The sequence below is a fragment of the Myotis daubentonii genome, chromosome 7 (genome assembly GCF_963259705.1).
Source record: "Myotis daubentonii chromosome 7, mMyoDau2.1, whole genome shotgun sequence".
Taxonomy (NCBI): domain Eukaryota; kingdom Metazoa; phylum Chordata; class Mammalia; order Chiroptera; family Vespertilionidae; genus Myotis; species Myotis daubentonii.
The window spans coordinates 35,495,068-35,613,344 of NC_081846.1; the positions used below are offsets into that span (position 1 = coordinate 35,495,068).

The 118,277-nt window shown below is 53.7% G+C and overlaps 5 protein-coding genes across 14 annotated transcripts; 4 read left to right on the plus strand and 1 right to left on the minus strand.

Annotated features, from left to right (window-relative positions):
- Positions 1-4,328: 4,328 nt before the first annotated feature.
- On the plus strand, positions 4,329-37,931 carry UBE2F (ubiquitin conjugating enzyme E2 F (putative)). Of its 6 annotated transcripts, XM_059703721.1 has the most exons (11): positions 4,344-4,486; positions 7,157-7,245; positions 9,314-9,447; positions 16,692-16,721; positions 19,806-19,871; positions 25,290-25,390; positions 27,656-27,726; positions 29,090-29,147; positions 31,764-31,796; positions 34,173-34,235; positions 36,687-37,931. In XM_059703721.1, the coding sequence occupies exons 3-11, from the start codon at positions 9,330-9,332 to the stop codon at positions 36,735-36,737; spliced, it is 591 nt and encodes a 196-aa protein (XP_059559704.1). In that variant the 5' UTR covers positions 4,344-4,486; positions 7,157-7,245; positions 9,314-9,329; the 3' UTR covers positions 36,738-37,931. The 6 variants fall into 6 exon arrangements, with proteins under 6 accessions (XP_059559703.1, XP_059559704.1, XP_059559701.1 ...); XM_059703720.1 differs by lacking the exon at positions 7,157-7,245 and having other exon boundaries at positions 4,329-4,486; XM_059703715.1 differs by lacking the exons at positions 4,344-4,486; positions 7,157-7,245 and adding an exon at positions 4,564-5,011.
- A 1,856-nt stretch (positions 37,932-39,787) lies between these two features.
- Positions 39,788-63,808, plus strand: SCLY (selenocysteine lyase). 4 transcript variants are annotated; one of them, XM_059703711.1, is made up of 12 exons: positions 39,795-40,090; positions 44,619-44,731; positions 47,725-47,825; positions 48,979-49,159; positions 53,072-53,199; positions 53,405-53,569; positions 54,486-54,592; positions 58,021-58,057; positions 59,470-59,553; positions 59,978-60,080; positions 61,163-61,238; positions 62,549-63,808. In XM_059703711.1, exons 1-12 carry the CDS (start codon positions 40,002-40,004, stop codon positions 62,700-62,702), a joined length of 1,338 nt encoding a protein of 445 aa, XP_059559694.1. In that variant the 5' UTR covers positions 39,795-40,001; the 3' UTR covers positions 62,703-63,808. The 4 variants fall into 4 exon arrangements, with proteins under 4 accessions (XP_059559695.1, XP_059559696.1, XP_059559694.1 ...); XM_059703712.1 differs by lacking the exon at positions 44,619-44,731 and having other exon boundaries at positions 39,788-40,090; positions 47,729-47,825; XM_059703713.1 differs by lacking the exon at positions 44,619-44,731 and having other exon boundaries at positions 39,789-40,090.
- Positions 63,809-64,091: 283 nt separating this feature from the next.
- On the plus strand, positions 64,092-85,998 carry ESPNL (espin like). Its single transcript, XM_059703723.1, has 9 exons — positions 64,092-65,297; positions 66,414-66,604; positions 67,645-67,831; positions 69,974-70,156; positions 73,755-73,886; positions 80,643-80,754; positions 81,680-81,792; positions 82,782-82,976; positions 84,391-85,998. Exons 1-9 carry the CDS (start codon positions 65,004-65,006, stop codon positions 85,996-85,998), a joined length of 3,015 nt encoding a protein of 1,004 aa, XP_059559706.1. The 5' UTR covers positions 64,092-65,003.
- A 181-nt stretch (positions 85,999-86,179) lies between these two features.
- Positions 86,180-91,787, minus strand: LOC132238405 (uncharacterized). The gene is made up of 3 exons (XM_059703722.1): positions 91,659-91,787; positions 89,967-90,100; positions 86,180-89,627 (listed from the first exon to the last, which is right to left on the minus strand). The coding sequence occupies exon 3, from the start codon at positions 87,281-87,283 to the stop codon at positions 86,180-86,182; it is 1,104 nt and encodes a 367-aa protein (XP_059559705.1). The 5' UTR covers positions 87,284-89,627; positions 89,967-90,100; positions 91,659-91,787.
- Positions 91,788-91,855: 68 nt separating this feature from the next.
- KLHL30 (kelch like family member 30) lies at positions 91,856-104,494 on the plus strand. Of its 2 annotated transcripts, XM_059703724.1 has the most exons (8): positions 91,856-91,963; positions 93,537-94,349; positions 95,529-95,664; positions 97,411-97,497; positions 97,955-98,110; positions 99,333-99,521; positions 100,220-100,365; positions 101,846-104,493. In XM_059703724.1, exons 2-8 carry the CDS (start codon positions 93,576-93,578, stop codon positions 102,095-102,097), a joined length of 1,740 nt encoding a protein of 579 aa, XP_059559707.1. In that variant the 5' UTR covers positions 91,856-91,963; positions 93,537-93,575; the 3' UTR covers positions 102,098-104,493. The 2 variants fall into 2 exon arrangements, with proteins under 2 accessions (XP_059559707.1, XP_059559708.1); XM_059703725.1 differs by lacking the exon at positions 97,411-97,497 and having other exon boundaries at positions 101,846-104,494.
- Positions 104,495-118,277: the final 13,783 nt, after the last annotated feature.

Here is a 118,277-nt window from a genome sequence, read left to right on the forward strand (position 1 = left end):
GTGAAAATTAATAAAAAGAAACCACACCAAAATGGAGTCAGGAGGCCAGAAGGGGGAGCTCTCACACAACCTGTCATGTCAGTTACAGAAAGAATTGTCAAAGACCAATAGAATTGTTCACAGGAAAGAAGCATTAGTTATAGACCCCACAGGAAAAGATGGATGTCGTGTCTCCTACAAGATATCAGATGCCCCAGCAACTCAGCCAGTGAAAAACTGTCATCTCCCCGAACTATCCGTTGTCTCCAATGGACTTTGATTCAACCTCTCCCACTTTCTCCTTTTTTCCCATAAAATAACATTCCTCTCTTTTGTTTATTGGACTTTGCTTATAGCTTTTACTATAGCTTGCTTTTTCTGAATTGCAATCCTGGCTGTTCTCAAGTAAACCCATTATGCTGGTAAAACTGACCTTTAGTTTTAAGGTCAACAGCACTGCTTCATGCCTGGAGATCTGACAAACCTCTGTGAGCCCCATCCTTTATTCCCCCAGCGCCCTGTGGTGAAGACATAAGTGGCTTCCAAGCTGTCACTGCTGGAAATGCAGCAGTGATAGAGTGACATTTTCACCTGTTCCCCACCTGACATCCCCTGCGGCCTCTGAGCATTCCTCCAGAGACTAGCTGGGGCCTTCCCAGGCCTCAGATCCTACTCTCTCCTCTCAGCTGGGTCTTAGCTGGTTCCTTCACAGGATGTGAGCTCTAATGTATATCTGCCATGGACATTTTGAGAGACATAAAGTTTGTAAAATTTTTTATCCTGTTTAAAAAAAAATCAACTGAATAAATTGAAGATCTAATTGGTTTTACTAAATTATTTATAAACCAGGCAGCATCTCATCTAGCAAGCAGAGAGATACTCTGAGGAGTTATACAAAATGGATGGCTTTGATGAAAGGAAAGGAGCATGGGGCAAGGACCTCATGAGCAAAGAAAATTGAAAGTTCATTGAAGGAAAGAGTTCAGGGTGATGATGGTTTCTCATTGGCTGAGCTGTGGTGTTTTCCATTGGCTGGGCTTGTCGCTGGGCAAGAAGAAAACCTTCCTTCCTCCTGCAGAGGAGGTAAAGTAGATAAAGCACACCTTCCTGTTGGAGATGCAAGGCCCACTTTTTTCATGTTCGGAGTGATAAGGAGTGGTAGGGTGACAACCCACTCTACAAGCCCTCCAGAGTCCAATTTTAGTTGAGGTTTCCTTTAATTTTCACAATCTAGATCATGCCTATTTTTCATGAAGTTTAAATATTTTACTTGTCTTTCCTTCCGCCATTGTGAAATGGGTTTTTTGATAAACTTCTAATTGGCTATTGTTGGTATGGGAAATATACCTTTTTCTTTTTCTTTTTAGTCGGTCACTCTGTTTATCTCTTATTCACCTTTACATATTTCAGGCGCCTCTTAGATAGTCTAGGGAGTTGTTTACATTGTCTCATTATGCTATGGTCATGTCTCATCCTTTCTAATAATCATCTTCCGTTTCTGGTGAATGCCTTATTGAGTTAGCCAGAACTTCCAGAATAATATTAGGTAATAACAGTGAGGATGGATATCTTTGAATCTTCCTTCAGCCTACCGTACATGCCCTCTCCATCCTTTCTTCATCATAACCTGTGTCCTCATTCCCAAGGGCCGTTCTCCTGCCTCTCAGATGTGGGTAATGTGTGCTTTCCCCTGCAGTATGTGTTGGGGACTGACACAGCAGACCATGTTTTCCTGTAAAAATGTATGTTCAGAATTTCATTGAATGGACCTGAATATGCTGTACGGTTAGCACATAGAGGGGCAACTCTATTGCCACGTGGAAGTGACCTAAAATTAATATAATATCTCTAATAGTCACTATTTATTCCAAAGTGACTTTTTCTTCTTGGACTTTAGGAAGGCTTTCTAAGCATGATTTGCATTGCCCGTTTTTAAATGACTTGTCCAGGGAAGCCTTAAGCTTCTCCATATTTATTTTGCTAGTGAGTAGCAGCATTAAAATCATTTATTTTGCACAAGACCGGTCTTCCAAATTAAGGATCAACTGTGTTTAAAAGGGACCTTTGTATTGTGTTGCTATGAAAATAACATATAAACAAAATAAGTGACAGATTTTAAAAAGAGAGGAAAAGTTACTCATAATCCTACCACCTGGACACAAAAATTATTCATTTTTATTTACTTCTAGTTTCTGCCCATATATTTGTCTTTTCCAGAGTTGTAGTCATGGTATTTAAACAATTTGAATGTTACTTTTTTCACTTGTTAAGTATGTTTGTGGTTTTACAGAATCTGTGTAATGATCAAGCTTAATGGCTGTGTAATGTTTCTGTAAGTAAATGAGCAGTAATTTAGTTAACCATTCCCCTAATGCTGAGCCTGAGGTTGCTTCCAAGTTCTATAACACAATGGAAATTTTTGTGCCAGAGCTTTTTCTGTTCTTGGCTTACTTCCTCAGGCCAATCCCTAGAGTGAAATTACTGGGTCAAAAGATTCGAAGGCTTTTAGGACTTTTACCGCCCAGCTAAGGGATTGTGCCAAGTCCCCCGATGCCAGCAGAGCAAGCAGCGGTCCAGGTGCACTCTGAATGATGACTCCTCTTCACAGATGTCATAGCATCACTGTCACCGAAGTGCGGGTGTGGGATTTTAGTCATGAGTTGGGAAAGGAGTCACCAGAATGTTGATTTTTTCCCCCCAGTGTATAGGGAGAGAGAGCTGTGGCTGCAAGGGGGGGCTCTATCTGGAGGTGGCACTGCCTTGACATGCCAGGTGACTGCTTTGGGTGACGCCAGTGTGGTCTCAAGGGTTGCAGCCCAAGATGCAGATCACAGACACCACCCTGGACGTTACAAATGCTCAGAACATGGTACGGCTGCTCCAGCTCGTTCCTGCCTTGTTCACTCCGGTGTTCACATAACTAATGGATATACATTTCAACTGTGTGGGGTTGTTTTTTTTTTTGGTTTGTTTGTTTTTTAGGGAAAACAGTGTTTTGTGGCATTTTGCCCACAGCACTCACTGAAGTGGACATCCGATACCTAGTGTAACAGAAAGTATAGGTACTACACAAAATAAGAAACATGGGCAGCGGTGCATTGCTGCCACAGTGGGTTCAGCATCCAGAGTGTGCCACGAGGAGCCCTAGGTAGAAGGCACCTGTCTGGACCCTCAGCAAGACCTCCTGAATGCCCAGACCCTAGGCCGCCCCTGTGCTGCCAGCAACCTCCTGGGAATGCTTCCTGGAGATGACAGGTGCATTAGCTTGCTAGGGCTGCTTCTGTCCTGTGCGATGTTCTCCCAGGGCTTTGCTGGCTCTGGGGCCCCAGCCTGGAAGGGGAAAGAATCACAGACGTGCAGCTGCAGGAAAAGGCAGTGGGATCTGAGGAACGGATTGTACGACCTCTGCAAACTTAGAGAAACTGAGGAGTTAGCTGGGTGAGGAAGGGGGAAACTGTTCCAAACAGAAGGAATACCATGAGCCGTGCTCTTCGCTGGTCTTCCTGGCTCTGGTCTCCTCTCTGCCTGGCACCCCGCCCACCAGCTCACTCAGAGCCAGAAGACTTTTTTTGAAAGAAAACCACACGGTCACTCCACTGTTTAAAACCTTTCAACGGGGCTTCTGGAAACACAATTCCAGCTCCTTGGCTCTTTCCTCCCGGTCTGTGTGGTGAACCTCATCTTTCAGACGGCGCATTCCTCCAGGAGCCTTGCCGGAGCGCTGCTCCCCCACCCCCGCCCCTTATCACCAATCACACAAGTGGACGTGAGAAGAGTTTGCACAATTTGAAAGACTTTTGAAGCACTTTACAAAAGTGTAAAAGGTGAAAGAAGGAATATAACCCAGTAAGACAAGAACAGGAAAGGGCCCAGCCACTCCTCTGCAGCCTCCGCCACCTCACACCGAGGGTGGGTGGCTGTTTGCAGTCTGACCGCCCCGCCCTCTCACCCCCTCCACTGCAGGCGGTGGGGAAGGCCCGGTCTTCTGCATCCTGGGCACTGCGCTGGGCACACAGCGGGGACGCGAACCGAAGCGGTCAGTTCCGGCGCAGCGCGGGTCTCTGAAACGCAGCGCAGGCCCCGCACGGGGCGAAATGAATGGACGCAGTAACAGGGCGCAGCGTCCCGGGCGCTCAGAAGCGCAGGCTCCACAGAGGACTGGAAGAACCCGCCCCCAGCCACCACCCGCCAATCAGCGAGGACCGAGGGATCCGCCCCGCCCCCGGCCGCACCCTCTGCCAATGAGCGAGGCCCCACCGCCTTCAGCTCACGCAGTTGTTCGCCTTTCGTGAGCCAAATAAAGTTCTTCAGGGCTTTGAATTTTTTTTTTAAAGCGCCCGCCGCAGTCCCAGCAGCCACGGACGAGAGGGGCCGAGTCTCCGCCCCGCCACTTCCGGTCGCGCCGCCCGGAGCCGGTGCGGCTGTGAGGGGCCGCGTCTCGCCGCCGCCGGCCGGCCGGGCATGGTGTTGGGCGCCGGGCCCGCCTCGCCTGTCTCGAGGTGCCCAGGTGAGGAGCGCGCGGCCCCGCGGCGGGCGAGGGGTGGTCGCGGGCCTGCGGTCGGCTCGGCTCCGCGGCGCTGCTGCACCAGGCGGACCGAGGGCGGGCGGCGCCGGGGCCGCCTCAGGCCGCGCGGCTGCTCCCGGGCGGGCGGCATGAATGGGGCCGGCCCGGGCCGGGGCGCTGGCCGGGCTGGAGGGGCCGCCCGCAGGAGCACCAGCCGTGCCGGGCACACACACGGCCGCCCTCGCTCGGCCCGCCGTCGCGGGGGTGCTGCTGGCCGCATTGTCCCGAGGAAACGGAGCGCCGGGCGCCGGTCCAAGGTCACTGGCCCGACGTGGCGGCGGGAGCGGGACTCGGACGCGGCAGTCCGACGGCGACCGCCATGGAGTCGGCCCGGGACCTGACGCAGTTGGGGGCGGCCGCGGCGAGCTGGGAAGCTGTTCCCGGGGGCGGAGGAGAGGACGAGGGAGGACGGAGGACATCTTGGAACGATCGGTGCAGCCGGTCCCGGGTCCAGACCCGGTGCCGCTGGTGTGTACGCTTGGGCGTGGCCCTGCCCTCGGCGCGTCTCGGTTTCCTCCACTGGTCCCCGCGGGGTTGGGCCCGCCCCTGGCCGCATTCCTCCGGCGCGGGAGCGGGTCTGGGTGGATGGCCGCGGCCGGGGAAGGCTTCGCGGAGAAGCTGGAATCCGGGCGGGAATGTGTTCTTCCTGTGCAAGGAGTGGGATTGGGTGGTGAAGGGAAGGAGGGCATTCCGGACCTGGGCATCCCCGTGAGCAGAAGCTTCCAGAAATGACATGCTGGGTGGTGTTGGGGAGCAGGGAGGAGGCAGGCCTGCCTTGTGCAGAGGACTTGTGGTTGGGACGAGGCAGGGGCAGGGTGCAGGCGGGAGAGGTGCTCAGAGACAAGTCAGCACCCGGCCAGCTGCTGGGGGACTTGAGGGCCTCCGCCTGGACCTACCTGCCTTTCAGGTGGTCGGGTGCAGGAAGGGGCAGGCTTCCTGCTGAAGATAAATGGATTGCACTCCAAAGGCTGACCAGCCAACCCGAGGGACTCCGGGGCCTGCTGGGAGGTGCCTGGGCCCTGGCTTTCTGCAGGAGGAGAGGGGGGTGTGGACTTGTTTGGGTGCAGGTCCGGGCCTCTCTGGCCGGAGAAGCTGGTGTGGTTGCTCCCTAGTGGCCTGCATTCAGTCCCAGCTTTTACACTTAGACGGGTGTTTCATGGCAGGAAGAATTGTAAACCAGGAGTTCCCCACCGTGAGCTGACTGGCCCCAGTGTCCCTGCACGGGTGACTCGGTCTGATTTTGCCAGTACTCGCAGGCGGGCTGAGTCCATCTTGCTTGATGATGGAACGAGTAAATGGCAGTCTGAAATCGAGTCCCACCCAGAGGAGGAACTGAAATGTGTGGAATTTAGAGACTGAGCGTGCTCCTTGCTGATCTGTTTCCGAAAGTGCTGGCTTAGTCAGAGTGTAATTTGCAGGAAAGGGAAGTTTAGTTTTTCAACCAGATCTTCAGGGTATGAAGCATACTGAAGAAGGAAAAGAGCATTCTGAATCAATTGGAGCTGTTCAGCAAACCTCTTGGCAAGTTTGAATAATTATTTTTTCTTCAAAGCTCTTCGTTTAGTGTTAATTTAGCATCTATGGACACATTTCCAAATTAGACCTTTTATCCCTAAAGTGACACGTGATAATGATATAGGTGGTGGAGAAATAGATGGTCGTTATATCCTTAATTTTCTTAGAATGCTAGGGAAGTAAGTCTGTATTATCTTATGTGGAAGAAGAAACACCAGTGTTACTTTCTTTCATATGTTGCACAGCCAGTGCCCCGTATGTTTTATCAAGGACCACAAACTTGAAGATCTCAAGCCAGGAACCTAAGTGGAATTGAGTATGGGCTTATCCCAGAGAGGAACTGAGTGTGGGGCAATAGGGTTATGAAAGAACTAAGCAGAGTCCTTAGACTGCAGGGGCACAGAAGAGTGCTGGTGTGAGCCTTTCTTGGTGCGGTGAGCCTTGCCAGAGCCCTCTGAGTGGCTCCCTCAGTGTAGGCCCACCCAGGAAGCTGGGTGTGGACCAGGCATGTGCTCATGCCCTGGCTTTTCCACGGGGCTCTTTCTCGTGACTTTCCTCATGTGCTGCCTGCTGAGCTCTATACGTGCTGTGCTTTTATTTTATTTCTTTCCATATTTCATTGCCAGGGTCAGGTAGAGGATAAAAACCAAGTGCTTCCAGCCAGACCCCAAGTGACAGATGCCTGTTTTGGCCATTGTCCTCGGGTGGCCCTGACGATGTGGTAGGACTGATGTGCTCATTCTCGGTGCGTGGCAGTGGGCTTGACTGGGAAGTAAGCCCTGCCTTGTGGTCCAGATCTGCTTAAGGGTGCCTGATGGATCATTCTAGGTGGGGTTCGCTAAGCAAGAGCTGTCTCTGGTAGCTTGTGGGCTGCAGCACCGAAAGGTATTCTCATTCTGTTCCCATTCCCAGTGCCCCCCCTTTTGTGAAGTTACTTTATAAACTGAACTGGGAGCCCCTGTTCTGGGTAAAGCTGAAAAGGCGTGCTCCTTGACTGTGGTCCATGCCTCTACATAGATCCACCTGAAAAGATGATGATAGATGGGAATGAAAAAGCTAGTGTTGGTGTGTTTTCACCTTTTTTTCAACTTTCTTGAGGTGTAATTGAAGTACACTAACTGCACATGTTTTAAAGTATACAAATTGCTGGATGGATTTATACCTTTGGAACCATCACCACACTCAAGGTAAAAATGTTCCCATCATCTCCAGAAGGGAAACTAGTGTTTCTGTGGTGACTGCTTCTGGCAGCTGAGTGACCTAGGACAAGCTAGTCCCCAGGCCCCCATGGTCTGGGCGTCCACATCTGTAAAAAGTGCCAGTGGGAGTAGAAGGCCTTCTCAGATTCGAAATTCTCATAGCTTGTGAAACCTAATGTGTAGTTGAACTATCTTCTGAAGCATTTAGACCAGTGATTTTTTTAAGGGTTAGAGGTGTGTATGTGTGTGCATGCACATGTGTGTGTTTGCACATGTGTGTGTCTGCAGAGGTCATAATTCAGAAGATACTTAATATGTTGTTTTCATGGTACAAATAATCTATACGAATAAAAGGGTAATATGCTAATTAGACCGGATAGACCAGATGTCCTTCCAGACATCCTTCTGGACAAAGCCACAGTGGTGAGGGGCTGAGTCAGAGGCAGTTAGGGGCGATCAGGCAGGCAGGGGAGAGCAGTTAGGGGCTATCAGGCAGGCAGGTAGGTGAGCAGTTAGGAGCCAGCATCCATATTGTGAGAGGATGCAGGCCGGGCTGAGGGACCCGCGCCCCGCCCTCCCCCTTTGTATGAATTTCATGCACCAGGCCTCTAGTAGAAAATAAAACCTTACAGTCTCTGGGGGGATAGTGTGAGAAGCTATGTAATGGACTTGGGTTAAAATGGTAAAAAAAAATACTCAGGGAGGAGGGGTACCCTTATACATATTTTGCTTTTAAAGATCTTAGCCTCAAACTAAAAGTTCTGTGCTTAGATCAAGTTTTCCTCTGGAAGTTTTTAAAATTTTTATTTATGTATTATATACTTTTACTGATTTCAGAGAGGAAAGGAGCAGGAGAGAGAGAGATAGAAACATCAATGATGAAAGAGAATCATTGATCGGCTGCCTCCTGCCTGTCCTCTGCTGGGGATCAAGCCCACAACCCAGGCATGTGTCCTTGACCGGAATCGAACCCAGGACCCTTCAGTCCACAGGCCGACGCTCTTTCCACTGAGCAAAACCAGATAGGGCCCTCTGAAGTTTTAGATCATTTTCTCTTGAAAATGATCAGAGTGGTATTGAAAGGAATTGCTGTTAAGGTAATGCAGGAAATTATGGAAATATTGGGCTGGTGACCAATTTGTGTCTATAGTCAGAAGAAGCTCGAGTCCCTTTCCAGCTGTACCAAAGCAAGTAAGAACTAGGAGGCATAGCAGGTGAATGGCATCTTATGTAGAAATGGAGGGCAGATTCTAGAGCAGCTGTCGCCAGCCGGTGGTCCATGAGGTCTGAAAGGTTGGCGACTGCTGTTCTAAAGGACAGTGATATCTGTACAGATTTAGTGACATTTCTTAAACCCTTTCTTCCAAGCAGTCAGGTGCGCATCACCTGTGTTGGTCTTTATTATTCTTACCTGTGAGCTCTCAGTGGGAATCTGAAACACAGATGGGTTGGAAGCAGCCAGCAAAGAGAATCTATTTTTGGGGCATTCGTTATAACTTAATCTTGATGTTGATATTGCCTAAAAATGTAAATAAACAACAACAAATAAATGTGAACATGCTTATTAAGGTTCTAGCCCCGCCTTTCTTAAAGGAAGAAGGAAAGCAAAGCATCACAGTGTCCTCTCCTCACCAGAGGCTGACACCCCCTGCCCCAGTCTGCCATGGACCCAGCATGCAGGGCACACACAGGTGCATGTCCCTGCAGTGGGGAAGGGCAGACTTACATGGACAGTGGTGAGCCCAAGGGGAACCCGTCAGTGGAGGCTCCCCTAGACTGTGAGCTTGGGAGCTCTCTCCCCACCATACCCCAGGGCCTGGCACCCAGTGAGTGTTAAATCCCTTTTAAAAAATTTAACTCATACTTTAAAAAATTAGACTTGTAGAGGATGGTGTAGAGATTACCCAACTCTATTATGTAGGAATCCAGTCTTCATGTAGCTAATATGCTAAATTTTTCTACAACTAAAGAAAAGAAAACCACTTACATGGTTGTGGTCAGTCTCCAGCTGCTGTCTAGGGACTTGTTCTTAACCGAGCTTCCATCTGTCTTTCAGGGTAAAGGCAGCAGTAATGCTGACGCTGGCGAGCAAACTGAAGCGGGATGATGGTCTCAAAGGGTCCCGGACGTCAGCCACAGCCTCTGACTCCACTCGGAGGGTGTCTGTGAGAGACAGACTGCTTGTTAAAGGTGATGACATCCATGTGAGCTCTTTAAATCCCACAACAACGTGAAGGATGGCTGGGGGCTCTGTTGGGGTGTGAAGCAGCCTGTTTGAAAATATGTTAAAGTGTAACCCCTTATTACTTACAGCCTGTGCGTTGTGGGAGTGCTGCTGGTGAGGAAGTGGATTAGAAACTGGTGTGTCTTACGTACTTGGAGTATTCTCTGTGGGGCTCTCAGGGTGCTGGTGGGAGGAGTAAAGTCCTGAGAGTCAGCAGGTCCACCACTCTGGTCTCGGCTGTCATTGTAGACTCCTGGGAGAGGGGTCTTTGTTTCTTCTGGACTCCTCAGCACCAAGGGAGGGAGTGGTATTGGGTAATCTCTTAGGATCCTTCTCCATTTAGTTAAGTCAAAGCCTGAGGAGAGCCTGTGCAAACAGTTCCCCTTGCAGAATTAACAGCACATTGTCCCAGAGCTGTGGCTCACATGCGTTTGTGCGCCGTTTCTGCATCACTCATTGCACAGACTTACAGCTCTCAGGTGCTTAGGCAGTTTCCTAGGGTCAAGGACTGCAGAGTGGAGCGAGAAACAGTCCCTGCTTAAAAGAGCTTATGACATGTGTTTTCATTTCTTAAGTGTGAGGAGTTAGGAAGCACTTGGTTTGTGAGTAGTTTGTTAGAACTGCCTGTGTTCGTATTCTTTTAGGCAGACACTGTGGGGGTGACTGGTATTTGATATCCTGACACTGAGTGTGGCAGGGGAGCCATGCGTGTGCACGCGCTGTGTACACACGTGCTGTGTTGGGCCTTCTCAGAAACAAAGCAGTGCTCAGCTTGGGAAGGAACGGGAACAGGAAGGCCTCAGGTTCAGGGGCGCATATTTCCTTGTTCTGCTACCCTCTAATGTTGACTCAGCTCTGGCTTATGCCTCCTGGTAGAGTAAGAATCATTTTATACGTTTTGGCATTGCCTGTTCTGTCGGGGAGAGCGCTGGACTGCAGTGGGTTTGCTAAGCAGCTTTATCCTGTGGGGTCGTGGCAGCACCTCACTTGGGTGGGCCCTTTAGGACCTGAGTCTCTTTTCCGGGTGCTAGCCCAAGGGTTCCATCTGCAGAGGAGCAGGAGCCGGGCAGCACCTGGAAAAGGGTTTGATGTGTGTTGTGGTCCTTGGAGTGGAAGGTGGGCACAACAGAGTGGCCCTCTGTTGGGCACTTTCTAGTGCAAATCTAGTTTGACCTTTGCTAATCCTTGCTGGGTGGTGGTTCATTTTGAAGCTGGACTCAGGAGGTTGAGAAACTTGCTAGGGCAGCTTTAGTGCAGGAGGACAGCTGGACCTACCTATTGGGGCAGGGCAGGCTCTTGGGCAGGCCTAGCAAGCAGGAACGAAGGAGCAGGACAGAAGTGCAAATGCAGAGAAGAGAGGCTCCCACACACATCCGGCCCTGACATAGCTGGGTAGCCCGCTGGGGCTCCCCATGCTGGACTTCGCCCCTACTCCAAGGGCAGGAGGTATCTTCCAGGACCTGCGAGGTCCAGTTCTGAAGGACCACAGAAGGCTGCAGTCAGTTCTCCTTGGATACACCAGAACCTGTCTCAGAGCAGCTAGCACCTGGGAAAGAAACTCAGGTCCTAAAGGGCCCAGCCAAGTGAGGTGCTGCCGCCACGCCCACCCTCTACCATACTGACACCTTCCCCACACCAGCACGTCATTTGAACCCTCAGGATGGTTCTCAAGGATGTCCTCCAGACCAGAAATGGGGAGTGTAGAACAATCCAGTGGTCTGGGCTAGGATCGAGGGCCACTGTCTGCTCTGAACCCTGTGAGCTGGGGACACTGGGGAGAGGGTGTCAGATCTGTGCATTTCCTGTTGGCCCCAACTCACGACAGCCTGACTGGGGAGCTAGTGCTTTCGGCCAAAGGGCAGTTGGTGCTGCGCTCCTACTGAACCTTTGTGGGGCTGTTGAGTCTGATGGCGTTCCCATCTCCCCAAAAAGCCCTCGGGCAGAATTGCTGACTTCTTGTCTTTCAGAAGGTGGCCCTTTTCATGCAGTGGGCGTGTGTCTGTCCCTGTTCCTTCACTTGTCCACTCAGCAAACTTAGTGCCTGCTTGTTATCAGTCTACTGATTCTGACCCTCAAGGGGCACCAGGCAGGCTGGCAGACACTTTTTGCCTATGTTAGTCTTTGTTAAGTGTGGAGATTTGGAACTGAGCTGAATGAGTTCAAGCTCAGATCTGGAATCAGGGGCTCTAAAAGGAATGAATCTGTGTGCAGCCTTTGTCCCCAGCTATCTCAGGAGAAAGGCTCCTCATGCCTCAGGACATTCACTGCCATCTTGCCAACCAGTGTGCTTGTTTGTCAAGCACTACCTGAGCACCCTGTGTGTGCCAGGCTCAGGGCCAGGTACTGTCGCAGGGCTGGGCAAGTCTGCTCATTCTCCGCCATGGAGAGAGTGCAGGTTCATCTGGTCTTTCTGTGCAGTCATGCTTCAAGTGGGCTCTGTGGTTTGATCTTTAGTTAGAAAGGAAAAGAGTCTCATTTCTCAGAAGGAAGTTGTGCAGCCACGGAATTGTGCAAGTTGCCAGGTGCCTCCCAGAAAGGCAGGGCCAGTGTGCGGTGAAGGTGTTAGCATCTTGGGACAGGTGAAACCTTAAGCCAGGGGTCCTCAAACTACAGCCTGCGGGCCACATGCAAATACAAATATTGTATTGGTTCCCGTTTTGTTTTTTTACTTCAAAATAAGATATGTGCAGTGTGCATAGGAATTTGTTCAGTTTTTTTTTAAACTATAGTCCGGCCCTCCAACGGTCTGAGGGACAGTGAACTGGCCCCCTGTTTAAAAAGTTTGAGGACCCCTGCCTTAAGCAGTGTAAAAATATCTGAATTTCTTGTTACGGAACAGGTGGGGTCATGTCCTTTGGCACTAAGGTTGTGCAGGGAAAGGTGGCTGCTTTTCCAAGAGGCCTCAACATGTAAAGCAGTCCACTTGTTTCTTTGGTCAGAGTCTTAGTGTACATGGATTCTAAGGTGGTAACTGCTGATGTTAATGACTGGTATTTGCCATCATCGGAGATGTAGAGAAACTATTGTCATTTGTGACAGCTCCCTGAGAGCAACACCATGTGAGCCTCTGTGGCTCGTTTTGTCTTGTATACTGGGCTGAATTAGAGTACCTTATTGAAGTCCTTGTGCCCCCAGAATGGTATTTCTTTTTCTTTTTTTAAATATTTTTATTGATTTCAGAGAGAAACATCAACAGTGAGAGAATCATTCATTGACTGGCTGCCCCCTGCACGCCCCCTACTCGGGGGGATTGAGCCTGCAACCCAGGCATGTGCCCCTGTCCAGAACCGAACCTGGGACCCTTCAGTCCACAGGCCAACGCTCTATCCACTGAGCCAAACTGGCCAGGGCTAGAATGGTATTCCTTGCTGTACTGGCTGTTGGACCAGAAGCCTGCAGATGTCCTGCCTGTGGTGGGGGTCATTGCTGGACTGGGTCTGAGGGCTCTCCCTGGCCCTGTCCACCTTCTTTGAGTGAGTCACACTGAACGTGGAAATGCAAGCATAGTGCTCATTTTAGGAATTTAAGTCCAGACTACAGTATGAAGTTGTTAAGTCTGTCTGTGTAACCAGCTGTGTATAAATATAGCTTGGTACTACAGCTGACAGCAGTTTCCTGTACCCTGGGAGAGTAGCAACTCAGAGGCCTGGACCCACCTAGGACTTCTGGTGTATTGGCCTGGCAGGACCGCTGAGGGGGCAGGGTTTGCTGTGCAGGTTCTAGATCACGGGTGGGAACCTTTTTTCTGCCAAGGGCCATTTGGATATTTATAACATACAAAATTATCAGCTTAAAAATTGGCCTGTTATATTTGGTCAAACATTTAATTAACTCACCCCTAATGCCTTGGCAGGGCCAGACCAAATGATTTCTCGGGCCTTATATGGCCCTCTGGCCAGACATTCCCCATCCTGTTCTAGATTGTGGCAATGGTAGCACAACTCCAGATTTCACTAAAAATCATTGAATCATACACTTAAGTAGGTCTGTTTTTTAGTGTGTAAATTGTACTCACCAAAGCTATTGAAAAAGTCAGGAAAAATCTCCCCAGGTGATTGGCATTGCAGCCAGGGTGGAGAATCCTGTCCTAGAGTGAGGTGTCCTCCGCCTGTGCCAGCTGTGTGGGGGCTGCTTCTGTGGCTCTGTCATCATCATGCCCTGGTCAGCACCTCCCCGCCCCCCTGGGTCCAGACCTCCTCTCTTCCTTTAGCACTACAATGTCTTCTCAAACATTTCACTTCCATTAGGTGCCCTCTCCCTCAAATCCTCCGGGCACATTTCACTGGGCTTTTGTAAAGCTGGGCGAGCAGAGCTCTCCTGACTGCAGATGGCATAGGCCCCCAGAGAAAGCCGGGTTCCTGTGGCCAGCATCTATCTCACAAGAAGGGCCTCAAGAACCGTTTCTTGCAAATTCTTATCAATAAAAAGTTAAATAATAGTGTAATAAAATATATAAATAGAATTTCCCTTAAAAACATAGTTTAATTATATGGATAACATTTAAAGTTGTTAATATTAATAACTCATTTATAAAATGTCTACTTTTCTGATACAATGAAATCCTGTGTGAACTGTTGGAGCAGAGCAAGGCCCTTGCCCCTCCCCATCAGAGGACCTGGTGTGGATGCCTTGGAGTGCAGAGTGCTGTGGTCCTCCACACCCTGCTTTCTTTCGTGAGCACCCTGCTCTAGGGTAGGGCAATAGTGGGCCAGTCAGGAGGCCAAAACTGAAGATTACCGTGGTCGGTATGAGAGTTATGTTATTGAACTTCTCACGGGCTCTCCATGATGTTGTTTTGTTAAGTGCATATGTTTGAATGTACAACATAACACTGCCAAGAAGGGAGACTCCCAGGCTTGTATTTCACTACAAAATCTGGTCCTTTTCCAGTCATGGCCAGAGGATGATTAGGGTTACTGCTCTCCCCACGCCCAGCTCCACTGATTGGCTATAACACCCTGGACTGTGTTCCTGGCTCCTCTGCCCCATTCCACTTTGTGGATGCAATTCCAAACCCCTGGACTCCCAAGCTGATACATTTCGTGGGCCACATGTCCCTACCCAGATTCTTAATCAGCTGAAGTCAAAGGCCTGTGGGTTTCCTAAATTTTTAGTCTGAGAACAGAACCACCCGCCAATCTTCCCACTAATGCACTCAGCACTCAGCTTTGCAAGCACGGTGGCCTCTGCCCTCCCCTCCACTCCTCTTCCCATCCCTCCCCACATCACTTGAAGAAATCTTTATACCTATAGCATTTATATTTTGACCACTCATTTGCTTTTTAGTTTTTTAAATCTGGTTTCCACCATTCCACTTGCCTTCCTGCTGTTTTGAATGCCCTCAGCTGGGCCCATCACACCCACTGGCCATGCCTTGGGCCTCATTCCGCTTGGACCAGTCTGTCCTCTCTTTAATGAATCACCACATTTCCCCATAGTTTTCCACCTATTTCTTACTATTAACTTTCCCGGCTTCTTGTACTCTGCTTTCTGCTGAGGTTTTTCTCACCAGTCTCCCTGCTTTGTTGGTCTCATGACCTCAGGTGGCATCACTCTGCAGGGGCTCCTCGACCCTGACCTTGGTCATGCACCCAGACTTCAGCTTATTTCTCCCAGGGCTTCCCCAGCCCTATGCTCCATCTTGGACTCCTCTTGCCCCACACAGCTGGCAGCTCCTTCCATGCTCTGCCCTCAAGCACCCTGCCTCTCCCTGCCTCTGCCAGGCCCTTGCTGCCTATCCGAGTGCCCAGCTCACAGGTCACCTGGCCTTCGCTGTGCCCTTCCTAAAGGCAAAGCTTAAGAACTTTGGTTCAGCCCTAACCGGTTTGGCTCAGTGGATAGAGCGTCGGTCTGTGGACTGAAGGGCCCCAGGTTCGATTCTGGTCAAGGGCATGTACCTTGGTTGCGGGCACATCCCCAGTAGGGGGTGTGCAAGAGGCAGCTGATTGATGTTTCTCTCTCATCAATGTTTCTAACTCTCTATCCCTCTCCCTTCCTCTCTCTAAAAAATCAATAAAATATATTTTTTTAAAAAAAGAACTTTGGTTCAGAGATCTTCCTTGGCTGCTGTTGCTGCAGAATACAGTTTAGAATTCTAAGCCGTGTTCTTGGGACCTCCACGATCCTGGCCTCCTTTCCCGTTGCCCTGGCTGCACCACACTGCTATGGCTTCTGTGCCTGTCAGTGTTCTCTGCTTTTGCACATCACTAACTTACCTCCACCTCTACAGGACTAAATTCTTCTTGTTCTTTGGAGCCCACTCAAAACCCTCCTCCTTCTTTTAGTCTCCACAGCTGGAGCGGATCCAGTGCATTTTATTATGCCCGAGGCAGAGACCACTTGCCTGCCCAGTTACTTCTGGGTGCCTCCCCAGGACCAGCTGTGTAGTAGCAGGGTGGCTGGGGGTTTGTACCTCTGTGCTGGCAGAGGGGTGCTGGGCTTCATTGCTATAGTGACTGATAGACCCTGGAGGAGGAGAGCAGTGGGGCTAAGGAATGCAGCTCCAAGGGCATGGGCATGAGCACAGGCGAGGCCCCAGCAGAGGAGTTCTCTCATTGAAAAGTGCAGCACACAGTAGGTGAGCCATCATGGGAAGGCAGGTCTGAGAAGTTGGAAGAGACACAGGTATATAAATAAATCAATTTTGAGGGAAGGAGCTTCTATATTTGGGGGGAACAAGGTTTTAGAAAACAGTCTGTGACTGTTTACCTAGAGGTAATTTCTGTGTTAATGTTATGGTTTTCATTTTGAAAGTAAACTCTCAAGGGCCCTTGGCTGTATTTGGTGGCATCCTACATGTCACTTTGTATATTTGAAAGCAACTTCATGACTTAAAGCAGCGGTTCTCAACCTGTGGGTCGCAACCCCTTTGGGGGTAGAATGATACTTTCACAGGGGTCACCTAAATACATACTGCATATCAGTTATTTACATTACGATTCAAAACAGCAAAATTACAGTTATGAAGTAGCAACGAAAGTAATTTTATGGTTGCGGGTCACCACAACATGAGGAACTGTATTAAAGGGTCACGGCATTAGGAAGGTGGAGAACCACTGGCTTAAAGTCTAAACTTAAGGCCAAGTGTAGGGTTTGGTTTGTTTAGTTTACTTATTTTTTCCTCAGTTCTGGCAGAAATTGTGAATTTAGAGCTGGTAATTTCATGTGGAATAATTGACTGATATCAACAATAATCTCTTTGTTTCTACAGAGGTTGCAGAACTTGAAGCTAACTTACCTTGTAAGTATAGCTCCCCGTCCAACATTAATTCTGAAAAGTAATTGCATGGAGAAACTTGTGCATTTTAATAACCTGTATTTCATGTATGGTAGGAATATGCTTTAATTTTGTCCAGGCAGGGAACAGACCATTTTCAAGGCTCTGATAGGAGGAGATGAGTCTTTCTGACCGTAGCAGGCGGTGTCTCTCTCCTCACTGTAGCAGAGGTGCGTTTGGCTAGGTTTCCTATCTGCCCACGTCATCTTTGAGTGAAAAGGCCTATAAATCAATAATGCACAGCCCTAGTTTTGCTAGTGATAATGATGCACCATTTTGGTCCAGAAAGTGCTCATTTATCTTTGTGCATGAGGTAGGATGGCTGTACTGGCTGATGTCACCAGGTCCCAGTCCCATGCTTGGTTCTCCCACTCAGACCATGTGCAGCCCTCACTCCTGAGCAGGCCTGCTGTCCAGGCAGTGAACCTGTGATATGTGGCAACGTTCCTTTCTTAAGCCCTTCAAAGTCTGAAAGCTTTGGCCATTTAAATATTTTTTTGAATTAAAACTTTTTCTCGTCATACTTGGTTAAAAAATTGTTCTGATACCGAGGATGTGTGTGATGTGGGTGAAATATTTTACAAGTGGGTCTCCCAGTCTGGGCGAAGGTTACAGAATGCCCATCTGACTGGGGAGAGAGGGGGCCCATTTCCTAAAGCTGAAAGATAATCGTGGGGTACATCCTTCAGTAGTCATGAAATCAGTGTCTAAGGGTAAGTTCATATTGGTTTTTTTAAGTATTTTTAATATATAGTATTTATGGTTATAGTGGGCTGTGATATAAACTGTTTCTTATTGTGGGTCTTAAAAGTCATTGGATTGCTTGACCTCAAAGTTTTCTTTTAGTCAGAACTAGAAGGAAGTATCTTGGGATTCTATGAAAAGGTTATCTTTCTGCCTACTAAAGTATTTATAAATGATTTGCTTTCAACTGTTCCAGGAAAACAAACAAACAATCATGTATTTAGATAGGTTAGACAGAGCAAGATTGGCAAAATGTTGAAACTGGGTGAACTATTATACTAATAGTATAATAGTTCATTATACTATTCTCTTTTTTCCCTATTTTTTAATTTAAATCCTTACCTGGGAATCTTTTTGTTTTGTTTTTGTTTTATTTTTTGGTCAACTAATTTTTTAGAGAGAGCGAGAAACATCAATCAGTTGCCTCTTATACACACCCCTATCAAGGATTGAACCCACAACCTTTTTGGTGTATGGAGGCGACACTCCAACTGAGCCACAGGCTGGGGCTTTTTTCCTTTTTAAAAAAAAATATGTTTTGATATTTTTAGAGAGATAGGGGAAGGGAGAGAAACATTGATGTGAAAGAGAAGCATCTATTGGCTGCCTCTTTCATTCCCGCTACTGGGGGTTGAGCCCACAACTCGGGCATATGCCCTGACTGGGAATTGAACTGGTGACCTTGGTGCATGGGATGATGTTTAACCAACTGAGCCACACTGGCTGGGCCTTTTTTCCTATTCTTTTAAAATGTTCTATCTAAGGACATTTTTCTAATGAAAAAATGAAGTGGCCTTGGTGGTATTGGTCAGTTGTTAGGGCATTAGCCCTTCCACCAAAGGGTCTCAGGTTTGATTCACAGTCAAGGGCATGTACCTGGGTTACAGGTTTGGTCCCAGGCCCCAATCAGGGTGTGTGCCAGGGTGCATGCAGGAGGCAGTTGGTCATTGTGTCTCTTTCTTTCTTTCTTTTTTTTAATATATTTCATTGATTTTTTAAAGAGAGGAAGGGAGAGGGATAGAGAGTTAGAAACATCGATGAGAGAGAAACATCAATCAGCTGCCTCCTGCACACTCCCTACTGGGTATGTGCCCGCAACCAAGGTACATGCCCTTAACTGGAGTCGAACCTGGGACCCTTGAGTCCTCAGGCCGACGCTCTATCCACTGAGCCAAACCGGTTAGGGCCAGTGTGTCTCTTTCACATCAATGTTTCTCTCTCTCCCCTTCCCACCCTCCCTTCCACTCTCTCTAAAAATCAGTGGGAAAAATATCTTCAGGTGAGGATTAACTAAACAAAAAGAAGTGATTTTCTTGTTTTCTCCTCCGATCATGTCTTCTCCCCCGCCCCCAACTTAAACATTTACACACATTTAGACATTTAATCAAGGACCACAACAACTTTCCACTTAATCACAGTTCATTTTGTCTTTGAATATGAATCTTACAGATTGCGGTTTTTAACCCATAGAGTGTAGCTTTAGCTTTACCTAAAAATTTGGATTAAAAATAATAAAAATTTATAACTGGCTTTCAAACCAATATTTTAACTAAATAGCTTAGATTTAACTAAATATCTTAGCTCTTACAGCTAAAATGTCAGATTAAAAAGGCTACAAGCTAGTTCTGGCTGGTGTGGCTCATTTGGTGGAGCATCATCCCATATACCAAAAGGGTGGCGGGTTCGATTCCTGGTCAGGGCACGTGCAGGGGGCAGCTAATATCTCCCTATCTCCCTCCCTCCCTCCCTCCTCCTCCTCTTTAAAATCAAGTTAAAAAAATGTTTAAAAGGCTATGTGCTATATCCCTCTTTTTTCTTTTTCTCCCTACCCTCACCCCCAGTTACAGTGGGGAGATCTAAATTAGTTTATACAAATAGGCCACTTAACTGTGGTAGGTGCAAATGACTGGTGCTAGTTGAACAGACCAGATATTTGACCTGGGTTCTTTTTCTGGTTTTCCTATGTTTAGTGAGCCTTTATCCATCCATGTGTTTTAATCTCCCTGAGGTATGGTTTCTTCTTTTCTAAGTAAAGTAGCCTGATTCTTGAAATCAGTGGAAAGATTTACATTGATAGTGACCATTTAAAGGAAAGAAAACATCTCAATTTACAATTAAGTAGTAAACGACAGTAGCAGGAAATCACATGGGAAAAATCACTGGTTTGCCAGTTTAGCACATTGGCACAATTATCAAACAAGCAAGGGGATCCAACACCGTTAACCTGGGTGTGTGTTTCGAGGTTGGCCTCATGGGAGCTGCCGCCAGCTCTCAGATCTTCCTGACATGCTATTTCTCTTGCAGGTACATGTAAAGTGCATTTTCCTGATCCAAACAAGCTTCATTGCTTTCAGCTAACTGTAAGCCCAGGTAATATTCTTATATACTTCTTTAACAGCAAGTTTTAAAGGCTGCCCAAACCTGTAATCTTTGGCTTGATTTGTCCTCTTAACTTTTTGAGTTTATGACACTAACGACCTTTCCATTTGACAACAAGATGTATACTTTGTGGTCAGATAGAGCCTAGTGCTGTGAATCTGAGGCATTCATTCCAGTAACGAGGGACAGACCAGGCCACAGTGAACAAGGACAGGTTGCTGATGTGTGGTGAGGAGTGTGCGCTCTGGAGTCTTACCTGGGTTCAGATCCTGCTCTGTATGTAGCAGCTGTGGGACCATGAAATTACTTCCTGTCCTCTCAGCCACAGCCCACCAGCACGCAGTGGGATGGAAAGGCCCTATCTCCCAGGACGGTTGTGAGGATTACGCAGATAGCTGAGCACAGTACAGGTGGACAGAGCGAATTGCCAGCTGTCCTCCTTGGGACTGATTAGTGTCTCAGCTCCAGGTGCCTGACTCCTCCCTGGTCACACTGGGCAACGTGAGGGAGGACTGTGCTTTTCGGTTCACAGTGCAGCTCCAAGGGTTCCAGGTTCCAGCACAGACACCAGCATTACCTCAGGCAGTGGGCGTGGTGCCTATGGGAGGGAGGCAGGCAGGGAAGGGGGGGGGACCAAGGGAATTAACTAGAGGGAGGGAATGTTGTGAAGAAAATGAGGGTGCTGTGTGTGGAGGATGGAGAGGGGATGAGAAACAGACTCAGGAGTTACTAGCTAATTTAAAAGTGAAAGAATGCAGAATTTCAGTAGGTAATTCAGATAATGACCCATAAATAAGCCCTGGAATTGTTTCCCTATAGATAGGTAGATAGGTAGGTGTTGGGGGGGGGTGGAGGGGGGGGAACGGGCGGAGAGAGAGAGGAGAGAGTTGTCCTGTAAGATGTTTTTTATAATAACAGGAGAAATCCCATTTTCAAAATCTGCTTGAAAAGTTTTAAAAGTTTATTGAATCTATGTGGTGGTTCTATAAACTGCTCTGGGACATGAATGTAAATTCAGTCTGGTACCATTTCCACTAAGATGAGTGACACTAGGATAGATTAAACCTGAATGGGCTGTTCCATATGCCTGACGCCCAGAGATAGTCAGACTCAGGACTTCAAGCTGAAATGGCGAAAATGGTGACCACTCTTGGCCACCTTCATAAAACCCACTGCGTGTTCTGGTTTTAGTGAAGGGCACCGAGCACTTTGTGTTTCATGGTGACTCAGATCACCAGTGCAGGGTATTTTCAGAAGTTGTTGTGGGGATGAAGACTGGCTCTCTGTTGAGTAAGCAGTCTCAGAGCTGTGTATTTGTAGTAAAAACATTGGCTGTTCTCTGCCTTTCTAGCCATTGTCTGTGGCTCTCAAGGATTCTGTGGCTGTGTCCTGCCCCAGAGTCCGCTTTGTGTCCTCAGCCACCTGTTGGACTTTGCCATGTTTATCACTGTCTTACTGGAGTGGGTTTGTGTCAAGTCCAACCTCTGATTGTTTCTTTTTCTTTTTTGATTGCATTTCCTCCCCCCTAATTACATGGATGTTGTGATTATGTATATGACACTGTCTTTCATGTTCTTTCTGTTGTTCTTGAAAACAGAGCTCAATTGTTTGTTATAGTTTTGGTATTCTCTGTTGGATCAGATAAAAAAGGAACTTGTGTTTCTGTGCCTGTAACTGTGAGAATTTAGCATTTCTGTTTGTGACATGTGCATGTCAGGGACACAATTGTCGCCTGGAGCTGTGTGCCCAGCGTGCCCCTCACACACGAGTCAAAGAGCCTGTGGCTCCTGCCCTTGGTTGAGAAGCAGGGCTGCTGTCTGCCAGCCCTGAAGACTGGCCCGATAGCCTGGTTTTTTAAAGACTTTCTGGAGTCGCACTCTTTCTAGCATTGAAAAAACTGACAGAGATGTGCCTAAGAAGTAGAGTTTTCAGGATGGATGAAGCAGATGGTGTTGACACTGGATCATTTGTAGCCAGTAATCCTGGGGCCGAGTCTGAAAGCCCAGGAATGACTGTGATATCTCAGCTCTGGGTGCTCAGGGTGGAGGAGCTGCTTCTGCATTTGAAGCTCAAAGCTCTTTGACTGGCTTCTGGCAACTTGATGACATTTCAGTTTTGGTGGTTTTTGGAGTGTCCCTCATGCTTGGAAATAAATGTGCTCCTCAGAGAAAACATGGAACTGAAATTTGGTGACAGAGGAAAAGAAATGAATTTAGGAGAAAACAAAGTCTTCACATGGACTTATAAAACAAAACAAAAAATACTAGCAAGTGAAACAAAACAAAACAAAGCAAAATCCCAAACACTGGCTCATCTCTCCCCCACAGCCTCCTGTGAGGTTTGACACACTGGGCCTGCCAGGTCATAGTTGCCCAGCTGGTCTGTGGAGGTCCCTCAGCCTGCCCCACTGTGGTGTGGAGGCTTTTAGGCAGAAGGGGCTGTGGACATAATTATTATTTTAATTTTAGTTTTTCCTTTGTAAGTACATTTACTGGGGTATGAAATTACAAACAAAATGTACTAATTTTTTAAAAATATTTTTTATTGATTTCAGAGAGGGAGAGAGAGATAGAAACATCAATGATGATGAGAGAGAATCATTGATTGGCTGCCTCCTGCATGCCCCCTACTGGGGATCGAGCCCGCAACCCAGGTATGTGCCCTTGACCAGAATTGAACCTGGGACCCTTCTGTCCGCAGGCTGATGCTCTATCGACTGAGCCAAACAGGCTAGGGCTAAAATGTACTAATTTGAATTACACAGTTTAATGCATTTCAAAAAATGTATACCCCTTCTTAACCACAACATAGTAAAGATGTTTCTTTCTTCCACTCCCAAAGTTCCCTTCTGCTTCTTTGCAGTCATTTCCTCAGCCCCTACTGCCCACCCAAAAGTCCTTTCTGATTCCTAGTATCATGGATCAGTTTTGTCAGTTCTTACATTTCGTATACATGGAATCTTACCTACTCATATATTAAGAGAATCTTATATATCCTATTACTTGGTCTCTGGCTTTTTGCAGGTAACATGTTTTTAAATTCATACATGTTTGGCGTGTCGGTAGTTTGTTCCTCTTTATTTATTATATGAATGTGCCATAATTGTGCCTTTTCCTGTTGGTGAACATTGGAATTCTTCCCAGCTTTGGATATTACAAATAAGACTGCTATTAACATTCTTTTACCATCCTTTGTATACTCATACGTTTCATTTCTCTTTATTTCCACTTAAGAATGAAATCTCTGGGCCTAGCCAGCATGGCTCAGTGGTTGAGCATCGATTGATGAACCAGGTCACGGTTCGATTCCCAGTCAGGCCATATGCCTGGGTTGAAGGCTTGATCCCCAGTGTGGGGCATACAGGAGGCAGGCAGTCAGTGATTCTCATTCTCTCTCATCATTGATGTTTCTATCTCTCTCCCTCTCCCTTTCTCTCTGAAATCAATAAAAAAAAAAATACATACATATATATGTATTTTTAAAAAAAGAATGGAATAGCTGAGTCATGGGAAAGATATATTTAATTTCTTAAGAAACTTTCTGAAGTGGTTGTGCCATATACCAACTAGCAATGTGTGACAATTTCCGACTCTCCTACTCTCTACAGTCCAACAAGAAGTGACATCTTAACGATATTGAGTCTTCCAATCCATGAGCATGCAGAACATCTGCATTTACTTAGGTCTTTTTTACTTTCTCTCGGCAGCATTTTGTAGTGTTGGTGTATATATAGGTCCTGCAAGCGCTTTGTTAAATATGTCACTAAGGATTCCATGTTTTTTGAAGTTGTTGTAAATGGTATTTTTAAAATTTCTATTTTACTTGTTATTAGTATATAAAAATGCAGTTGGTAATTTAAATTTTTTTTTATTGATTTCAGAGAAGGGAGAGAGAGAGATAGAAACATCAATGATGAGAGAGAATTATTTTCGGCTGCCTCCTGCACGCCCCTTCCTGGGGATGTGCCCTGACTGGAAATGGAACCGTGACCTTTGGTTCATAGGTTGACACTCCATCACTGAGCCACACCGCCGAGTAATGCAGTTGATTTTTTAAAATATATTGTCATGTGTCTTGTTACCTTACTAAATTCATTTATTAAATTCTGGTAGCATTTTTTGTTGTTAATCCTCACCTGAGGATATTTTTCCATTGATTTTAGATAGAGTGGAAGGGAGGGAGGGAGATAGACAGAGAGAGACAGAAACATCGATGTGAGAGAGATACATCAATTGGTTCCTTCCCACAAATGCCCCGACGAGGGCTAGGGATTGAACCTGCAACCCAGGTAAGTGCCCTTGACTGGGAATTGAACCCGTGACCCTTCAATTCAAGCACCAATGTTCTAACCAGTGAAAAACACCAGCCAGTGCTGGGAAAGACCTTTTAAGCATAATACCAAATAAAGAAACCATAGAAAGACTGGCTTAAAAATGAAAGCTAGTTGGACAACAGATCAAATGCAAGTAGCAGATATTAAATGTTTATTTTGTGTAAACAGCTGAGGGAAGCGATAAGATGTAGTATTGCTGATTTGTTCCTGGTAAGAAATAGCTTGGGGGAAGTTGAACCTTTGTTTTAAAGATGGGTTAATTTTGTTAAATCGTGGAGTTTAATTAACTGCGGGGGCATGTCCAGGCTGGTGCACATTCGTGCCCGGCGCCCTCTGCTGGCGGCAGCTTGCAGTGTTTACACCTGGGAACCCAGCTCACCTGCAGGTGGACTCTAGAAGAGGCAGAGTGGCTGGTGGCACAGTTAAAGGCATTGGCATGGTGCTGTGGGGTCTGCAGACCTGGGGAGTGGCATGGAGGTGCCACTGCAAACCTGGGCCTCCTGCATGCCCGCCCCCTAGCTGTTGACCAGGCACATTAGCGAGGCAGCAGTTCTGTCTGGTTCAAGGGTGTGTCCCCAGGGCTTGGAGCAGTGCCCTGCCTAGGGTCTGTCCTAGTAAACCTTTATTAAGCAGCCAGGAGCCATGTGCCAGGCACTGGGGGTTCAGCAGTCACCACTAGTCCCTTACTCCATGGAACTGACGTTCTCGTGGGGAGATCAGCAGCAAACAGGTGACCACACAGCTTAAATAAGGCGTTGCCTGTCATGAGATGTGTTGAGGGGACATGCTGGGTGCTGCGGTGCAGAATAGGTGGGCCCAGGTGAGAGCGGGCTGCCTAGGTCAGGGTTCTGGAGCCTGAAAAAGAGGAGCCAGTCTTCAGAAGGAGGAGGGCGTCGGGCCATCGAGGAGCCAACAGCAGGCAGGCATAGTGGAGCGGTGTCTGAGCCAGGTCGGGCAGGATCTGGTGGCCTGACGAAGGACCCTGAGTCCTCTTGTGAACTCTTACTCCTCTGTGTTTGCCATATCCTAACATGGTGTTTGCTTTTGTTTCCTTTTTCTTTTTTTTTAATTTAAAGAATTTTTTGTTTTGTTTTGTGTTTTTTTGATAGATGAGGGTTACTACCAGGGTGGAAAATTTCAGTTTGAAACGGAAGTTCCTGATGCATACAACATGGTGGTGAGTAGCCTGTGCCTGAGCCCCCGTTTCCCCTTCACGTGGCTGGGTGGCCGTCACAGGGGCCAGCACTCCCCGGACCGTGTCCCCTGTTACCCACCCAGTCCTGGGACTGAGCATGAAATCCCTGATGTTTTGTGGTTAGTGTCACTCAGCAGCAGTATCTGGAGTCCTAGTAGAGAGAGCCTTTTGTGAACAAGTGCTTGTGAGGACTGCTGGGCAGTCTGCAGTGGGAGCAGCCCGCCCTCCAGGGACCTCATGCCAATTGGCAGCTTCACCGTTAGTGCTGGGATATTCCCTTTTCCCAAACGCATCGAGATGGCATGTTTTCATTATTTTTTACCTTTTTGCCATTTTGGGAGGAAATAAATGTTTTCTAATTGTCATTTGAACTTTCATTTATTAAGTAGGATGTTAAATACTTTTTCTCCTTATTAGCTATTCATGTTTTTTATGAGCTGTTCTGTGCTTAGCCTTTGTTCTGTTGGAAAATAGTATGCGAAACTATTTTTAGTTTTCTTAGCTGTGCTGTAAATATTTTCCTTGTTTTTTCCTATCTCCTGTTGTTCTATAAAAGTTTGTTTTTTGTCTCATCACTGCGGTCAAGTCTACTTTTCCTTCATGAGCTTTTCATGTTAGGAGATGCTTTAAAGAGGCCTACACCCCAATAGCTCATCTCCACTTCCTCCAGTGCTCTGTGGCTCTCACCTGTGTGTTTCCTGCATTGGGACAGAGCTCTGAGTGGGGCTCTCACTGTGTTCTAATGCTTAGCTGCTTGTCCACTGAAGAACCCCTCTCCCTGCACTGGCTGTCATTATTATACTCTTCGCCCTGCGATGAATGGATGCAGTGCCAGCCGCTGGGGTGGGCGATGGATCTAGCTATTTCCTGTTTATCTCATTTTGAGGGTGTCAGGGTCTACAAACACAGTTCTGTTTGGAAAGTGTGTCTGAATCTGGGTCCACGGTTCTCATGCAGAGGTTTCAGTTAAGAGGGCCATTGACAAGGGAGGTGTGTGTGGAAGGTGTGAAGGGACAAGGAGAAAAGGGTGCAGATGCAGACAGATATTTAAAGACAAGAAGTTAACACTAGGTGGGGTGACCATGTGCAGGCCAGGACTCCATGAAAGGGAGGGAGGGAAGGAGGGAGAGAGCTCGGTTCCTTCGGGTACCGCACCGGCCAGTGATTGAGTCTGCTCACTGTGTTAACTATAGTCAGGTACCCACTAGTTAACTATATTGTTACTCAGTTGCCCATTAGGGAGAGTTACACAGCCTGGCCTCCCTGCTTCAGCCTGCAGGCCTTGCTGGAGTGCAGGTTGTCCTAGCATCTCCCTGTAAAATGCACTCTCATTCATTTGCCGAAAAGCAGATGAGCATATTAAACTTACTCTGGACCTAACATCTATATTTGCATAGTTGTAATCCTCAGACATCTATATTTGCATAGTTGGATGAATCATTTTTTAGAGTCCCGTGATGTCTTAGTTTTTTGAAATCAGGAAGAAAATTCATGATGGTGCTGAGAGAGTATGTTTTTTAATATTTTTAAATTGATTTTTAGAGAGAGGAAGAGAAAGGGAGAGAGAAACATGCTGTGAGAGTGAAACATCAATCGGCTGCCTCCTGCACAGCCCCTATTGGGGATTGAACCTGCAACCTGGGCATGTGCCATGACCAGGAATCGAACTGTGACCTCCTGGTTCAACCCCTGAGCCACACTGGCCAGGCTGCTTTTATAGTTTAAAAGAAAAACTTTATTCAACACACCACATCATAAACAATGTTGGACTGCCTTATTTCCCAGTACTCGTTTCATTCTCCCTGCTGTAAGTGTAAATGGACCAAACTTCCATCTAGGAAGATGGCAGTGGCATCTTCAGGAACACACACAGGGAATGGCACCATTTCAGGAGCAGTAACTTTCAGCCACAGCTCAGCAGCTCCTGAGGAATCTGTGGGGTCCTCTTGGCATTGGGCAGGAGCATTGCAGACACCCCCTGGAGTGCACGTGGGCTCCTCCTCACAGCGGGACCAGTCACCATCAGGCCTCGGGGCTTGTAGAGGGTTCTGTTGGGGGCACGTCAGGCTTTACCAGCAAGACCACATGTGGGTGCAGGGTGACAACACAGTCCTGCATGGGTGATGTGAGCCAGTATCAAGGTTGAATACCTAGTAAGGAGGAGAACGAGAGACTGGGGGGGCACGTGGTGAGGCTGTGGTCTGTGACGTACTTGGAGGGCCTGTGACCTCTCTCTCTGCATTGCAGCCACCCAAAGTGAGATGCTTGACCAGGATCTGGCACCCCAACATCACAGAGACGGGCGAGATATGTCTGAGGTGAGCCCTCTTCCTGTCTTCCACATTTCTGAGCACTGTGTGTGAGCCTTGGATTTCTAGAAGGAAGATTTTGAAGCTGGGCCAGATTGGGAGGGTTGGGAGACCTCCCTGGGGCTTTGGGCTGCACTCACATCTGTCTGCTGCCTCCAGACCTGAGGCCTCCTATGCCCTTTGCTGGCCAAGGCTGTGCAGTGTCATGCAGCTGCCCTCCGGGAGCCTTTACCCTTTTCCTGTCCTGTTTTGATGAGGCCACATTCCCTCCACGTGGCAGATTTTAGCTAAGGGAAAAATGCCATTCGTGAAATCCAGGAAGAAAATCCCCTTTCACTTCTGCTCTGGTAAACACTGGTCACCTTTGAAAGGCAGTGTGCAGCCTGTGACTGCTCCCAGCTGCTCAGACAGCGGATTCCTCTTCCTTTCTTACAGGTGCAAGTTAGCACCCATTTCCCACTTTATATGTGGTGCCTCCTCTCCATGTCAGTCTTATTTTTTATAGTTCAGAGTACATTTTATAAGAGCTTACCTGTTTAAAAGGCATCTTCCCTCTGAAGTGTCTGCCCTGTAAGTATTGAAACTTTCAGTTTCAGGTGATAAGTGGCATCTGGTCCAGCTTTCTCCCCAGGCTCTCACCTGTGCTCACGTCCCCTTCCTTGCTCAGAACTAGATCTGAGGAATTCCTCTTGTCACTTTTGCTGTCTTCTGAGAAATCAAATTATTAGCAGAGTATGACAGGAATTTAGCAGATGCTAGCCTGCTACAAAAGCCAGAAACATTGATAGGTTAAGATTAAAAATACAAAAACAAAATCCAAAGCGAAGAGCAGCTGATTACATTGTTTGTGAAAGTCCTTACCAGTCAGTATGAAAAGGTGGACACCCCACTCTGGCCAGCTGTCTCAGTTGGTTGGAGCATCATCCGTGAACCAAAAAGTTATGGGCCTGACTCCTGGTAAAGGCACATACGTAGGGCTGCGGGTTTGATCCCTGGTCGAGGTGTGTACAGGAGGCAGCCGATCGATAATTCTCTCTCACATTGATCTCTCTTCCGCTCTCTCTAAAATCAATAAAAATATATCCTCAGGTGAGGATTTAAACAAATGTTTAAAAAGAAAAAGGTGGACATGCCCATGGGGACAGTAGGCATCAGCTGCAAACTAGTGGTGGCACGGGAGAGAAGCAGGGCAGGAAGCGCTGAGGGTGCTCCATCTCCTTGGAGCTGTTAGGTTCTGGTCAAGCAGCAGTATGATATAATTCAGCAGTGCCAAACTAATTTTCACCAGAAGGAACCTTGGTAATAAATTTTCAAAATATGGAAAGTTCATTTTTGTGAAGATGTGCTGACCACTCTGCTTTGTCTGTTCCAGTTTACTGAGGGAACATTCAATCGATGGCACTGGCTGGGCTCCCACGAGGACATTAAAGGTAGGAGCCTTTGACCACAGCCCTGCCCGGTGACCTCTCCCTCAGTAACCAGCCACCTGTAAGAACAGCCATGTCCTCTCTGTCCTGTGCACACAGGAGGCCAGGCACACCCTGCCCCTCGTCTCCCCATCACCCACTACCGCCTGGGGCTGCTCAGGCAAGCACTCGCCCTTCAGTTCCTCTGTCCCCGTTCTCTGCGATGCAGGGGGCATGTCAGATCATCTGCTCTGCCTTTGCCCTTTACCATCTTCGTATAATATATAATTGTTGTTTTTCCTTTCTATCCCCCTACCCCCTACCCTAGTCTTCTATAGTTGTCTCACCCTTAAAGGTGAGGAGAGTTGCCAGGAGTTGGTAGAAGGGGAGGAAAAGAAAGGGGAGGTGTGACTTCTGTGTGTCCCTTCTGAGCTACCTCGAGGTACACTGCACAGAGGAGGGGCGGCAGGACAGCGGCCGGGTCTGCTTTGGGGAGGGCTGTGGAGAAGGGAGCTACGGGGACTAAATAAATGGCCCACTTGCTTCTAACCATAGGCTTGAGTTGCTTTCAGGGCCGATGTCACGGTGCCTACGTGAGCCACCAGCTGTAGCCTCCCCTCAAGGCGTTTCTGCAGTGGTACCCATAGGACACCTGGGGCTTCTTCCTGGGCCTGTTCACTCTGTCAGAAGTTGTCAGGCTTGGGCCAGTGTTCACTTGCTAGTGAACAGCTACCTGACAATCACCATCATTTTTGACTAATGAGACGGTTCCAAACCATTGTCACCTTTGCCCTGTCTGTGTTGGGTCGACACTGCCCAGGAGAGCGCCTGCCTCATGCTGGTTCGGGCAGCTTGGTTCCCAGCTGTACTTTACCCCAGACTCAGCACAAAGCCATGGCCATGCCATCTTCCCCAGTGACAACAACTCTGAGGCCGGCAGTCTTAGCCGGGCAACGTGAAAGGGCTGTGGGTGTCAAACCAGCCTGTTTGCGAGGCCCTGAGAGCTGGCTGTACACTGCACATGCTGCCCCCTCTTAAAAGCAGTGTTTCCCCACATGGCACCTTTGGCTTAGTCGTGCTTGGGTGATAAAAGTTGCACCAACTAAAACTACTTCTGTCTAAGTTTGGGCCAGATGCACAGAGATGCTGCTGGGCGCTGTCCCTCGGGTCGAAAGGGTGATGCTGAGCAGGATAGGACAGTCCTGGGCCCTGCCCTTTACAGGTGCCAGGCTTCTTTTCCCACAATGCTTCACAGACTAACTTTTAGGCCCCGCCTTCTAAAATAATGCGCAGAAACCTGACTGTATCCATCATATACTGACTGAGTGGTTGGTCTCTCAGAGACCCTCCTCATTCCTGTTCCTCGGCTCTCAGAAGAGGATAGTAGACACATTGCAGTGTCACTGCTCTTAGAGGACACAGGCCCAGAGATACGTGTGGGTCAGAGTGGCCCAGCAGGCGACTGCACCTGACCACACCTCCTGGTAGACAGCTGCAGACTGGTGTGCAGACCACTCTGTGGCCAGAAGGGACTGGCAGGTGTTATGGATCACCGAGTAGGCACTTTGGGAGAAGAACATAGGGAAGGCATTTGGGGCCCTGTCCCAGAGTCAGGGGACAATGCAGACTTCCTGTGGTCATGACCGTGGCTCCTCATGAGGTGTGGTCTCTGCTGCCGTGAGCAGCCTGGCCTGGCCTCTCACCACATCCTGGGCGTGCCCTGCCCTTTTGGGACTTAGCTTCTGTACAGGCAGTCCCTCGACTTGGCAGGTGCTCCCTCCTGCCATCCCTCTTCCTGGCAGTGCCCCATGTCCTCTCCCGGATGAGTTCTCTGTGGGAACACGCCTGTGGAAGCTCCGTCAACACACCGTCTGTCAGACCCCTCCACCAGCCTGAGTGCTGGGGTTCACCCCCAGCTCTGGCCCCAGGCCTGGCTCACACCTGAAGGATGGATGGACGGAGGGAGGAGTGGGTGTGCGGATAGACGGGAGACAGCAGAGAGGGCAATTAAAATACTAGCAGAGTATCAGATAAGAATGAGAGTAGGCCTGAAACAGACAAGCCCCTTGAGCTGGTGAAAGGAAGGCCAGGAAAGAGTCTGATTGAGTCGCCCATCACAAGTCAGTCCAGAGAGAGAGTGGGTTTCTGTCATATTTTAGTTAAAATCTCTGATCTTTGAATTTAAAAAAAAATGTCTCCCTTGATTTTTGAAGTAACTAGAACAAAATTATTAAGACTCAGTGGGATGGTGGGTGATCTGGTCCCCAAGAGGCAACAGATACCAAAACAGCAGAGTTTATCTTAAAGGTGGCTGGACTCTGCTGGAGAGTGACAGGTGAGCATACTGTGAGGTCAGGGTGTCCTGGGCAGAAGCTGCCTAAGGCTATTACCACCCAGGATTGGACTCGTCGTTGCGGGAGGGCAGTTTCTGTTCTCTGGTTTTACATTCACTGCTTGTAGCTGCTCACCTCTGAATTTCTCAGAGTCTGTGGTTATAATGAGAGAAGTTTTTTTAATTCTGGTTTGGGAAAAACAAAGCCTGCAAAGATGAATTTTGATATGGTCCCATACATATTTCTTATGAGTTTGAAAGACTGTGCACAGGAGCCTGAAACTTGTTTTCTTTTTTCCTCATTCCAGGATGTTGTTTGGGGATTAAACTCTTTGTTTACTGTAAGTATATTGACCAAATTCCCAAGCTTCTCTGGTTCCCCTGACTGCTGTTGTGAGCCCATAAGAATAACACTGGGATTGAAGACAGCACCATGTCCATACTGACCCCTCTTTCCTGTCTCACTTTTGTGAGACTGGCCTTGAGGGGGTTTGCAGTGACATGTGGGAGGTGACTGGGGGCAGAGCGTCCCCACTCCCCAGGCCAGGTCGGTGGCTTCAGCCTCCTCACATGGGGATGGGTCCTCTGGCAGCACCTGGCAGCCACGCTCCGTCTGCTCTCACAGTAGCCCAGCCCATAGCCCTGTTCACTCCCACGTGCTCTGGTTTGAGTGAAGGAGGATGTGCTCACCCATCCTGAGGCTTTTCACAAACCCAGAACCTTTGAGTCATTCTCGTATTAGTGACGAGCTGCCAACAGAGTTCACTGTCTTTAGAAAACAGCTCATCATGGCAGGGCTGTAGGGCAGGAAGGGGCATGGGAAAAAGCTAAGACGGGCACAGCTGAAAGCTGGAGTTTGGAATTTTATATATTGTTATGTTTTCCTTGGGGTTTTTCATCAAAAAAGAGCTTTAAAGAAATTAACTTCTTTGGAAGAAAGAAAAAAAGCTCTGCTACTGTTGGTAAAACCTAAGGTCCCTGCATGAAAATGAGGCTGTCCAGGACAGCCCACGGGACTGGCTGTCGGAGGGACAGCTTCCTGGCTCATAGTGGATGTGCCTACAGAGTCACCCTGGGGTGGGGCTGCTGTCCTCAACCTGTCATCAGAGGCCACAGGCTTCTTGTTCTTGATTCAGCAAATAAAAAACAAACAAAGCCTCAAAATTAGACTCCAAGTCCCCATCTTCCTTGCCTTCTGATCTGATGTCACTTGGCAACACCTGGAACACAAGCAACCAGCGCTTGCTGATTTCAGGAGCTCCCTTAGTCTCCATGGGAAGGTAATACCAATGGGAACGAGCATCTGGACGATTTTCTGCTGGGCCCAGTCGTTTTGCTGTGATTCTGTTTTTGACTTTCATGTAAGTGAATGAAGTGTTTCTTCTGGAGCAGCAGGGCCTGAGCATGGTTGAAACTCTGCCTGGCGGCCATGCCTCTTTGTTGCAGCCAGAGAGCACACGGGCCCACGCTCATTGTATCCTCCACCACAGCAGAACCGGCCCGAAACCCATCCTGCTTCCTCCAGGTGCCTTGGCCCTGAATCTGAAATGATTGTGACCAGCAACTCGCTGCAAGGGAATTAAGGGGAGGAAATAGTGATGGCTCCTTGGAGTTTTCTTTTTTTCTCTTAAGAAGTCTGGTGTGACCTTCATCCCTCCAAGTGCTCCAAACCTCCTAAATTTTAAAGAGCCAATCCAGATTGCTAATTAAATCAGTAATGGTTATTCCAGCCAGTATAGTCATTTTAGGTCAAAGATGAGGTAAAGAAGATAAGGAATTCTGTGTGTTTGGTGTGGTCTTTGTACACACTGGGTGTCTTGTCTGATGTGTACTTTATGTTTTTACCTGTTTCCAGGACTTGGAGTTTAATTTCCCAACCGTGAATGACCATAGAGATTTACAGTTTTTCTTTGTTATATTTTCTTTGTCACACCCATATTTATTTCCAAATCAAGGATACAGTCCGCAAATTTAGCACTTGCTCTAGGAGGAATATGGTTGTCTACGATGGTCCTTCTGTGGCTTTGGAAAGCGGGGGCTCCTTATAAAACAAACCTTACTGTCCGGGTAGAGGAGGAACACTGATTATAAAGCTCAGACGTGGCCCATCTGAAATCCCTGGTGTTGCTTGAGGGTGGGGGAGTAGCCATCCCAGGGCTTTCCTAAGGTAGAAGGGGGCTGGTGCCCCCACACACCCCGAGGCCTAAGGCACTGTCCTGCACTCAACTGGGTTCCAGGACGGGAGTGATGCTTGTGAAGGCGAATTAGAAGATGAAAGGAAACTGCAATTAAGGCCAAATAGAAACCACAGACTTACAAAGGCAAAGTTGTTAATCACAAAATGAAGAGGGGATTCATTTTGAAAGAAAAAAGAGAATAATGGGACTTGAATTTGGAAAGCTCATAATGACTTTTTTCATTCTCCAGTTACCAATAGCATTAGAAATTAATGTGATGGCTGTTACCCCCATTTCCACCACATTTTGGACAGTTACATATAAACATGATCCCCCCTTCAGCTATTCATCACCATGTTGAACAAAGTACAGGGTGAGTGCTCCATATCAGAGGAGCTTCATGGTGGACTCCTCAGCTCCCTGGGGCTTCATTCTCCAGTCTGCTGGTCGGTTTCAGTTGCCTAGTTCTTAACATGAAGATGTATCACAGCGGAGTAACAGAATCTTTCCCTTGTTTATGTTGCATTTCTGTCTTTTAAGGATCTTCTGAACTTCGATGACCCACTGAATATCGAGGCTGCAGAGCATCACCTGAGGGACAAGGTAGGCTGGGGACAGGAGGTCCTGGCGGGTGTTTGGCAAAGAGATAACTATGTCTCTGGACTAGATAGGCACAAAGTTGAGAATGGTGGGATCCAGAACTGGAATTTAAAGCAATTTATAATGACATATCACAATGCATGTGAGTGGCTTCAGTAAAGTGTTTGACCCAAGGTCAGACTTGTTTCATTGAGAGAGAATTCATAGTAGAATCTGGTATACTGTTCCTTTACCTTTAGCAGCATTGGAATATAGAAGGGACCGTGGGTGGCATGATGCCCTCAGCGCCCTCTGGGCCCCCAGTAGCCTCCTCACCTTCCACACCTTTCCCAGAGCTCTGTGAGTGTGTAATGAATGGGGTCACATTCATTACTCCAGTCTCAGTCCCTTTTCTTTAACTTTTTCCCTCCAAGTCAATGCATGAAGTGTCACTCATCTACTTTCAGAACCGTTCAATGTCTCATAAGTAGCTCTACACACTTATTCAGCCGTTCTCTTCCTGGTGGGACTCGGTTTTTACCACTGTTTTTCCCCCCAACTACTACAGTAATGTAGTCAATACCCTTGTACACACATCCTTACAAAGCATGTGGACAGGGCCTGGGATCTGCGCAGGAGTCTGGGAGCTGGCCTGTGTGACTGGGAGGAGGCTGGCAGCTTGATCAGCCTCGCAGGGGCCACGCTGATTCCTTGGAGTGCCCAGCATGTGTTCCATGCAGACTCAGGAAACTAGCGATAGGCACTTCAGGGAGCAGTGGGTTCTACAGTGGAACTGAAGGGTCAGGCAGAGGAGGGTGGTTTGGCAGGCGACCTGAGGAGGAGGCTGGGGCAGCACAGGTCTTCAGGACAGGTGCAGGGTGGGAGATGGCTCTGCCCCTGCCCACCTCTGGGCCACCCTGGCTGGGGGTTGCCTGGCAACACCTCAGTTAGTCCACTGCTGACCAGCCTAGCAGGCTGCTCCTGGGCCCAGAGCCTTTCAGGAGGCTTCGTTCATGTTGTACTCACTCCACTTGTCACTGCTGCTGACAGGGGCCCATCAGCGTGCGATTATTCCAGCACTTTTGGACTCAGCCTTGTCAAGGGAAGACAGTGGTAACAGCAGGGCACATACAGATGGCTCTCGTTCTGTCTTTCTTGGAAGGCTGCTTCCTATTCTTTGTATGATATAAGGGCAGGTTTGCAATTAATAAACTTCTCCCCAGTCAGATGGTCCTAAAATCGGCCAAACAGTGATGCCTCCACTTGAAATCTTAGATGTGCCCAGACCAACCTGCATCCTGATGTCGAGTCACGGTCATCGTGTCTCTGCTCACTTTCTCTTGTAGTCATTGTTCATCCCAAGATTGACCGCTTGAGTACCAGGGGGATCAGTGGACAGTCAGTCTTGGTCCCCGTGCAGCGTGCATTCTAGTGGGAGGAGGCAGAGCAGAGATAAGCCATCAACTTGGAAGGTGGGGCTGGGGGCCAGGGGTGTTGGGTGGGGGTGATGGGTGTTGCACTTTATGGAGGATGTTCAGGGAAGACCTTTCTGATATGATGTGACTATAGATGTGATGTGAGCCAGGGGGATCTCAGGAAAGTTCCAGAGACTGACAGCCAGTGCAAAGGCCTCAAGGTGGGAATGTGCTCCAGGTGTTCAGGGCAGAGCACAGGGGCTACAATACTTGAGTAGGAGGGCAGCGGTGAATCAACAGTATCAGCAACCCAAGTGGCCCTCCCAGGTGCCAGGCATTGTCCCACACTCTTCCCAGAGTACATTTGTTCTCCTGACAACTACAGGAGGGAGGGCCTCTTGTTAGCCCTTATTCTCTAAGAGACTCACCAGGAAGGGGCAGAGCCCCAGATTTGAACACAGGGGGTCTGGATGCAGGGCCCACAGGGGGACAAGGAGATTTCGGAGGCATAGAGGCCTGAGCACACACAGTCTTCTGAAGGTGTGGACTTTGTCCTGGTGAGATGATGAGAGCAAAGGGGATTAGGATTAAGCAGAGGCACCTTTGAGTGGAGGGTGCCTTGGGGCCTTCACTTCACATCCAATGAGCTTGGGCTGTGGTTCCTTAGGAGCTGGGAGTATTGTTGGCTTCTGGGCATTGTGGTAGTGACCTGGTGAGAGTTTGCTAGGGGCTGTGGGGCCTCTGAGTGCAGCACTGTCCGTGGATAAGTGCGGGTGTCCTGACCTTGACCATATGGGCCTCACTCTCCCCATCTGCAAAATGAAAGGTCTTGGGACCCCTTCTGCTCCAGCTGCTGTTTGTACTATCTGCCCCCCGTACCCCTGGCACAGTGTCTTGCACATAGTGGGCACCCACAGGGGAACCAGCCCCACAGGTCTCTGGTGGCCCTGCCTCCTTGGCTGCGGAAGGCTGAACTCTCACTGGGCCCTTGGCTCGGTGGCTCCGACTTGTCCCTGAGTTGTCACTGCCCTCACTAACTTGCCCTTCTCGAATTCCACAGGAGGACTTCCGGAACAAAGTGGAAGACTACATTAAGCGGTACGCCAGATGATAGGAGGGGCGCCTGCAGCGTGGACTGTGCCAGAGGGTCATCTTCAGCTCTCGAGGGGGCCTCCATCCCAGTCCTCGCGCTCCCGCAGACCCACTGGCTCTGCTGGGTCCTGTGACATGTCCTGCGGAGGAACCTCTTCATGACTGCCCATTGTAGACAGAGAGTTCCGCATAAATACAGCAAGAAAATGAGTTTGGGCTCTAAAGAGTTGTCTGCTTACCTTAACATGTTTACTTTGTGAACCTGTACTGTATAGGCTGAGGAAATGCTTGAGAAGTTGTAATGAACTCAGAATCGGAGCTTGCTTCTTACCTTCCCCCAAATCACTTCCCTGCACAGCAATGCCAATGACCTGCCAAGAACTGGCAGGTGGGCGGTCCCAAGCCCACTGCAAACTGTGATTGGATGCGCAGTCTCTTATCTCCTCCCACGAATGTCAGCCCTGCCTCAGTGTCTGAGGCTTCCCAGAATGCAGTCATTCACTGTAGATCTCTTACTGAAATGCGTATTTTATTTAATGTAAGTATATTTTGGAACAGATTTGTAATTTGTACAATTTAATGCTTTAATTATTTTTTTCTATTCTCCTTTAGTTTGTATTTTCATTGTATAGAGCAGACAGATGTTGGGTCAAGCAATTATTGAAGAGAAATACAAAGAAAATATGAAAGACATTATTCATTCTGTCCAAATGCAACGAGAATTTGGGTCTTGAAAACCAGCTCTTGCTTTCAGGTCTGGGTGGGACAAAGAAGTTTAGAACACTGTGAGGCTGGAGCTCGATGATTTGGAAACAAAAAACAAAAAAGGCAGGGAACCCTTTGTCGCATTTGACCCAGAGGAACTGGCTGGAGTGGGGCTGGGTGTTTCTGAGGGTCATGTGCTTAGGACCTAGTGTGCAAGGACTATAGCTGCTTATCAGAGACCCAGACCCTTGCTCCTGAGAGACAGGAGAAACCTCGGGAAGCAGCCAAACAATGTCTAATGCCACTGAGACTACACCTGTGGCCTCTGAGTCTGCAGTAGTTCCAGGCCCGAGTGGAGGTGGTCTCCCGGGCAGTGGAGGGCAAGAATCGGAACAACATACAGCCATGCTCGGTCAGGTCTGCACACTTCAGAGGCAGCACACCCAGGAGACCCTTGGCCCCGTGATGTCATATGCAAATAAATATCTGTATGGTTTTGTCCACTGCCTGCCTGCCTGCCACTCTCCAGTTTGACTGACAGCCTCCTTGCCTCTGGGTTTCCCATCTACCTAGGCTGATGTGTGCTTTTCTTGATTCACAGTATCATCTGACCTGGAGGTCAGCAGGGGGGAATGTAGGCCATACTTCCTGTTTGTGACCAGGAATTGTGCCCATTAGACGGGGTTCCAGGACCACGTCTGGTACACAGAGGGGGAAGGGTCAGGCTGGATAAGGGGCGTGGTGGCATCTGAGTGGTGCAGGCCTATCAGGAAGGCACAGTAGTCCTCATCCCAGGCCAGGCAGAGCCACCACAGCTCCTGCAGTTGTCATTGGAGCTTGTCAGTGTCCCTGGAACTCACTGGCTGGGCACTAGGCCATCCCCTGTCAGGTGGGTCAGGAGGTCAGCAGCAGGCCCGCCCACACACCTGATTTCTGCCCTGTGACCCAGGGCATGAGTTCCCTATGGGAGTCCTGGCACACGGGCTGTCAGGGCGGCCGCAGGTGCCAATGCAGGTGGAAGAAAGGGTGCCAGCGCCTGTGGTTAAATGGACCAGACTGAAAGGGGTTCCTGTTGATTCCAATTTCAAAATATTTGACATAGAAAAATGCCTTATCGGGGATCAAGTTTTTTAAAAATGACATTTCCACAGTACTGGATCATCCCTTTCTGTCCAGGGAAACCTCATCTTGTTAAACAGCACACCCAGCTCATCCCACTGCACCTAGTCTTTGCCCTCCAATTCAGTGGCATGGGACCCTGACTTCTAGGTCTTGTGGCTTCTTGGGGTCTCTCCACTCAGGGCAAAGTAACAGTTCTGGTTCCTGTCTGTGTGCCCCATCAACCTGCGGATCGTTGATTTCTGATCTCCCAGGGTTGGGATAATGAGCTTCCAGCCAAAAAGGCCAGCCCTTGGGCAAGTCCTTGAAAAGCCCAATTAAAATTCAACTTCTTGACAAAACATTCCTGAATTCAAATTCTGGCTCTATCACTACCCATGAGAACGTGGGCAAGATGCTTTTCTGTACCTTAATTTCCTGTATATAAAATGGGGATAACTACCTCCTAATAAGGGTGTCATCGAAATCAGTTTGAATACATGGAAAGTGCTTAGGGCGGTGCCTGGCACGTGTGGGGTCCGCAAATAAACTTTGAGACAGTTATGCAAGGGGTGGCCAGTCCATGGCTCCATTCGAGTTCAAAAATCTGGACCTTTGCCCTTAACACTTTCACAACTGACAGGGTTTATGGGTCCACGAATGTTGGCATTGCCACCTGACTCACCAACACATTCAGAGTAGGTTTCGTTCCTGTCCAGATGAAGGCGCTGTCTTCTGAGTCACTCCGTTACCCCTGGCCTCCGCACTCCCTGCCCCACATCCAGGCCTCCCGCATTCCTGTAGGTCCTGAACCTACCCTGAACCCACCTTCCCTGCGTCCCACGCCTCTACTCCGGACCCCTCGAATCCATGCGCAGTGAAGGAGCCTAATTCCACGCAAAGCCACCTGTGCAGAGGCCCCTCCAGCTGGGGCCGTGGAAGCACGTTTTAGGAGACCCCGGGCACGAGGACGCAGAAGCGTGGCCCGCCGGCTTCCGTACCCGGCCCTGCTCCGGGCGCCCGGTCCAGCGGGGCGGTCGCAGGCGAACCCCGCGTGCCGCGTCTGCCGGCTTCTCCCCGGTCCACGCCGCCCTGGTGTCGGGCGCCGGCGGACTCGCGCAGGGCCCTGGAGGGTGAGAAGCCGGGGAGACGCCCCCAACCGGCGACGGGTGAGACTGGGCCTCGCTGGGGTTCCCGCCAGGATTTCGCAGTCGGGACCACGCCCCCTGTGACGGGCTCGGCGCCCCGCCCCAGGGCCGTCACCTGACCGCGCGCAGCCAATCAGTATTTCATCCTCGCCCAGTCGCTGAAGTGAGGATTGGCCCGGAGCGCGCAACTCAGCCAATCCGGACGCGCCCCGGCCTCGCGACCCCGCTGCCCCTCGTGAAGCTCAGAGCTGACAGTTCGGGCTTCAGGGGCTGGGTGGGTGTGGACTGCGCCTGGGCCCGGTGAACGGGAGCGGGGTCGCGGCGGGACCGGGATGGAGGTGACCGCGGCACCGAGCAGGCATGCGCGGGGGCGTGTGGCGAGTCGGCCCGGCGGCGGCGAAGAGAAGAGCCCGCCAGAGAGGTGCGCGCTGAGAGGGAAAGGCGAGGGAAACCGCCGCCGCCTCCTCCGGGAAGCTCTCCAGGCGCCGCGGCGCGAGGGGTTGGCGTGTCCCGCCCAGGGAGGTTATAAGGGGGGGAGGGGGGCGCTGGTCACTCGCGGGGAGGAGCCCCATGCGGGGCTGAAGCGCTGGCCGGCTGGCCACGGGGAGGCCTAGATTAGGGATGAGAGCTGGAGGACGAGCTGATGCGAGGCGTGGTCCGGGGAGGGCCCCGGGAGGGGACAGTGCGCTGAAACCCGGGTGACGTCCTGGAGTCGGCCGCACCAGCCTGGGCACGCTCTGCTCGCGGGGAGGGGGAACGGCGGTTTCTAAGGCCCCGAGGGCGCGCGCACACGAGCCTGCTGGATCCGGGCCGGCGGGAGCGCGGGTCGCGTGCGCCTGGGGTGCAGGGCTTGTGGGAGCAGCCGGCGGCGCGTGGCCCCGCAGCGCCTCGGAGCCCAGGAAGCACTTGAGGGTGTATTTATTCTAAAGGTGTGGCGGATCTTGGAGGTTTGAGCAGGGGAGTGATGCAATGTAATTATATTGTATCGGGGCTGCTTTGTGGAGAGTAGGAATGGGGGTTGGGCAGGGGAGGAGGCAAGGAAAGCGATTGGGTCTCTGCGATCATCTAGGAGGGAGGAAGCGGTGGCACAAGTGAGTGAACTGAGGCTGGACCCGCTGGTGCGCTGGTGTTGGGAAAGGAGGGATTAAGGATGCCTCCCAGGCCCCTGGCCTGAGCACCTGGGAACGTCGGGATGAACTCGGAGAGAAGGGCGTTCTCCACAGGTGTCCTCCGCCTGCTGGAACCACTGGGGGGTGGGGGGGGAGCGAAAGTGGCATTTTCTTGTTTGTGAATCTTTGCCCTCCAGTTCAGGAATGTGTTAAATACTTGTTGTTTGGGTAATCCTCTTTACCCGAATATGAGGAATAAATCAGACCAGCTCTTTCATTAGTCATTCTACTCTGGTTGGGACAGAACAAATGGGAGCTGGGAAGATGTCCCCTAGGGAGACGGAGTGGAGAGGAGATTCAGGGTGCCTTTTTACCTTTTGGTTATGAAACGAATGGAGTTTAGCTTGTCCGTAATATTGATAGCACTTTAAGGAAGTAGCAGGTAATGGAGCAGAGTAATCTACAAAGTGTTCCTCGGAAATTCAAGCCACAAATGAGCCAGGCGGCAGGTTGAAAAGCCGCAGCCACTCAGCTGACTCTAGTAGCTTGAGGAACTCTGGGACACTTACTTACAGGAAGTGAGAGTCAAGTGGAGGCCTGCAGCTTCACATCACAGCAGGACTGGGAGTGTCCTGATACTGGAACATCCAAGGATGGCAGGTCAAACGGCCCAAAGCCCCAAAGCCCTGTACCTATCAGGTGACTTTGAACAATTTATAGACAAGATGCTGCATTAAAACATTCATGGTTCAAAAAACAAAACAAAAACCAGGCCGTCAGACCAGTGGTTACTAGGGGAAGCTGTAAACGCACCGTCTTGCCGTCTCTGGGTTTGGGTCTGACTGTGTTGCTGGGAAAAGAAACAGCCTGGTTGTGCTACAGCCAGGGCTGCGATGTCGAGACCACTTCTGACCCTGCTCCCACATACCATCCAGGTCAGCGGTTCTCAACCTGTGGGTCGCGACCCCTTTGGGGGTCGAACGACCCTTTCACAGGGGTCGTCTAAGACCATCGGAAAACACATATATAATTATATATTGTTTTTGTGATTTATCACTATGCTTTAATTATGTTCAATTTGTAACAATTGGGGGTCACCACAACATGAGGAACTGTATTAAAGGAAGGTTGAGAACCACTGATCCAGGTGTTCCCGTCTCTCATGATGCATTAAAGACTTGGTCTTGCTGTAAGAGAAGAACAACTGATTTTTTTTAAGCATTGTAGGCTTTACAAAAAGTAGACATAATGATGAAAAGCCACCTGAGCCAGTCAAACCGTAAATCAAGACTACTGAGAAGAAAGAACTGTCTGAGTTGATACTCAAATTTCAGGAGTACATCATTCAAGCCCCTAAACCAGCAGAATCAATAAAGAGGCCAGCCCCCGACAAACCAATGACAAATTTGGAATTAAAAGTATCTGCCTCCTGCCCGGCCAAGGTGGCTCAGTGATTGTCGACCAATGAACCAGGAGGTTGTTGTTGGATTCCTGTCAGGGCACATGCCCAAGTTGTGGGCTTGATCCCCAGTAGGGAGCATGCAGGAGGCAGCTGATAAGTGATTCTCTCTCATCATTGATGTTTCTCTCTCTCCCTCTCCCTCTCCCTTCCTCTCTGAAATCAATAAAAATATATAGATAGATATATATTAAAAAACCCAAAGTCAGTTTATCTTTTTGTGCCACCCATTTTGCTTTTGAGTTACCTAAGATTGATTATTCGTTTCTCCTCACTAATAGAACTGTAGTGTGTCCCATACTTGAGGAAGCTGGAAAATAGCTCATACATAGTTACAGTAGTTCTTAGTATAATATTATGATAAGCAGAGAAATATAAACTAACATGTGTTCACGTCTCTTTCTGTTTCACAGTAAAGCAAGATGGAATGTCAAATTTTTAATTAGTTTTTTCATAAGTCTGTGTTCCTATAGATTTTCCTTGAAAATCTTTAAGGAAAAAATGCTTTGCAATGTTTTTGCTCTCGGGGCAGTTACTTTCTGTAGGATGATTAATTCTGAGGTGTAGTAAGTAGTTAAAAAGGAATATATGCATTGATTAACAAATTAGAATTCGTTTGCAACCAATTGAAATAAAAAATTATATCAGTACCTATATTACTTGCCAACCAGTATTATTGAAGAGTATAGGAAAAATTATAAATAAGTTTAGATGTATGAATTAAGTTAAAACTCACTGTTTTATAAGACTAAGCAATAATGTTAAATATCTTCTTTCCTGATTATAAAGTCTTTGTATGGTATTGTGACTAAAGTGTATCTGAATTATAGCCTACACCCTCCTCAATTTTTTAATTATGTATAAAGAGAAGCTAAATACATATCTGGCTTTCATGATGGCAAAGTATATTTATAAAATTATAGATTAAAAGGCTTATGGAAATACATTAGAGTTTCATAAGACTAAATATTTAAGCTTTGCTTCATGCCAACTACCTATTACATGTTACATAAAATAGCTTCATTGTTGTATGGGTGTTTTTAGCTTTCATGAACAGTTTGACAATTCTAGATGATACAGCATTGATTATATATTGTACTTTATTAAGTAGGGATCACAGAATTAGATTGTTTATGCTAACTGAACCCATTAAAGGATAGGTTACTTTTTTTCAGATAGGGCAGAGCTCATGAAGAAAATGACAGATGTCATGAAGGGCCAAACCTCTGACAGAGCTGAATAAGTTTGGGCATGAATTATGCTGACATAGATTAAAATTATTATTTCCTAAAAACTAAAACAAAGTAACTGTGTAATAGCCATGACTAGTATTGTGTTTGAAACTTTGTGTGGATTGGTTCCAGTGGTTGGCAAACTGTGGCTCGCGAGCCACATGCGGCTCTTTGGCCCCTTGAGTGTGGCTCTTCCACAAAATACCACGTGCAGGCGCGCACATACAGTGCAATTGAAACTTCGTGGCCCATGCGCAGAAGTCGGTATTTTGTGGAAGAGCCACACTCAAGGGGCCAAAGAGCCGTGTGTGGCTTGCGAGCCACATTTTGCCGACCACTGGTTTAAACATTGTTGTTGATTTAAAAATCAGGTAAAATAATTCCTAGTATCAGCCCGGATTACCTAATGTATATAGTTATGAAAATTTCTGAAGGTTTTTGATATTAGTAAGAAGATGCACAGATAAATTTTACTGATGAGGATCTTTCTGAGAATGTGCCCTTTCTGTGACATTTACTTTGCCATCTTATAAACGGAGCCCCTGCTGTGTTCCGGCCATTGTTCTCAGTGCTGGCCACCAAGGGTGAGGAGAACTGGCAGAGCCCTTGCAGCTGACATCCTGTTACTCTCATAGATGCAGACAGGAAACAAGGGACAGGTCTAGAGAGAAACTGCTGGGAAGGAGGGGGTGGGTGGCTGCTGAGAGCCTCACCAGAAGGTCAAGTTAGAGCAAAGATCAAAAAAAGTAAGGCAGGGGGCAGTGGTCATTCTAGGCACAGAAACCCAAAGGTTCAAGGGGGAGAGCAGCAGGCCTGCCCCAGGGTAGATCTGCCCCCTGAGGGAGACGAAGAGGGAGAGTGGGAAGAATGGGTGCAGGCTCACCCCCAGCCTCAGCCTTCACAGAAAACTGGTGAAGTTAGAAAAGCAAGCGGGAAGGAAGGGCCTTCGGGACGTGCCGCTCCCTAGGCTGCCTGGGCCTGACCTTCATAGCAGTTGTGGGCAGTCCAGGCCCTGCGGACCACCAGTCCTACTCAGGTGGGGAGAAGTGTAGGTGGAGGGCTCGCTGCCCTTGCTTTATTTGCTCCTGCTGATGTGATAGACCTGGTGCACCTGTAATCCCACATCCCATCTCCTTTTCTTTCCTCCAGGAGGGTTTACATGGACTATAACGCAACCACCCCCCTGGAGCCAGAGGTTGTCCAGGCTGTGACCGAGGCCATGCGGGAAGCCTGGGGAAATCCCAGCAGCCCTTACCCGGCAGGTAATTCTAGGAGATGCGCACAGATGGCAGATACGGGGCAGAGGCATCAGAGAAATGACACCACACGGGAGCACTTGGTTTTGAATAGATTTTCTGTGAACTGCAAGTCTAGCTGTAATTCTTGGCAGGTTTTTTTTCAAGAAGTCCAACTTGGTACGTTGACCCTTGTTGCTACCACAATCTTTAATGTTTAACATACATCCCTGTCTCCCTTTCTCAGATGAACAGGATGTCTTATTAAGAGTTATAACTGTACCTACAGCCCTTTCACGTATCTGTCTCATTTGATCCTTATAAAGTTTGCAAAATAGATCTTTTAAATCATCAGGATCGAATATAATCCTGGCCTTTTAAAAAATTGAAAAGAAAATTACTTTTAAATTCTTTAATTATAAATATTCTTATTTCTCATTTAGTCTCGTTTAAATGTAGAGTAGTGATTTTCAACCTCTTTCATCTAATGGCACATATAAACTAATTATTAAAATTCTGCAGCACACCAAAAAATGTATTTTTGCCCATCTGACAAAAAAGTAGGTATAATTTTGATTGATTTACAAAAATAATAATAATAGTAATTACCTACCCTTTTTACTCCAAAGTGACTTTTTTAAAAATCAGGTGCCTATACTTGTATATAAGGATTTCTGGTACCAAGAATTAACCAATCAGCTGCAACCTTAATATGTGTTGTGACCAATAAGATGCAACTGTGTTATATGACCTATATATTTATGGTTCAAGACAGGACATTCACACCGGACGGCTACTGTTGTGTTGGCTGTTGTCATTTTTATATTTGACAATCTAAGGGAAAAGAGGTCAGTGCCCCTGATTAAATAGTCAGGTATGGCACATTTTAAAAATTCTTGCAGCACACCGGTTGAAAGTCACTGATGTAGAGCATTAACTTGGAGGTTTTGGAAAACAATTTAAAATCACTAGTTCTGCAGCAGAGTTACATGACATTTTTCAGCTGGTGAGCAAAATCGTACCTTTATGATCTAATGTTTATTGGGGATAATAAAGATAAACTATCTTAACTGGATTACAGTGACCGAAGATAACATTCAAACAGACTACTGCCCTGGGATTTTGTAATACCTGGGTACAATTTTGCTGGGTGGGTACAATTTTGCTGGTACAATTTTCTTATCCATTTACTTTTGTAATTCCATAGCAACTTGATAACGGAAAGCATTTTCAAAAGCCGGTACTAGTCATTCATCAGCATATTTGTTGGTTTATTTGGTACATGTGTCTGGCTAAACTGGACAGTTCCTTGTCCCTAATCTTTCCTCTGGTAAAATTGAGCTTTATGATACATTAAATGTGAGAATATGGAGAACAGTTAAATGCCAATAAAAAGCAATTAATATGAAGAAGTTTGGGAACAACCCTCCAGGAGAAATGATGTTCTTGGCCCAGTGAAGGTTGTCAGTGGGTTTTCGGTTACCTTGACAGCCCTTGTCTCCACAAATTAAGAGCCATAACTAAAAAATGCATCGCAGTTCACTTTCTGTTGATACTCAGGTAGAAATTCAGAAATATAAAGGAAAGTCACCTTTCTGATAGAATGACTTAATTACTGTGTTGGAAGTTTCCCAGGGCCCGTCCAGTGGCATCTCCTGACACTCTCGAGGCCAGCCTGGCCTCATGTTAGAGACTTGGACTCACCTCCAAGGACCCAAGTTCTGCTCCATGACAAATAAAATCAGACTTCTGTGAGCATTTTAACTTAGTCGTTCGGTCAGCATGCTTAACCTGTGCTCGCTCTGTGCCTGGTGGATACAGCAGCAAACAAAACAAAGTCCCTGCCCTCATGAGGCTTCCATTCTAGTGAGGGGGGCAGACCGTGAACCGACAGATGCAAGTGTGTTAAGTGAACAGGCTGTGGGCCTGTGAGACAGGATGGGCCCGGGCCTGCTGGGCGGGGCGGAGGGTGCTACCTTTGTGCAGGATGGCCGGATCTCTGACGGTATGGCATTTGCACAGAGACGAACAGGACGCACTGCAGCTACAGGGAGTATACAGGTGACAGGAGGGGTGTGGGTGGGTGGGCATGGGGGTCCCGGGGACAGTGCCACATAGGGCTGTGGATGCCACTGTGTGGGCCTGGCTCCCACCTGACTAAGATGGCGAGTTCTGAGCAGAGAAGTGACAGCGTTAACCCAGCTGATAGCTCAATTTTGAAAATGAAATGTATTTTAATAAACACTGCCTTTATGGGATTTCATTTTGGGGGACATCATATATCTGTTCAAGTTTTGTTTGATTGTTTGTTTTTCCCAATAGGACTGAATAGTCAAAAAAGTTTGGAGACTGCTGGTCTATAGACTACTTAAGTAAGAATGGTCATTGCCGTTTTTAGAATTCCCATCCTGGAGCCTTCCTTTCTGTGCCTCCTGATGCTTGGTCCTGGTTTCCTGGGAGCCAGTGAACCTGGGAGGCAGCTGGGCTGCATGGCCCTGCTTGAAAGCAGGTGCTTCCCTGAGGCAGGGACCTCCTAGTAACCTGGGGACCTGCACTGTGAGGTAGGGCATTGGACTTTGTGCTGAGGGGTCATGAGTTCTAGTTCTGCTTATTTTTGTTGTTTTGCAGCGTGACCTTAGGCCTTCCCATCCTTTCATTCTCCTGCCTGGATGAGCGGGAGGCGAAGCGATGGCCACAGCCTCCCTGTCCTCTAGTGCCTGTAAGACGAAAAGCATGTCGCAGGGAATTTCAGTTCCCAGGCTTCCTCCCATCTTTGTTTCTGGCCCTCACTCGCTTCCTGGGATCGCAGTGGCGGTCCCGGACTCACCAGTGCCTCACTGCTGCCCTTGCACCGGGTTGTTTCTAGGTAGTACACGTTATTGTGATTACGCGGGCGGGACATGTCTCGTTTTAGAATTACCCACTCAGACCTCTCGCTCCTTCATGGCTAGTCATTCTTTAAACATGTCAACCACACTTGATGAAGTGACGTTAATGAATGTCCATTTTGGTCCCTCAAGGTAGGAAGGCCAAGGATATTATCGATGCAGCTCGAGAAAACCTTGCAAAAATGATAGGCGGGAGGGCTCAAGACATCATCTTCACTTCCGGGGGCACTGAGGTAAGCTTTCTAAAGTCTCATCCTTTCAGCTGCAGTTTTTTGTTTCTTAAAAATATGTTTTTATTGATTTCAGAGAGAGGAAGAGACAGGGAGAGAGAGATAGAAACATCAGTAATGAGAGAGAATCATCAGTCGGCTGCCTCCCACATGCCCCCTACTGGCAATCAAGCCTGCAACCTGGGCATGTGCCCCAACCAGGAATCCGGGTATTTCAGCTGCAGTTTTAACAAGAAACAGAAGAGTGCCCAGCTGGTGTTGCTCGGTGGTTGAACATCAGCCTGTGAACCAGGAGGTCATCCGTTCAATTCCCGGTCAGGGCACAAGCCCACCCCCACTCCCCTGCTGTCCATTTCTCTCTCCAGGAGACCAACACTGGTAGCTTTGTGTCTTCCAGAGATAATCTGTGGGTAAAATGCAAATAGACAAGTGGATTTATGTAGTCTTTTCTCCTTCCCTTTGTACCTGTTCAGGGATTTTGTGCACATACAAGCAAATCTGTATAGTTTGTGGGATACTGTGTATAACGTCAGCTACCTCTTTACATTTAGCAAGTGTGTTGCTCTTTTGGTATCAGCCACAGAGCGTTCCCTTGGTGTTTTTACATCTGCTCGTGTTCCGTTGAATAATGTTGCATAATTTATTTAACAAGTCCGGTTATTGATACACATGGAAGGGCTCCCCAGCTTTTACTGTTACAAACAGCACTATAGTAAATAGTCTTTTACATCCATCATCTTGCTTCTGTACAAGGCAGCTGTCGGACCAAGTCCATGATAGACTCTCTGAGTCAAAGGGTTTACTGATAGAGACCCCAAAGGGCCCTGAATGGAGGTGCTGGCTCACCTTCCACCAGCAATGGGCCTGGGAAAAAGAGTCTTTTTTGAAGATTTTAAGTTTTAAAAGTGCATAAGTTGCTTATGCAGACATAATCATGCAAAGCAGGTATAATTGACCAGAAATGAGTTCTGAGGTTTTTGAAAGTTTGAAACCCTCAAATCTTTGCTGTGGGGCCTTTCAAAGGGCGCAGCTGAGGAATTGACTTTTTCTTTCTGTCTTAAATGTTAGCCACAAAGAAATCCCAATGGGAGAGGTTGCTGTCCCCATTCTCCCCTCAGGACAGTTTCTGTAAGTGGTTGTTTGCATGTCTCTGCAGTCCAATAATTTGGTGATCCACTCCGTGGTGAGGCATTTCCAAACCATCCACACCTCAAAGGGGGACACAGCCAAGTGGCACAGCCCAGTGGAGGGGGCCACGCCCCATATCATCACCTGCACTGTGGAGCACGACTCCATCCGTCTGCCTCTGGAGCACATGGTGGAGGAGCAAGTGGCCGGTGAGTACCCAGCCTAGACCAGCAGGGACAGCTCTGCTGACCCAACTGGCTGATTCAGTGGGGAGGGGCCCCGGGGACATGGTGAGCCATCACCCTCCTGTGCGCCGGCTTCCTGGCTGTCCTCATGTAGGGGATACAGCCTGTCCCTCCAGGCTGCCACCTGGGTGTCAGTAGATGCCATGAGGTTTTCCCTTAAAAAATGACAATCGGGTATATGCAGATGATGTTTCAGACTCTTGTATACAATAAATTTTTAAATAACATGTTTATAAAATGCTAAATGGTGCTTTTCATTGTTTGATTTTAATAAATTAAATTTTGGCTTCCACTCCTCTGCTATGAAAAAGGATCAAATAGGCATCCCCTTCAGGGGGTCAGAATCAGGGGCTCTCAGTGAGGCTGGGGCAGGGGGCCTCCCCCAGAGCAGCGCCAGGCGGTCCGAGGGATGAGTCAGGCTTAGCCTGCAGTGATGACGGCCCTGTCATTGTCACACAGAAGGAACTGGTCCTTCTTTCACTTTTCCTGTGATACCAGGTTAAGACCACTCACTTGAAAATGTAAGAGCCTTTCCCTCCTTCCCCCCGCCCCCCTCCAAGACAGCCATGGTTAAGTCTCCTTTACATAAGAAATGATTTCTTCACCGTGTCAGCTTTCCTACTGAATCTGCCTGGAAACCTAACGGCGGATCTGGGAAAGCAGTTCTATCCCAGAGATGAAGGGCTATAACGGAACTGCAGGGGTATACCAGGAAGCCTTTGCGTTGGTTTTCCTGTGAGAAGGCTGGAAAGGTTTTCTTCCTCCTGGTCTTACCTGAATGCACCAGTTTAATTAAGGGGGAGAGGAAGGAAGGTCAGGTCTAACCTTTGTCTTAGGTTGCAGTTCCTCATATCCCTGCTGCCTTTTTTCTGTCTTACACAAGGAAGGGCAACTTAGTATACATTGTTATCAGTTACTGTTGCCTTTACCCTCTTATCTACACAAGTTACACAAATGTTTACAAAGTGTAAACATGTTCATGATAGAAACAATTGACACGTTATAGAAAGGTGTAAAGTACAAAGTAAAGTGACCCCCAGTCCTGTCCTGCTCAAGCCCACCTGGAGTTTCTCTTAGGGTTCACATTTTAACTACTTCCAACTTAATACTTAATCACTTACAAACATAATCTCCATTTTAGCTCAAGCATGTTTGCTGATATCCCCACCCCCATATAAAATGAGGATTTTGACCATTTCATACCCCCTCCACCTCTCCCAATTGCTTTCTTTACATATGTGTATGTGTATGTGTATGTGTATGTGTATGTGTATGTGTATGTATATGTATATGTATATGTATATGTATATGTATATGTATATGTATATTGATTTCAGAGAGGGAGAGAGAGATAGAAACACCAATGATGAGAGAGAATCATTGATCGGCTGCCTCCTACACGCTCCACACTGGGATTGAGCCCACAACCCAGGCATGTGCCCTGACAGGGGAATTGAACTGTGACCTCCTGGTTCATAGGTCGATGCTCAACCACTGAGCCATGACAGCCAGGCCAATTGCTTTCTTTATAAATCAGCTTTATGGAGATGTCATTCACATGCTACAGAGGCCCTCAGCCCAAGTATCCACTAACCTGCATTCTATCTCTAGAGGCTCCCTGATCTGGACTTCCATAGAAATGGGATCGTAATAATACGTGGTCTTTTGTGCTGGCTTCTCTCAGCATAAAAACATTATGGTTCATCCACATTGTAGCATGTGCCAGCATTTAATTCCTTTTTGTGGATGAGTAAATCTCATTTTATGTGAATAATATTCTCATTTTATTCATCCATTCATCAGTGAAAGAACATTTGTCATTATGATAATGCCAGTATGAGCATTGGTGTGTTTGTGGACACCTTTTCATTCTCTTGGGTTTGTACCTAGGAGTGGACAGCTGGGTCTCTGCTAACTGTGTTTACCCTTCACCTTTGTTTCCAAAGTAGCTGCACCATTTTGCATTCTCACCAGTAGTCTCAAGGATTCCAATTTCTTTATATTCTCATCAATATTTGTTACTGTCTGTTTTATTTATTTATTTATTTGCTTTTATTTACTTTTTAGAGAGAGGAAGGGAGAGGGAGAGACAGAAACATAGATGTGAAAGCATAATATCAATTGGCTGCCTCCCACACACCCCCTACTGGGGATCGAGCCCACAACCCAGTCATGTGCCCTGACCAGGAATCCAACTGGCAACCTTTCAGTGCACAGGACCATGCCCAACCAACTCAGCCACACCAGCAAGGGCTTTATTGTTTACCAGAGGCCCGATGCACGAAATTTGTGCAAAAGTAGGCCTTCCTTTCCCCGGCTGCCGGCACCGGCTTCCCTCTGGCACCCGGGACCTGGGCTTCCCTCGCAGCCCCGGCTTTATTATTATAGGTTATAGCCATCTTAGTGGGTGTGAAGTGGAAGCTCGTTGTGGTTTTGACTTGCATTTCCCTGTGGCTATTGCTGTTGAGCATCTTCGTCATGAAAAGACAGCCCTGGCCAGGCTGCCCTCCTTTTGTCTCCAGTCTGTGTCCTATAGCGGATGTGTGAGTTCTTCCCCTTCTCTCGGGCCCTCCCTGTCCTGGAGGCCCTGGGCCTGCCCCTCCTGTCTTGGGCATGTGGTGCCACCCACTTGCTGGGTGCAAGGCGGGGTGCTCGGACACCAGAACCAGTCCTCTGCCTGCCTCAGTCATCAGCCCCGCCCAGCTCTCCGCGCTGTGCACCCTGAACTTGGATGGTCACTGGATCCATTCATACATTAATGTTCTGAGTTCGTTTATCCTATTCCTATTAGTCTAATGCCATTGTCTTTCTGTCTTCTTCCTGGGGATTCCTCAACATCCCTTACCCATAGGTGACACCTCTTACTTAGAAATATGTCTGTTCTCTTGTTTTTGAGGGACCTTGAGGGGCAAAGGGGTGTGTTTGTCTTTTGTTGTTTTTTGTTTTGTTTTTATCATCAGTATTATGTTCTAAATGTCCAGGTGGCCCAGGTTCCTTTGAAATACATTGCGACAGAGAACAGATGAGTTGCCATAGCCCTGGGACAGTGCTATAACTGCCTCCTGTTGTCCCCTCCGAGTGAGTGCCAGGTGTTTCTGAGCCTCTTTTCTGACGTGGGTGGGGAAATCACTTCCCAGATTCCCAGATCAGTGGCTGCCTCTACCTGAGGCCAGCTCAGTCTGCTTTAGCAAAGACACCACGTCAGGAAGAGCAGCCTTAAATAAGGCTTATAACTGCTTGAATGTGTGGGGTCTACTATCCTCGTCCGCAGTCCTGGTTTTTGTAAGGGTCAGACTGATGCATTAGCCATGGACATCACAGGAGCCCCCATCCTTGCCTGTGTCAGGCCCTAAAAGGCGGCAGCGATCGCCCTCGCTCCCCTGTGACGCAGCCTTGATTGGATTTACTGTCTTGGCTGCAGGGGGCGGGCGGTGTCGGAGGCTTCCACGCGCTTTTCTCCACCACACGAGCTCTCATCCCAGAAACCAAGGCACCAACTACTAAGTGTTTCCAGGTGTGTTCATGTTTGTGTTTGCTTTTCAACCCAAACCCTCTATTTAGTCACCCCACTGTTTTCCCTGTGCAGTGAGTGCCGGGAATGAGCGCTGGCTCAGCGCTGAGTGCGTGGAGGTCAAGTTCGTGGGTCCCTGAGATGCAGAAAGGAGACCTTCCACAGAGTGAACCCACCAACTGAAGCTTCAGTAAGGAAGCGTTCAAGTCGATCACCTCTGGTGGGATGACAATTCCTTCTTTATAGTTTTCAGAATGTTTACAGTAAATTACATTTGTCACCGTGGAAAATGTGTTTGTGGAGCTGTATCAAAGTGAACTGAAAAGGGAGGGTTCCTAACCTCGGTACTTGTGTCTTATGCTCAGCGGTCACCTTCGTCCCCGTGTCCACGGTGAACGGGCAGGCAGAGGCTGACGACGTCCTGGCGGCCGTCCGCCCGGCCACGTGCCTTGTGACCATCATGCTGGCAAATAACGAGACGGGCGTCATCATGGTGAGTCGCTCTTTCCTTTTACGCAGACCCGCTGGGAAGGGGGTGGTCAGCCCTGCCGGTCCATCCATCCGCTCGGCTGGGCCTCTTCCTCTGCTTTCAGTTCTGTAGTGTTGTTGGTCTGTCCCTGTCAGTGTCTCCTTACTTCTTCCATTCAGTTTTCATCAAATCCAAGCCACATACCCAACTGTTGATTTTCCCCCGTCAGCCCGTCCCTGAGATCAGCCGGCGCGTTAAAGCCCTGAACCAGGAGCGGGCGGCGTCCGGGCTGCCTGCCGTTCTCCTGCACACGGATGCCGCGCAGGCCCTGGGGAAGAGGCGCGTGGATGTGGAGGACCTGGGCGTGGACTTCCTGACGATTGTGGGGCACAAGGTGCGCACGCAGGGGCCTGCTTCCCTCCTGGGGGAACATGGCTCCATGACCTGGAGGCTCACCGTTTACCATCACCTGTCATCCAGGGCACCTGAGGGCCCACTGAGAGCTGGGCCCTGGGACGCGGTGACAGCAACTCACCGCTCAGAGGAGCTTACAGAAAGGGGCCAGCGACAGCTAGCGTGTCATTTGACGAGTGCCATGGCTGGGATAATGGGGCACCCAACCCATAGGGGCAGGAGGGGCCAGCCAGGCAAGGCTGTGGGAGGGCACTGAGGGCTCAGGTGAGGAAGGCGCAGGTGGGTTAGCCAGGTGGTGTGTGTTCTCTGCAGCAGGGAGTGTCAGCAGATCCTTATCAGCCCACTCAACCCTCCTCACAAGGACAGCGATGCGGGCTTCAAGAAAGTGTTGTTTTCTCTCACGTGGTTTAAAGTGAGGCTCCTGAAAGTAAAGGTTTAGTTTAGTGACGCAGCTTTAAGGCGGAGAGGGGGCCTGGCTCACTGCGAAGACCTTGGCAGTGCAGCGGGCCTGGGCCTCCCGTGCTTGGTTCTGCGGCTCAGGGCTCGCTGGGCTCCAGAGGCCGAGCAGCCGGCCTGGCACCACGGCACCAAAGCTCTTGTGTGATTTCTATGTGAAAACATGGACTCACCCAGAAATAGCCCTCGGTGATCTCTAGTTCCAGCCCTGTCCTTTCACAAATGCGACCACATGGGCTGGGGTGGGGGGAAGTCCATCACCACACAGCTGGGACTCGAGTCCAGCCTGCCCGCCTCCCGAAGGCTTCTGTGACTCCAGCGTGTGCGGAGCGGTGACGAGGCACAGCTGCGGGCCTGCACGTTGCAGTGTCTCTGTGCCTCAGCGATCAGTTTTCATCCTGGGAAGGTCCTTGCTTATAATGACTGCCTTCTCCTTTCAGTTCTATGGCCCCAGGATCGGAGCACTTTACGTCCGAGGGCTCGGGGAACTGACCCCTCTGTACCCCATGCTGTTCGGAGGCGGACAAGAACGGAATTTCAGGCCGGGGTAAGGTGGAGGTTAGCGAGGCTCTGGCTGCTGGCGGGGTGCGCCCCCAGGGCTGGCTCTCTCTGTCTCCAGCCGCACAGGGACCGCACAGCCCCCTCACTGCTGAGCCAGCCCTGCTCTCCCTCCGAGCCCCTACTCAGCACTCACAGACTCGCAGGCTTTTGGAGATGAAGGACATCTCTGTTTCTTCAAAGCGTTGGTGCCTTGCCCTGGCCAGCATTGCTCAGTGGTTGGAGCATCAGCCCGCACACCGAAGGGTTGCAAGTTTGATTCCCAGTCAAGGGCATGTATTTGGCTTTCAGGTTTGATCCCTGGCCCCAATCGACGTGTCTCTCTCTCCTGCCCCCTTCCACTCTCTCTAAAAAAAATCAGTGGATAAAAATATCCTCAGGTGAGGATTAACAACAAAGCATCAGTTCCCCTGTCACTCTGGCTCGGCCACTGCACAGGTGCTGCGAAGCCCCGCTGGCCAACGGCTGCTGTTCTGCCTGCAGGTGAGCGGCGTGCAAACCCCTGGCTCCTTCCTGCTGCTCCTGGGTCCCCGAGACGCACAGGCCATTGCAGCCGGGGAGCGAGATGGGCCAGGCAGCCTCTTGAGAAGAGTTTTCAATAGCTGCCAACACGGAGACAACAAAGGTGTTGTAATTATCCAGCAAAGACTAAACGAGACACGGTGAAAACACGTCAGGGAAACTGAACAGAACAGAGGAAGTGTCAGCAAAGAAAAAGATGTAAAGAAGTGGAAACTAGACCAAAACTACAATAATGAGAATAAAAGTTCAGCTGATGGGCTCTACAGCAGAATGGAGGAACAGAGGAAGGAATCAGTGAACCTTGAAAGATAGAAGAGTAAGTAGAATTATCCAATCTAAACAACAGAAAAGAAATTGAACAGAGTCTCAGGGACCCGTGTGACTATGACAAAGGATCCCAATGCATTTCTGTGAAGTCCCAGGAGAATAGCAAGAGGGGGCTGAAAAGCACTTGAAATAATGGCTGAAGAATTCCCAAGTTTGGCAGGAGACATAGCTTGCAGATTTAGGAAACTGAACAAATCCCAAACAGGACATACTGAAAGAAATCCATGTCACAATATATGGTCAAGCTTCTGAAAATGAAAGACAAAGAAACATCTTGAAATTGGCCAAGGGCAAAACTGACACCTTACCTAGGGGGGAAAATTAGTTTCAGTGACAGTGGATTTCCCACCAGAAGCCACTAGGCCAGAAGGAAATGGCTGTACATTTGGCAGGTGCTCAGAACTATTACCCAGAATCCTGCCCAGCACACCTGTTCCACAGGCTCAGAGGGAAGTTAAGAGGTTCTCAGATGAAGGGAAACTGGTAGAATTTGCCTCTGGACGCCTGTGCTTAAAGGACTCCTGGGCGTTCTTGAAGCAGAAGGGAAACAGTGAGGAGGAACCTTGGGACATTGGAAAGAAAGGGCTTGTGTTCTCTGCCCTGGGAGTGAACATATGGGCAACCAAATAAAAGCTACAGTACCATTTGCAATCACTCAGAATACTCAGATGTAATTGTAACACAGTCTGTACTGGACATGCATGCTGAAAACAGCATGGTTGCCGGGGTCCAACCCCAGCGGGTCCAGGGGTTCCCAAAGGTGTGGACGGAGTCGGCGAAGAAGTAATGACACGGAGACAGTGTTCAGTTGATCAGCAGCCTAGCCAGGGATCTCCAGCCAGGATCTCCAGCCAAGTTCTGGTCTGGATCTCCAGAGAGGTTCTGCTTCGGATCTCCAGCGAGGTTCTGTAGCCATGTTCCCTCGCTAGGTTCTCCAGCCAGGTTCTGTCCAGGCTCTCCAGTCAGGTTCAGTGTCCAGGTTCCAGTCAGGTTCTCCTGCCAATCTCTGTAGTCAGGTTCAGTCCAGGATCCCTTGCCATGTTCTCCCTCTAGGCTCTGTCTCTAGGCTCCGAGGCCAGTCCCTCTCCAGGATCCTCCGGCATGCTCTCTCCAGCGAAGTTCTTCTGTCTCTAGGCTCCGTGTAGGTTCTGTCTTCTTGATTCTGTTCTAAGTTCTGAGTCTTTCTGTCTTGTTACAACTGTATTTATACCAGTTGATTCAATCCTATCAATCTCTATTACAAAGGTTAGGGCGTTTCTTATCTCCATTCCAGGGAGAAAAGATTATGTAGTTTAAGCATGATTGTTCGTAGTTAAAGGGATTAATTACCCGCCTGGCACTTAGTTGAGGGGTTTTATTCCCTCCCTAACTTCAGGGGAAAATCCCTACCTGGGGATTCAACCTTTCTCGGAGAGGTGACTTTGGTTAAAACACAGCGCCAAGAAGGTAAGCAAACATATTAAGAACCGTATGCCATATATGCCAGGTCCCTTGAAACAGCAAGGATGGACCGGCTCCCGGCACATGGTGCCAGTGAAAGAAAGCAAAATTGAAGTAAATGGAGCTATGCACCACGGTCATGGGTCAAAAGACTCAATATAGTAAAGATGTCAGTTCTCCCCAAATTCATATACAATTCCTGTCTATCCAACCCCAGCAAGGAGACCATTGGAACAAAATAGACACAACCAGACATATGCCCCATGACTTTTGGCAGAGATGGGAAAGCAGTTTTGTTTTTTTAAATATATCTTATTGATTTTTTTACAGAGAGGAAAGGAGAGGGATAGAGAGTTAGAAACATCGATCAGCTGCCTTCTACACGCCCCCTACTGGGGATGTGCCCTCAGCCAAGGTACATGCCCCTTGACCAGAATCGAACCTGGGACCCTTGAGTCCGCAAGCCGATTCTCTATCCACTGAGCCAAACCAGTTAGGGCGGAAAGCAGTTTTGTGGGGGACAGACAGCCCGCCCTTGCCTGGGGCTGCAGTAATGGCTGTCCGAGGCCAGCAGTGCGCCTCCACCTGTCCCACGCCTTACCCAGCATGACCTCAGAATAGATCCTCAACTTACGTAAAACGTAAAGCTGACATTTTTTGGGGGAAACAAAAACAGAAGAAAATTGCCTGGGCCTAGGACTTGGCAACGCCTTCTCTGCCCCAACCCTCTAGTGACGGTTCGTCCCATCCATGGTGGGGAGGCGTCGCTGAGCCTCGGCCGAGGGAACAGTGAGGAAGAGCTCTCAGACCCCGACTGTTGCAGTGGGGACCACAGAGGGGCCTGTGGGTCTGCAGCGGGAGGACGGTGGTTGCCCTGGACAAGTGACACTCCAGGCACTTACCTCAACACCAAGGACCCGGTGCAGGACCCGGGGGCCTGTTGTTGCCACTGCTGGGCAGACAGTAGCCTGCACGAGGGCTGGGGGCCTGTGTGGCATGTGTTTAGAAAGGGTGTTGGTGTGATTTTTGTCTTTGTTTGAACACACGACTCTCACGTAAACGGGACTCCTTCCTGGGACATTTGTCGGTTGGTTTGCATAGAAGTAGGATTGACTCCCTGTCTTACAGGACGGAGAACACCCCGATGATCGCCGGCCTCGGGAAGGTAAGCCTGTGACCCTGGGCAGGTGGTGGGAAACAGCCTTCCTCTCACGCGGCTGCCACACTCACCACACTCTGAGGTGACCCCCGCTGGCTGTCCTGAGTGTGACTCAGTTCTGATACTGCCCAGAGGTAGCTCAGTCCACAGACGGGCTCAGTGCCAGGAGATCCCACACTTCAGACTCTGGTCCCAAGTCCAGGTTGTCACCCGGGCTTCTGACCGACGGGCTATAAATTGGAGGTTCCCCTAACCACCCCCCATTCAGTTAATTTGCTCGAGGGGCTCACAGAACTCAGATTGCTGGTTGGTTTATCAGAAAAGGATGTGATGAAGGATGCAGGGGAACCTCCCAGGGGAAGAGATGCAGGGGAAGGCCGGGGCTTCCACCCCCAGCGCCCCGCGTGTCTACCCACCCTGAGGCTCTCCCAACCCCGTACTCGGGTTTTTATGGGCTTCAGTGGGTCTTTAACTCCCTGCCCAGCCGGTCCTCTCTGGAGAATGGGGGGTGGGGCTGAAAATCCAGGCTCCTGAAATGGCCTGGTCTTTTGGTGACCGGTCCCCCACTCAGCAGCCACCCAGTGAGGCCTCATTAGAACAAAAGATACTCCTGTCACCAGGGAAATTCCAAGGGTCCTTGATGTATCCCACTCCTCTATCATCCCCCTCTCCCCGTGGAGCCTCCCGCCATCTACTCCCTCACTAATGGAATCTAGGAGATGCCCTTGACCTTGCACTTACCCCCCACGCCTGAGGCAGCAGCCAGACCTGTCTTTAGTCTCCACAATAATAGTGAGGATGTGCCTCTTGTCGGTTTCCATGGCCACCGCCACTTGACAGGTCATCCCTGTCCTTTGCTGACACCTGCCAGCCTCTTCCCTTCTCCACACACTGAGTGATGGGTGACCCTGCAGGTCGGATCCCCCTCCCAGAATCCTTTGCCCTGTGACTTGGGCTCAGGTCCCACCTGTCATGGGGCCTCGGTCCCTGACACCGCTCACTCTGCCCCGGGAGCACTCACCCTCCCCCTGGCCTTGGACCTTGGTGGCTGCCCCTTCCCGACTCTGCGCGCCATCGCCACACCCCTGCCCACCTGTCCCTGTGTGTCCGTCGCCCCCCCTTCTCTGGAACAGTAGGACGTGCTGTGAGGGCTGATGTTCTTCCTGCCCTATGGGCTGCAGCAGCTCTGGTGCGTGGCAGTTTCAGGAGGTGCCTGGTCAAGTAAATTCCTGTGGATCAAGTGCGGTGACACTCCAGGCACTTACCTCAACTGCCAGTCAGCCCATGAGTACTGTCTGCTGTTCCAGAAACGAGCAGTTTGAGGAAATGCCCCGTCAATCACCAGCAATCATCCCTCTGCTCCGTAAAGCTTTGTGGTCCTTTGCTTTGCAATAAGTGGACGCCATCCGTGTCCCTAGGCTGCTGAGCTGGTGGCAGAGAACTGCGAGGCTTACGAGGCCCACATGAGGGACGTCCGAGACTACCTGGAGGAGAGACTGGCGGTGAGCATCCCGTCACCCCAGGGGAGCGGGTGTCTTGGGCCTCATCTCCTGCCCGTGGGCAATGAGAAAGGGGACTCTCAGCTCCGGGAGTAGGTCATGAGACAGGAGCCAGAGTCAGCGCCCCAGAGAGGGACCCAGCAGTGGATTGTTTTCCAGACTCAAGACAGATGCACCAGAGATGGTGCCTTTAGTGACCAGTGTAGAAGGTTCATGTGTGTCAGGAGTTTATCTCCTTGTTGGCTTTGTTTCCATGGCCAGTCTAGGTAGGTGCTTCCCAGTGAGAATTATTTGATGTGTTGAGGTTGAGGTTGAGGTTTTGTTTCCCAGGAAAGTCTAAAGGTCAAGCAGGTGGTTGGGGGGAGGAGGGGACGGGGTGGGACTTTGGAGCCCTCACTGAACAACTGAACATTTCATCGCTCTCCAGGCTGAATTCGGTGAGAAGAAAATCCATCTGAACAGCCATTTTCCGGGGACAGAGCGGCTCTCCAACACGTGTAACTTCTCCTTCCGGGGCGCCCAGCTCCAAGGTGATGACAGCCTCCTGGTCTGTAGGGCGCGGGGGCTGGGCTGGGCTGGGCTGGGCTGTGGGCCGCTTGCTTAGGGCACAGCGGCGGTCCTGTCCCAGGTGGCCTGGGCTGTCGCCGTCCTGCCTCCCTGACTGCTTGGCACTCCAGGCCCAGGAGGAGGGCGTGCGGGTGCTCAGCAGTCTTCATGCCCAGCTGAAAGCAGTTCGGGAAGGAGAAAACATGAACTACGTTTTAGGCTAGTTGATCCTTTTTTGCCAGCAAATTTTACAAGATATTTTATGAAGGTAAGGGAGAGTAGATCACCTTTAAAAACTGGCTGTGAGTAGGGAAAAGTGCAAATCCAGGGGTTTCCCTTGTTCTTGAGACGCTGCCCCATTCAGGGAAAATAGCTGTCCTGAGTCCCTGAGCCAGTCCCGGGGTGACCTGTGTTTCACTGGGAGAGGGGGCGGGCCCGAGGGAGCCACAGCTACAGCGCACATTCGCTTTTTGGGAGGAGAGGTCCTTGTTGCTTTGTCGTCCTGGGTCACAGAGAACGGGCAGCATCTCGGCTGCGTTAATGAGACCCTGGGCTGCGCTGCCTTCTCAGTGGGGCGGGGCAGATGGGTGTGTGGCTGCATCTCCAGGCTTGGTCACTGTGGGAAGCTATGTTCCTGTCTCCTTTCTCGCTTCTCTCGGGGCAGACTTTGTATCACTGACAACCTGTGTTAATGTGAACGGAACAGAGATTCTTGTTACTATTGTCGTCTCCGCCTGTGGAAGAAGAGGGGGCCCTCAGGCTTCATGAAGGCAGCTGCCTAGTGTCTTACCTTTAGGAAACGCAGGTTAAGTCTAACTTATTGCCAGGACAACAACTTACTAAGTGTGGCCACTAATCAGAATCCCGGTGTCTTACTAGGCATGGTGGGAAACGACATTTCTGAGGACAGTTTTATGAGCAGAGCAATGCCTGCTTCTCCACAGCCAGGGAGAGGATGCCTGGTCCCCCTGCGGTTTCTCTCACCTCTGCTGGGTTGGGTGGGGGGCACAGGGAGGGGCCCCGCCAGGACTCTCGGCCTCAGGGGACCTGTGCTCTGTCTCCTCAGGCTGCTCGGTGCTGGCGCAATGCAGGACGCTGCTGGCCAGCGTGGGAGCCGCGTGCCACTCGGACCACGGGGACCGGTAAGTGCTCTCCAGAACGCATCACAGAGCTGTGCAGCCTGGTGGGACACAGGAAGCGACCCTGTGCGGGCCTCGGGGGGCAGGGCAGGAGCTGCAGCCTGACGCAGGGCCCAGGCTTGACCAGCAGCTCTCACAGTCTGGCAGGGGTGGGGAGAGGCGGGCAGTGGGGCCAGGAGCCCTATGTGGCAACCGGACGGACTACAGGTCAGGAGCAGCGAGGCCAGGCCAGCCTGGCCACAGGAAAGGGCTCATGGGAGAGTTCCTCACCAAGCTTTCAGGGGCCACTGCTCAGGGAATGCTCATTATGACCCTCGGGGGATGATCTGAGAAGCCCATTTCTGAGATGAGGAAACAGACAGGGTGGCCAAGCCGGCAGCTGCAGCCTGCAGTCTTGACAGCCACAGAGGTGGGGGTGGAAGGGACGAGGAGGGGCTCACAGCACAGCTCAGAAGGCACAGGTGTCCTGTGTGGCCCCTGGGTGGGTGGGAGGGGAAGAGGGTGGAGGCAGGTGCCCACTGCCCTGTGGGTAGAGGTGGGGCCCTGTGGTGGTGCCTCCTGGAACAGAAGTGAGGTCACCCAGCCAGGGAGAGCTGTGCTATCACTGCCCAGCGTGGTCCTCCTCTCAGCTGTGACAGGATCGGCTGCAGAGATCTCTGGCTCTGAGGCTGGGTGACTGGAGGTGATGAATCGCCCGTTGCCTGGCCCGTACACGATGGCCTGGATCTGGGGTTTCAGGCGCTGAAGTCCAGCAGCCCACGCTGCCTTGCTGCTGGGCCCCTGGCCTGTAGGCGGCCTACGAAGGCGGAGCCTGCTTGAGGGTTTGAGGACCCCTGCAAGCCTCACACACCCAGCTTCAGAACTGCCTCCGTCCATCAATATAGGCCGGACCCATGTGCAGAAAGCCTTGTGCTGTGTGCTGTGAACCCCCAAACACTTGGGTACGCCACAGCCTCCAGCACTGTGGATGCAAGACGCTCCACTGTGTGTGTGTGCGTGTGCGCGTGCCCACACACACCTGTCTCTGTCTGCATGTCTCCGAGCCCTGGAAACCCTGCATGTTAGAACTGGGGGCTGTCCGTGCTCCGGGGCTGAGGCTCTGTGCTGGGAGAGCCACAGGACTGACTGTGCGGGACTTTCCGGCACGAGAGGCCCGGGGTCTGGAGAACCAGGGAGGCTTTGGAGCTGGACCTGGAAGACCGGTGGCCGGGGGATGTCTGCCGAGGGGGTGGGGAGCTGGCCAAGAGCAGAGGGGGCCGGGCCCTTCCCTGTCTGTTCTCTGTGACGCTAATGCCGGTCTCTTGCCCCTGCAGGCCATCCCCGGTGCTGCTGAGCTGTGGCATCCCCTTTGACGTGGCCAGGAACGCGCTTCGGCTCAGCGTGGGCCGCAGCACCACCCGGGCCGAGGTGGACCTCGTGGTGCAGGACCTGAAGCAGGCCGTGGCCCGGCTGGAGGGCCAGGCCTAGTGTCGAGGCCGCCTCATAGGAAGCCTCCGAGGCCTGTGCCAGGGCCGCCTTCCCTAAAAGTCGGAGTGGGCGGCAGCCCCCTCTCTGAGTGGGTCGGTGTGGAGCGGGTCCCCCGGGCATACGGGCCCGGGACACACACACCTGCGTGGGCCTATCGCTGTCACTGCTGCCCAGTGGCACGGGTTGAAGTGGAGACGCTTTGGCTGTGCCCACACTCCCCCTAGGAAGCGAGCAGCCCCTTCATGGAAGGTGGCATTTTTATCAGGAAGATGAAGTCCTAGTATTTATAATTGACCCGGGCCCAGTGCACAACATTTCGTGCACTGGGGGGAGTCCCTCAGCCTGGCCTGTGCCTTCTCACAGTCCAGGGCCCCTCGCTCCTTACCACCCGCCTGCAGCGGAGGCAGGAGAGGCTCCCGCCACCGCGCTGTGCTCACCAGCTGTGAGCCTGGCTTCTGGCTGAGCGGTGCTCCCAGGTAGAATGCACTGACCACCAGGGGGCAGCTCCTGCGTTGAGCATCTGCCCCCTGGTGATCAGTGCACATCATAGTGACCAGTCCTTTCGCCATTCAGTCGATTTGCATATTAGGGTTTTATTATGTAGGATTGTTGTTATGAAAATAGGAAAGGAAGCCTGGTCTTTGCTGCAATCACAGCCGCCCTGTATGTGTTTGCAGCCCTTTCCAGATGGCCAGCCCCAGGTCCTCCCATTCCCAGCCCTGCCCGTCACTCAGGACTCAGGCCTCCCCACCCAGAGTCCTCAGGGCCCTTCTGTCTTTCCCCTCAGATCGCTTACTCAGGGTCTCAGCTCACATGGCACTGATTTGGGGGTAGCCAGGCCCATGTGACTAAGTTGTTCCCAAGGTGGAAACCAGTTCCTCCCTTGCTCAGCTTTCACCTGATTTTACCTGGAGAAGAATTCTTCTGTCCTCCCAAATGCTCTGTGGGATTCTGGTACACTTCAAATGTCCACACAGACTTTACATAGGAACGACTTTTTAATTCACACTTTTAATGTGCAGTTTTAAGGCGCAAAGAACTACATGATGACATTGAGGATACAATTGTTGGGTTAAATAAACTAATAAAATATTCCAGTGCGTGTATTGGGCGTATTCCCAGTGGACACTTCTCTTGGGGATCCAGAGTATGAGCTGCTTATACAGAAACCCCAGCTCATCACTGAGTAGTCCCCCTTCAGCTTAAGACATTCACCTTGAGTCTGGCTGGCGTGGCTCAGTGGTTGAGTGTTGACCTATGAACCAGGAGGTCAGTTTGATTCCCGGTCAGGGCACAGGCCCTGGTTGCAGGCTCCATCTCCAGTGTGGGGCATGCAGGAGGCAGTTGATCAATGATTCTCATCATTGATGTTTCTATCTCTCCCTCTCCCTTATTCTCTGAAATCAATTTAAAAAAATAACACAGTCACCTGAGACTGTCTCTGGAAGCCCTGGGAAGGCAGGTTCCTGATGAGCAGTGTCCCCCTCCAGGGAGGCTGTGGGTGCCCAGCTCCAGGTCTGGGAGGTGCACCTTGTGGCTCTGAAATATGCACCTGAGACTGTTAGCTGCAGCCCCTCAGACTCGGTCACTGGTTGGTGGGTGGGCTGAGGTGGGGCCTCCAAACCCTCAGTCTCCCTTGGGGTCTTCCTGCCCAGTGTCCACTCTGTGCCCAAGGCTGGCCCTGCATAGTCAGCTGAGGGTCAAGACCCAGCGTAGGTTTCCAGGCGGGGAGACGCCTTGTATGACGATAGACCCCAACACTCCTGGTGGTAAGTTCCCCGGAACGGCCCCATTGTGGATGGGTCTGCCCTCCCGTGACAAATCTCCCAAGTGGTTTTCTCAGGCCAGCACGGGCTCAGGGCTGCTGCCTGGGCTGGGGGAGCAGGCGCTGGGGGCCTGCTGCTTTCTTCAGAGGATCTTGCAACTAAGCTGCGGCTGGATGTGGGAAGTTCATCCCAGCCTGAGACGTATCCTCGGCCCTCGCCCCACGGCAGGAAGAGGCATGGCCCAGCCAGGGGCAGTGTCCACGGTCGGTGCCCAGCCCCTGATCTCAATACGGTGTGAGCCCTTCCCCTGTACCCTGTGCCCTCTCCCCACCACGACTCAGCACAGTGGGAGTGGCTCAGGCAGGGCTTGTGGCCCAATCCCCAAGGCCTGCCCCCCCCTTGCACCCTGCCGCCTCCCATCTGCCCTGTGGGCTGCTTATCGGGTAACCAGAGCTGGGAGCTGCGTCCACGCCTGAAACAGGAAGCCCGGGCCTGTGCGTGAGCCCTGAGAGCCTGCGGGTGGCTGGGCAGGAGGATGGAGGAGCAGCGGGCGCTCGTGGCCGCCAGGGACGGGGACCTGGCCACCTTGGAGCAGCTGCTGGAGGCTGGCACCCTGGGCCCAGGCATCGTCGACGCCCTGGGGGCTGGCCTGGTGCACCACGCCACCCGGGCCGGCCACCTGGCCTGTGTCAAGTTCCTGGTGCAGCGGGCCAAACTGCCCGGCAACCAGCGGGCCCACAACGGGGCCACCCCGGTACACGACGCAGCTGCCACCGGCAGCCTGGCGGAGCTGTGCTGGCTGGTGCGTGAAGGGGGCTGCGGTCTGCAGGTGAGCAGAGGGCAACCCGGAAGGCAGTGTCCCTGTGAACAGAGGGAGGAGTGAGCTGTGAGCTAGACGGTCCTCTGCCCTGGGGTCTTTCTCTCAAGGACTCACCATGAAAACCTCACAGCTCAGTCTGTGCAGTGTCTCTGCTCTCCCCCCCATCCCCCCCCCACCCCCCACCCCTCAGCAACACAAAGCCCTTGCAAGCCAAGGCCTCCTCCTAAACCACCCCGTCTCCCCATCGCCCCCACCTCCCCACACAGGAGCGCCTGGCCTTGCCGGTGGGGGTCCCGCCAGTTCACATCAGGCCTGGTCCCGGGGGCCTGTCTCTCGGGATCTAGAAAGGGCCCACAGGCACGCGCAGTGGGCACTTGGGCTCAAGAGCTGGAGTCCCGAGCGAGACAGGCCCTGATGCTAGAGAGACGTCTCCAGGGTTCAAGGACGAGCTTGTGGGGGAATTTCTACCAGGGCCCGTCCTTGCCCTGTTCCTGCCTGTCCGATACCCGTTCGTGAGGAAAGACTGTGAGAAAGCTCTGACAGAGCCGAGTGGGCATGGGGGACCCACTGGGTCCCAGGAGAGGGAAGACTCACTGGTCACAGCCAGAGGCTGCCCAGTCACCACCGCCAGGGGCAGCGGCGGGAGTGCTGCCTGTCCGTGCTGTGCCTGGGAGAAGGCCCCGGGCTGCGGCTCCCGCAGTGGAAATGCTCCCGGCCAGGGCCTGTGCTGGGGGTGGGAACTCAGTGGGGTGGGGTGGGGCCGAGGTCAGGAGGCCGCCAAGCCTGGTGCGGCACTGGTGGGCAAGTGGAAGCCTTTCTGACCACTTGCAGAGATTGGGAAGGGGCATGGCTGTGCTCTGACTGTGCATGTGGCAGGGTCACAGATTTTGACCCAGACCTGGACTTGAGCCCTGGCCCTGCCTCTAACCCTGAGCAGGTCGCCTCACTTAGAAGAAAGGGCCTCCCTGGCCTTGGAGGGAGCAGCGGGGAGAGGAGGGAACAGAAGCTTCCAGCAGGCGGGGTCCCTGGCAGGGTGGACCCCAGGCTGGCTCTGGCCATGGGTTCTGCCCAGCGGGGTGAGTCCAGACCTGCCACCCATTCCCCACCCTGCCTGTGCCCCGGTAGGACCAAGATGACTCGGGTGTCTCCCCACTCCACCTGGCCGCCCGCTTCGCCCACCCGGTGCTGGTGGAGTGGCTGCTCCGAGAGGGCCACGCAGCCACGCTGGAGACGCTGGAGGGGGCCCTGCCGCTGCACCACGCCGCTGTCAGCGGGGACCTGACCTGCCTGAAGCTCCTGGCCGCTGCCCACCGCAGGTGAGGGGCTGGAGCGCCTCCTGTCGGCAGTCTGGGGGCCTGGCCCCTGGGGAGGCTGCACCCAGGGGCAGAGAACAGCTGGTGGGCAGGCACACAGGGACAGGACACAGGGATGGGCCAGCCTGGCTGTCCCCACGGCCCCACATGTGTTCCCAAGACCTTGCATCTCAGCAGTGAAGAGCATTCTTATTCCTGCCCCTCCCCGCCATCCCCACCCCTTGGTGAAGGCCTTTGGGACTTGCCTTGCGGATCTTCCCCAGAGTGTCCACGCTGGCCACGGAGTCTCTTAGACCCACAGTTTTTAAAGTAGTTTCTGCCATTTGAAAATTGGGAGACTTCACATTAAAACATACGCACACACATATGCACACATGCACATACACATGCACACGTGCACACACACAAATGGGAAGGACCGTGCCCCAGAGGCCCACATCCCACTTGGCACCACTGCAGGAGCCAGAGGTGACGTCTGTGTCACCAGGGGATAGGGGTCAGCCTTGGGTAGGGGGTGGCCCCTCCCTGCAGCGAGTCACTGGCCCTGCAGCAGGTGGAGGCAGAGGGGGTTCGGGAAATCCCAGGACCTGCTCCAGTCCATTCACACCGGCCCCAGATGCCAGGCCCGAGTGCCCATGGATGGGATGGATGTCTAGTGTCCGGCTCACAGTGTCCCCTTTTACAGGGTAGGCTCAGCCTGAGTTCACTGACCTGCCCACTGCAGGTCCCTGGGCTAGTCACCCTGAGGCGCCCCCTGCTGGCCAACCCCAGAGGCGCACAGCTTGATGGGGAGAGGGTGGAGCTGGATTCCAGCAGCCAGAGCCCTCATCCCCACTTCCCCGGCCTCAGCTGGTTCCCTTGGGCGGTGGGAAACCTGTGCAAGCCTACAGGTGACTGGCTGGGACCCCTCAGCGGGTCAGGGAGCTGGAGCTGGCCAGTGCCGGACCTCCCTCCCCTCGATCTGGGTCCTCAGCTGGATCAGTCCCACCCCCACCCCTGTGACCCCTGGCCAAGCGCCCTCTGAACCTCGCCCTCCTCCACAGCAGCGTGAACCGGCGGACACGCAGCGGCGCCTCCCCGCTGTACCTGGCCTGCCAGGAGGGCCACCTGCACCTGGCCCAGTTCCTGGTGAAGGACTGCGGCGCCGACGTGCATCTGCGCGCCCTGGACGGCATGAGCGCGCTGCATGCTGCCGCCGCCCGCGGACACTACTCTCTAGTTGTCTGGCTGGTAAGGGGGACCGGGTGGGGACAGGGGAGTCCCCGGAAGGCTGGCCCCTGCTCCTGCCTACTCCTCAGAGTCCCTCCCAGCAAGCAGGGCCTGGCTGCGGTGGGGGCACCCCCTGGATCTGTCTGCCCACCGCAGAACTGGGGACCCACAGGGCTGTTGCGGATGGGATGTGCCCGCCCATCGCTCCCAGCAGCGTGGGCAGCAGGCTCAGGCAGGGCCCGGGATGCAGCCTCGAGTGCACAGCTCCAGGCTGAGGCTGTGCACCCGGCATCAGCAGCCCTTCCGCACTCCCCCAGGGGCCTCCTCCCCAGCCCTTCCAGCAAGCCAGCCTCACTCCCCAGGGGCCTTTGCACGTGCTGCCCCCTCTGCCTGGCAGGCAGCTCCTCAGGGCCCCTCCACTGCCTGCCTGCCCACCTGGCTAGGATGGCAGCCACCCTGTGCCCAGCCCTCTGCTCTCCTGCCGTCTTTCCTCCATGGCACCAACACCCCACACACTGTAATTCTGACTTCTTTATCTTGGTGGTTGTCTGTCCCCACCCTGGGTGGCAGGGACTCTGTCCGGCTGCTGCGCCTCAGGGCCTGGCATGCAGTCAGGGCTCTGGAGATATTTAGTGAGCAACTGTATGAAGTCCTCAGGATGAAGTCCCGCTGCTCACCTGAGCCTCAGAGGCCGCCAGCGGTCACCTCCAGCCTCCCTTTTCCGGCACCTCCTGCCCCTCCCCCAGGCACTCACAGGGCCTCACCTTGGCACAAGCCAGGTCTCCTCCTGGGGTCCTCCTGCCAAGTGGCCCCTGCCCTGGAGAAAGCCCTGAGGCTCTCCAGTTGTCACCCCCCTGACAGTCTGGGGCGTGTCCTCACATCCCCTCCCTGTAGCTGTGAGCCCATCCATTTCAGACCTCGGCCTCCCCTCACCTGGAGGATCCTGGGCCCGGGGTGGGTCCTGGCCGTCTCTGGCAGCAGGGCCACGCATAGCAGCTGCTTCGCATATGAAGTGAGCCAGCAGGCTGTGTGGTGCCCAGGACAGGTGGGCAGGAGGGAAGAGGGACCTCTGAGCCCCCCAGAGCCCCCCAGAGGCTCACCCCAGGGAGGGAGCAGCTGGGGCCATGGGGCCCCGGACCAGAAAGGCCTTTCCAGTTGGACTCCCTGCCCCCCTCCCTGTAGGATGGCCGGGGCCCACAGGCTCCAGGGTGGGCACCCTTGCCCTTGGGGTGCTGGCTGGTGGGAGGCCTCTGTCCCTCACAGACATGGCTGAGGGTGGGATGAGCCAGCAGTGCTTGGGTGAACTGAACAACCAAAGCCCGTCCCCTCCCACAGAAGGAGCAGGAGGCCGTTGACAGTGGATCAACCCCGTGGGCTTGTCTCTGCTGTTCCCCTGGTCTTTCCCTCGGGGTGAAAGTTGGCCGCATTCAAGGCAGGAAGAGGGATTAAAGGGGGCACCCACACCCACCAGCCTCTTCCTTCAGGAAGGCAGGGTGTTCCTGGAAGAGGCCCTAACGTCTTGTTGGCAGACTAGGTCATCCTGTCCCGAGGCCACAGTTCAGTGTGCCCATAGAAGTGGGTGGAGACCCCAGGGTCTGCCCCTCACATCCCCCCACGGCAGCTGGGTGCTCTGGACTAGAGATTACTGGTGTCCTCACAGAGGTGGTTGCCAGCAGGACAGGGCCCAAGCCACAGGATGACCAGGGTCCGAGTCCCACGCTCTGAGAGGCCGGCAGGACCCGCTGCCCAATGTCCCCCGCCTGCATCTGTGCTGGGGGAGCTCAGGGCCCAAATGAGCCCAGTGCCAGAGGCTGTAGACATCTGTTTGTGGTCTCCTAGGTGCCCTCGAAGCGTTTTGCTCATTGGATGTGTGAAACCCGCCCTGGAGGTGTTCTGCTTAAGATTTGGGTGGGACAGACTTGGGGACTGGAGGCTCCCAGTAAAACCAGATCTCATTTCCCAACACACAGTTATGGAGGTGCCAGGTGCTGGGATGATGACAGGCTGAGTGTGAGGAGCCAGCTCTGTCCCAGGGCTTCCTGGGGAGTGGTGCTCCGGCCCCCAAGGTCACCTCCCAGGGCTCCATGTCCTCCTCCTGGTGGCCATCCCCAGGAGTGGTCACCCCATCCAGCCTCACCTGGCCCCTCTCCCCCCTTTCTCCAGGTCACCTTCACTGACATCGGCCTGACCGCACGGGACAACGAGGGGGCCACAGCCCTTCACTTTGCAGCTCGAGGTGGCCACACACCCATCCTCGACCGGCTGCTGCTGCTGGGCGCCCCCATCATGAGAGACTCCTGGGGTGGGACCCCCCTGCATGACGCCGCAGAGAATGGACAGATGGAGGTGAGGCAGTGCCGGGGGACTTCTGTGTAACTCATCAGTCAGTGAGAACTGGGAATTCAAAGTGACTATATCCACACACACATACTTACCCCCACGGGTGAGGGATTAGGAGGCGAATATACAGATGGATGGGTGCAACCCGGTCGGTGTGGCAGGCAGGTGACCGATGGTACTGCATCAGACACAGACATTCTGCCTTTTCTGGACAAGAGTCACTGTGGTACAGTGTTTGGCAACCGACAGGTGCTGCCTCAAAGGCAGTGAATGAGAGCAGAGGTGGCTCAGAAAGCGTGTGCCTGGGCACTCAGTAAGGACTCTTACTCATTCGGGTGCCTTTCTGATTCTCCCCGATGTGCCCATTGGGCTGTGTCCTCTGTCCCATTGCACCTGAGCATTTACAGCAAAATGCACACCTGTCACATTATATCTTTCTCTCTTCCCCTGTATGTTAGAGTTAGAGGGGAGTACTAATTATTTTAAAAGTATCTGTGCAGCCCGGCCAGTGTGACTCAGCGGTTGAGCGTCGACCTATGAACCAGAAGGTTATGGTTCGTTTCCCGATCAGGGCACATGCCCAGGTTGCAGGCTTGATCCCCAGTGTGGGGCGTACAGGAGGCAGCTGATCAATGATACTCTCATCATCGATTGTTTCTATCTCTCCCTCTCTGAAATCAATAAAAATATATTTTAAAAATAATAAAAAGCACGTGTGCAGGTAAATTATAGCATACTCGTATATGGAGTTCGTTTTAGAATCCTGAATGAGGCGTCAGGAAACATTTGTGATAAAAAGGGGGCACTGGGACTGACATTAGGAATGGAGGGCCCTGGACTAACTCATGCTCAGGGTGCCTTCCAGCCCTGCGTCCTCTGATGCTGCTCGGTCCGGGGTGATAGTTAAGGTCATGGGTTCTGAGAGCCATTGCTCTGCACCCGGGCTGCCCACTTCCTGGTGTCTGAACTTGTGAGGCCTCTTATCCTTCCTGGTGCCTTGTTTCGTCTTGTGTAATACGGGCCCCTTAAGCCCCACGGGGTGGGGGAGCTGTGAGGAGTGGCCCAGGTGTCTACCCAAAATGGTGCCCGGCCCAGTGAGGGACCAGGGGAAGGCCTCACTGCCCCATCTCTGGGACAAGCTACCTCCTGGGGGTGAGCATGATGGTCCCCACAGTCCCGGCTGTGAGAGAGCTGGTGAGGGGTGGGCGGTGGAGGGAGAGGCCAGAATGGGATGAGGTTGCTGTTTTTAATGTGTTTTATGTCTACAGTTTTCAAAAACCTATATGACATCATTATTTTTTATTCAGTACATGAATAAAGACATATTCAAACATACCCACAGACCCCCCCCCCTTTTCCTCTCAGGCCCATTTCTTCCGGCGACTTGGGACCCCAAGTGGAATTCCTTTCCCTCAGTCTGAGTGAATGTTTTAGACGGTCCCTTCGGCTGGGTTTGCTTCTTGTTTCTTTTCGTTTGTCTGGAAACATCTTTATTTCATCTTTAGCACATTTTCGCTGGGTAGAGAACGGTAGCTTGGCAGTTTTTACATATTGGTGCTTTGAAAATGTCACTCATCACTTTCTGGCTTCCATCAAGAGGTCTGCATGGGGGTCACTGTTTGAAGATCATATTTCCCCCTCTGGCTGCTTTTTTTTTTAATATATCTTTATTGATTTCAGAGCGGAAGGGAGAGGGATAGAGAGTTAGAAACATCGATGATGAGAGAGAAACATCGATCAGCTGCCTCCTGCACACCCACTTCTGGGGATGTGCCCACAACTGAGGTACATGCCCTTGACCGGAACCGAACCTGGAACCCTTCAGTCCGCAGGCCGACGCACTATCCACTGAGCCAAACTGGTTAGGGCTCCTCTGGCTGCTTTTAAGGTGCCCATTGTGTCTGGTCTTCTGCTGTTTCGCTGTGAGAGGACCAAGGTGGGCGGCTCCTACTCGGGACTGGTTGGCCTTCTCGGGTTTGTGCTTGGTGTTTCTGTCTGTCAAGTTCTCAGCCGTTCCCTCTTCAGACACACCCTCTGCATCCACTCTGTTGTCTCTCATTCTGCATTTTCGTCCTGGCTGTAGCTGCTGGATTTCTGTCTTCATCTTTCTGTCTGGCCGTGCTGTATTCTGGATTGCTTCTTCAGGCCCATTTCCTGTTTACCAGGTCTTCAGCTTCAGTCTTTAACTTGGTTATTATTTTTACTAGAGGCCTGGTGCACGACTTCGTGCACGGGTGGGGTCTGCCTGCCCCGATCATGGTGGATCAGGCCAGGCTGGCCAGGGGGAGGGGACACAGTAGGTTGGCCGGCCAGCTCTGCCCCCTGGTCGAACTCGCTGTCAAACTCCTGTTCCAGGGGACAATTTGCATACTAGCCTTTTATTATTTAGGATGTTCTCCACCTTGAATTAGTCATTTTTCAAATCTACATGTGTCCGTTTTTATGATTTATCATTCCATGCCTGTACTTTCCAGCTTGGTCTTTATTTCTTTGAAAGTCATAGTCCGGTTGCATCGCAGTCGGTTAGTCTGCTTATGCAGGTCTGTTTGTTCGTGTTCTGGTCTCTTTTCTGGTGCTCCAGGTCTTGTGGACTGTACGATGCACATTATATTTGAGAAATGATTTGCAGGAGTCATTTGAGGCCCGGGATGTTGTCTTGATTGCCTCTGCCTGTCAGCATATGTGTGACTTGCGAGCCCAGAATCATCTGAGTCCGTATTCCAGGCGTGAGGCTGCCTGGAGCCCTGCGTGATGGGGAGCGCAGGCTGGCTGGCTCTGGTTTACTCTCCTCCGAGGGGAGCCCTCAGCCTGCCGCGGCAGGTGGGAGTCAGAGCCCACCTTCCGAGGCCCTGGTTTTTGCTGGTCTCCCTCCTCCCAGGAGGCTGCAGGGACCGCCCAGGTCATGACTTTCCCTGCATCAGCGCTCTGAGTGCCGGGCTTATCCCTCTGACTCCTGTCTTCTTCTTGGCCTGCTGATTCCTCGCTTGCTTGTTGCCTCTTCTCTGCTTCAGGACGGTGACTTTCATGTCTCGTCCATTTTCTGCGTTTCTGGGGAGTGGATGGGCCTGACCCACCTGCTTCTCTCCTCCCTGACCTGGGTCCTTCTGCCCCCCTGTTTATGCTGCTGGCACAGCCACCTCACCAATGTCCAGACTTTGGTCTGTCACAAGTCCCTCTGGGTCCCAGCTTCTTCATGGGAATGTGGCACGCCCCTCTGAGCGTTGCTGTAAAAGTGGAAACTGGTTCTGTAGTCATAGCCCAGGACGCGGGCTACAAGGGCAAGGGGCAAGGTCGGGGTCAGGCTCCATCCGAGCAGGGAGGACCCCCGCCATGCCGCCTTCTTACCACCTGAGCCCTCAGCGAGTTCCTTACCTCGGTACCTGGGTTCCCATCCAGGATGGGGTGCTGGTACCTGCAGGGCTTCGTGCCAGGCAGGGCGGCTGTGCGTGCAGAGAATGCTGGGATTCTCAGGCAGGTTCCGCAGATGTTGGCAGCCTCAGTGTCCCACCTGGAGCTGGGGGTGTGGTGCCGGCCCGCCATGGCGCCCGGTGGGTACTGTGGGATCGGCTTGTGTGCCGTGGGTCACATGTGCCCCTCCCTGCAGTGCTGCCAGACCCTGGTCTCCCACCACGTGGACCCCTCCCTGCGAGATGAAGATGGCTACACGGCGGCAGACCTGGCGGAGTACCACGGGCACCAGGACTGCGCCCAGTACCTGCGGGAGACGGCCCGGCCGGTAAGTCTCAGGGTCCCCAGTCACCCTAGCTGGGGTGAGGGTGAAGGCCGCCCCCCCACCCGACAGACCAGTTAGCTAGAAAGCTCTGTGTACACCATGTCATTGGCAGAAAAAAGGTTCCGGGCCAGGACTGAGCCAGCCCCACAGGTCAGCTAGCTGGGCGCTGGGACTAGGGATGAGCCAGCAGCCATGACTGGGCAATGACCAGTCCTGTGGCAGGGGATGTGGCAGGGGCTGTGGCAGGGGCTGTGACAGGGGCTGTGGCAGGGGCTGTGGCAGGGGATGTGGCAGGGGATGTGGCAGGGGATGTGGCAGGCGCTGTGACAGGGGCTGTGGCAGGGGATGTAGCAGGGGCTGTGGCAGGGGCTGTGGCAGGGGCTGTGGCAGGGGATGTGGCAGGGGATGTGGCAGGCGCTGTGACAGGGGCTGTGGCAGGGGATGTGGCAGGGGCTGTGGCAGGGGCTGTGGCAGGGGCTGTGACAGGGGCTGTGGCAGGCACTGTGACAGGGGCTGTGACAGGGGCTATGGTGGGGGCTGTGACGGGGGCTGTGGTGGGGGCTGCCATCTACCTGGACCAAAGAAACCATGCTTCTGACTCTGGACCCCCATGACCAATGCTCCCAGGGGTGATGCTGTGTCAGGCTGAGGTTACCCACGGGTGGGAGCAAGACGTTGGGTTCCTGGTGAGCTGACCCTCATGAGACCCAGCCTGCCCTGTCAGCCCAGGAGGCAGCAGCCTCCAGTCCCCCCTCCTGCCTGGGCGTGTGACCATGACCCTCCCTGAGCCACTTCCCCGTCTGTGAGGACAGACACCTGTCCTGCTGGCCCCATCCCCAGCACATGGATGGATATGAGTGTGGATAGACAGATATCATGATGGATGGACAGATATGTGGGTGGATGGACAGACCAGTGGGTGGGGGTGGACAGATATGTGGGTGGAGTCAGCAGTTTAGTCCGCACGGAGTCAGGCTCCCTCCCACCCCCCCTTTCCAACCTGCCACTTCTCCTTGGTGGGCAGCCCTGGGATGGCTGGACCCCATTTCAGCTGACAGCCCTGAGGCCCAGCGAGCTGACATGCCCCTGTGCCAGGTCGCGCGCAGGGCTGCTGTGCCTCCTCGTCCTTCAGGCCGTCAGGCCTCGTGAGGGCAGGGCTGCAGTCCTCCCTGGCCCTGGGCCTTGGGACATCCTCACCCGGCCACCACCGGCCAAGGTTCAGGGCCGCTCAGGTGCTCTGGGGACACGCCGGTGCCCTGGTTTGTCCTGGCAGCGTAGTTTCAGAAACAAGAACGACAGGTCTGCTGAAGTAGTTTGCTAATCATTTTACTAAGCATTCGGTGTTTGGTTAAAGGTCGTTTCCCTGGCTTGGGTTGGAGGACTTGGTGGACCTCAGTGAGTTGCTGATGTGGTGGGCGGAGCTTCACTGTCCATCCGCTAGGGGTGCCCGGCCACCTGGGTCCCGCCCGGCCCCTATGTGGTCACTGGGTCGGCCTGGCAGCTGAGATGAGGAGGCTGGTGGGTGGCTGCTTGGCTGCCAGGAAGCAGGTCCCACCCTGGGTCCCTTGCCCGTTCCCCACCAGCCACACTGCAATGCCCATGGCCAGGGCTTGCCCAAGCAGGGTCTCTGCCCCGACCCACCATCCCCCGCTCCTGCACATCTGCCAGCTCCGCCAGCCACTGTGTCCCACTCTCTGAGGTGGACGGGGCTTATGGGTGCTCTCCTGACACCTGGGATGTGGGGATCTGGCCCGTCTCAGGTTACCTGGTGGTTCTTCGGGTCCTGGCTGGCTTCTTGGTGACACCACGCGATTCAAGGCAGCAGATTCCCCAAACCAACCTGGGCTACTACGTGTGCAGGCCCCCAACCGACCTGCAGGCCGGTGGCACCCAGCCCATCCACACGCTCCACCTGTGATGGAGAGTGGGTGGGCTTGTCTGCCTCCTTCCGACCCACAGCCCCTCCGGCCTGCGTCTGGGCTGACGGCTGGCACGGCGCATTCAAATGCAGACCCTTGCTTTGAGCTGGTGTGTCCGGTGAGCTTTAGGAGCCCATTTGGGACTCAGGGTTGGACCTGGGGCCTCTCTCTTCTCCCTCAGTGAGCACCGGGCAGCAGGGGGTGCTAGCCACTCGCCACTGGCTGGACTGTTCCTGCACCAGGACTCCTGCCTCACACTCCCAGGCGCAGGCTCCGCCCTGCGGGAGGGCGCCGTCAGCTGGGGGCCGAGGCCCGGGAGGCTGATACAATATTGATGGAAACGCAATATCCAGAGGTCACCCGCGCTGGCCTCTTCCCATGTCAGGCTCGGAGGAGGTGGTGAAAGCCACAACCACGGGTCCCAAGAGAGGCAGCCCGGGGACCGAGGCTGGACAGGTGGAGGCAAGACTTGCCCTGTGGGAGGCGCCCCTTCATGGGCCGGTCTGCAGGACAGTGGGGTCCTGCATGCTGCTGGGGAAGTGCAGGCCCCGCCTCGACCTCTCCACCTTGACTTTGGCCAAGTCCTTCTGCTCCCTGGGCAGCCCCTCTGCACACTGAGGGGTGGGGCAGGGGCTAGAGGGGCCCCCTGCACCCTGACTCCCTCTTCTGAGGCCGGATGTGAGTGAGGTCCTGGTGGCAGCAGTTAGGAGCAGCAGCCCAGGGTGGCAAACCAGGATCCCCCACACCTCCATGGCATCCACTGTCCTACTTGCCCCTGCCCCATCCTCATTACCACCAAGACTGGAGCGACTTTGCCCAGCAGGTGGTGAGTATCTCTGAGCCTCGATTTTCTCATCTGTAAACTGGGATTGAGGAGCCTAGTTGCAGGGTAAAAGAGACACCCATTGACCACCCAGAGGCACCATCCTCCCCCCGCCCCCCCGCCAGGTCCAGAAGGGTCCTAAAACCCCTTCATTTTACAGATGGGGAAACTGAGGCCCAGAGAGGGCAAGGCCTCCCCCGGAAGCCTCCTCCCCAATGGAGGGGCCTGGCTGAATCTCAGCCGTGGTGACCGGCTCCAGCCCAGCTGCGGGTCATGATTTTGCCGGCCGGGTGGCATTACAGGCCTGTAACCCGGCTCGACAGCTGTCCTCAATGTATAATGCATGGTCGGCACAGCACTGCTCAAATCTCACCAAAAACACAGCAGAGGACACTGCAGGCCATGGGAAAGGCGCCAGCCTTGGGGCACTTGCCCAACCTGGGGGTAACAGGCCCACTGTCAGGAGCCCACAGGTCGGGACCGTCTGCCGCTTCTCCTGGTCCTTGTAGATCTGGTTCCTGTCCAGGCCGAAGTGAGGAATGCAGGGATGTGGGACGCCCATTGCCGGGGAAACACGGCAGCAGGCCCCTGTCCTAGCTGAAACTCGGAGGTCACTGTGACACTGCAGTGACGAGGTCTGTGCCAGGCTCTCCCCTTAACTGCCAGCACCTGCAGAGTTCTTCCAGGAAACTGAGGCCCAGGGCACCGCCCCAGAGCTGCTCCTTGGAGCAGTGAGCAGGATTCAGCCCCCGGGTCAGGGTGGCAGAGGCCCCCCAGCTGCAGGTGCTGCATGGAGGCCCAAGTCCATTCCCCTGGGTCCCCGAGCAAGTTCCAGCTCCCTACCTCCTCCACTCTCCCCCATGAAGGGCAGCTGCCATCCCAGCTGCGCCCGCACACTGCCAGGGGAGGGGAGGTCTTGCCCCTCCCCCAGAGCAGATTCCATTGGGCTCTCAGGATGGCCGGGAGCAGGGCCGGCAGGCAAGCCCACAGCCCTGTCCTGGCTGAGTGGGGCCAGGCATTGGAGTGGCCCTTTGGTGAGGGCTCCTGCTCAACCCTCCTCTGTCCATCAGCCTGTCACCACAAACCGCTATAGCAGCGGTTCTCAACCTGTGGGTCGCGACCCCTTTGGGGGTCGAACCACCCTTTCACAGGGGTCGCCTAAGACCATCGGAAAACACATAGATAATTACATATTGTTTTCGTGATTAATCACTATGCTTTAATTATGTTCAATTTGTAACAATGAAAATAGATCCTGCATATCAGATATTTACATTACGATTCATAATTAGCAAAATTACAGTTATGAAGTAGCAACGAAAATAATTTTATGGTTGGGGGTCACCACAACATGAGGAAGTGTATTAAAGGGTCGCGGCATTAGGAAGGCGGAGAACCACTGCTCTATAGCTTTGCCTCGGGGCCCGGCATCTGACCGACCCTGTTTGCAGCTCCTAAGCCGGGCTCTGTCCGCCCCATGGACGCTGGAAGAAGACATGAGACTCCTGGGTCTGCGGCACAGGGTGAAGGGCAAGCGTCATGTCTTGTTGGGTCCCGTTGCCCCCAAGTCCCAGGGTTGTGTGATATGGGCCCAGATGGCTGCTCTGCGCACAGGAAGTTTGCATCACAGCCGAGGACCCCAGAGCCTGGGCAGCCCCGTTTTATAGCAAGCGGTAAGCAGCCTGCACCTCTGTCTGGGTCCCCGCTGCAAACACGGCCCTGAGAGACGCCAGGAAAAGAGCAGCCAGGATGTGGCATCCTTATAGGTGCGAGAGGCCCACCGCCTGCTGGGCCCTGAGAAAGCCCCTTGCCCTCTGTGCCCGGGGCTGTCCTGGGGGTGCAGGTACTGCACTGAGGGATTCCGCCAGGTGGTCTCTCCCTCTCATGTGACCGGGATCTCAGGTGCCCCACCTCCCCGGAGGGTCCGCTTCCCTGGGTCCTGCACTGTGGAGGGTTAAGGTGCAGGGTAAGGGATCCCACATGCGGCCCCAGCCCGCCTGGCCACCTGACACCTCTGCCTTCAAATATTCATGGGACGCCTCCCATTCCTGGGGGTAGCAGCTGTGACAGCCCCGACAGCCCAGGACACCACAGCTCCCTGCTCGCAGCCCAGCCCCTGATCCCATAGGTCCTCCCTGCCGGGCAGACCACCCCTGTGCCTGCTGCAGCTCCCCAACTGCTGTGCTCCGGGGCTCCCGGATTCCTGCAAGGAGCAAGGTGTGAGGTGGGTGGTGGCCGGGCAGACGGGGTTCAGGCTGTGTTCCTGTCCAGTGGCCATGGTGGACGGAGGGTCCTGGACAGGCGTGTGACTCGGAGCCGAGGCAGTGGGTGAAGACCTATGGTGAGGGCTCCCCGTCCAAGGCTCTGTGTGAAGTGAAAATGCAGGCCCCTCGCCTTTTAAACAGGAAGAATTTCAAGGCAGAGCTGGCCGCGCGTCACACCCAACTGCAGCGTGGGCCCCGGCCCGGCCACGCATCCTGCATGGGCTCATTTCACCAGGTCCTCGTCCTCTGACTCTCTCCAGCACCACCCAGGGGCCCACTGGCGGGAGGGGTGTGGAGCTGCGGTCTGCTGGCCAGGGCAGGGTGCTTGGAGAGAAGGCAGCGTGCAGCCCTACTAGCTGAGACGGGGAATGGGGCAGCCTCATGCCAGACGGCACCGAGGCACACTGGCCCTGCAGGACCCCAGGCGTCCACCAGCTGAGAGACGGGGCCAGACAGCCTTCAACTTTCAGCTTTAAACCAAAAGGCTCTGGGGTCCTAGGGGACAGCTCAGGTGTCCTCCTGGAGAATTTCTGCGCCACCTAAGTCGGGACAGGCAGAGGCGAGCGGTGAGCACAGTCCTGCTGCTGGCAACACCTGCTGTGTCAGGGCAGCCTGCATGCTTGGGGCCCCTGCTCAGCCAGCCCCATGAGTCCACCCATCCAGGAGTCTTGGCTCCCGATGGTCAATGCCAAAGCTGAGGCTGAGCAAGGCTGAGCTGGGGGGAGGGGGGACACCTCCAGGCCAAGGCTCTTTCCTGCTGCTCACCCGTCAGCGCTTGGGGGCAGAGCGGTGGCCAAGGACAGGATTGTGCCCTGCCCCAGACACGGGGCAGGTTGTGGGGGTGACGTGGGGGGTGACCCAGTAGCCCCCAGCATGGATTCCCAGACCCCAGGCTCCCAGGGCCAATCTTAGTGTCTATTTCCAGGCAGCCCAGGAGGGCAGCCTAGACACTGCTGGCAGGTCTTGGGCACAGTACCCCCCCCCCCCGAGGTATAGTCAAGCGCATGGCCCCTGCTTGTGGCTAAAGAAGAGTTCCTTGTGGTTTCCCCCTAAGCCCAGGGGCCAGGCACTTGCTCTCCTCCGAGGGGACCATTCCAGGTGGTTCGTCTCAGCACAGAAGTCAGGGGCAGTCTCCGGGGGAGGGGTGGTGGTGGTGGTGTGTGCGCACCTCTCTTGTGAGCACAAGCTGGACACCAGGTCCTAACCCAGCACTGCAGCTGCCGAGTTAAGCTGCCTCTAGAGCAGTGGTTCTCAACCTTCCTAATGCCGCGACCCTTTAATACAGTTCCTCATGTTGTGGTGACCCCCAATTTCACTGTTACAAATTGAACATAATTAAAGCATAGTGATTAATCACAAAAACAATATGTAATTATATATGTGTTTTCTGATGGTCTTAGGCGACTCCTGTGGAAGGGTCGTTCAACCCCCAAAGGGGTCGCGACCCACAGGTTGAGAACCGCTGCTCTAGAGGGAGCCCATGAGCTGGGTCTTGAGATAGGGATTCCCTGGTGGTGGTGGTGGTGGTGGAGGCGTTGGGGGGCACAGTGAGTGGTGGCACTCAGACAAGTGGGGGGGGGTGTTTGGGAGCCCTGGTCACCCGGTGTGTAGGGAGTGGAGAGACATGGGCAGAACCTAGAGGGACACTTGACCCCCTCCAGGCCTTTCTAAGATGCACGAGATGGGCCAGGCTAGCCTGGACACCCCGCACCTTCACCTGGGCCTCCCGCTGACCAGGTCTGTCCACCTCCAGGTGCCGCTCCTGATGACACCCCCACCCCCACCATTCCCCCCTCCTCCACTGTCTGCTGCAAGGCGCTCCCCAGAGGATGGAAGAGGGGGCTCAGTTCTCAGAAGCCCCACCTGTGAGTACACTTCTCCAGGGAGCACCGGCCTGGGCCGTGGGTGCCAGGAGTGGGCACTGCTGGCCTCACCCCCGAGGGCCTTTTAGCGGGGAGGGGTGGGGGGTAGCTGACTCCAGGCAACTGTGCTCAGGATACTCAGGACCTGGTTGGGGTCACCCCCTCCCACTGCCCAACCCCCAGCTTCTTCCAGGTTTCCTTTGTTGTTTTAAAGTGAGACCAATTAAACAGCCTCCTGCCCAGCAGGGTCCCTCTGTGAGCCCTGGGCCCCTGGGGCCTGACTGCCCTGCCTGTGTGGTGATGGGCAGCCCCCTTGCTCTCTGGGCCTCCTAGTCCCGAGGGGAATCCCCTACAGACATGCTGCTGCTGCTGTCTGGACACCCGCAGGGACAGGGACACAGTCCTTACACTGCTTCCCCACCCGGACCTGCACTTATCAAAATGGAACGCGGCTGAGAAATGTTCGCAGGCCCCTACGTAGCGAGGCAGCAGCAGTTCATGGGGTACATTGTCGCCAGGCAGGACTGTGTGGCCCGGGTGTGATGCAGAATGTGTTTCTCATCAGGGTGGGGCCCTGGTGTGTGCCTGTGTGTGGGTTCAGGGCATTGAGGGTGGGACAGGACAGGCTTTGTGGCTCAATGGGCGGCATCAGGTCCCCAGACCACTGGCTGTAGCAGGACTGGGGAGAGGGTGAGAACTGGCCACAGAATGGGACAATCACAGAAAAATGCAGGCTCTCCAACCAGCCAGCCTCTGGAGGCCTGTGCACGCCCCTGGGTGCTTCTGGGGAAGGGGGGCTAGTTGGGTCTTTGGCTCCAAATCCAATATCCTTCAGGGAGGCCGGCTCTACCCCAGGTCCCAGGTCTCTGCTCCCCGGCCCCCTGCCCTGGAATCCCCTCTGACTCCAGATCCCCCTTCCACCCAGCAGCAGCGTCTCTCAGCCCCGTCTGGCCTGGCCAGCCTGACCAGCCTCTTGTGAGGGAGCAGATGACCCACGCAGCCACCCTGGGGATCAGCACCAGCGCCATGGTTGTCACTACGGTGCGTCCTCACCATCCACATCTCTGTCTCCCAAGGCCCCCAGCCAACCCTCGGAGCCCAGCCAGTGTCCTCAGATGTGAGCCCAGGCCAGGTCACTTTTGGGGCAGCCAGGCCCTTCCTCACAAGAGGGTGTCAGGTCGAGCCTGGGGCGCGGCCTGGCTCTGGAGGACACCGTGGGTTCTGAGGAGATGGGAACTTCAGGGCCACAAGCAGCTTATCATCCCAGCACAGAAGGCATGGGACCCTTCTCTGACCCCAGGGAGTCCAAGCTCCCCCCTCCTGACCTCTGAACTCAGGATGCTTCACGCCCCTCCAAAAGCGCTGCTGTCATGATAGAGAGAAGCAAACATCCACGGGGAGGGCGGGCCTGGTGCCCACTGCCCTCCTCCTCGGAGCTCTCAGCCAGCCCAGGACCCATGGGGGCGGGGGAGGCCCACTTCCTTTCTTGCCCTCTTTCTGGGCAGGAGGCCCTTACAAATCCTGCCCACCATTCCTTGAATGGGTCCTGGGAACTCCCAGGGGCTGAGATGTCCTGTGCCAGTTTGGGAAATGCTGCACAGTGCTGCTCCCACTTGGAGAGTTATCGGGGAGCGGGCGGCGGGGGGGACCCCTTAAAGGCCCTGGCAAGTCCTGCCGTCCAGAATTGGCCACCAGACTCTGTCTATGCAACTGTTCTGCAAACTTGTTTGCCCATCTGCATGGCTTACTCTGAGCAACTTCTTCCCGGCCAGACACAGCAGAGCTGGAGGAATCTCTCCTTGCCTCTCACCCAGCGATCTCCCCCTCTCCCCCGCACAGAGGCACTTCGGGTTCCTGCTCTCAGAAAGCTCACACTTCCTAGACTGGGCGTGCTGTCCTTGGTCTCCCCGCCCTCCCTGCCCGCCCCCACGCCCCTCCTCCCTGGGCTGTGCTGGCCCCAGGTGGCCCGCCCTTCCTCTCCCTGGCAGGGCCCCGTGGGGGCCCTGAATTACCTGCTCTCGTTCGCACAGGGGGCAGAGACAGCGGCCGGGGATACCCCCCAGGGCCTGGCCGCACTACAGCTGGATGGACTGCCCTCTGGCGACCTCGACGGGCTGGTGCCCACCCGTGATGAGCGCGGCCGGCCCATCCCCGAGTGGAAGCGGCAGGTGATGGTGCGGAAGCTGCAGGCACGCCTGGGCGCTGACCCTGCCCGGGAAGCTCAGGTGGGGCTGGGCCAGTGGGATGGGGGGAGAGGGCGGGGCCAGGAGGGGAGGGGTGGAGCCAGAGGATAGAGGACGGGTGGGGGCAGGGGCAGGGGCAGGGTGGGGGCGGGGCCGGAGCTTTGTCCTGGCAGGTGAACATGGAAGGTGGGGTCCTGAGGCAGAATGGGTTGGCCCAAGGGAGGACCAGGAGGAGGCAGGAGTGGAGCGAATGAGGGGAATGAGGGACGGTGGGCAGAGGCGAGGTCAGAGAAGGGACAGCAGACATTACAGGACCTCTCGCTGCAAGGCCTCAGGGGAGCCTTTGGAAGCCTGAGCGGAGCCGTGGCCGGTGGCTCAGTGGTTAGAGCGTCCGCCCGAGGACCCAAGGGTCCATACAGGGCACATACCTCGGTTGTGGTTGCATGTTCGGTCTCTGGCCCCGGTCAGGTTAGGTTTAGTGTGTCACTCTCACATCGATGTTTCTCTCTCCCTGTCTCCTCCCTCCCTTCCACTCTGTCTGAAAATCAATGGGAAAAATATCCTCTGGTGAGGATTAAAAAAGAAAAGAAAATCTGGGCAGAGAAGGGCTGTGGTTTGAGGTGGACTTTGGCAGCTCCCTCTGCCTGCCGTGTGGACAGTAGTCCTAGAGGCCTACCCTGGAGGGACACGGTTTTGTCTGAATGAGGTGCTCTGCGCCCCTTGCCGTAGAGCAGCCCCTGCAGCACAATAATACCCGTCACGTGCGGCTATTTAAGTTCATTAACAGGAAATAAACGTCAAAGCCCCTCCCAGAACCGTGGCCCCTCCCTGCCCACGGGCTCCTGAGCTAAATACCCACTGACTGGCTCTCAGAACTTAGTGCAGAGCATGCCTGGCACCAGGTAGGTTAGGCCTCTTGGCAACCAGGCGGTAGCTCACCTGTGAAATGGGCGCCTCCCCCAGGGGTTCTGAGAGGTAATCAAGAGGCCCAGAGCCTGGACCCAGAGGGAGCCCAGCTCAGGGTCCCTCCGTGTCTGTCCCCCGAAGACTGTGAGCACTGGGGCAGGGAGGGCCCAGGGGTTCTGGGGTGAACCATCGGGAGAACCCAGAGCAGAGTGGCTGAGGCTGCCGTCCTCCAAGGCCGCCCTCCATCACAGAAGGCTCTGGAGTTTGGCGGGAGGAGCAGGAGGGCTCTGAGGAGAGAGATCCTTGCATTAAACATTGGGCAGATGAGGGGGAGAGATTAGGCAGAGCAGACACCCACCTTCTTTGAAGGGGAAGGCTAGGCCCCCACAGGGCTGGGGGACTGCCCTGAGCTTCAGTCCAGGCAAGAGCCAGCTGGTGTCCAGGGCTGGGCTCCCCAGGAACACCGGGAGCAGGCCACCTCGGGGAGCTTGAGTCCAGCAGGAAGGAGCATGCCCTCCCAGCACCCGCTGACCGGCCCTCCCTGTGCCAGGAGGACAGCGGGAGCACGGGCCCCACGGAGCAGGCGGCCTGGCGGTACTCACAGACCCACCAGGCCATCCTGGGCCCCTTCGGGGAGCTGCTGACGGAGGACGACCTGGTGTACCTGGAGAAGCAGATCGCCGACCTGCAGCTGCGGAGACGCTGCCAGGAGTACGAGAGCCAGCTGGGCCAGCTGGCGGCAGAGCTGCAGGCCCTGCTGCCCGAGCCCCTGGTTAGCATCACCGTCAACAGCCACTTCCTGCCCCGGGCGCCAGGGCTGGAGGGCGAGGAAGCCCCCGGCCCCGCGCCCGAGCCCTCGGGCCCTGAGGTGGCCGTGGAGGCCGTGCCCGGTGGGCAGCCCCTGCCCTTCTGGTGCAGCCACGTGGCGCGGCTGGTGCGAAGCATGTCGCTGCTGCTGAAGGGCATGAACGGGCTGGTGCAGGGTGAGGAGAAACTGGCCGTGCAGCCCCCCCAAGAGGCCAGCAGGGAGGCCACGGCCAGCCCCCCACAGAGCGAGGCCCAGCGTGAGATCCAGGAGTGCGGGGTGTCTGTGCGGACGCTCCGTGGCAACTTCGAGTCGGCCCCCTGCCTGCCCTGCATCCCAAATCTCGGACCCTGTGAGGCAGGGGCCCCGCCCGGGCAGTGCCCCAGAGGCTGCTGGCCCACCCCCCCGCAGCCCCGGGGCAGCCCGATCGGCGGGGAGCCCGGGCCGGGCGACACCGAGGAGGCCAGCGACTCAGGCATCAGCTGTGAGGAGGCCCCGTCGGAGGCGGGTGCCGGGCACAGCCCTGACCTGGCCAACCTGCGGAAGGAGCGCATCGTCATGCTGTTCCTCAGCCACTGGAAGAAGTCGGCCTACACGCCCGCGCTCAAGACGGCGGCCTGCCGGACCCTGGAGGCCCGCCGCGCGGGGCCGCGCGGGCAGGCGGTGGCCCGGGCTCCTCCGCCGCCCGCCCCACCGCCCAGCGAGGGCCCTCGGCTGGGCCACCTGTGGCAGCAGCGGACCATCATCACCCACCTGCTGGGCAACTGGAAGGCCATCCTGGCGCACGTGCCTGCCCGGCAGCTGCGGCGGCTGAGCCGGCGGCCCCAGGGCCTCCTGTCCCCCGAGCAGTTCCTGCCCCACGTGGACGGGGCGCCCGTGCCCTACGGCAGCCTCACGCTGGACCTCTTCATGCTGGGCTACTTCCAGCTCCTGGAGTGCGACCTGCCCGCCGAGGAGAGGAAGATGCGCCACCTGCTCTGCTTTGAGGTCTTCGAGCACCTGGGCGCCCACGGCTGGGAGGCCGCGCGGGCCTTCCACAAGGCCGTGACCGACGAGGTGGCCTCTGGCCGCCGGGCCTGGACCGATGGCTTCGAGGACATCAAAGCCCGCTTCTTCGGCGCCCACCGCAGTCCCGCCTGGGACGCCGAGCCAGGCCGCAAGTCAGGCCTGACCCCGCTCGGGCCCCCGCCCCACTCCTCCAGCCCCCGTGGCGGCCCCGAGCCCGCGGCTCAGCGGCTGGGGTCCGGCTCCCCGCGGGGCAGCTTCAACAGCGAGGACATCTGCGGTTACATCGACCGAAGCTTCGCCTTCTGGAAGGAGAAAGAAGCCGAGATGTTCAGCTTCGGAGACTGAGAGGCCGGCAGCCCCTTCCGAGGGCTCTGGGGTGGTTCCGGTTCTCTCTCCTCTTGTCCTTTTTCATCCACCTGGTGGCCAGGTGAGCCCGCCAGGCAGGCAGACACTCAGCGTGCCAGCGCCCTCCAGGCCTGCCCTGAGTCCTTCCTCCTCGGCTCTGGGCTCAGCCTCAGAATCCTTCTCACCACCGGCCCCAAGAGGCCTCTCCGCTGTGCTCTCCTTCAGCCCCGAAGTTGACCAACTCCTGTCCCAGCCCCAGGTCCCTCTGCCCGGCTGTCCCCTGTGCACCTGGGTGCCAGCCCATGTTCTCGTGGGTCCTCCTCCCAGTGCCTGAGTGTCCTGCCCCTCGGTTTCTCTGGGGCTGGTGGCCCTGCAGGGTCCGGCCTCGGTTTCTCCTGCTGAGCTCAGGCTGCCCCTCCACGTCCCTTGGCCTCTCTTTCTGGGAAATGCGAGAGGAGCTGGGGGGTGGAGGGTGGAGAGAACAGGAGCCAATGGCAGAGGCCTTCCTGTCAGAACTGCCCTCGGAATTCCCCGGCTCAGGGAGGTGCTCACACGGGTGCATACCGGTCACCCACAGCCACCTGCCGACACACGCACCCACCCCGGGGTCCCAGGGGGCCTGGTTCCCTGTGGGGCTCCTGTCCTCAGTTTGACAGCCCTGCCCACACCACGTGGCCCAGGCAGCAGGGACGGCTGTGATGCAGGCAGTGGCAGAAAAGGTCTCTGAGCAGAGAGGGGCACTGCCCGCCCTCAAAAGTGGGCTGCCAGATCCAGAGAACTTGTGGGGGGGGGGGCACACTAGCCCGGCCACGATGAGGTTCAGCCTCTCCTGTGGCCGCCCAGGTGTCACCCACACCCTTCTCCGTGAGAAGCTGAGAAAGGGGGTGGGTGCCCCCAGGGAGCCTCCGGTGAACAGAGCATCTCGTGAACAGGTGGTGCGGACGAGCCCCGAATGGTTTGTCCGGGCCCTGGGGCAGCAGGACGATGGGCCCCAGGCTGTGGGGTTTGCCCAGGGGACTTGGGGAGGGTCCCCTGCAGCTGTTCCAGGGCCCAATAGGCAGTGTGCGGGGAGGGGCCTCAGGACTTCCTCTGGCTGCCCCCTCCCTGCAGCCAGGCCCCGACCGACAAGCACAGCAGACGAGTCGTGGGATGGAACAGCCCTCCCAGCCAGCCCACTCGGGGTCCCACAGGGAGAGACGCCTGGGAGATGTAGTCGGAGTGTTGGGCGGCCAAGGCTGCCGGGCCCAGAAAGGAGGACACAGATTTGCTGAATAAAGACTCCCATTCCTGGCTGGTCTTCACGCTGTGCTTGCTGCCCCGGGGAGAGCTGCCTGTGCCCAGAGCGGGTCCCAGCTCTGGGTGGGCACCAAGACCCGAGTCCTCATCTCGGCGTCACCATCCTTACCCTGCAGAGCCTCCGCTTCCTCCTCTGCAAACGGGTGCAGCACTGACCTGCCCCCCCAGGGTCACGGTCAGGGCAGACTGAGGTCCTGTGTGTGTGTGTGGGGGGGGGGGGGGAGCCTCTGTCCTGAGACCACAGTGACACTTGCCCACCTGCGATCATTATTCAAGGAGCAGGTTCCAATGAGCAGAGCGCCAACTCTGGGCTCCCACAAACACCTCCACGCTGCTTCCCAGCTCTTGGCCCCAAAGCATGTCTGATGGAGCCAGATGGGAGCTGCCTGGGGCTGCGTGAGCCCGGGGAGGTGTTGGGGGGGACGCCAGGAAACGTGGGCATTCGATGACTCCATCCCTGTGCTGCCTGCAGGACCTCGTTGTTCTAAGGGCCGGGCAACAGAGGGGCCAGGATGTGGGGGCGGTGGACAAGGCCTGGCCGCAGAGGTGGTCTTCTGGCTCAGGTGCTCAGGAGAGCACTGGGCAGGGCCCAGGACACCTCACTGGGACATCCCTGCCCACTCGCTGTGTCCTGGGGCAAGTCCCTCCGCCTCTGGACCGAAGTTTCCCAGCAGGGGTTTGGACCAAGGCCAGCAGGGGTGCCTCACAGCATCCTGGGTTCTGGGAGGACATGGGGTTGGGGTGGGCTGCCAGGAGAGGGGTGAGGTGGAGGCTCACACCCAGGTTTGCGGCCCGGAAGGAGGGAGAAAGCGCCTCAGTAGACACCCTGCTTCCTGGGGGTTTATATGAACGTGTTGTTCCGGGGCAGCCCCGCCCATTCTGAGCCCCTCGGCCTCGGCTGGTGCGGGGAGAGCTGGTGCTTTTCACGACATTCCAGGTGACTCTGATGCTCAGCAGCCTGAGCCCCGGCCCACTAGCAGCTCTTGTGTGGGGAGCAGGTCCCCTGCAGCAGACACTGGCCTGGTAGGGCCCGTCTGAGGACCTCAGAGCCCCTGCCCACACGGCAGACTTCAGTGAGGTGACCAGACCCAGAACAAGGTGAACCCCAGGGCTTCCCGGTGAGTTAGAAACACACGGGAGAGAGGGAGCCCTGTGCTCTCGCTGGCCGTAAGCGTGTGCAGGGCACAGAGAAGAAAACCGCTGCCAGAGGCAGTGAGAGTATCCCTCCTCGTGGCCGGAATGAACCCGGCACCTGTGCACCGATGCGCAGGTTCAGCACAAGCCCACCTTTCCCCAGGAAGGCCCCAGCTGCCCTGGCCGGGTAGTGCAGTGGTTAGAGCGTCGTCCTACTACACCAGGGTGGTAGATTTGGTCCCTGGTCAGGGCACGCAGAAGAGTCAACCAAGGGTCCGGCTAGCCTGGCTTGGTGGTTGAGCGTCGACCTATGAGCAGTTGGATTCCTGGTCAGGGCAGAAGTGACCTTCCAAGTCTTGATGTCAAGTAGGTCTCAAGACTCCCACCTTCACTGCTCCCGTCTCCGGGGAAACCGCTGCCGTGTTGGGAGCAGCCCTGTGCAGAGGCCCGTGTGTGAGGAACGGAGGCCACCGGCCCAGTCCAGCCTTTGGTGCCTGCTTGGTACCAGCTAAGAGATCCTGAAGGAGAACCACCCACAAACTGTGAGAGATCATTAATGTTTGTTGTTTTAAGACACTAGGCCGTGGGGTCATTTGTTATGCCACAGCAACAAACACATACAACAGACAAGGACATTTCAGACGGGAAGAGATCGTAATTATGGAGCCATCGTCCGTCCAACCAGCTGGTTCTGACCCCAGAAAACAGTCCCTCGGATCCACAGGCCAGAGGAAGGTGAGGCACCTCCCCTAGAAGGCTCTGCCCTGAGATACACATGCTGCAGCACGTCCTCGGGAAAGAAGGGAGTGCCCATAATAGTCCCGAGGTCGTTGTCAGCTAATTGGGGGGGATGACCTATGGGCCCGTGCCCCAAATAAATCCCAGACGGAATAAGATACCCTGAGCAAATAAGGCCATAAGACGCCGGCAGAGGGGGTGGGAGGGCCTGGTTGCGCCAGGAGAGGCTCGCGGCATGCAGGCGCCAGGCAAGCACAGGGACAGTGATACCTCCCGCGAGACAGTGCGTCACTCGCCCACGCGGGGCGACCCTGGGCTGCAAGGTGAGCACCCTTAACTTGGTGGTCTCGCTCTCCGAATCTCCCCCGGGAAGTAATCAGAGGTGGCACCATACACCCAATCGAGTCTGTTCAGAGAGGTGACTGGACAGCGCCTCCAGCGTCCTAAGGTGTGGCGGGTCCCTATGAGGATGAGAGTTAAAATCAGGCTTTCCAAAGGCCACTCCCATCAGCAGTGCTTGCGACGTTAGTGACCACGCCGGACTCAGGCACCTGCCCGCAGCCACTCTAACGACAGAGGAAGGCGGAAGGGGCAGGGGCCACTGTGTTAACGGGGGTTGTCTGACTGGCTGCATTTTCTGCTTTATATTTTTCTGTGTTTTCCAAATTCTCCACAATAAGCATGTGTGGTTTTTGTCATGAAAAGAAACCAGCAACGTATTTTTAAAAACGGGCACCACCGAGTGGTGATCTGTGATGAGGATCTGGTTTGAGCCCTGGTATCGAGTTTCCCAAACTGACCTGTCATCAAGGGGCTGGGCCTCCATGTCCCGGGAAGGTCTCCGTTCAGTGCCCAAGCTGGGCGGCTCTGGTGACAGCAGCCTCTCATCAGAACCCTGTCCTCACTTCCTCCAGCGTTAGCCCTGGTGTTCTGCCTGCAAACAGGGAGGTGAGGGGTGGTGCAGGCACACACTGAGTTCTCTGTTCCCGCTCCACCACCATCCCCTTCCACGCTAATGCCCAAGGCTGGGGGAGTCCTAAAACTGTCCAGGGCTGCGCTGGGCTGGGCTGGGCTGGGCTGGGCTGCGCTGGGCTGGGCTGGGCTGGGCTGGGCTGGGCTGGGCTGGGCTGCGCTGGGCTGGGCCGGGCTGGGCTGGGCTGCGCTGGGCCGGGCTGGGCTGGGCCGGGCTGGGCTGGGCCGGGCCGGGCTGCGCTGGGCTGGGCTGGGCTGGGCTGCGCTGGGCTGCGCTGGGCTGGGCTGGGCTGCGCTGGGCTGGGCTGGGCTGGGCTGGGCTGAGTCGGTTAGTCTGCGCTGGGCCGTGCTGGGCTGAGGAGGGCAGCATAGACCCAGGAAACCTGTGAGTGAGCGAGTGTGGAAGCGCCCAGGGAGCATGTGTTAGCTAATCACTCATTGCAGTCGTTGTGGAGCAGCTGTGCCCCCCACTGGACGGCACGCACCCTGAGAGCTCACAACCATCTCCTCAGCAGGCAGCAGGGCCAGCAGCCGTGCCGGTGGGGCAGGAGCCATCTGTCCCGGACCCACGCTCCCCTGGAGAAATTACCTAACATTGCCAGGAGTGAGGGTGTCCCCCTGCGGGCACAGGCCCCTCGGCACTATAAGAGCATCAGCCAGCCGCCTGGCGTGGCTCAGTGGTTGAGTGTTGACCCATAAGCCAAGAGGTCGCTGGTTCAATTCCTGGTCAGGGCACACGCCCGGGTTGCGGGCTTGATCCCCAGTGTGGGAGACAGCCAATCGATGTTTCTCTCCCTCTCCCTTCCTCTCTCTCTCAAATCAATAAAAACATATTTTTTTAAAAAGAGCATCAGCCAGTCCCTAGTGGACATTGGGAGGCCTCTGTCAGACTTGGCCCAACCTGGCGTGGCCCCGCACACCCAGAACGGCTGTGTTAGTGAAGCCTTGGGGAGGAAGGGGGGCTGACAGGTCCCTGCAGGCCCTCGGCTCAGAAGCTTTGCTCTGGGAGATTTCGGAGACCCCTCTCGGTGTCCCAGCCAGAACGCAGGCGGCCTCGATGCGGCCCCGTGACCCCCCGTGACCGTGACCGTGTGCACCAGCACTGCCGCGAGGCCCTGCTGCTGGGTTTGAGATGACCCATTTCGCGGCCCTCTTCGGCTCTCACACTAGTAAAGACACCACGGCAGCCGCGAGGCCATGATACAATGGGGTCAAGGTCTCAGGATCCCGCGTCCCCGCCACCGAGACGGCCCCGCTGCCACCAGGGACTCCCGTGTGGACGCCTTCGCTGACCAACTGCCTTTCTGGTGACCAGCCCTCCGTCCCGCTTGGCAGAGAACAAGAGGCACGTAGGTGCCTGTCAGTAACCGTGGAGGAGCGAGTGCCGTCAGCCGAGCTGGGGCCTCTGGGTGCCCCCCTGGGACCCCAGCACAGGCTCACTGTCCATCTCCCAGACGAGGAAGGAGGAGGGAGCCGCAGCCCTCAGTCAGCCCACAGGGAGGGGTGAAGCCCAGACTCACCCCCGTCCTGCTCTCCGTCCCGGCCCCTGGTCCCAGAGGCCTCGGCCTTGCTGCCGTGATGAGGCTCCTTTGGGCTTTCAGAGCGGACAGCCCAGGCGGAGACCACACCGATCTCCTCCCCCCACCGGCCCATCCCTCACGGCCTGCCCCCCCCCCGCCCCTCCCAATGCAGACAGAGGCTAAAAATACCCTTTGGGCCCCACGTGGCCACTCAGCCCAGCAGGCCCTCCAAGCCCCTCGGCCAGCTGGCCAGTCCTACTCTCCGGCCGAGTCCTCAGCAACCGGGTGCAGGGGCCCACTGAGAGGTAGGTCCGGGGGCTCTGGAGCGGGCAGGCAGGAGGGGAGGGGAACTGGGAGATAGTGGGTTACGGTGGCAACGTCCGCGGGCTTGGCAATCACAGTGCTGGACACTTTGAGAGACTCCAGATCATGGTCAAGCCCGGCCCTCAGGGTGGGGTGGGGACTCAGACTTTCCTCTGTGCCCAGCAAGGGGGAAGCTGGACCACACCCCAACTGCAGCCAGGGCCACAGCGCCCCGCATTCGGCTGGAGCTGGATTAAGGCCCTTCCTTTGCTGCCCTGCCTGCTCAGCCCACCTCACCCCTGGCCCGGACAGGCACCGGTTGAGGCGCTGGGACCCTCCAGAAGCCGCACCCTGAGCTGTTACTGCCGGGTGGCAGGTGTCAGCAGACCATGCTCTGGCCCCATAGGAATGTGGTTGGGCACTCCCGCCCCCGGGGCCTGTCATGGTAGCAGTGGGCCAAAGGAACCCAACAATGACAGGAATGCAAGGCCTGGGGACAGCGGCTGGCCCACTAATCTCCAGCTCACCCCCCTTCAGAGGGCAGAGCTGCCATCACCAGCCAGAGGGCCTCCCTGGGGGTTAGGGAGGGGATGGTATCAGGCCGGGCCCGCTGACCCGTCCTGTCCCGGCATGAGCCCAAGAAGGTGCTCAGGACCCCAGGTGGGTTCCCTGGGTCCGCCCCTGCTCTGTCGGACGGGGAGGGGCACCAGCGGGGAGGGGAGGGACCGTCAGCTCAGCAAGGCCTCCCCACCCCACGGGCCCGCATGGTTCCCAGCTTCCGTTTCTGGGGCTTTGTCCCCAGGGACGACGGCTGCGGAAGGCGCCCCCTGGTGGACAGACTGTTTCTCTGGGGTGCAGCTCCTTGCAGCTGTGGGTAACTCCGGAAGAAAGCCTCCATGCAAACTGTTTCCTTCTCTGGGGAGGCTTTCTCAGAGTTAAATATCAGAAGAACATAAATCAACGTGCGCATAACTCAATAAGCCCAGAAGCGATTTGCTGACTCGGACGAAATGAACACTGGGCTGAGACATCCCACTCCAGGAAGTGCACCTGGGTTTGTCTTTACCAACCTATACCCAGAGACGGCGGGAACCTGGGGGTTCAGCCGCGGTTCCCCAGTCTGGCTCCCCCACTTCCTGCGGTGTGACCATAAACAAGTGCTACTCTGTGCCTCAGTTTCCTCATCTGTAAAAGGGACGCTAAGAGCATGCACCCCACAGGCAGGTCTGTGTGGCGAAGGCCTGAGCCACCCTTGGGATGTGGCCACGCGCACGGGGGCCTGTCAGCGGGAGCTCCTGCAGGGACTGACCACACAAGCCCTCCACCATCAGCCTCTCCACCGGCAGATGAGGGAGCTGGGGCCAGAGACAGCCATGGCTCCCCCAGGGCACCAGCAGGGTCGTAGCTGGCGAGGCTCCGTGTGACCAGGGAGGGCGGGGCGGAAGCCTCTCCATGTCCCCAACGCCCTCCCCAGCCATGCGGATCCGGAGCAGGGGAAGCCGCCAGGTGGGGGGTGGGAAGGGCTGGTGTGAATGAGACCACCCGCCCCAGCTCACCCGCTTCCTTCTCGCCCAGGAGCTTCTTCCGGGGGCTGGCCGCGTTGGCTCCGCAGTCATGGTTCGGAACGTGGACGACCTGGACTTCCACCTGCCCTCGCACGCCCAGGACATGCTGGACGGGCTGCAGCGGCTGCGCTCTCAGCCCAAACTGGCCGACGTCACGCTGCTGGTGGGCGGCCGGGAGCTGCCTTGCCACCGCGGCCTCCTGGCGCTCAGCAGCCCCTACTTCCACGCCATGTTCGCAGGCGACTTTGCCGAGAGCTTCGCGGCCCGCGTGGAGCTGTGGGACGTGGAGGCTGCCGTGGTGGGGCAGCTGGTGGACTTCGTGTACACGGGCCGGCTGACCATCACCCAGGCCAACGTGGAGGCCCTGACACGCACGGCCGCGCGCCTCCACTTCCCCGCCGTGCAGAAGGTCTGCGGCCGGTACCTGCAGCAGCAGCTGGACGCCACCAACTGCCTGGGCATCTGTGAGTTCGGGGAGCAGCAGGGGCTGCTGGGCGTGGTGGCCAAGGCCTGGGCCTTCCTACGGGAGAACTTTGAGGCGGTGGCACAGGAGGACGAGTTCCTGCAGCTGTCCCAAGACCGGCTGGCCACCTGTCTGGCCAGCGACCTGCTGCAGGCGCAGCCAGAACAAAGCCGGCTGGAGGCCCTGCTGCGCTGGGTGCGCCACGACCCACAGGCCCGGGCCGCCCACCTGCCTGAGCTGCTCCACTTGGTGCGCCTGGATGCCGTGCCCAGGCCCTGCGTGCAGCAGCTGCTGGCCACAGAGCCACTCATCCTGGAGTCGGAGGCGTGTCAAGCAGCCCTGTCCCAGGGCCATGATGGGGTGAGTGGGGGGAGCAGGGAGGGGAAGCTCAGACACTCCACCTGCTTGGGGATGGAGAGTGCACCACGCACCCCCAAGTACAGATTGTGCCCATGGGTGTCAAATGTAAGGAGAAGGGGAGCAGAACACAGGCAGGCATGGCAGCCGGCTACCACCTGCCCCTAGGAAGCTGCTTGAGCTTTTATAAGTGCAATTTCCTATCCTGCTGGCAGTGGGGCTGGCAGGCAGGGCAGGTCCTGATGAAGTGACAGGCCAGGGTGTGGCTGGGACAGGGAGCCGACAGTCCACCTGCTGCTTGCCCAGGCCTTGCTCCAGAGGATGTCTCAGCAACCAAGTCTGGAGACAAAACCGTGCTCAGGCCAGGGATGAGGTGCGAGGTGGCCCTGTACCGCCAGGCACAAAGGCCAGCCCTGGGGTAGAGCCAGCTGGGGGCCCTGCCCTGTGAGGTAGTCACCTTGTAATTGCTGGTGGAGGGAGGTGCGGGCATCCATAGGAGGGGCCAGTGGAACCCTTAGGTCCTGGGAGCTCTGGACAGTGGCTACTTACCAACTAGGGTGGGGCCATTTCAGCATTTCTCACCTGCCAGGGCCATCCGAGTTGGGTGTGCACATGCGGGCCCAGGAGAGCAGGGCTCCAGGCGCAGGGGGAGGCTTATGTGGGGGCTTGGGGACAGCCTGGGGTCAGTTCCAAAGGTGGGTGCAGGAACACCTCTGGCAGGTGCATGGTTGCCACTGGAAGGAGAGCTGCTCTCACGCTCAGGGCACAGGGGCAGCTGTTCTGTGCTTTGATGCAGTCACCTCACATATGGGCATACGCACACACATGGGCACATGGGCACACACGGGCACATGCGCACACACACGGGCACATGCGCACACGCACACACACGGGCACATGCACACACATGGGCACATGCACACATCGACACATGCACACACATGGGCACATGCACACACGGGCACATGCACACACGGGCACATGCACACACATGGGCACACACACAGAGGCCTACACACTGAACCTTACCCACCCACACATGTGCACCAACACGGAAGCACACCTGTGGACCCCTGTCCCCAAATGTCAAGGCTACTACCTGCCTCAGAAAACACCGCCAAGGCCTGCCAGCGCAGGGACAGCCGCCACCCTTCCCTCTGACTGCACCCTCCTGGCCCACAGGCACTGCCTGCCCTGCCCCAGCAGCTGGAGGAGGTCCTGGTGGTGGTGGGCGGCCGGGCCCTGGAGGAGGCTGAGGAGGGCGCCGAGGAGCCCGCCCCCCATCTCGAGAACTTCGCTTTCTACAACACCAAAGCCAGTGAGTACTCCAGCGTCCAGAGCTCCGCCTGCCACCGATAGGAGCCCTTGTGAGGTGCACAGACAACAGGCCCATCCTGGGTGTGCCTGGGCCTCAGGGGGCTGTGGGCGAGACTGGGGGAGGGGAAGCTGACAGTGGGGGGCAGGTCCCCTTCAGCCAAAGCCCTCAGTTTTGTCTTTTAGGCCATGGGACCCCAATAAGGGGTTCTGCTGCCCAGACCACACGGTATGGGATGGGTGACCTGGCAGCTGCTTCCTCTTGGTGCCCTGTGCCTTCAGTGCCCCTGTGGCCTCAGCGTCGGGTGCAGGCAGCCTGGGGGGGGGGTGAGCACTCAGGTTCTGGATCTGCCCGAATGGGATTCTAATTGCAGCCTCTGAGCAGGTCACTTTACCTCCCTGAGTCTCGGTTTCCTCATCTGTGAAATGGGCTCCTTTGCACAGGGGCCAGCCCTGCCCTTTGGATGTGCCTCTCCTGCGGGGGGTGGGGAGGGCACATTGGCCCAGGCAGATCTTTGGGCAACACTGATGCAGGCTGGCGGGTGTCCTGGGGCTGCTGGGCAGGTCCCCAGACACCCCCATGGCGTCAGTGTCTGGCGGGCTTGGGGCCGGCTGTCCTAGGTCAGGGGCTGACGAGAGGGGATTTCGGGCCTGACATCAGAAAATGAGCTCGGCTGGCTCAGCCCCGAAGCAGCTGTCCCTCGGATCCCACTGGAGGGTGGCAGGGGGATGCTGGCAGGCAAAGGCCTGGTGACTGACTCCTGGGCAATCCCCATGGGGTGGCACAGACATGAGTCAGGAGGGCACACAGCCCCTGCCCAGCAAGGCCCGAAGTTCTGCGTGTTCTGAAAACTGTTGTCAACAATAAACAGACTTTTCCAAGGGACATCCCCAAGGTTGTGTCTCTCCCACAGCCTTCTCTAAAAACCCAAAATGTGTCCACTTAGAGGACTTAAATATTCCCACCTTTATTGTCTCATTTTTATCTTCTCAAAGCATTCCTTGCCTCAGCTGACCTCACGTAGCTCCACGAAGGCAGGTCTGACTCGGGTGCCTTCCTCTGTCCTAAAAGCTACCTTTGGCTGAGCAGTTGCTGTGTGACAGACACATGGCATCTCATGTTGTCCCCACATCCCTGGGAGCTGGGAATTATCCCCATTCCACAGATGAAGAAACTGAGGCCAGGCTTCCCCAGGCCACACAGCTGGTGCCTGAGAGCTGGGTGTGGACCACTCTGCCCAATGCAGGCCCACGTCTGGTCCCCTGCATCCCCCTGGTTCACGTGAGCACAGAAGGGGCTCAAGGCAAATGCGTGAGGAATTTGGGAATGAATGATGTTTCTGTTATAACCCACTAGTGACTAGAGAACAGGCCCTTTAACCCATCATCCCTCTGATGGAGGTGGGACCAGACCAAAAGGTCCATTTGGGGTCAGTGGGGTCAACTGCAGGGTTGTGTGAGAGCAGCGTCTGGAGCCTGGCCACCTCTCGGCTCACCCTGGGGCCGGGCTGTGACTGTCTGGGTGCCAGGCTCCAGGGGGCCACCAGGAGCCGGGCCTGGCAATGCACATGGAGCACCAGGGCCGCCTCGGGCCCCGCCCCCTGGGGTGGCCCCCACTTCTGCGGCAGCAGAGACCCCCTTACCCTTTCGCTGGTGAGGGGACGGCTCTGCACCAGGGAGCAGAGGAGGTGTGAGGGGCAGAGGCCCAGCAGGGAGCCCTGCATGCTGACCCTGCCTCTCCTCCTGCCAGAGAGGTGGACGCCGCTCCCAGACTTCCCCGACTTCCACAAGTGGGGCTTCTCCCTGGCTGCGCTGAACAACAGCGTCTACGTCACAGGTGGGCAGACGGGGGCCCCCCTTCGCTTGGTGGGATCCCACAGTTTAGTCAAGACTCTTCCGGAGCTTTTCGTGGGGTGAAAACGAGGGCATTTTAGGGCCACACGTGGGTGCAGGGAACAGTCCCTGCCTGACGTGGACCCAGGTGGCCTTGCCACGCTCCGCAGCCGGGTCCTCCCAAGACGGCACCGTGTGAGGGGAAGGGGTCACTGCCTCTCATATCGCAGAGCTGCCAGGGTGGGGGTTTGAACCACTGATCTTGCGCCCGTTTGTGGAGCAGGAGGGACCTGTCCGAGCCACCCAGCTAGGCTGGGCCACCGTGGTCCCACCCAGCCCGGGGTCCGGCAGCACGGAGGCCTGGCCTGGGGAGAAGGGAGCAGGACCCTGGATGCCCAGTTCCCACGGGCTCAGAGACCCCAGGCTGACGGGCACCTAAGGGACAGAACCTCTCCTGCCAGGTGGCTCTCGGGGCACCAAGACAGACACCTGGTCAACCACCCAGGCCTGGTGCTTCCCCATGAAGGAGGCAGCCTGGAGGCCGGTGGCCCCCATGCTGAAGGCCCGCACAAACCACGCCAGCTCGGCGCTCAACGGGGAGATCTACGTCATCGGCGGTAAGGCTGCCCGCCCCATCGCCCAGGCCGCCTCCTGCTCCTCTGAGCCCCTCCCCACCTCTCTGCAGCCTGGCGGCCTCTCAATCCTGCAACAATGGCTCCCCACCCCCATGCCCTCACCTGGGACCAGAGAGCCCCCATGCTGGCCCCAGGGACGAAGGGCACTGCCCCTGCTCCTGCCTTCAGGAGCTCACCGTCTGGGGTAAACAGGACCCATGCCAGGGCTTCCGGGCAGGCTGGGCAGCAGAATTCCCCCTGGGCTGTGCCACTGGACATCCTGGAATGAGGCTCAGGCTTGCGGTAGCCAGCGCCGGTGACTCTGATGCACTCCAGGGACCCAGGAAACAGGACGGGTCAGTCCCCAGAAGGAGACCCTTGAAGGGCTGGCCTCCAGCTGCCAGCAGAGAGAGCTACTCCCATCCCAGAACCTCAGGTCGGGGTCCCCTCCTCAGTACGGGGATCCACAATGGGTCCCTTTGCTGTTACCTTTGCCCCAGCAGGCCCCGCCCGAGGATGGGCACCCACCTTAACTCCTTCCTCCCAGAGCCCCCTCAGAGTCACCCCGGAGACACGTGTGGTTGGATGAATATTGAAAAACAAAATGCATTTGTTGAGCAAGTTTCCCAAGGCCTCTGTAGGGGACCCACTGGCCCCGAGGCCACTCCGAATTCCTCCTGTGCTGGCCAGCCCCTCGTCCCTCAGAGCTTGTCATGCTCTCCCCAAGAGCAGAGGGCATGCACAGGTCCTGAGCCCCAGGAACTCGGGGTCCCCAGGCTGGCCCTGCCACCCAGCGCAGAGCCCAGTCATCACCACCCCCAGGCTCTGCGGGGCTGGGGTGGGGGCTACCTACAGCCCCCACGATGAGAGGCCTGGGGGCTCCCACCAGCACCCCTCCACTGTGCCGGGCTCTGAGGGGTTGGGAGTGGCTGGGCTTTACTGCGAGGCCCCATTACCATCCTGGAGGTAGGAATTCCTGCCTACGGGTGCCCACCTCCCATGCCACTTCTTGGTCATGTGGCCTTGGGCAGATGCCCTCACCTCTCGGACCTCACTTCCCTCTGAGATGGAGGACAGGCATCTGCCTATGAGGCCATGCCTCCCACTCCCTTCCCCTCCTGGGGCGCACGCAGGGCGGTCCCTGTCTCTCTACAAAGCCCAGGCCCTGCATTTCCGGGAACCTGCCCTTGGCCCCGCCCCCTGCAGCCCTGTCCTGCCCTCACAGGCACCACCCTGGACGTAGTGGAGGTGGAGAGCTACGACCCCTACACGGACACCTGGACGCCTGTCAGCCCGGCCCTGAAGTACGTCAGTAACTTCTCCGCGGCCAGCTGCCAGGGCCGGCTCTACCTGGTGGGCTCCAGCGCCTGCAAGTACAACGCGCTGGCCCTGCAGTGCTACAACCCCGTCACAGGTGGGGAACCAGTGGACATGAGGGGCCCAGGGGGGAAACGAGGGGTCACCTGCACAGAGCCACAGCCCCCACCTGACTAGCGGCCAGGGGGCTGGGGGCAGAGTGCCCAGGGCAGTGACAGGGACGCCCAGCCCCAGATCTGGGAAGCTGTCTGGCAGCTGTATCTGCCTGGAACTGGCCTCATGGCCGGGAGCAGTGGCCTGGACCCACCAGGCCCAGTGGCAGCAGCTCGGTCTCTGCGCTTTGGGGCAGAGTTTGGCTCCAGCTGGGCCGTCTCCGGCTCGGTGGCCCTCCCAGCCCAATCTCTCGCCCCCTGTTCTGTCCCCTGGACTGTGGACATGTTCTAGGACCCATTCTGCAGGATGGGTGTGAGGGTCCCACAGGAGACCAGCTGGCCCCAGGGTCAGGTGGGGCCCCAGGTTCCCAGACCAAGGGGACGGGGAAAGACGGAGGAGAGGCCCAGGGTGCCGGTGAGGGTGGGGTGGCCGCCAGACCAAGGCCCTGCTCAGGACCTGAGGATGAGGCTCTGAGGGCCTCCCGCCCCTGAGCCCCTCCCGCAAGCCCCCCACAACCCTCCCCCTGTCCAGAGAAAGTGAGGTGCGAGCAGTGGGCTCGGGTCTGTGGACATGCAAGGGCTCACTCCCCAGCTCAGAAGGGGGTGCTGACTTGGAGGAGCCTCAGACCCTGTGTCCCCACAGAAGCCTGGAGTATGATCGCCTCGCCCTTCCTCCCCAAGTACCTGTCCTCGCCTCGCTGTGCGGCTCTGCAGGGGGCGCTCTACCTGGTCGGCGACAACACCAAGAAGGTCTACGTGTACGACCCCGGGGCCAACCTGTGGCAGAAGGTGGGCCTCAGCCTTGCCTCCCAGTGTGACCCCCGCCCCCCAGAACCCGGACACCACAGAGAGCAGGCCTGTGGACAGCGGGACCTGGGGGTGTCCCCACCGGGGAGGACAGTGAAGGGGAGATGAGACCCAGCGCCTGGGCTGAGACCGTGAGATGGGAGAGCCAAGGACGGGGAGGGAGTGTACTGGTCACTCTGAGTGCTCTGACCCCAGCATGGGGCGGCCTGTCCTCGTTGGGCGCAAAACCAGGCTCAGCCAGAAGTGCTTCAGCCACACTGAGGGCCAGGCCCAAGAGGGAGGGAGTCTCCGTCCACAGAGGTAGTCAAGCCAGGGTGCAGATTCCTGAGCGGTGGGTGGGTGGGAGCAGCCAGCTTCTTAGCACCCCCTTCTCTTCTGCCACTGGTCCAGGGCAGGGAGTGGGAAGTGGGCATCTGGAGACTCGCCCTCGGGGGCACCAGAGCCCTGACCCTTCTCCTGTTTCTTCTGGAGAAGGAGGGCAGTGCCCGGAGCCCGCCGTGGCCTCAGCACTAGTCAGTGCTGGGCCCTCCACCTGCCCTGAGATTCCCAGTCCCTGGAGCCCCAGGAGGCGGCTCTGCTTCCTGCAGCCGCCCCAGGCCTGGCCACACAGGGCCGCCGCGATCCCACTGCCCACAGCTGTCCCCTGGCGTCAGTGCTCAGCTGACCAGAGGCCCCATTACGGTGGCACAGCAGGTGCAGGGCACACGCTGCCAGGCAGGGCTTTCTTCCCGGGTCCGCTCAACTGGGCCTCGACTCACGCCACTGCTCTGGGCAGGGCCCCAGCCATGTAGCGGCACTTGCCCTCTCCAGGCCCGAGGTGGGTAGCGGGGCGGGGGGGCGGGCGGGGGGAGAGAATAACCACCCATCACTGCCTTCAGGTGCAGGCCACAGACAAACCTCTCCTTACTGCCATCCGGGCTCTTCCAGGAGCGCCCACATCTCTCTTGGACCTTAGGCGGCTGCTGGCCCTGACCCACACTCCTACCCAGGACACTCCTGAAGCCAGGGGCCAAGGCCAGGGGTGCAGGGGCCGAGTGAGGGGCCCATGGAGCACGTGGCCCCACACATGCGTCTGAGGCTGAGGCCACATCTGTCCCCTTCAGGAGAGCAGCTGAGAATCAGAGGCTCAGCCCAGACCTCACCCTGGAGGCAGCTCCAGGCTCAGGACTCCCCGCCCCCTCACCCCAGCTTCCAGAAATTAGCAGATTTGGGCCCCGGGGAGCACTAGGGGGCTGGAAACATCACCCTGGGCTGGGAGCCGGAGGGAGGCGGGTAGTGGGGACTCCCCACAGAAGGAGCTGGAGGGGAAAGAGCGTCACAGGGAGCCAGGGTGACATCCCAGGTCCCACGTGTGCTGGTGCCCTGGACGGGACGTTGGGCGGGGTGCTGGCATCCTCTCTGCACGTCCCCTGGTCACCACACTCTGGCCACCCACTGGACACTGACCACTGACCACCCACAGGTGCAGTCCCTGCATAGCCTGCACGAGAATGGCGCGCTGGTGCCGCTGGGTGACGCACTGTACTTGACGGGTGGCCGCTGGCAGGGCATGGATGGTGACTACCATGTGGAGATGGAGGCCTACGACCCTAGGAGGGACGCCTGGATCCGCCACGGCGCCCTGCCCCGCCTCTGGCTCTACCACTGCGCCTCCACCGTCTTCCTGGACGTCTCCAAGTGGACCCAGCCCTTCAGCCCCATCCAGGAGCACTGAGCGGCTCCCCGGCACCCCCAGAGGCAGCCAGCTGACCCCCCGTGGGAGCACCCCGTTTAGTTTTGCTTGTTTGTTCACTCAGCGGGGGCTGGACTCAGGGCACCAGGGACATCAGAGGGACATGGTTTTGGTCTCCGCGGCCACTACACCAACGCTGAGCTAACCCGTGGCCGCGCTGGGACTCTGACACCCAAAGAGAGGGAGGAGCAGCTCCCCGGCCCACAGGGGTGTCTGAGACCTCAGAGGAAGGAGCAAGGGTCCGGGAAGCATTGAGAACTCAAAGGACTGGCCCTGGAGAGGAAGGTGCACAAACGAGGGGTGACACAGAGTGGCCCGGGCGCTGGAGCCGCTGGGGAGGGTGGGCAGCCTGGCCCCCAGCTGTGTGACCACAGCTGGGCCTTTACTAAAGGAACGCACCACTGCCCACTGCCACCTGCAGCCCAGCGGGAGGAAGAGGCAAAATAGGGACCCAACCTCACTCTCATGTTTGCCCCCGTCTCTCCATAGCGCCTCCCTGACCAAACCCAACCAGAATCAGAGGGAAGACAGGCCACTGACACTGTGCGTAGCGGCCAGCCTGAGGGGGCAGACAGCAGGCGGGGGAGGGTGGACAGGGTGCCTCGGGCCGTGGAAGCTTTGTAGCATACCAGCACACCCTCACAAGGTGCTCGTGTAACGGGACAGGTGTGATTCACACAAGGAGCACCACAGAGCAGGCCAAGCCATCCTCTTCCCATATCAAAGTCCTAGGGATGCAAGGTTTGGGGCTACTGCGGACTTCCAGAAAGGCGGGTGGACAACCTTGGAACACCTGCAAAAGCCCACCAAATCCTCAGGCCCATGAGGGTGAGGCGGGGAAACCACCTCCCCAGCACCAGGGTGCTCATGTCCGCCAGGTGCGTGCGTGCTGTCTTTCCCACAGACAACGTTGGGTAAACTGAGGCACCACCACCCGCCCAGCAGACCCCAGTCTTCAGTGAGCACACGATGTCCTCCGTCGCCAGGCTTAGCATAGCCTCCTTGGGCTCAGCTCCCTTAAGGTCCCAGGTGAGTCAGGGCCTGGGGATGTTTCCAACCACTTCCATCTGACTTGGGTTTTCTAGGACATCCCAGACAGGACCCTTTCACTGAGCATCTTCCCTGGACTAGGCAGGGACAGTGATTGCTAGAATCAGGCAGTTGACACTCCCATGGAAATGTTTGTAATTAAATGAACTGGTCACATGACAGTTCGCTGTAGTCAATTTCAAGCACTGCTCCACTTGGTAGATCAACCAGTTGGCCCAGTGGAAACTGACTACAACAGGTTCTTTTAAAAAAATTCTTTTCATTGATTTCAGAGAGGAATGAAGAGAGAGAGAGGAAGAGAGAGAGAAACATCCATGATGAGAGAGAATCACAGATCAGCCTCCTGCACACCCCCTGCTGGGGACCAAGCCTGCAATCAGGGCATATACCCCGACCGGGAATTAAACCATGATCTCCTGGTTCATAGGTCACCACTCAACCATTGAGCCACACCAGCCGGGCAGCAGGTTTTGAATAAGGTTTCATTCAGTGTCATTCCGTTACAGTGTTGATGAGATGCCGTGCGAACTTGCCTCTTGTCTATGTTAGTGAAGTCCTGGAACCTGCCAGAGGCGTTAGGTGAGGGATGACGGTACTGACCTGGAACCTGTGAGCGGCTCACGAGTGGGTGGTCCGAGCCACAGACAGGTGAGGATGCCCCCGCTCCGGGCGGTGTCACTCATCATCGCTCCCAGTGCGGGACACTCGCCTGAGCCCCAGCACCAGGCACAGCAGGGCGGCCAGGCATGAAGCGATGAGTGAAGCATGACATGGGTTGTGGGAGGCCTTCGTGGAGCGAGCTCTTCCCTGTGTGGAATGAACACCAGGAGCCCACGGGGCTTCCTCAAAGCTGATGGGCTGCCCCAGGGCTTCTCGGGACCAGGGGCTGGAGTGATTTTGGTCACGGCCAACTTGGGCTCAGCTCCTTTGGTTCCCAGGTGAGCCACGATCACATTTAAGAATTTGATTCTTGCCCAGCTGGTGTGGCTCAGGGGTTGAGCGTCAACCTATGAACCAGGAGGTGATGGTTTGATTCCCAGTCAGGGCACATGCCTGGGTTGCCGGCTCAATCCTCAGTAGGGGGCATACAAGAGGCAGCCTATCAATGATTCTTTATCATCATTGATGTTTCTCTCTCTCTCTCTCTCTCTTTCTCTCTCTCTCTCTCTTTCCCTTTCTCTCTGAAATCAATAAAAATATATTTTTTAAATATTACTCATTCTCTGATAATTAAAAAATAATAATAATTTGATTCTTGCCAAAATGGTAAATATAGTCATGGATATCTACCCTTTTGCATTAAATTGAAAGGTGAACTAAAGTGTAATTTTTTAAATTAATCTATTAGAAGCATGATAATGTTACCGGTGAGACAATGAGACCTCATTTCCTGTCCTGAAGGAAAGATTTCAGTCAAGAGACAAAGTGCAGCAAAGGAAGGAAGAAGTTATTGCCGCAGCCAACGCACACTTAGGTGGAACGTTTATGAAAGCTGGGGAGGGAAACAAGGACGGGTCTAGCACAGAAGAAGCCACAGAGAGCCTGGCCGGGCTGCTTTGGCCCCTGGGAGGTCAGAGGAAAGGGGCTGGGAGACAGGTTGGGGATAATCCTGGGGTGAGCTGCCGATGCCCATTGCTCCCCTGGTTGCAGGTCTCATGGGGTCCCGTCCAGGGAAGAAGGGGGAAAGGAGAGGCACTGGCGTGCTCCCCTGGCACAGAGGGCAGCCATCTCTCTTGCAGGTGGGAATCTTAGGAGAGGTCTCAGGGGAGGGCCTCAATAGAATATTCATCAGCTTCCCAGGTGTGTCCTTTCAGGGTCATGGTCTCCTCTGATCGATCAGTCCCCGGGGCAGGGGATCGTCAGTCAATGCAGCTGGTCCTGAGGCAGCCAAGGCGTAGCTTGTCTGGTTTTGCTGCCTTTCTGGGCCTGGAGCTGAAACACAGCTGAGGCCTAGATGCTATTCTAGGGAGGAAAGGGTCAGGGTCTAAACGGCGTGACAGCGATATGAAAGGTCAGGGGGTCTAAACGGCGTGACAGCGATATGCTGGGGGAGGGAAGGTTACCTGGGGACGAGGTTCTTGTTTTCCCAGTCTTGCCCCTTACTAGGCACCTGGGGCTTTCTGCCCTGGAGACCTTCTCAGTTCATTGTCCTTACTCAGTCCATATCAATCTAACTGCCTATCACAATAACATTCGCAGAAAATAACCCAAGGGACACACTAGGCAGAAGTGGAAAAGGTAAGCGTGCCTGAGGACCTGTCCGGCAGGGGCTGGCTCCTAGCAGCTGACCTTGCACCTGACAACAGCGGGGACTGAGTCAAGGTGCGCTGACTTAGCTGAGTCTGGATTAGCTGAGTCTGACCTCAGGGTGTGGGGGCCGGACCTGGACGAGGTTTCACTGGGTGGCGTTGGGACCTTGGGCCAGTGCAGACTTGAGCCTCGGTGTCCTCATCTGAGCAAGGGGGACACTCATATGATCTGAGAATTAGATGATGTCACCTGCGGGGAGGGCTCTGGCAAACAGCAACGGTAGGCTGCCTGGACACCAGGAGGGAGGCCACACAACAAGTCGACTTCAGGCTCCCACCGTTTGTGGGGCAAAGGGAGCTTTTATTCCCATGACTTCACCCACAAAGGTCCTCCCTTGGAGGAAGAGGGGAGAGCGGAAACAGCTTGACTGCGTCAGGCCGCGGGGCCGCCAGGGCTGAGGCCGTGACATGAGACCAAGAATGAGGATTAGGTTTCAGCCAGGCACGGAGGCGTGTGGGGGAGGCCCCTCGCTCAGCACCCCGCCTTGGGATCTGTTCACCCCCCGTGTTGCCCCCACTGTGGCCCCGTGGGCTGCTGTGGGGCGGGGCATCTCGTGCCATTGAAACCCTGTTTCTGGGGTCTCTGGTTGGGTGATTCTTTGCTAAGCCCTAGCCTCCTCTGACAGGCGTGGTTTTAGATACATGACCCCAGAAACACACGGAGGCCCCCCTGGAGGCCCCCGCCCTCCGCACTCTCCTGCCCCGGGCCAGGCTGTGTCGTCACCTCAGATAGTGTTACAGGCGCTGCCCAGCACCAGAACCAATTTGATTTGGGTCCTCTGTAGGCCTGTGACATCACCAGGATTGTTCACTGTTTGGGAAAATCTCTGTTTTCACATGGCAACGGCTCCGGTCCTCAGTGCCGGCTTCAGGCAGCCACAGCCCCCCACTGTCAGGTGGAAATGATGTCACACAAACATCTTGAGGATCACGTGTGCCTCAAATTGGGTCTCTCTGTCCCCACACATTTCCGGTGTCACCAAGGGAGCAGAGTCTGAGCCTCACCTTCCCAGGGTGCAGGTAAGCCCAAATGGCATCTGACCCCGAGAGCAGCGTGCCTCGTGCCCCTGTGGCCAGAATCCCAGAAGCAGCTCCCCAAGCATCCGGCCTCTGTGCTGGGGGTGAGCATTGCCGCCTCCTTCCTCCTGGCCTTGGCTGTGTCAGCTCACACCTCATTCATGAGTGGTCCCCAGACAAGGGTTCCGGACCACCAGCTATAATCATGCCCACTTTACAGACCAGCAAATTGAGTCTGGGAGGGCCTAGATGTGCCTCCTCAAAGCCACACACAACCTTTGCTCCAGATGGCCATGCAAGGATCCGACTTGCTGAACAGACGCACAGCTGGGTCTGGCCTGGGCTCAGAACATGCTCTGCCATGGCCCCCACGGCCTGGACCCTGTGTGAAGACACCCCCGTGACGTGGTGCTGACGGCCTAGCCCAGGGACCTGCACCGCTCAGCAGCCCAGAAGCCACGCAGGCCTCTCTCATGGCCCCACACAGCACCCACCGTGAACCCAGCTCACCCGAGAGCAGGCCCGAGGGCTCGTGTGCATCAACCCTAGCTCTCGGCAGGGAGGCCGGGACTCCAAGGAGCTCCCCGAGAGGCCGGCCATGAGCAGAGCCCCGTTCCTCTGCCACGCTGGGCTGCCCGAGTGGAGTCCCACCCCTGCCAGCGGGGGGAGGCTCTGGGTTTAAGAATGGCCAGGCACATGTGTTTTCCCAGCTGCCTGCAGAAGGAAATCCCAAACATGGGGCACCTGCTTCTTAGGGAAAAGGCAGGGCCATATTTTCTCAATAACCTTTGAGCTGCCCTGGCCTGGGTGGCCCAGTTGGTTGGGCCTCACTGTGCACCGAAAAGTTGCCAGTTCGATTCCTGCTCAGAGTTGTGGGCTCAATCCCCAGGAGGGTGTGTGCAGAGGCAGCCAATTATTATCTCTCTCTCACATCAATGTCTCTCTCTCTTCCTCTCCCTTCCTCTCTCTCTCTAAAAATCAATAAAAAATTTTTAAAATAAATGAATAACTTTGCCTGGCTGGTATGGCTCAGTGGTTGAGCATCGACCTATGAACCAAGAGGTCACAGTTCGATCCCTGTCCAGGGCACAGGCCCAGGTTGTGTGCTTGAGCCCCAAGAGGGGGTGTGCAGGAGGCAGCCCATCAATTATTCTCTCTCATCATTGATGTTTCTATCTCTCTCACTCTCCCTGCATCTCTGAAATGAATAAGAATATACTTAAAAATAAAAATAAATACAAAATAAATACCTTCGAGCTGGTCCTCTAGCTCATATCTCACACCAGCTAGAATAGGAAGGGCCCTAAAGGGCAGACTGCGTGTCTGTGAAGATGTGGCCGTGGCCTTGGTCTGAGCCCAGGCTGTGTGTCCCTGGACGAGCCCCCACCTCCCTGGGCTCATCCCTGGGGCCCGTGAGAAGGGATGAGGTGCTGAGTGTGGCCCTTCCCAGAGCAGCATCTCCTGGGCGAAGGAGCCCCACTCTCCTGGCCCATCGCAGGTTTCAGCCAAGAGATCCCACCCTCAGCGACCTCTGGTCCCAGATAAAGCCTCCCCAAATAAAGGAAAGTGAACAAAATGTTAATACTCAACACGGAAGCACACGCCCCCCACACACAAACACGTCATTACACGTCCAACACCAGGCTTCCCAACAGCCTTCCTCGTGGGCCGGAAACGAGAAGCCACCAAGGAGTCCTTCCTGTCTGGAGGGCTTTCCACCGACACCCCCTGAAGACTTGGGAGCAAATGTCCTGACTGTCATCAAACTGCTGACTGTGTGCGGGTGAAGTGGGTGCACATGCTGTGTCAAGTACAAGTTACACAAGCCATGTTTCTCACGGCATTTCAATTGTTTTCATTCCACGGATAATTTTTTTCATGGCTAAACAGACAAAGACAGAACTGCCCTGGGATCCGAATTTGCTTTGAAAGGCGTCCTCGGGGAGCCGTGGGACGCACGGCGCTGGGGGACACACGTTTTCAGGCCCGGCCGGGCAGTTTCTTCCTTAAACACCCCCACCCCAAAAACTATCATCACCCCACATCCCACAGGTGGAGAGTTGGGATCACAAGGGACAATGAACACGTAAGACCAGGCTTTCTCTACAGTGAGAGCATTTCCTGTTTGCCCAGCTGGGACAGGAAGCCACCCCTGGGCAGGGCGTGAGGGGCTCAGCGGCAGAGGCTGTGGGTGACGCCGGATTCCCCGGGACCCAGCATCACCCACGGCTCCTGCCCCAGGCTGTGGAGCAGGGCCACCCGCTTTTCGTCTCAGGTGCTGCCCTCTGAGAAGTAAGACAGGGTGAGGCCCCTGTCTTCTCAGAAGAGGTCAACATCGTGCCCGAAGAGGTCAACATCGTGCCCGGGTGTGATGGCAGGGCCGCAGGAGGTGCCTTCCTTGGCTGTGCCTTGCCCAGCGCTTGAACAAAGTGCACTGTGTGGCCACCGGGTGCTGGAGCCCGTGGCGGGGGGGGGGGGGGGGGGCAGAGAGCCCAGAGTGCTGCCCTCATGCCATTACCTTGGGGGAGGGGGGACAGACAGGCAGTGGGCATTGTGGTCGAAAGGGGCCACATACTAAACCTGACAAGCTCAAGGGAGGCCAGCATGGCGTCCCTACTAACTCAGAGGCCAGAGACCGAAAGTGACCGCATAGGATGGTCTGAACTAAGAGAAATCATGGCCACGGTCACGTCCTAGGCTGTAGCTTCCTTGACAAAGGTCAACCTTTACTTGAACTGAGCCCATCTATTATCTTTTTGCATCTAAGATTATATATCTTTGAACTATCAGAGTAATCTCCTTTTTCTAGACCCTTCAGAGCACAACTTCCCAGCAGAACAAGAGACAGAATTCTTCATTGTTTCGGCATACATCTATCTCCATGTGCTGTAAATGCGCATAGTTAACGATCCTGTACCCGCCCCTCACGCAAAACAATTATGTGTCTCTCTGTTTTACTTTTTCCAATCCCAGAGATTTCCCCGATTTGCTTTCTCCCATCCCTTAATTTACCACTAATGGAGTTAATGTAACCCTCTTTAGGTCTTCTCCTTTAATCCTAACGTACAAAATAAGCTGTAAAACTGTCATTTTTTTCAAAGAATTTTCTCAATCTGTTGAGATCTTGCTTCCCAGCAACAGTCATCATTTTGGCTCAAATAAACTCATAAAAGTTATCTATAGGTTTGGATGTTTCTTACTTCAACACTTGGAGTAGTTGCCAAAGCTCCACAGAAACCCACCCAGAACCACCCTGTGGATCCAACTTGGATCCATTGTGCCCCACCTGCTCCCTGTTTGCATGGGTGAACCTGGGTGAGCTTTTTTTTTTTTTTTTTTTAATATATTTTATTGATTTTTTACAGAGAGGAAGGGAGAAGGATAGAGAGTTAGAAACATCAATGAGAGAGAAACATCGATCAGCTGCCTCCTGCACACCCCCTACTGGGGATGTGCCCTCAACCAAGGTACATGCCCTTGACCGGAATCGAACCCGGGACCCTTGAGTCCGCAGGCTGATGCTCTATCCACTGAGCCAAACCGGTCAGGGCTTTTTTTTTTTTTTTTTAATGTTTACTTGACTCCTTTGCTCATTTTTTATTTATTTACTTATTTATTTTTAAAATATTTTTTTATTAATTTCAGAGAAGGAGAGAGAGATAGAAACATCAATGATGTGAGAGAATCATTGATTGGCTGCCTCCTGCTCACCCCACACTGGGGATCGAGCCCACAACCCAGGCATGTGCCCTTGACCAGAATCGTACCCAGGACCCTTTAGTCCGCAGGTTGATGCTCTAGCCACTGAGCCAAACCAGCTGGGGCCTGGGTGAGCTTTTCTTGGAATTCTGAACCTCCTTGCTTTAAGGTAGGAGGCCCTGGGCTATTCTTTAAAAAAAAAAAAAAAAATTCTCAAGGTGAACTAAAGCTTAAGGGTGAGATGAGTCAGGGACAGGAGGAGAAAAATAAAGGTGGCTGGCTGTTTTTTTAATTTTGGCTTTTCAGTTGGAATTGCTTACTGAGAGGTCTGAACAAAACCTCTGGGAGATAAATGAGAACCTGAGTTTGTTCAGCTCTAAAAATAAGGGGCATTTACTCCCTCCAGTTTGAGTTTTGGGTATTCTTAGGTGACTAAGAATCTATGTGGAGGTGACAGAGGGCAGCCCTCAACGACCAGGACCCAGAAGGAAACAAGCTGAAGAAGCTCCAGAGCAGCGGTTCTCAACCTGTGGGTCGCGCCCCCTTTGGGGGTCGAAGGACCCTTTCACAGGGGTCGCCTAAGACCATCGAAAACACATATATAATTACATATTGTTTTTGTGATTAATCACTATGCTTTAATTTTGGTCAGTTTGTAACAATGAAAATACATCCTGCATATCAGATATTTACATTACGATTCCTAACAGTAGCAACATTACAGTTATGAAGTAGCAACGAAAATGATTTTATGGCTGGGGGTCACCACAACATGAGGAACTGTATTGAAGGGTCGCGGCATTAGGAAAGTTGAGAACCACTGCTCCAGAGGAAGAACTAGCTACTGCTCTGGGACAACTTCCCTATAAACGTTCTTCCTTGTTACATGAAAATAACAAAAACATGGAGATCAGCATAGACCAGAAGGCTATCACAGCCAACAGCTAGACTCGGCAGCCAAAGGGCTCCCTCCCTGCATGGCGACCAGCTCTGCTGCAGATGTGTTAGGTAAACAAACCGGAGATACTTACGAGCTCCCCTTCATTGATGTTCCACTGGCTGAATCTCTACTGAGCTCCCATCACCCTCAGATTCCTGAGTTAGCTGACGGGCTTCTCATGAAGTTCTCCTGCTCTCTGCACCTAATAGTACTTTAACTCGATGTCACAGTGTTAACCCAGCATCTTTACTACCCTCTTTGCAGGGTGAGCATCCACTATTGTGTTTTGCTTATTAACTACCTTCTTGCTTTGGAATGGTTTACAGGAAACTCCTATTGATAATACTGACTTAATTTGGTTACAGATGGATCTTTGAAAGACGGGCAGGGGTGTTACTGAGCTGGATATGCAATAACTTCCATGTGGACATGGTGGAAGGTTCTTATTTACTTGAATGAGATCTGCCCAGCCAGCTGAATTAATTGTTCCAACCTAGGCTTGTTAACTGGCCAAATAAATAGCCAATACTGACACTGATGGTAGCTATGCCTTTGCTGTAGCTTATGACTTTGGAATATTGCGGAAGCCGCGAGGCTTCTTGTCTTCCTCGGGTCAGCCTATACAGAATGGAGAACGACTTACAGAATTATTAGATGTCATACAGCAAATGAGACAGTTGGCAACTATTCAAAATGGCAGGACTTTCTGAAGCAAAAGGAAATCATGCAGCTAGACACACAGCATTGAACAGATAAGTTACCCAGACCCGAGAATGCTTCTTCTGCCTGTTAAATAAGTGAAAGGCCGTTCACAGTTAACAAACGACTGCAGAAGAAAGAAAGAGGGCATGGCAACAAAAAGGGGGAAACTTCGAGCCAGACAAACAGATATGGTTTGGACCCAATCAGAAAACAATCTTACCTATAGGGGCCCGACTCCCTAAACTTCAACTTGCACATAAGCTAACTCATTGATGATTTCATGGAATCAATAATATTACTAAAAACCTCCTCCCGCTGTAGCTGGTAAAGTGTATAGCAGATCCTCTGTCTGTCAAATCTACAGGTCCCAAGGACATTCCCCACTTCCATGTGAGGTATGATGATTGGATTTTATCCAAATGCCACCACTTCAGTGATACAAATATGTACTAGCTATGATTTGCATATTTTTTCTGGGTTGAGGCATTCCCTTGCAGGAGAGCAACAGTCCTAACAGTAGATAAATTGCTATTGAAAAAAAATAATGTCCAATTGGGGAATTCCCTCTGAGTTACACTGATGGAAGAGACTCATTCACTGGGCAACCCACCTATACCATTTGGCCTATTCTACAGCATTTTCACTGTGCCTATCGCCCTAGTCCTCTGGATTAGTGGAATGTACAAATGGTACAATTACAATTCAGCTAGGTAAATTTTCAGACACTTTTAATCTCCCTCGGCCAAAAGCTCTCTTTATGATGCTCCTCAACCTGATATCTACCACTTTTGGTAAACATACACTTTCTCCTTGTAAAACAGTTACTGGTTGCTTATGCATCTAAATGAAGGGCACATGAACCAACCTTATAAAAAAGAGACATTCGCCCTAGCTGGTTTGGCTCAGTTGATAGAACATCAGTCTAGGGACTGAAGGGTCCTGGATTTGATTCTGATCAAGGGCACATGCCTGGGTTGTGGGCTCAATCCCCAACGGGGGGTGTGCAGGAGGCAGCCGATCAATGGTTCTCTCTCATCATTGATGTTTCTATCTCTCTCTCTCTTTCTCCCTTCCTCTCTGAAATCAGTTAAAAAATAAAATAAAAAATAGCCCTGACCGGTTTGGCTCAATGGATGGAGCGTCAACCTGCGGAATCAGGGGTCCCAGGTTTGATTCCGGTCAAGGGCATGTACCTTGGTTGCAGGCACATACCCAGTGGGGAGTGTGCAGGAAGCAGCTGATCGATGTTTCTCTCTCATTGATGTTTCTAACTATCTGTCCCTCTCCCTTCCTCTCTGTAAGTCAATAAAATATATTTTAAAAAACTACTACTATAAAAAAAATAAAAAATAAATAAATAAATAAAAAATAAAAAAGGATGAGTCACCGACATCAGAGATAGCTATCCAAAGACATCAACAACACATAGATTCCTAAAAATTGATGTTGATCATAAAAAAACATTCGTTTGATTGTCTTTACCTGTCCACTAATAATATTGGTCATTATAATAGTTACTAGAGGCCCAGTGCATGAAATTCATGCAGGGGCGGGGGGGAATCCCCTCAGCCCAGCCTGCACTCTCTCCAATCCAGAACCCCCTGTGGGATGGCCGATTGCCGGTTTAGGCCCGATCCCTGGTTGCCCCACACAGCCTGCTGTTCAGTCATTTGGTTGTCCCTCACTAACCCCCTGCCAGCCTGGTCACCCCACACAGGCTGCTTGTTCAGTCGTTTGGTCATCCCGCACTAACCCCCCTGCTGGCCTGCTTGTAGGCAGCCATCTTTGTGAGGGTTAATTTGCATATTACCTCTTTATTACATAGGATACTTGTTCTCTGGGCTTTTCTCAAACCTGGTAGCCCAACTGTTAATAATTGCTGAAGGTGTATAAGATACTGTTTGTATTATCGATAGTATTTTTTTATGGTTTCTCTTTGGAAAATTTAGAAGGAATGTTATTACAGAAGGAAGGAAAGGGATGTGTGTTTTTGAGAGGAGTTAAAAGGAAGGAGTTTGTACTAATATTAATTCTGAATGAGTAAAAAGAGAAACTAAGAAAGACAAGAGAAGTTGTAGAAGACCAGGAGAAAAGGAATCTTGAGAAAGGAATTTTATGTGTAAATGTGTGGACAAAATGGGACCACATGACAAGTTCAGGGGAGGCCTGCATGGCGGCCTTACAAACTCAGAAACTCAAAGAAACCACTTAGGATGGTTTGAAATTTAAACTTCCTAACTAGCCCTTGCCACTTTGGCTCAGCGGATAGAGCATCGGTCGGTTGACTAAAATGTCCCAGGTTCGATTCTGGTCAAGAGGCAACCAGTCAATGTGTCTCTCTCACATCAAGATTTCTCTCTCTGTGTTCATCCTCCTCCTTTCCATTCTCTCTAAGAAATCAATGGAAAAATATCCTCAGGTGAAGATTAAACAAACAAAAACCTTCCCAACTAAAAGTGAGTCATTGCACGTAGTCACGCAGGTAGTCACGTCCTAGGCCGGTATCTTCTTTGAGGAAGGTCATTCTTTACCACCCTGGCTGGTGTGGCTCAGTTAGTTGAGCATTGCCCCATGCCTAAAAGGTCACCAGTTCAATTCCCCACAAGGGCACTTCCTCCTGAAAGGTATCTAGTTAGATTCCCGCTCAAGGCACATGCCCAGTGGGGAGTGTGCAGAAGGCAGCCTGTTGATATTTCTCTCTCACACTGATGTTTTTCCCTCTCCCTTCCTCTTCCTCTAAAGTCAATAAAAATAGATATATTTTTAAAGGCAATCTTTACCTTAACTGAGCCTGTCTGTTGTCTTTCCCATCTAGGACGACATACATTTGAAATGTCAAGGTTATTTCCTTTACAGACCCTTCAGGGCCCAACCTTCCACCAGAGCAGGAGACACAGAATTCCTCATTGATATCTTGTTCTCGAATATACCATCTCCATGTGCTATAAATGCTGATAGCTAACGACCCTGTACCCACCAATGTAAAAGAACTATGTGTCCCTCCATTTTGCCTTATTATCCAATCCCAGAGAATGGATTTCATGTAGCCCCCTTTACAGATTCCTCCTTTGACTGTAATCTATAAAATAAGGTGCAAAACTGCCACTATCCAGAGCATTTTCTCAATCCCTTGAGATTTTACTTCCCAAGAATTGTCATCAGTTTGGCTCAAATAAACTCATGAAAACTATGCACAGGTTTGGATTTTTCTTATGTTGACAAATGCTAGAACCCAATTATGGGAAGATGCTTACTCCCTAACCCAACAAAAATTACTAACTATATTAATTCAGATGGAAGCTGAAGTGGTTATAAAAACATGGTCCTCTATAATGCTGCTCAGGCACAGGAAATGTACATATGAAACTCTTACTGTCCTCCTAGCTTCTGAAAAATGTTAGATGGTAATAATAATTTACACCATGTGTTCTTACAGCCTTGGCCCTGATTTATCCTTAAAGTTACAGTCCCCAATTGTACAACTAGCAGGAATCAGGTTAATAATGATAGTGACAGTTGAGTGCTTCCAATGGGAAGTAGATAGGCCATATTAAAACAAGACCAACCACAACAACACCCAATTCATGGTCAGATTGTAAAAACCAAAGAGATGCATGGTGTGCCCTCAGAATCTAAGTAAATATTATACTGGGTACAAAATGCAGGAAAGTGAGATGGCAGCAAAACTTAAATCATGATAGCTTTCAGGTTAGAAGTGATCCAGAGGGCTTTTTCTTTTTCTTTTCTTTTCTTTTCTTTTTTTTTTTTTTGTTAATCCTCACCCAAGAATATTTTTCCATTGATTTTTAGAGAGAGTGGAAAAGAGAAGGAAAGGCAGAGAGCAACATCGATGTAGAGAAACACATTGACTGGTTGTCTCCTGCACAAGCCCTGACCAAGGAGGAACCTGCAACCAAGGTACATGTAGCCCCCTTTCCGGATTCCTCCTTGACCAGAATCAAACCTGTGACCCTTTGGTCCACAGGCCGATGCTCTATCCACTGAGCCAAACCAGCTAGGGCCAGAGGGCTTTTTTATATTTCTTTAAAAAAAATACCTTTTTATTATTTCAGAGAGGAAGGGAGAGGGAAAGATAGAAACATCGATGGGAAACATCATCAATTGGCTGCCTCCTGCACGCCCCCTACTTGGGATTGAGCCCCCACCCCGGACATGTGTCCTGACCAGGAATCAAACTGTGACTCCTAGTTAATGGGTCGATGCTCAACCAGTGAGCCACACTGGCCATGCAGAGGGGCTTTTTTCTTTAAAATGTTTTTATTGGTTATTTTAGAGAAGAAGGGAAGGGATAGAGAGGTAGAAACATCGATGAGAAAAAAACATCATTGATTGGCTGCCTCCTGCATGCCCCCTACTGGGGATCTAGCCCGAAACCCGGGCATGTGCCTTGACTGGGAATTGAACCGGTGACCTCTTGGTTCATGGGTCGATGTTCAACCACTGAGCCACACTGGCTGGGCAAGAGGACTTTTTCTTCTCTTTTCTTTTTAAATATTTTTATTGATTTCAGAGAGGAAGAGAGAACCATCAACGATGAGAGAAAATCATTGATTGGCTGCCTCCTGCATGCCCCTCCTGAGGATCGAGCTCTCAACCAGGGCATGTGCCCTTGACCAGAATCAAACTTGGGACCCTTCAGTCTGCAGGCTGATGCTCTATCCACTGAGCCAAACCAGCTAGGGTAAGAGGGCTTTTCTCTTAATGAAGGCCCATAACATCTGACTGCCTCCCATTTATTTGTCTTTCCCTTTTGAGAAAATTTGGCGTTGACTTCCATCAGGTTTATAGTCGTGCCCCATCCCCAGTGGTCCATTGTTCAGCAAGACAAATGATGGCACTAAGACTTCCTAGGAATGAGCCTTCCTAGCACCCTGGGAACACATTATCCAGACAAGTGGTTGGTCATCAGTGCATCCTTTGGATTGATTTATCACCTAAAGAAGGAAGTGTGGGTGAAAGGGGACTACACACCAAACCTGACAAGCTTAGAGGAGACCTGCATGGTGGGCCCCACAAACTCAGAGACCAAAGTAACAGATAGTCTGAACGTTAAAATTCCTAATGAAGAGTGGGTCACCGCAGTGGTCGTAACCCACGCCTGTCGCATCTTCCTTGACAAAGTCCATCTTTATATCCACAGAGCTCGTCGGCTGTCTTTTTGCATCTAAAGCCACACACCCTTGGAATGTCAGAGCAATCTTTTCCGGACCATCTCAGGGCACACCTGCCGCACCAGAGCAGGAGACACGAAACTCCTCATTGTGTTTCGTTCTCTCTGTGCTGTAAATGTTGTTAGCAGCCCTGTACTCGCCAGTGCAAAAGAAGTATGTGTCTCTGTTTTACTCATTATCCAACCCCAGAGATTCCCACAATTTACTCTCTCCTACCCCTTTAATCTACCACCAATGGATCTCATGTAACCCCTCTTATGTCTCCTGCTTTGATTTAATGTATAAAATAAATTGTAAAACTGCCATTCTCTGATGCATTGTTGTCAATTTGTTGAGATTTTATCTTTCTGGCAACTATCATCATTTTGGCTCAAATAAACTCATAAAAATCCTCTACGGTTCCAACATTTCTTACCTGGACAGTACATAATAAAACAAAGAGCCCAAGTTGGGGGTGGGCGAACTTGTTCTTCTCAGGGATAACCTGGAGTTTATGCTGTAGAGTCTGGTCCATCTGTCCAGCAGTGTGTCCTGCACCAATCCAGTGGGCAGAGGGTAGCCTGGTCCCTGGTAGGGCCTGTCCCTACACCCTGCTAAGTCATCATAGGGCTCAGGACTCCAAGCCCAGGTCTTATTCATGCCCATCAGTGCAGGGCAGTTGCCTCTGGCAACGGATTCACTCTGGGTGCCACCTTTCCAGGTCCCTGCAGGTGCTCCCAAGTGAGTTGGGAAGAACTGGGTATCCCAGCCCTGGGTGGGTAGCTCAGTTGGTTAGAGCATAGTCCTGATAGGCCAAGGTGGTAGGTTCCATCCCTGTATATAGAGTACATACAAGAAGCAACCAATGAGCCCGGTTCGATCCCCAGTCAGGACACATGCCTGGGTTGTGGACTGGATCCCAGTGGGGGTCGTGCAGAAGGCAGCCAGTCAATGATTCTCTCTCATAATTGATGTTTCTATCTCTTCCTCTTTCTTCCTCTCTGAAATCAATTTTTTTAAAAACAACCAATGAATGCATATATAAGTGGAACAACAATTGATGTTTCCCCTCTCACTCTCCTTTTCTAAAAGAAATAAAATAAAAATTAAATGAAAGAGGAAAGAAAGGAAGGAAGAGAGAGAGAGAGACAGAAGGAAGGAGAGAGGGAGGGAGGAGGGAAGAGGGAAAGAGAGAGAGAGAGAGAGAGAGAGAGAGAGAGAGAGAGAGAGAGAGAGAGAGAACCGTGCATCCCTGTGCTCAGGGCACGGCAGCC

Excerpts from the sequence above, each read along its gene's own strand:
- UBE2F (XM_059703715.1), top strand. The coding sequence starts at position 4,863 with ATGGAGTCGGCCCGGGACCTGACGCAGTTGGGGGCGGCCGCGGCGAGC. Across the intron at positions 19,872-25,289 it reads TCAGCTAACTGTAAGCCCAG|AATTTTTTGTTTTGTTTTGT; the intron begins GTAATATTCTTA and ends TTTAATTTAAAG. Across the intron at positions 25,391-27,655 it reads CTGATGCATACAACATGGTG|CCACCCAAAGTGAGATGCTT; the intron begins GTGAGTAGCCTG and ends TCTGCATTGCAG.
- SCLY (XM_059703711.1), top strand. The coding sequence starts at position 40,002 with ATGGAGGTGACCGCGGCACCGAGCAGGCATGCGCGGGGGCGTGTGGCG. Across the intron at positions 47,826-48,978 it reads TCACTTCCGGGGGCACTGAG|TCCAATAATTTGGTGATCCA; the intron begins GTAAGCTTTCTA and ends ATGTCTCTGCAG. Across the intron at positions 53,200-53,404 it reads ACGAGACGGGCGTCATCATG|CCCGTCCCTGAGATCAGCCG; the intron begins GTGAGTCGCTCT and ends TTCCCCCGTCAG.
- ESPNL (XM_059703723.1), top strand. The coding sequence starts at position 65,004 with ATGGAGGAGCAGCGGGCGCTCGTGGCCGCCAGGGACGGGGACCTGGCC. Across the intron at positions 66,605-67,644 it reads CTGGCCGCTGCCCACCGCAG|CAGCGTGAACCGGCGGACAC; the intron begins GTGAGGGGCTGG and ends CCTCCTCCACAG. Across the intron at positions 81,793-82,781 it reads GCGCCATGGTTGTCACTACG|GGGGCAGAGACAGCGGCCGG; the intron begins GTGCGTCCTCAC and ends TCGTTCGCACAG.
- LOC132238405 (XM_059703722.1), bottom strand. The coding sequence starts at position 87,283 with ATGGGAGTCTTTATTCAGCAAATCTGTGTCCTCCTTTCTGGGCCCGGC.
- KLHL30 (XM_059703724.1), top strand. The coding sequence starts at position 93,576 with ATGGTTCGGAACGTGGACGACCTGGACTTCCACCTGCCCTCGCACGCC. Across the intron at positions 97,498-97,954 it reads CAACAGCGTCTACGTCACAG|GTGGCTCTCGGGGCACCAAG; the intron begins GTGGGCAGACGG and ends CTCTCCTGCCAG. Across the intron at positions 98,111-99,332 it reads GGAGATCTACGTCATCGGCG|GCACCACCCTGGACGTAGTG; the intron begins GTAAGGCTGCCC and ends CTGCCCTCACAG.